Source organism: Corvus kubaryi, unplaced genomic scaffold (assembly GCF_017639235.1).
Source record: "Corvus kubaryi isolate FWS band 111438036 unplaced genomic scaffold, C.kubaryi_AGA036_p1.0 64960, whole genome shotgun sequence".
In the NCBI taxonomy this organism is placed as follows: domain Eukaryota; kingdom Metazoa; phylum Chordata; class Aves; order Passeriformes; family Corvidae; genus Corvus; species Corvus kubaryi.
This window is the reverse complement of record NW_024581643.1, coordinates 1-111525: the sequence shown is the minus strand read 5'-3', so window position 1 is coordinate 111525 and position 111525 is coordinate 1. Positions and strand designations below refer to the sequence as shown.

Genomic DNA, 111525 nt, shown 5'->3' with positions numbered 1-111525 from the left:
TGCGTAGCCATCAAATACATCACCTGTTCTTGCAGGGGATATGATAATACAGGGCACTGACTGTGGCAGAACCGGGCGAAGGCGCAATAATCCCAAGCTTTTGGTTATGGATGGGAAGCACCCCCCGGACAGACGGACGGACAGAAGCTGCTCGGCCCGAAGCGAGGTCTGAGAGCGGAGCCTCGGAGGGGTGCAACACTTACTGTTGGCTATGTTGGAAGCAGTGTAACTGTCTGCCATTCCTGAGACCTGGCTGGCAATGCTGATCTCACTGGCTCTCCGGAAGCCCCTGAACTGAGGGGCTGAAATGGGGGTGGACAGGGACGCGTTTTCCATGAAGACGGCACCATGAGACTGAACAACATCTGCTACAAAGTTGAAACAGGGAAATCAAAATATTAGACCAACAGACAGAGGCTGGGCAAGATGAACTCGGGGGAGAGGAAGGAAGCAAACAAAGCTGGAAGGTGCAAAAACCTTTCAGAACTGATTGGAATGAAACAAAAACACCCCACATTTCATTGGAGCTCTGGTTTGAAAAGAAAGCACACAGCACAGCAGGCAGAGACATGTGGCTGGAGGAGCAGTCTTTGATTGAGAGAAGCAAAGTAAGTAGCTCAAAAGGCAGATCCAAAGAAAAACCCAGGCAGACTTATTCAAGCAGCAATAACAAGCATGTGTCATACATACAGATGTGAATATACACAATTTTATATATTCACATTGAGACAAAATAACCAAGCTAAGGAAAACAACAAAAAAACAACCTTAGAAAGGGGGTATTTGTTTTCTTGAGATATTGAAATTTAAATTAATGTCTCCAAGATAGAAGCATTATTAAAAAACAAAAATCAAGAAAACATCTTCATGCCTGGCAGGGACTAAATTTGGACTTGTATTTTACTGCTGAAGGATACAGCCAACACTCGTTAATCTGGAGAAAGGGCTACTGAAGGGAGTCTGGTGCTGAGCACTTGTATCTCCCACTGGAGTCAGCAGATCAGGGAGCACTCAGGCTCTAAGAAAACAGAGCTTTTTTGGTACAGCATGCAGGTCTGGATTTTTAAATCCCAACCTGAGGTTTCCCAAGTTAGGCCAAACCCCTTAGTACATGAATACAGAAAGGAGGGTTTAAAATCATGCTCACACAGACCTTATATACGGATGGGAGGCAAAAGGACCTCAAACACTCAGGAGTGGCAAAATGAGAGATGCTGAAAGTCACACTAAAATCTCTGCATTTCAGTTCTCTCTCTGTAATGGGGCTAAGAGCATCCACCCCTCTGTGGATGCTGTGAGGCCGAATTAAGTGGGATATCCCAAGCTCCTGCAGGGCAGAGGTTTGTAATGCCAACACCAGGTGCTCACAGCAGGCAGCACCAGTGTGGCATTAACATGCAAAAGCAAAGCAATTCATTATGGTTTTATGGTTGCCCATCTCTGCTGCACTTGAGGAGCAGCACCTGAATTTATTCCCAGGTATCAGACAGGAGATACCAGAAAGAACATGAGCACATTACTCCCACACACCAACATCCTCCACCTATTCCAGCCTGTTTAGATATCCCTGGATTTAATCCTGGCACATGGCTGACACAGGGCATTGTTTTAGCAACTGGGTTCTTTTAATATCAATCTTTTTTTGCTTGAGGCTACTGATTTCCTCCCTCCGATCTCTCCGTTTGCAGCAGCAGCGTCTGTGCCCACACAAATCCTGCTGCAGCCGAGGGAGAGGGAATGTATGAAGCAAAAAAATGTGTGGCTAAGTGTCAGTAAAAGAGTTCTGTTCTCTGCAGGGAAAATCAGGCCACAAGCTGCTCTGTTTAAAAGCTTTGTGGACTGTGAGATCTGAGCCTTAGCAGGAGCCTGACCTGATGATGAGCTGCACACACAGCCCACGTTGTGCCTCAAAGGCCATTAGCAGCATCACTTTCTCAGCACTTTCCCCCTCTTTCTGCCTTGCTTCAAGCTGCTGGCTGTCAAGGCTGTGACCAGGATCCACAACCCAGCCAGTCCCACCAGGCCAGTGCTGTTTTCTGACTGTACAAAGCACCAGCATAAGCAAGAAGAGACAATCCAAGTGGAGAACAGGAGCTGCACTGAACCCCACTAAGGTCTCAAGGGTAAAGGGTCTCATTCCCTTTGCTGGAGGACCTGAACAACCCTCTCTTCTCTGGTCATCCCTCCCTCTCTGTTCTCTTGCCTGTGAGAGCCTCCTGTGCTCCTGCTCTTGTGTTGCCAAATGAGTGGCCCAACACAGGTGATGACCATCAGCTTCCCTGAATCCCCCTCAGATGCAAGGAGAGGTTTGGCTTTGTCTGTGTCAAGAAAAACGCCAGATTCAGGTTTAACCACCAGAGAAACCTGAACTTCCTTCCAATCCCTTAACCTAAAGCACCTGTGGCTTGAATTAGGAAGACAAGTTCAGGAGAAAAGGCTGGGCCCAGCATGGTCCTGCCTGGGGTGGTCATGGCTTTGACTCCATTAGCCCATCTTCATTCAGCTCTGCCTGAACTTCAACTCGTTTCTGAGAACTCAGAAAGTGAATAAAGGAAGAAACAGTGGGATTTTGGGTTTCCTGTTTTTTAGCCAATCTTGTTTTTCTGGGACCAGGGATTTTGGAATACAAAGAATTCACAGCAAATGCACCCAACCTCAACAGCCCTTCCAGCCCCATTCTGGTGCCATCAGAGGAACAATTCCCACTCCTGTTAAAGCTGGAGGTGTTTTAGCATCACTGAACTGTGCAGTTCAGCACTGCCTGCATTGGGGGCAGGACTCTGCTCTGCAGGGGATGAGGTGCCACCTGACAGCAGCGCTCCCCTGCTCCTGCCCACTCAGGTTGCTCTTGTGCTTTTCCCTTTCCCCAGGCTACACACCCTCTGTCCCTGAGAAAGGGCAGTTTCTAAGAAAAACGTAGGCCAGGAAAAGGCAGGGCAGGAAATGTGGAGAAAAACCTGTTTTATGCATTACAACCCCCTCAGAAAAGCTTCCTCCACACCAAAGCTGCAGTGACAGCAACTTCCGAAGAAAATCCTGAGACCTGACTTGGAGAAAGAACCCACAAACCTAACAGCATATTTCCTGAATTCATGGATTCTCTGCACCACCTCCCTTGTGCAGCAGTTTTGAAACCAAGGGGGCTTTTTTGGGGAGTGCAGTGACCAGGGTGGGATGTCACAGATGCTGCCACGCTGGCACAGACTGACCCCAGCACCTGCAGCCAGGTGCTCCTAATGGGAGCATGGGAAGTCTCCTGCACTGCAGAGGTGCATCCCCAGCCACAGCTCAGGTCCTGACAGCCACGGGGACAGAGGTGCCTTGTTTACTGCACTTTGTACTGTGACTCAGGGCTGACTCAGGGCCACTGCACCAGAGCGAGGAAGAGGAGCCTGGCTGGAGCAGTGCCCTGAGCACCCTCCCAGCAAAGCACCTGCTGCTGCTGGAACCACATGGCACAACCCATGCCACGACCCAAGATTTAACTGCACTTCCAGGGGAGTGGACGTGGGAAGCCAAAAAACTTTTGGTTTTGGCCTACCTAAGAATCTTTAATACTCATTTTGATACTGTGCTCTCTCGCTTACAGACTCATTTCTCAGCATTCTTATAAGGGAACAGCCCTGAGCCATCCTCTCAGGCAAGTCCTTGGGGTACCTGAATGACAGATTTTGAGATGTGCTATTTGGGGACTGAGCTATTGCACCAAAGCGGGAAGTACTGAAAGCAATCAAAAAATATGCACGGTTCAATAAAAACAAAAAGACTGAAAAATACAGAAAAGCCAGCCAGCTGCTCAGCACAGGCCAGGCCCTGCTTGCACTGGAGTCACTGGTCAGTGCTGGGCACTCTGCAGTCACTGCCCTGAGATCAAGAGCAACAGATTTCTGTTGTCCACGAGTTCTTGTGAGTTTGGAAATCTCCTGCAGTCCAGTGGCTGAACTGGGATTCAGCACTTGCTACACTCACATCAAGAATTGCTTGGACATGCTGTGCTCTTAACCCACAATGTGAAAAACAGAGAATCATAGAATCCTGTAATGTTTTGGGTTGGAAGAGACCTTAAAGACCATCTAATTCCAACCCCCTGCCATGGGCAAGGGATGCTTCTGCAAGCTCTGTCCTGACCACAGGCAGTATCAGCTCACAGTGAAATGGCATTTCATCAGGGACCTCCAAAGCAATCAACCAATAGTACCAGATCCTTTCCCTCTGCTCTGTCACAGAACCTCACAGCACAGGCAGCACGGCAACTGCACACCTAAAAATCCTCTCCACCTTCAGGAGACAGAGGGAGAGACCACCTGGAAAACTCAGCAATGTTGCTGTGCTGTATGACCACATAACAGCCCAAACTGCTCAGGGACAGTGAGGGTCAGCTTGTTAAAGACAAACAGGGCAGCAGAACCTGGCTCTCAATGCAAAACACCAAGAAAGGAACGAGAACGGGCAAGTGAGACACGCAGGGAAGAAAAAAAACCAAAACAAAGGCAAGTCTCATCAAAATTGCAGATGTAGCACCAGCCACAATCAGAATAAATGAGGCCATGCAGCACTGATGATGGAAAATAAGGCAAAACAAATGCATCAAACTTTGCTTTTAAGGCAGGAGATGAGAAATTGATTTAAAATAACCAACACGCAGAGCCACCCTGGGGTCTGAAAGCCTCAGTGCTGTGTTCAGCAGAGCCACGAGGAGCGTCCAAACGTGAAATACTCAAAGGGACAAAATCTGGTGTGACATGGACATCAACTGGACTTCTGGGCACGGTGGCTCATGGCTGCTGGGGAGCTGCACACTGCAGGACACCCTTTCCTGAGGGATCCTGCCCTTGGTGAGCACCACATGAGCAGGGTCACCTGGGACTGTCTCTGCCAAAGCCTCTTTCCAGCAGCACAGGCACCACAGAGGAAACCAGTCCGTGCATGGCAGCAGCTCCCCTTCCAGCATCAACACCAGAATGGGACAGAGTTTATAATCCCAAGCCCTTGTGTCCAAAGTGGCTCTCCCAGATCCAGGCGTGATCCCCAGTGGTTATTCCGTGTGGCACAGCCTGAGACACAGCACGAAGATTTCAACTCCAGGAGGCAACAGTGTGATCTCCAAAAAAGGACCCCAAGAACCCAACACCACAGACAATACAAAAGTGTAGATTACACACACTCAGCACAACCAGCACTTTTATTGGAAACATCTTGCCAATTCAGTACGGGAACAGGGATACTTGTTTCCATGAAGCTGTCCTGGTGCTGGAGAGCACCCAGAGGGCTACTTTCCATGAGGATGATGGGATTGTTCTGGATTGTCTCAACTAGAAGCAGATGGGGAAAAAAAAAACATAACAGAAGGACAAAGAACAACAGACATGCGGCCACAAAGTGTTAAACATACAAACAGTTACACCCCAGCACTTAATTATGAGTCTTCAATGAACAGACAACCTTCAAATAGAGTAAAAGAAACAAAACAGGGGTGATTTCCAAACAGACCAACATCAGAGATTAACTGGGAGCAGAGGAGAACACAACGATGGCATTTCAACAACAAAAGGGAGGCATCTTCACCCCCTTCTAAGCCAAATCCATCAATACACAGCAGATCCAGAGAAATCTTTTTTACTACGCGTGGAAAAAAATATGGCGTAAGGGAAGAATCAGACTCACAGCCTACACAGTGCAAAGCACAGGAGTACGCAGGGATGTGAGTTTGATTTTACTCTGCAAGTTCACTGAAATGAAACAGGGACCAGCATTTAGTACAGATGGGAAAATGGGGGAAAAAACAGCCTGAGAGGCTTTCTGAATTGTGAACTCCCAAAAAAGCTATGTGCATGAGGAGATGTGCACAAGCAGTGTGACACAAGGTTTTGTACAGAACCAATTATAATTGAGCACCTGGATTTTACATGATCAGCAGAACACACAGCTTAATTATAGCAGCAATTAACTTTTCTGGAGTGCCCTCCAGTGAACACTAACTTCAGGAGCAGCTTGGTGAATCATGGTTAGTCCTTCTGGGTAGTGTGTCCATCGCAACACTGACTCTAATGGAAAGGAATGGCCTGTTACTTTCTGATAAGAAAATGAAGAGGCTTTGTCTTACAGGAAAAGAGAATTTAAAGCTGGTTTTTGTCAGTTTTATTCATCAAGGCAGAGCAGTATCTCTTAAAATAACAAGGCTCAGACCTGGAGGTTTTGCAATCACTCTGCCCTTCTCACAGAAGAGCTAATTGCCATTTAACTTCACTGCATAGCAAGTGTCTCTCCAAATACAGCCAACTCAGAGGTCCAGGGAGGCTCTAATATTCCTGCTGCTGTCCAGAATGATAACCAGAGCACAGGTTTAGTATCAATGGGGCCTCTACCTCTGGGTTCAGTGAGAACAGGGGCTTTGGGATGTATTTAAGAAAAAGAAGGTAAGATGTTTAGCTGTCATTTTTTTGAAATAAGCCCCTTGCAGCTGATACCTAGAATACACCCAAAAAGCAAATTGCTTTTCAAGTTGCTATAGATTCCCTGAGCTGTTGTAACTGGCCTGGGTACAAATGCAGTTGTGGGTGGATCCATTTTTAAAAGTGTTGCAGCAAGATCTTGGCTAAATTTGACAAGTGAGTGGGGCCTGCAGAAAGCATTTTATTCACTTCATTAAACATGGGGTTTAGTTTGTGCCCATTTAACAAATCAGACTTCTAGACTGAGCAATTACAATCTTTAAAGGCACTGATACATAGAAGACCATTTCTTTGGATTTTCAACTTTAAAATTATTTAGAAGATCACCAGAATTATCCAGCTCTAGATATACAGTCTTCTTCATTTAGCCCTGCATGATTCAAATATTAAGACAAACAGGATGCAAACAAGTAAATCATCTCATCATCTCACTGTAGACTCTGCTCCTTCCAGTCTTCACTGGCCTTCCAAGTCCTAAATTCTGCCAACTCAGTTGTGTTTCATTCACTCTCAATCACAAGCACCAGCCTGGGTGTAGAACAGAGGCCTTTACAGAGAGGTCACCACCTGATGACCCTCAGCAGCTGGAGGCCCTTGTGTGACAAACAAAGGGCACATGGGACACAAGGCACTGATTTCACTGGAAGAAAATTCCTTTTCTGGTAAATCAGGAGCAAGGCTAATGCTGCAGGGCCAATCCTCTTTCTCACCATTCCCAACTGTGTGGATAACTTCATGTAAAATGTGGCTGTAACCCCTTAAACAGCTAATGTGGATCCAGAGGGACTTACCCAAAACAGCAGAGTTGCCATCGCCCAGCGGGAACCTCTGGTACCGGGGAATACTGAAGGGGGGCAAAAGGTAAAACTTCCTCTCCAAAAGAGGCTCGAGGCGTGAAGCAGATGGGTCTGCAGGGTGGAACAGGTTATAGACCTGCTGACAAGCTGGTCTGAGCTGAAAGACTAAAAAGACAAAGAAAAAAAATCCCTCAAGTCTCAAAATACTACTTTTTAGAATATAGTAAATATTTGTCTCTGAAAAGGACAACTGTCGGGTTACAAAATTGCAAAGGATTTATCATCTCCCTCATCTCCCAGTTCAGTCAACTGAAACAAGTTATTACAATGTTTACAGACTTAAGAATTATCCAGTACTTTTCACGTTTGGAAATCATGTAATCGGTGGTGCATAGAGCACACAGAGATCTGCTTCTTTACGGTGCAATAAATATGATACAGAAATGTTTGGCTTTAACCAGATTCCTGCAATTGCAGCAGGAGGTGCTTACACCACCCACCAAGGGAGCAGTCTGCATCAGGACTTACTGTCAAGAGCTGGAATTACAGTTTTCCGCAGTGCAAGCACCAGACCCAAGGGAGAACCAAAGAGGAAGAAGTCGGTGATCTCAAAGTCAAACTTCCCAATATTTCCTCCATCCAACATTGTGGAGCTGCTGGATCGCCTGGATGTGGGGTCGTTTCTCAGGACACTAGAATGTAAACTGGGAGAAGAACAGAAAATAAAGTCAGAATTTTATTCTGTGTTTTCATAATTAAAGCCTGGATTAGTGATTGACAGCGGATATAATTTCTATCTCTTCAGTGAAGGAACTGTGCTAATCAACCCACAATGACCCCATTGCACTGGCATAATTTAGATGTACAAATGCAAGCTTCAAGTGAGTTCATTTACACACCATCTCCTCAAAATGCTTTTTCTTTAAGGAGTTAAAATTTTGGTTGCTGCTACTGTATCAAACGTGTCCAGCTTTTCCTCCCTCTCTCAGGTGCCAAATCTGTTCGACAGATTCCACCTCTGTGGTGGAAAAAATGTTTGCAAAATTCCATCGCTGTGTAGTGCAGGCTGGGCAATGCACAGGTTTAACACAGAGATTTAAATTCACATTTTCCTTGGACATTGAAGAAGCAGCAGCAGGAACACTTAGGTGAAAATGCTGGGAATCCACCCCCACGTTAGAGAGAGTTGCTTCTTTACAGTCTAGATCTGGGAATGCAAAATGACAGATGTGTAACACTGATAACCTGGTTCACAAAAGGCTTTCTGGGATGCTTCTGTTCCCACCCAAAAGCACGAAGCTGCAAATTCCTTTGCTCTCCAGGCTGTACAGATTCCAGTGGCAGCTGTAGTGGGTTGTCTCATTATAATTAGAAGCAGAGAGTTGAAGGCAGTACCAGCAGTGCCTTTAAGAGGGTGTTTGCAAACACTTTAAAAAGCATCAGAACAGGTTCTACAAAACATGTAGGAGAAATGGATCCCGTAAGAGTTGGGTTGGATAAAGAATTTACTGGCCTGGAGTTGGGAATGACGCAAATCCAACAGTCTCCTGCCAGCTCTGTGGCCCCAAAACAAAACCCTGGGTGGTGACCAGCACTTGTCACATCCTCATGTGCAACAGCTCTGGCTCATCATGGCCACTTCTGAGGGCACCAACACTCCAGCACTGCTGTGATCCCAAAACAGGGCTGTTCTTCCCCACCACCCTCAGCACCAGAGCAGCTGCTCACAGACCCCTCAAGACACAGCCACTCAGCCCAGGAGCAGCTGCAAACGCTCACACTTTCGGGGAAGAAAACCGGGCTTCACGCAGACTTTGCCTTCCTGCCACAGCAAATAACACATCATGCCAGAGACAGCTCCTCTGCTGAACACCATTCCCAAAGGACGCTAAACCTCCGCCTGCTCCTGCTGCGCTGTCATGTTCCCTCTGGAGCTGCACACACGCACATGCACGGCTCTGCTCTCCCGGTTCCCAGCCAGGGAATGATAAGTTACTTATGCCAGACACACACACATCACGGGGAGTCAAAACAGTGGTGTCAAATGCAGGAGGAACGGGAGGTTACAGCAGTGACAGCTAAAACGAGCCTGTTCCTGTTCCTGTGATGCAAACGAGCCTGCCTGAGATCACAGTGCTCAGCTGCAGAGCCCTGAAACACATCTGAGAACAAGCCACCTTCGGTGGAGCTACAATTGCTTTAGCTAACAAGATGAAATGCATCAAGTTTGCTGTGTGTGAGGAATGCAAAGTCATTTAGGACACGCTCAGCTTTGCTGAAGGGAGGGTGACAGCGACGGGATTCCAACAAAGGCACCAGAGGAAAAGCTATCCCGACAGCAGGATGGGTGCAGGGGGTTTTGGTGTATTCCATACAGCTTCCCACAGCATCTCTTCGTGGGGAAGGGAAGAAGCAGAGCAGGCACAGCACTGAGCAATTTGGGCAGCTTCTCTCCTTTTGCCAGGAACTTGGTATCGTCTTTTCAGCAACAAAAGAAATGAGAGCCAAGGGGAACTCTGGATCCATCATGCTCCAAGCAACCTACAGTGCCCTGTTCTCCCTTTAAAAAGCAGCAGATGTACTGTGTGCATTAATTAAACAAGAGCGTATGGATTTCTGAAGCAAATCAACTCATTTACAATAATACAAGTACAGCACAGCCAGAAATAATGTAGTTGTGCAGAAGGACTGAATTTAAAAATAAATGTGTGATTGTAATCTCCAGATGCTGCTCTGGCTTGCTGGGCATTATCCCAGAGAAGTGGGTAGGTCTGATACATGAATAAAAATGAGTGTCTTTGGCACAGGCTGAAATCTGCAGTGGGCACGGACAGAAAGGTCCCCGTTTGCCAGGCTGCCCGTCTGCCGAGCCCAGGAGGAAAACTTGGCTCTGTTCTGCCAACCTCCTGTTCGAAGCCACGTCACACTAGGGCTTGGTTTTTGCATGGGAAAAAATCATTCCTTGGTGGCAGAGGCCAACAGGGCATTCTGCTGGTGCTGGCTGGGAGAACAAGGTCCAGGGACGGGCGTGGGAGCGACGTCCTGCTGACATACAGGAGGGAACGAGTGAATCCCTGCTCCTCAGCCTCCCCTGCACCACAGAGCTGAGTGAGAGACATGCAGAGAGAGCTGCTACTGCAGCTTCAACCTGCCCCTTTCCCTGAGGGAATCCTGGTCTTGAGTTCTGGGAAGAGCCAGACATTTTTAACCCAAGTTCTAAAGGGACATTTAAAAACACATAAAAACTCTTAAGAAGTAAAGATGCACCAATCTGTCACCCCACTGAATGCTGACAATTCTTGCCAGGGACCCACAAGTGCTGCATGTTGGGTGCAGGCACAGCCCTTCAGAGATGGAACAGGAAGGATCAGCACAAAGCTATTTGGAACAACAAACTGAGCAATCCATTATCCCCATCAGGCTCAGCACTTATTCTAAAATAGGTGTAAAAATGCATCAAGATGCCAGCCCGGTTTCCTTAACTGAGTCTGTGCCCCTGAGGTCAATAACGAGGAGGAGAATGAGCACATTTTTGCATGACTCATATTTTCTCCTGTGATGCAGGAGACTGTTTTGAGGAGGCAAAAACAAGAGCCTGATTGCCTTTTATTAACCTGCTGGAAATAGCCAAGAACCTTATTGTGGATTTTGTAAATGCAGCTGTCTTTCTGAATACCCTATCTCTGTGCACCAACAACATTCACTTCGACACCTTCTCTCTCCTATAAATCATTTACAAAAGGGCCCTGATGTGGCAGGACAACAGAAGTCCCTGTGCTGAAGAAATGACTCCAAGTAGTGATGGAGGGGGAGAAATGCAGGAGAAGCCTTCAGCTCAGCACAGGGCAAAAGGAGCAGCCTTGGACGCAGCTGCAATGCAGGTAATGGGGTTTGCTGTGGGGGACACTGCTCCCCACTTCCTGGGACATGAGGGAAGAGGGATTAAGAACATATTTACTGCAGTTCCTCCAGGCCTGCAGGAGAAAAAGGTCTGGGCTGTCCAGTTCCAGAGGCTGAAGAAGATGATTCAGCCAGAAAAATCCTCTGGATTTACAGAAATAATCCCTGAATGACCAGTGGCCATGGACAGACTGCTGTTAACAGACACATTCTGAAAGTCCATTTGAAAAAGCTTGAAAATGTGATACTGGGGGCTTCAGCAGTGACTAACAAATTTGAGATGTGCCCTTGGTGAAATGAAGCAGCCCTGGCAGGGGACAGAATAACTCAAGATCAGGTTTCAGAGAAGCTTTAAAATTAACAATGCTGGCTTCCCAGTTCTGCTTCAGCGAGTTCCCTTACACGATTTCTCCATTTGCTTTCTGACCTCCATCCCACACTTGCAGCACAGCAGAGAAGCAGTTCCCTGACTGCCTTGGCTGTCACACGACAGCTCAAAGGGCTTCTTGCCATTGCAACACTGATGCAGTACAGAAGCTGGATTCTCTCAGTACCACTCAGCAAGAAAGCTGTTAATTTTATTTGCATATACAACACACTGAAATCGATAACCCTCTAATCTAAATTGTTTTCCTCCACCCTGCTTATCACAGGATGACAAAGCAACACTCAGGTTCCACAGATGCACCACCCTCAGCTCCAGGACACTGCTGGATCTGTTCCTTCCAAATCTTAAATCTTACCTTGAAAGAAAGGCTTGATGTTGCTTTATCGTGTCCAGTTCATAGGTGGATGAATCACTCCTTTTTCGTGGCAGCTGCTTCTTTGGATCTTCTCCGTTGCTACGAGGAATATCAATGTTGCTCCTGCTGAGGTGTCTGCTGGCTTCCAGATTAGAGCCACTGGAACAGTGGCTGTTGTTCACTGTTATTCCAGGAGACAGAAGGTCGGTATCCTGGGATTTGAAGTACATGGATTTAGCTGAATTAAGAATACACCCACATTGTAACACCTCCCTCCTATCCTCCTTTCCCCATTTACCCCAAGATCCAGTTGAGGCCAATACAGAATCTCAGGCTCAACCACTCCCTCACACTTCACACCAGAGGCTGAAACGTCCCTGTTTAGAGCAAACACACCCAAACTGACACCCATATGCACCTTAAGACATGTCTGCCATTGATAAGGAATCGTCTTTGTTGTTTCAGGAGATCCTTACTAAAAACAGGGTCCATGGAGGAACTGGGAGCCAGCATTACCTGGACGCTCACAACGCTCCCTCGCCGACTGCTGTTCTGGCTCTCGGACACGGTCTGATTGCTGTAGCATAAGGCATCAAATCCCAGGATCCCTCCAACACAGTCCCCTACCAAGCAGACCTGAGACAGTCAACAGAAGCAGGGGAGGAGAAGGAGGAGAAATAAAAAAGAAATTTAAAAAAAAGTCCCTTGACTTCAGTTCAGAACTAACGGTTGGACAGAGCGCTGGATTACAGCCAGACAAGCTGGAGTAACAGGATGCCCATAACTGTTCAGCCCATGAAATCTGGCATTGCCTGCAGACTCCCATTCTCTCACACAGCTCAGGTGTCCTGGCAGTCCCTACCAGCCAACTGGAGTGACAGGACAGTAACACAGAGCTCTGATCCCGGTGCTAACTCAGGAAACCAAGCTGGATCTCCCTTGCCAGCTATCCGTGCTAGCTCAGGAAAGCTTCTGCCCATTTGTATCCTGAGGGGATAACACTGTCCTGCCTCTGAAGGTATAGGCAGGCAGGCACAGTAAAGCACCAAGATGCCTGGGCAGGAGAGGGCTGGCTGGGAAGAAGCTCAGGATGGATAAACCACGCTACAGCAGTGCAGTGTGACAGCTCCTCCAATGTCTCTGCTCTCGTGGGGCTGGGGAGTCACTTTGCTCAGAGGTGTGAGGCTCAGTCATGCTCTTTATGGGGTGCAGCAGCTGCACAGTCTCAAAAAATAAACCCATGGGTGCAACAGCTCCAGCACGAGCTGCTGAAGGTCCTTTAAAGCCAGGAATGCTTAAACAGCCTTGGTTTGCAATGGGGAAGAGACCATGTTTAGTAACAAAGGCAGCATTCCTGCTCGGGCAAGGTGTGTCACACTGAAACCTGATTAACTTCAATGCTTTGGAGCTTCATTTCTGAACACAAACTCAGACTGCTTTGAATCCCAAAGATTCAGGACAGCGCACAAGCACTAATCTCTCCCTCTCAGAAAGAAAGAAATGGAAAGCACAACACTTCCTTATTGCAGCCCAACACTGCCACGCTTCCAACCCTCCTGAGACACTGAAGGCAAAGAGAGAATTTCAGAAGGAAATTGCTTCATTTATTCTTCCTCTGGCTGTGGCATGAGCAGCCCCTGGCTCACCTGGCCATTGAAGGAGGTGCCCTCCTGGGATTTGATGAACTCACTGTAGGCCTGGTTGGCTCTGACAATGACAGTGGCCACGGCTTCTTGGTACTGCGGGGAGGACGTGGCGAGCAGCGGGAGCGCAGCGAGGGGAATGTGATCCTGGCTGTTGGACAGGCAGCCCTCGTCATAACTGTATGGGCTGAGGCTGAAGAGGGCAAGAGACAGTGGGAATATGGGGAAAACAACTTGCAGACAGTACAGTCAAGTGTTGTTGTTCATAAAAAAAGCCCCAAGACAGGAAGGCCATTTATTCCTCTGTGAATGGGTGAGAGCTTAATAAATCTTTCCCTCCCATCAAACGTAAATCTTCAAGGACAACACACTTACACTGACAGAACAACCCCCAGACAAGGAATTAAATCCTCAGTATTTATTGGATTAATTAGAATAAATCAATCTCAGAACTTGTGCTGCATGATTACCGTATTCACTCCAGCTAAGTATGAAATCGAGATTGAATGCCTTGCTGGTACATTAATAAATGCATTCTCAAAGCATGGCCAGAGCTTTCAGTGCTACATGCAGAACATCTCAGGGAAACAAATAAAACAAAACAAAACCCCCAAAAACCCCCACTCCATGATAAAACAGCATCAACTTACCTGGACACCAGGGAAAATGCTTCGGAGCAGATGGCTGGGCAAGGGACAAGTTTGATGGCAATGTGTCCCAGAGCAGCTGGGTAATGCACCCTCATCACTGTGTCAAACACAGTTGTGATGGTGTTGACATCCCCTTGCTTAGAGCTCTGGTCACCACTTCCTGAGTCCAGGATGTTCCCTCCGTGGAGGACCAAGAGGAGGACATGGATTTTACTTGGCTGCATTAATGGCTGCACTGATTCATCCTAGGTGGGGATGGAAGAGAAACAGAAACACTCATTTTTCAAAGGGGGGACTTGCACTTCATTTATGGCAAATTAATTTGTGGCAAAGGCCATTAGATACACCAGAATACAACAGCTGAGAACCTGAGTACTCCTTCCAGGTATCTTATCCTACACTTGTGCATGCACAAATGCACACACAGCCTCAGCCTGACTCGTCAGAAGCAGAAGGAATGCTGAAAGTCAAAAAAAACCAACATAAAATTGTATCCAGGTAAAACATGGCAGCAGTAAAGACATTTCTTGTGTGTATTAGAGTGGAAAAATACAGAAATAAGAGATGGGTGTTGCTTTTTGTGGGGTGCTGAGCTGCAGTGAAACACATTCAGCAAAATTAACAAATGAGATCAAACAGGTCAGCAAGCGGCAAGTTACTGAGAAGTTGTGGGAAGATCAGCCATTGCATGTTTGCCTAACACAGAAGTTATAAATAAGAGTTCAGATTTGCTTAAACTGTTGCAAGAGAGGAACTGAAAAAAGTTGATGGCCCTATAACCCAAGGAATGGCCAGCACGTGGCTGCGAGACTGCTGCATGAGCACAGTGAGGGATTTTAATCTGGCTGCCCAGATGATTTGCTTCTTGTGTTGAACCAATTCCTTGCCTAAACACACAAGCTGTAATTTGGGGGAAGGAGGGAATTGTACCCTTATCATTAATGCCCTGCCAGAAGAGCTGTAAGCCCAATCCTGACACCCCAGGCAGGTACAAGAGCATCCATGTGCACATATTGTAACACAACAGAGCAGTAACTATTTTTAAAATCTATTTGCTACCAGGGCTTTCAGTGTCTACAGCTCCCACACGGACTCAAATCATCCATCCCACACCTCTGAGATCTGTGCAAACCCTCCTGTACCTGACGCCTGGGTTAGCAAAGACAACACCTGAGAACATCCTGAGCAACTCCCTGTTGCCACTGACAGGGGGTATGGAAGGGGTGGAAGGCAGCAGCGTTTTCCATTTGGCAAATTGTTCTAATTCTAGCATCTTTAGTCACCTGTTGTCCTTTGAGCAGCGATTGAGTCCCTGACAGGCCTGCTGGTGGGAGGAAAGCATGCCCAGGCACACATTAGCAGCCTAACAACTAGATTACATTTTTACCAGATACTGTTAAAGCTTGTCTTACTACACAGCCCACCAGAGGTATTAAAATTCACATCCAAGTCTGTAAAAACGATTTTCACAGACCTCCTGCATAAGAACGGCCTTTAATTATTTAGTGCCGTTCCACCGTACTCATGGCTGCTCTTGAAACCTTCTGTGAGTCCAGTTTTAGCACCTGCACAGTGAACCTTTCCCTGGGTGGAGGCACAGGAGGAGCCCTCAAAGTGTCTCAGCACCTCTTCTGCTTCCAGACAAGTATTTTAAGTGCTCATTTGGAGAACGACATGAGTCACCATGCTCAGGTCATGCAGAAGTTTATCAGCAATGATTTGGAGGCACCTTTCAGTACATTACCCTCTGCTCTGAAGGAAGTGGGGAACTGCTGATTCGTTTAAGGGTGGAGGTAACAATTTAGAACTTCCTTGTAAGATCTGGAGCCTCTTAAAACACCTAAATCCTGAACCACCTTCTGGTGAGGGAAGCTTTTAACCTGAAAATCATTGCAATTGGTGGCACAGGAATTTCATACTATTTTAGCAGACAGCTTGTGAACAACTACAAATAACTGTCTTTTTCATCTTGCTTTGAAGTCTGTTCTTTTTCTAAAATGAAGGCAGAAACAGGAGGGGGTTGAGTTTGCACAGCCCTCTGAGGAAGACAAGGTTCCCACACCATCTTGAGCTCCAAGAGAAATCTTAGGGCTGTGACTTGCCTATTTTGAGGTGGCCAGAGATGTTCCCCTCCCAGCCACCCACTCTCCTCGTGGCCCTTGAGCTCTCATTCTATTATGGAAAAGCCAAACCACTGTGAACTTAGAGCCTGGCACAAACAGTAATTCCAAAACTCATTGTCTTTGATGGACCACTCAGACATAATATAGGCACTCTGCAGAGCAGCTGCACCACCTCTGCAGCACAGACAGGCAGCTACTGTAAGGGCAGGACAGGAACAGTCACCCCGGGGTGTCTCACAAGTCTAGAAAACCGGGGTGGGTCAGTGTGGTGTTATTTATTTATTATTTAGCCCAGAGCACTAACACAGGCTGTGCTATAACTGGTTTCCACACAAGACCCTGAGCAGCTCCACACTGTGGGCTTCAGCTGAGTGCTGTCCTTTGCACCTTGGTGCTGCAGGAATGTGCTCTCCCACTCCCACACTTGCTCATCTGGCATTGCAGGATAGCCCTACCCAGCCTCGAGCTGCTCTGATCCCCACAGGACTACCAGTTTTTTCCAGCTGGATACCTGATGCTGCCTGCAAACTACACAGCTTCTTCTACATGATGTTCAAAAGATGGGAGAAAAATCCCTTAAATCTGAAGTACAAAAGGACACACACAGGTGTTACTGGGGCTCAGCAGCACATGGAGACAAGACATTGCTGACAGCAAAGGGACCCGTTTATCCCACACAGAGACCTTCCACCAACGAAGGATCTTGTTCTGAGAAGCCAAAGCACTCACCTCGATGATGCTGAGCCTCTCCACGCTGGAGCCAACGCGGTACTCTGCTGATGTCTCCTGGTACAAGTCACCTGGAAACACAGAGGTGTAGAATGTCAGCACTGCCAGATGCTCTTCGGTAAAGAAACTCTTCCGTAAAGACACTGCTTGTTCCAATGCCTCACATCTCCTTCATTATTTCACCAAATCATCCTCTCCCTCCTTCTTGCCTCTTTCCACCTGAGAAGCCTGGGCAATGCTGGGTCATTTATTTTCCAGCAATTTCTCATAATCTGGGTAAGAGCTGAGGACATTAGTGAGCTCTTCTCTCATTACAGAGATCTGGTACCGCTGCTTTATTAAGGATGGCAACAATGGGAAATCCCTGCACAACTGTCAGAAATGATTGGTTTGTGGGAAAATAAAAGGAATTGCTTGAACTACACTGGGGAGTAGAGATCTGATGTATTCCTACATCTGTGCCTACACAGACTGACTTTGTACCAGAAAGCCTGAGTGTCACCTTCCACCGTGAATCGCTCTGGCTGAGGAGCTACCGATTCCTTTCATCACTTCATAATGATGAGCAGAAAATAAAACTGACGCAGATACAGTCAAGAACAAAGGATGGAGCAAAGGGAAAGAAGAGTCAGGAGAAATTCAAGTCATTCAAGACAGAGCTGGGATATTTCATCATTATATGAGAGAATCCTGGCTGTCACACAAAGGAGCCAAACCAACATGGAAAATAAAAGAGAATCAAAATCTATCCCAGCTCCCACTGAGCAAATCTTTTTCGGCAGCACCGGGCAGTCATTTTTATGCTCTGTCTCAGCTTCTCCCTTTGTGAGACAAGGATAACAAGTTTTACCTTGTTCACAATGAGGCTGTGACAATTGCCTGGAAATACAGTAAAACAGCACATGCAGTTTGTACTTGGAAAAGAATTACCCTGGACATCATCGCATTCGGGGGTTTCAATTTTATCCATCAGATCGTTGGAACTCCATTTTGTTATTTCTTTCGGGAACATTTCCTCATTGTCAGACAAGTCCTCTTTAAAAAAACAGATTTTTTGAGAGTCACACACACAAAAACATGTATACAGACAAGAGCACAGAATAGAATTTTAAATAAAACCAAGGCCCCATAACTCTATGCAATCTATCAACACTTGGATAATTTAAGTCATAATAAACCATATACTTTACCAGCTTTTGCTATATAGAAACCAAAGCACCTTTTGAAAAGTAAACAAAATGTTTTAGTTGCATGATTTAAAAAAACAAAACCTCTAAAACATGGAAAAAAGTAACTTGGATTTTTAATGCTACCATCTAAGGTACCACGTTTGGCCTTTGTCTTGCTACTTTCTCTGATTGGAGCCAGAATGCTCCAATACAGGAGAGGACAAAGCAAGGATTCCCACTGGGATTCTCCCAGACCCCATTTGAGAGCTGTGGGATTTCTTTGGGGGAAGCAGGGACAAGGATCACTGTTGCTCATAGGATTGAACACCTAAAAAGGCAGGAGCAACGAAGGGAATGTGACCTCCCCAGGCTGATTTCCTCAAGAGACGAGACACAGAGCATGGATCTGTCATTTCCTTCCTACCTCAGTATCTTCCAAATCCCCTGGCTCAGTTCAACTATAGTCAATAAAGAACAAGGGTCCCAAAAAATATTATGTTCCTCAAGTGAAATTAAAAGGAAGAGATATACAAAGGGGAGCTCTCCTTTCTCTTTTTTTTTTTCCATTGAGGATGTATCTTTTGCTGCTACGAAGGTTAAGTGCTTTCTAATTTATTTATACTTCTGTGCTTAGTATGTCTTTCCTGAAAATTTTGGGCTTGCAAATTTAATAAAGAATTTTAAACATAATAACAGCAGTAATTACAGATGTCTTGAAGATCTAAAAGCTGTAATCTTCAGAGTCCCAGACTAGGATTTCCCCTTTCTTATTGCTGTAGAGTTACGAAGAAAATAATTAGCTGGAAGAATCCCACAATGGGGAACAAAAAAAGGTTATGAAATATATTAGTCTTTTCAGCAAATCTGAGCAACAGCTTTAAAAAAAATTCGTATGAAGGGCACTAAGTGAAGATCCAAGCAAAGCCTGATTATTTTTAGGAGCTTCTATTTCAACTTTGACCATAAAAAGAGAGCAACCTGGAAATTTTGCACCAGCATGCCATTTCCTTTTTCAACCATGGAAAAAATTTGAGTAAATCCCAATTTCCCTGCACATGGGAGCGTGGAGCTGCCTGTCCAGAGTAAGTGGAAAGCACAGGCTTGTAACACATGTGCTGGCAGAGAATTAAGAGGACGATTGCACTCAAAGCTCTTCCAGCAACTTAATCTAAATATTAAACTTAATTCCTTGAGAGGTCTAATTACAGCCCTTACTGCTGCTCAAGTGATCCCTGAATGGGATATTACTCCCATTATTAGCATTTATTACAGGATAGATATTCGATATTACTGTATTTGTCACTATCTTTACCAGTGAATGAGGGTGAGTGGGAAGCTGGAGACAAGGAATCTTCTCGGGCTCAGGTTACGCCCACTGCGCTGCGAGGAAATTTTGTGTGTGTGTGTGTGTGTGTGTGTGTATGGGAAGCACTTCTGAGGAACTCTGCTGGATGTTGACTCACATCCTGAGCCGTGCCAGTTCCCATGGTACCGACCCCGGCAGGATGAGCTGCGAGTGGAGCCTCATCCCTGCTCACAGACCCGGAGTCTCTGCGGGCCAAGGGACACCGAGAGGTCCCTCCTGGGGACGGGCTCTGCTCAGCTGCACACACACACCAAGGCTTTGACTCGTGAGCCAAAATCCCACCAGATTTAGGCAGACTTTTCAACCCAACTGTGCCGACTGCAGAGGACAAACTGTGCGTACACGGAGACTCGCTGTTGCTCGCAGGAGAGCAGCTGCTTTTACTCTTAGCACCCTCCTACAAGTATTGCAAGAGAGGTGCACAAGGCTCGTTTTTGTTAAGTCCCTTTCCCAGGCCTGTTAGGAGCATGCCAGGGATTCCCTGGGGCCCTGGATCCCAGGCAGAGCTGTCTCATTCTCAATTTTATTACTGAGTAATTAAAAAGGCAAGAAGCGTGTGGATAGCAACGGTGCCGTTTGGATGACTCATTCCTCTTCCCTTGTATGTGTATTGCTGCAATAAATCCCTCACATACTTGTTGTAAATGCTACATAAGTTAATAAATAAAGACACTTAAACTAAGTTGGCCCATCCCCTTCCTGGCAGGAGACACACATTTATCCCAAATACGTGTCCTGGCCATTTCAGCTGCTGTTGGGCAGGTCACTACACTAACACACCCCCTTCTACCCCACAATTTGAGACCCATGCCTAAAAACTTCATGGGAGAACTTTTCTGGAACACAATGCTATCAGTTTTGGAGGCTGAACTTCAGCTGAGCATCAGCAAAATTCTGCTTTGCAAAACTGGGGTGTCATCTTTTAACAATTGCATTTCCCAACTTCATCCAACCTCTCACTTCCATCAGACCAGCTGGGAGAAGAGTCCATCTGTTGCCAATAGAGACAGAGCCCTTCAGGCTTAAATTTGCATTAAGTCCAACATATAAAATGAGTGCAGTGGAACAAAGCTTCTTTACACACACATGCACAGAGAAAAAAATATAACAGCGTTCGCTTAATACAGATAATCAAAATTACTTTGAGAATTCTGGAATCAACACTGATTAATTTTGGCACCTGAAGTACCTGGTTGCATTTGCTGTTGTATTTGTTGGAATGGTAGAATGAGGAGTTAATAAAGGCAAACTTGGGTCTCTTCAGGCCCAGACAGAACAATTAATCATAGCTCTAACTGATTAAAAAACAAATTAGAAAAATAATCAGTCACAGTGAATCATTAGGACACACCCACAGCCCAGTTAGTACTGCTAGATTTCACGCACACTCATTTGCACCAAATAAAATACAACCCCTAGGGCTAAGACTGTTCAAGATCCCCTCAAACAGCTCAGACTGCACCTGAAATGGTGCTGCATTAATATAAGAGTATGCTGGGTGATGCTGGAAGAAGCTGCACGTCATGGTTAGAAAGGAAAAGACTTCAAAACAAAAAAGTCTCGCTTCCTTCCCTGCTCACCCCCCGCCCTTCATGCCTTCCGTTCTCTTACCCCACCATTTCAGGGAAGAAACGATGGTGATTTAGGCTCCACATACCATGTGCATCAAAGAATTCATCATCTGAGCTGTCATCTGAATCCCTGGCAATGCTCTGCATCCTCCACTCGGAGATACTATGGCGCGAGGGACTTGCTGGAAGAAACAAAAAAGCCTTATGCGAAACGCGACATCGACAAGACGGAGAGTTCCCAACATGATCTTTGCTGGAGGAAGAATCATGTGTTCTCTAAGAAAATTCACTGCTGCAATATTAAAAAACACAAAACCCCGATGATGCTGGTGTGATGTCAGTGTACCGCTTTACAGATCCTGTTTGTTTACTGTTGGTAGAACCTGCCAGCAAGATGCTACATTAAAGCAAAGCTGCTTGGATCACTCTTCTGCTATTTTGAATGGCAGCTATTTATAATTGTTAGTAGGACGTGCAAAATCAGCTGGGTTTTAAAGTTTGCAATTAGGAAGGAAGCAGGCTGATTGGAAGCTTTCTCCGTGCCTCTCATCAGCACACAAGCCATGCCTCTGCTTCGCTAACTTTCGGGTGGGTAGCTGAGCAGAGCAGCCTGGAGAGGAATAATCTGTTTTCTGGAAGGAAATTGCTTCCACACAAATCGAATTAAAGATCTATTTAAACTTTAAACTTGAATGATTTAAACAACATGCTATCCGACTACTTCAAACGGAGCTGTTGGAGCGGTGGTCCTGACAGCAAGGAGAAACCCCAAAGTCCTTTTAGTGCTGTTTGCCCTCCTGTTCTCACACCTACCTACTCCCTTTCACTTTCCCCTCCAGAGTTCTCTGATCTAAATATAAAGACATTATGGCTTCTTCTTTTCAGCTATAATTTAGCAACGATCCAGCCTGAGCTCTTCCCAGCTGAAGTTGTCACAGAGCAGCTGCCTGCTGAAGGGAACGCTGTCCAGAGAATGATGGGAGAGAGGGTTTGCCCCCTCGTGCCTGTCACACAGAGCACAAAAAGTGCTCACAGCAGCCACCTAACCCAGCAAAGACCTGAGGAGACTGACAAGTTCTCATTTAGCATCTAGAAGAGCCTGAAAGGCTCTGGTTACTGTGACAGCCGCATGAGTCGTTTTGTGCTATTGTTCCAACAGAGGTGAATATATAAGTAAAATTCTTCTAATTCTTTCTAATCTCCCAGCCGGTTGTCACATGGAACAAGGATGGAGACCCTGTGCAGAGTCATGTAATTGCAGCTCAGCAGCCCCCAGCACCACACCGCCCACCCCTCGGGAGCAGCCAGCGAGGAGGTGGCGGAGCAGAGCTAATTCACGCTGGAGTGACGTCAAGGCACTCGCATAACAGTTGCTAAAAATAGAGGATGTAATAACATATGGGATGGCAACCAGGGTCCTGCCATCACCAGAGGTCTCGCTCGGGTGGTGGAGAAAAGGAGATCTTTTGGAGAAAAGGCATTTTTTTCAGCTGGAGGTGGCGGTGCGTCGCGACAGCCCTCCTTGCTTCCATATGGTAATGTGCTGCCAGCATGAAGGAGGATTAAAATATCTGCATGACGTACTTCCCAGCACATCACAATTAATTTCTTTCATTACTTTTCCTTGTAAAAGCTGAGACATTCTGCAGTTGAAAAGAAATTCATGCTTTGCTCCCAGTGAAAACCTTCAAGTGAAATCCTGAGAGGTCTGAGAACTCCAGCTCCCAGTGAACATGTCAGCAGTGGAAGAGGGGGTTTGTGCAAAGAGCATAATGGGAGACGGGTGCATCAATATAAAATCTGGTGCAGGCAAAGTAGCCAGTATTTTTATCTTTACGCAGTGATTTATGAAGCATCTGGTAGGTTCTTCCCTGGGGCTCACTTGAGTGAGTCATGGCAAGGTAAAACTACTGCTCCTCTCTCACTCACCCTGCGATGAAATCAGTGATGGAGTGGGAAATAAAAACAGGAGGCTCAACTCCCGATATTTAGTGCACGTGATAGATGAAAAAGCTTCACTCACCCAGATGTTCCCTTCCACCGTCACTGGAAGAAATGCTGCCCCTTGGGGTTTTCAGAAAAATCAAGATTTTTTTCCCCCCCCCCTCTTGCAGTGAGAGCTGCTATTTCCCTGCTACCAGCAGCACTTGGCTAAACAGAGGGAATTGAAGGTTTGAACCTTGTGGCTGTAACTCACCAGGGATTCACCCCTTTGTACAGAACAGTCCAAAGAAGGGAAGAGTTTAGTACAGCAAAACGAGGTGAGTCCCAAGGGAGAGGTGAATAACAAAATCCAAGACTCAAAGCTGAGTCCTTACAGGGTATCCACAGCAGAGCTTTAACATCAAAATCCTGAAAGCTTCCTGGATGGTGTTTCAAAGGGAATGCAGATATGATCCACAGTCCCACTTAATCCCAGAGTAAGGTTATGTCTCCAAACAGCTACTGCACATCATCACCAGGGGAAGGCAGCAGCCCCCATGTACCTTTGGGGGTTCCTGCCTTAATCTCCCCAGCAGCTGACAAGATGTTTCACTGTGTGCAGCCCTATGGAGTCAAACACCCCTTCTGAAATGACAGGCATGTGGGGGCACAGAACCCTGGCCAAGGAGCACAGGTACCTGCTGTGACACAGGTATCAAGGATAAGCAGATATCCAGAAGGGAACACCATGGAAGGGCCTTATAAAGCCACCAGTGGCTCCTGGGTAACAAGGACTAACTCTGTGCTGCTGGCTGTCTTCTGAGCCCCAGTGCTGCCAGCCAGCTCCTGCCTGCTCCTCTATGCTGTTTTCACAGATTCTGTGCTTTTGCTATCAGCAAAAACTCTGCCACGTGACATTAAGTCACAATTATGGGACAACTAGAAACATTCCCAACCCCAAAACAGGTCACCTGAGAAGACTGAGCCTGCAGCAACAGCAGAGAAGGCATCACAGGACGAATACACATTGTCCCAAAGGCGCCTGGCCCCAAGGAGATGTGGTCCAACCTCCCAAAAGCCCAACCTCCATGAGTTCAGAAGAGCAAGCCATTGGCAGCATCTTACCTCCTCTCTTTGAAGACCGTGAGGACTTGGAGGAGGTGGACCATTGTTTGGTGAGCGACCTGCCGGAGGCCGCGTCGCTGTTTGCAGAGGCATCCTCGGTGTCTGCAGGTGACCCCGTGCTGGGCTCCACGTCCTTCTCTCCAGGAGCCTCTTTGACACCGTGCTGCTCAGGGTCATTGTCACTGCAGAACTGGGCCATCTTCTGGGCCAGCATCAGCTGGGCCTCCTTCTCCAGCTGCCGGATGTCCTCAATGGTGAGCCCGTACCACTCGTCCTGCCAGCACCAGGCCTGTCGGTGGGCCCGGACCATGACCTTCCGCAGGCCTGTAAAGCCAAAATGTCCCTGTCACCACAGCTACAAACTGCAGGAACCAATGTGTTCCCCCTCCCAAAACCTCACAACACCATGGCAGGGACATTACAGTGACATCCAGCCCACAGTGCTGCAGTGAAAGACCTTCCCACAGTCAGGGTGGCAAAACTGGTCACTTCATGTACTTTATCTCCTCAGTTGTTCCTCATCAACTGTGCACTGAAAAATCAGCCAGTCTTCTGTCACTGCTTTTAACCTGGAAAGGGATTTCCTAATTTTGGATGGAAGACTGTCCTGTGGCTGCCTGCTCCACCAAGAAGGAGCCACAGTTTCAACCACAGTTTCAACTCCCTGAAGTTCTAGGAAGTTGTAACATCTGGATCCAGTCTTCAAAGTGAAATATGTTCCCAGGAGTAAAAAGAAAAAAAAAAAAAAAAAGAAGAAAGAAAGCTATGGATTTTTTTTTTAATCCTGCAGAGTTTCAAGTCATTCCTTGATGAATGCGCCACAGCCCTCCCCAGTTGTTACATGACAGAAGAACATCCCACACCAGCAGCGTTAAGACTAAAACCTTTCCTTTCCTTGGAAACCTGGTTTCTGCACCTGGTTTCAGTATCAGTGAAACAGCATCACAAATGGGAGCTTCTGAGATAATGGAACAGAAAACAAAGTAAGGGAGGGAATAAAGATGCTTTATTTTGCAGATACCATCTGTCGTCGGCTGCAGGAGAAAAATGGAGTGGGTAAAGCCAATTTAAAATATTTCAATGTATCACATATCTGAAACGAAGAACGGCCTCAGTATCAACACACAATGCATCTGACCAGGCAACAGATACTCTCCTCAAGACTTAGACTCACTAACATCATCACACCCCCAAGACTTTTAAAATGTGAGAGTCACTCAGGACTTTCACCAATATTATTCCTTAAAAGCTCACAACAGGCCAAAACTCCAAACTGCTATTTATTCCTAACGTGATCACACAGCAGTAATGATGCTTTTAAAGCTTCTGTAAATATTGACCAACTGATCCTCAGGAGTCTTTCTGATAATAGATAATCAATTAATATTGCCCCCTCTTTAATTAATAGGAAACTGAGGCGAAGATGGGTTGAAGGACAAGCCAAAAGCACCAGTGGGATTTGTTGTCAGTGGGATTAAGAGAGCAATCAACAGGCTACGTTAGAATCATTTAGGTTTTGCAAGCTGCAGATCGAGCTCTCTAAGCACCACCACGAGGAAAGACATCCCTCATAAGCCACTCTCCATCTCCAGGAGCATGGCCCAAGGGGGATGGTCCCACCACATGCAGGGTTTCTAAGGTGCTTCCAGCAACACAGGCTTCACTGCTGTACAGAAAACCTTAGATCCCACTACTGTCACAGTTTCTGTGATGCTGAGCCTAAAGATCCAATTTGTTTTCAGCAATCACTTTTTGTTTGTTTGTTTTCTTAAACACACAAAAAGCATGTTTTTATATATTTATCTCCTTCCAGGTCTGAGCACTTTGTTGTCTGTTCTGCTCTTTCATCAGTCCTTAATGCCACCAGTCATCCCAAGCCAGGCTATCAGGAGGAAATGGCCACTGAGATCAGCTAATGCCACAGACCAGCTCAGCCTGAACTTCATTTTCATTTACACACTAAGATTAAATCTATCAATATTTGATGCATTTTGCTGACTGACTTTCAGAAGGAAGAGGCAAGTTTGAGCCAGCAGAGTGTGACCTTCTGGGGCAGAATGACAGTCCTCAGCAACTAAATTCTGTTCAACCTGAGTTGAGATTCAGAGTTATTTCCCCTGCCAGATTACTTTTTGCAGAACTACAGGAGAATGTTTTAGCCTCTTCACCTCCTGTTATGATTGACAACCAGCAGACCTTAAAGACCAAGATTAAATTCGCATCACATCCAGACTGAAAGCCAAGAAAACATTTCTCTTGCACAACCACCCTTTGGACTTCTACACCTGCAGTGTCCACTTCTACCTTGCTTGGGACACCTTAAACAGACTGTGATCAGACACAGAAGTGAATGTTGCTCTTATCCCAAGACTTCCCCCGTTCAAGGGCTCAGCAGGCTCCACTCCTGCTCCTGGATCCAGCCTTGATGTATCAGTGCACCAACTCCTCAGAAATTCTCTGTGTAGAGGCACAGATGCCACCAACCACATATCTGTGTTTTAATGGACTAACATCATAGGGAACATGAAAACCACTTGGGGGCAAAAAAAGTCTCTTGAAGTTCCTCTCAGCCTTCTTAGATCTCAAAAATTGCCTGCACTGCTTCCTGCCAATCCACAGACCTCCCCATGTGCCCTGCTCACATCCCTTTGATTAGACATCCCAAACTGCCCTTCCTTAAAGCTTTGCTCCTTTGAAAATAGGATGGCACAACAGGGCTTCACAGCTGGTGTGCCTCTACCCCTCCAGGTTAGTTAAGAAGTCCAAAAGACAGATTACTTTCCCAGCATCTGGCTTTCACCTGGAATGTGCCAGCAGTGCTGCATTTCTCTTTCTTAAACACAAGGAGAAAACCTAGGGGAGAATGAGGCTGTGCAGGTACAAAAGAAATGAAAAAAGAAAAGTCATTGCTTGCAGAAAAGGCTTCAGTGCTAGGGAAGAGAACTTGAGGGGCTCCTCTGTGCACAGCAGTGGGCACATCACTGAATTCCTGCCCAGCCTGCAGCTGCAGCCACCCAGCAGAGACCCAGGGAACTCAAGTTCCCCACACAGCTACAGGGAGCCAGGATCCAGCTACAAAGGACTGACCTCACTTGTCCAGGCACTGTGTCCCTCCCTGTGCAATGGAAAAAAACCCACAAGTCTCAAAGCATTTTTGTATCAAAATCTAAGAGAAAAACAAGGTTTTTAGTGAAAAGTGAAAAGGAGGGAAAACACCAGACCCAGGACAGAGTGTAATTGGGAAAAACTCTCTTTGTAACAGATGCCCATCAGGAGAGTGCTGAGGGAATCTGTGGCCCAGCTGGCTTTCCTTTTTCTCCCTGGAAGGAGAGAAGGTGTAAATATGTCCTGCTCAGCCAGAGAAGTCCCTGTCACACACTGCCCCAGCTGCTGCACAGTTGGAAGTTTGCCTTGCCAGCAGGTTTTCCCCCTCCACCCAGCATGTCCCAAGCTTATCTGAGCCTTCTTCCCCAGAATCAGAGGAAAACCCCACAGCCTCATCAGGCACCTCACTGAAGTCACCCAGAAAAAATGAGAAGAGGTTTTTGACAAGGATGCAGGTACCAGCTGATTATCAGTTGTTAGGCAGACTGATAGACTCTCCAGAGTGCAAGGCTTTGTTTAAAAAAACAAACAAACAATACCATCACACATGCACAAATGTGCAGGCTGAGTTCAGAGCAGCCATCATCATGTGTTGATTTAATTATTGTAACATTTCCCACTGTGCTATGCAGAAAGATCATCTGTGAAGAGCTGAGCAGGGTGCAAACATTTAAATCATTTTGTTTCCAGCTCACCACTTCAACAACTCAAGAGGCTGGTTGAATCCATGAGGTGCTGACTCCTGTAAATGATTTGTGGTGTTGGACTCCATCATACAAAAGGAAGTGTAAATGACCATGAGACAAGTCAGGACAGAAAGGAGTCCTCATGTGAATTTAAAAAGCTTTGGTCTGTAGTTCTGGAATTGTTTTTCAACATGAAATAAAACCAGTAAATGTAGTAAGAACTCAGTGGAAATCAATCAGAAAACCCACCAACAAATTCTGCCCCAAATGCCCTCAATATCCAAATGAAGCAACTGTTCAGATACCCACTGACTCTGTACCCAGAAGCAACCTCCCAAATAATTTTATAATGCACTGTCACAATTTCCTTACAGCAAATACAGGATGCTGATTGTCCATGTGCAGCACTATTTCCCTGACAGTCACACCAGATCTCATAACCTCGTCAGTACAATCCAACCAAAGGCCACCTGCAGTTACATCTGTTTGCTTCCCTGCCCTCCCTTGCTCAGAATCCTCACAAAGGAAAAAGCCTGTGGTCACATCATGCCAACTGCAACCTGCCTCCCCTTGGAAAGACGAAACTCTGCCTTTGAGATCCAGTGGGCAGTGGATGAACTTAGTCATTTGAGTGCTTTAGTGAAGCCAAAGTTCTGCAAAAGACCTTTCAAAAACCCCTTCACCACTGTGCAGCAATTTGGGCATATTTAGCCTAAGACACAGTGGTTTAGACAAAGCTCCAGTTACTGGGATGGAACACACTTTGCCACAGTATATAATTAATAACCCATACACAGTCAACACACTTGTTTAACAACAAAAGACTCAGAGCCCACATGCACCATTAGGAAGCAAGTGGGAGCAGAACATTATGCAGTGCCAGTCCAATTAAAATCTATGGGAAAGGAGTAAAAAAGCATACAAATACTACAGCCAAGTAGACTAATAGCCCACAATCACAATTTTAGTCTGTGTCTCAGGCTGTCAAAGCACTGAGTAACTGTCCAATTAGTCATGGGAAAGAATGGCTGCTGTAGTCAGTATGAGTGAGAACGTTTCAACACCGTTCCCCAGAGTTCCTCCCCCTGTGCTCAGCAGCCTTTCCACATGGCACAAGCCATCCATCACTTACCTCAGACCTGCTCATTTTTCAACCCATTCTCTAATTTTAGTTTGTACCACTAAGCTTTGCTGCCCATTGGGCAGAGTTTGGATCCTGCTGTTTGCTTCTGCTTCCGTTTCCTTTCTGGCTTGATGACCCTGCACAGGGTGGGCTAATTCCCCAAGAAATAAATTTACACTAGTTGGGAACAGAGGAACCAGGAGGAAAATGCCAAGGAAGGAGGGGCTGATCCACCACAGTATCTCTGGCTCCTGGGAGCTTGGTCCACCATCAGCTGCACAATGCACAAAGGTCTCCATCTGCTTTTGGCCACCAGCTGAAAGCTCCACACAGGGATGTGCATCTAAGCCTGGTCAGTCCTGTTGTAACCACATCTTTCCAACTCAAACATCCTCATACACTGCTGGCTTTGGTACAAATGCTGTGGCACTTTGCCCACTCGTGGCTTCCCCACGGCCATCCCAGGGCAGGGGAAGGCCACACAGCTCCTGCAGATACCCCAAGCTTTTACTTTCACTTTTCACTCACTCTACTTTGTCTTGCCTAAAAGACTTTCCTGATTTTATGCATCTTAACCACTTTGAAAAACACTATTTGCCATCTTTATAACAGAGTGGAAAAGCTTTTGAAAGGCAGACAATGAGCTGGCTCTGCTCTCTGCAAAGCCTCAATCAAGAGGGAAATGGCAGGCAATCTTTCACAGAATACAAAAGCAGCGTTTAGAAGGGACCACAGTTTAATCTGTGCTGAACACCTCTGAGCAACTGGAAGAGTCATGAGCTCGTTCTTCATTTAACAGATACAATGGAGTTGTTATTGTGCCCTCCTGTTTTCCAGCATACACGAAATTAACCCGTGTCACCAAAACACCAAGGGAGTTCAGTGCAGAGAGGCCCTTGTAACACAGTCTATAGCAGGTAAAAACTTCCATCTCTATGTAAAGAAAAGCAAAGGAGCTTTAAGAAAACCTGTGAGCATTCAGAGAGAGAGGTGCACACTATTCTCCACTGCTCTATCAGTGTTTTTCACGTTAGCTCTCAGGAGCACAGTGTGACTGCGAAGAGCTTGAGAATTACTTACGCTAGAATCAGGCACTTCATGAAGACTTGCCTATCAAGAGCAGAGTTGTAGAGGTCATGCAGGAGGATTTGCTGTGTACAGGAAGGTGGTAGCATCCTCTACACAGCCTTTCTTTGGCCTTCTCTTTGCCAGAGGACAGCCAGAGCTCTGCCCTTTCAGATGAGAACACTCCTTTAAAACACTATTTAGGTTTTTCACTTGGCTATAGATTCTGTCATTTGTGGCAAGGCTCAGAAACTGTATCAGCTGTTTTACAGATCTTCTGCAAAGAACAAATTACTGCCAGCACTGCCACCACCTGTACTGTCTCCACTTAAGTTACTCCCAGGCACATCCAATTCCTCCTTAAAAGCGCTGACCTAAGAATGATGCATCCATCAAAGCAGGACATTTACTCACAACTCAGAGCCACACAGAGACCCACCAGTCCTGTCACAAGGCAGGTAGAAACTAGGGATGCCCCAGAGAGTGGTCTTCTGGAACCACTCAGGACTCACAGGGAAGTGAAGCTTATTTCTTTAGGCAGCCCTTCAGGACGGATTTTGGTCACAATAAAGAAGACTGGCAGAGTTTAAAAATGATCTGGCAAGTTTATATTAAAAAAAAATTTTAAAAAAGAGAATGCAAGATCTTGCCTACACAGGACTTGAAACCTTTTCAGTGGGTACACGTGGTTTGGATTTGTACATACCATGATTATAAGTGATTAAATAACAGGGTTTTTTCTGAGCTGACCCACAGAGCCATCAGATCTGAGAATCTCTTCACAGACATGCCTTGGAATGTGATGCATTGCACATACCTCACCTTTGTGTTTCAATTCAGTGGGAACATTAAGGAGTGAACTCTGCAAGACCATAAATGCTCACCAACATCGTGGATAAAGCGCTCGATTTTCGACTGCATCCCCCAGTATCTGAACTCCACTTTACACAGTTTATATGCACACATGATGGGGTATTTCCCAGGGTTGTTCTTGTACTCTTGAATCCAATCTTCTGAGAGGGGCCCTCTTTTAGTCTTCACTGATTTATACAGCTTTGGATCCTCCTCAGCTTTGTATTCATGTGGAGGGATAGGATCTTTAACAATATCAATAGGATCTACAGAAAGAGAATGGAAACAGTTAGACACTTCCTTTTCCTGAGCGAAACAAGGAAACACCATTTTTCATGAGTTATTCCTGTTTTAGTAAGTACCAGAAGCATTACAGCAATTTAGTTTCTTTTTTCTTACACTTAAACAACTGATATTTAAATTGTTTATACACTGCTGCTGGGCAGAGATCAGCTCTGCCAGAGGAACGAGCACACACAGTTCCAGCAAACAGAGGCTTTGCTCCAAATAGATGTTTTTGCCCACAGTAACTGCAGATCCACAGCACTCTGGCAGCCCTGCACACTCTGTCTTTCCAGCTCCACACAGATCTGTTGCACATTCCATCTTCCAGCTTTTCTAATATCACTCCCAGCACTGCAGCTGTCTCAGCCAAGACAGTTAAATACACCTGCCCTGCTATGGAATAGACATTACCCGTGGAACAACTTATCCTTGGGTCCATCAGATGAGGGGACTGGTAACTCCTCATTTGCTATTGTTAGACCAGATGTACTGTGGAAAGCAGAAAGTTTAACTGAAGTCCTAATTAACAATCCAACAATGGAGAAGTGGAAACTGCAGCAGGAGTGGAGTGAATGAATGTATTCTAAAGATCTGCAACCCCCGGAGCTCAGCAGAAGCATCTGAAGTTTGGATTGAAGGGCAGGATCACACTTCCCAAGAAGTGACAGCTCTGTGACACCTCTCAGTGTAGCAGTGGGACTCGAGTCTGCTCAGCAGTGAAAGCCTGGTCAGACAGGCCCAGGAATGAGGACACTTGAAGTGAAGTACAAAAGTACCTCTTTGAAGTACTTTTGCCTTTTCTCATTAATTCCTTACATTAACTCAATCTTCTAAAGACAGCTGTGACCTGAGTGTTAACCTGCATGAGGGGCAGGACTAAAAGGAGAGGGAACAAAATTAAATGCACCTTCATGCTTCTGAAGTGCAGATAGGAATCATTTTCATATACATGAAGCAGCCACACAAATAAACAGCAATATTTTCACAACTCTACAGCTATTTTCTCCTCTTCTGTGGTTATTTCTACTCATTACCCCCAAATTCATTACATGTTTCACTTCTCTTGGGAACTACATATATAAGATAGAAAAGTATCAGCTTAAATTTGCAGATGGGGGATTCAAATTATTTCCATGGGATTTACATTAAGCCTAGAAGAGAATTGTGGTATCCTCATCCTACTTGATGTAACTCTCCATGCAGTGACACTGACAGGGATGCAGGTGTGTGTTTAGGGGGGATGGGCAGGCAGATGGACACACCAAGGAAAAAAAAAAAAGGCAAAACTAAGGAAAAAGTGGAGGAAAAAGGCTATTCACCTAAAATGGTTTGTCTTTTTTCTGCAGCAGAAAGGTTGAACACGTTGTTATGGTCTCCTGGGTCAGTTTTGTAGTACGTCTCAATATCAATAGAGAACTTCTCCACAAAAGGACACGTGTACCTGAGAGCCAGAACAACACAGCTTAGAGTAAATCAGCCTCAAATCCCAGCCAGCCTTCTCATGTTTTCCTTCATATATGCTTAAAATATCAACTGCACAGGTTAAAGAGATTGTTCTTTAATAACTTCTGAAGACAGGAGCTCACCAGTTTTCAGCAAGGAGATAAATTTTGGGCCCACTACATAAAAAAGTTATGACACAGATACTGATACAAGGACACAGGAAATGCACCTGTGCAAGGAGGAAAGCTGCCTGGAACCTATGGCAGAATAAAATATGAACTAGTTCTGTGCACCACAGGGTTCCTGGCCAACTGATTGACTCATAGGCATTTCAAGAGAAGAGAGAAAAACTGACTGGAGGTGAACTTTAATCACGTAAAAGTCAGGCAGCTCCATTATATTCAGTCACTGGCAACATTCCACACGCAAACACTGACTCCCCACCTTCCCAGGATTCATGTTACTTGCAGAGACCAGCTAAAACAGAACTAGGAAACTTTTCTAGATTTTTCATAAAAATCAAAATACCCATTAAAACCTTCCTATTATGAAAGATGACAGGAATATCAGATTTGTAAATCCGAAAAAGAGCAAATGCTCTAAACCGGAGTAACTGGCACAAAGGTTATTTATTCCAGGGTATCTGAAGCCCTCCCTGACAAAATCAGCTGAAATGAGGAGGTCCCAGAGGGCTCCACAGAGCCTCTGGCTCTCTTCCCCCCTCAGGGTGAAAACCATAGGATGTAGTTTGTTATTTTCTAGTTAAATGACAGTCCCAGAAAAGAAGTGCTGTGATTATTTATTTATTTATTAAAATTTTTCTTTCCCCTGTACAAATGCATCCTGTCTTCCCTGATGATATTCAGCATGACATCTGTCCCAGCACTGTGCACATTTATAACTTCCCTGAGCTTGCAGAGATGTGCAATGTTAAGCAGAACACACAGTGCAGGATACAAGACTAAATAAGAACCATTCACGATTCCCCAAGCATTGACAGACAAAACAGCTCCACATTTTACAGCAACGAGCCACAAACTCTCAGGTAGGTGTGCAGTCAGCCCAGGCAAACTCCTGAGATCAAGCTCTGCACAGGAATTTTAGGATTTGACCCCAGTTGCTCTAAAGGATATTACTGGAGAGGGAAATGCCACTGCCAGAGAGCGACATCAAGCCCTCTCTTTAACAAACAGCTGTGGATGTTTTGCCCAGTTTTTACCTCGTCCTTGTGTAAGGATAAGCATTCCAGGACTCCTCTTCGACGCGCAGAGCTGCCTTGGGCAGTATGGAGCGGAACCAGCTGGGGATGTGCATCCCGATGTGGTAAACCTTGTGCGTGTACTGCCCGCTGCCCCCCGGGCCATCCACGTAGGGCCTGTTCTCCAGGATCTCCACTCCGCTGCCTTCCCCACATGTCTCCTCTCTGCTCTTTTTCTGAAAGAGAAATATGTCACAAATACATCACAAAAATGTTCATTTCCCAGGGCATCGTACACAGACCGGGCTCTCAAAGCACGTGGACACTGGGGATGGTTTCTAGGACTCCTTTGAAGCAGAGCAGAGCTGTAGCAGCATCCCAGCACTAAGATTACCAAACCTACAGATTATAAAGGAAAAATGAGAGACTCGCCTGGCTAACACAGAGATTTGATTTATTTGGGACCTCATGAACATTTCCATTTGGATGCTCAGTTTGAATAGAGATGCAATGACACCTCAACTCCTGTTCCTGTACCAGGTAACACATCGCACTCCAAACCTTGGCTCCCGCTGTGAACCACCCAAGAACACAAAAACCTTTTACACCAGCAGATGACACAGCCAAGGGGAGTTTGTCCAACTTGGCACATCCCTGTGGTGATGTGTCAGTGTGAAGAATCACACACACTCTTGGTGCAGCAGCATCTCAGGCTGGACACCAGGAAGAATTTCTTCAGTGGAAGAGTGGTCAGGCATTGGAGCCACCATCCCTGGAGGCACTCAAGAAATGACTGCATGTGGCACTCAGTGCTCTGGTTGAGCTGACAAGCTGGGAATTGGTCACAGGTTGGACTTGATGATCTCAGAGGTCTTTTCCAACCTCAATGATTCCATGATCACAGTTATAAAGACTATTCTATGACCTAAACCCACAGGATTTGGGGCTTTGTTGCATGTGATCTGGCCCAGCAGCAGCTCTCCAAGAACAGCTTGGAGACTATGCTCTGCTAATTAAGATATTTAGAAGAAACAACCCAAGTTTGCCAGAACGATCACTGCACCCCCTGGCAGCCTCTGCATTTTGGCTTATTTGTAGGACTGTCCTTCAGTGAGAAACCTGGCAAAAAATCCTCAATAAAAAAATACTAATTTCAGTGCTTCTAAGATGAGCTAGAGGCAAACCAAATATTTATTAATTTCTCACACATTTCAGCAGATTGGATGATGTATAACCTCCATCATTTCCAAACAACAGATTCATTCTGTTAGCATTTTGAGATTATTGTTTGTATTTGAGAGCACAGTACTTTGGAAATTAAGGGGAGAAAAAAGGAATTTCATACCAAGAATCAACTGTGAAATATAACACAATAACAATTCCTCATTTTTGGCATACAGACAATTCAAAGGATAACACGGTTTAACAGAAAATTTTTAATAAGATGCAAGAGAACAACTTCTTATCTTTTGAGGACAGGATGTTAAGCCAACAGAGCTGTTTAGAAGTAAATAGCCCTGTTTATAAAGAGCTCTCAAGTGATTTTACATTTACAGCTGTAACTGACAAACCTAAATAACTGACAATCTAAATAATCACTTTTTCCTGCCCCACAAACTACTGTAGAAAAAACCAGAAAAGTACTTTTTTATAGTTTATTTCTAACACTCGGCTGGCAGTTCATTAAAGCACACATCCTCTTCTAACAAATTACTGTCTTTCAGTTCTTATATAAGCACTGACCAAGTCCTGTACAAATATTTATGACAATAACATTAAATAATCTTGATGACCTCAAAATCTGCTTAATTCAAAGGTCTCAGAAAAGGCAGTAACCCAGCCAGCACAGTGCAAGTGTCAGACAATAACTGCACAGCATCTGCTCTGAAGAGTTGATACAAATTATAGAGATTTAGAGTTTTGTTATATGGCAGAAGCACATGGAAATCATAAGCAGAGGGAAGATGAGTTTTCTTCATGCAAAGTTATTCAAAACTCCCTTCTAGATTGCACAGTTACAGCAATTCCTGTCAATTCTGCAAGTCCTCATTTGGGACCAAAATCCACTGAGGAGTTTTAGTCACTATCACTCCCCACTTCACTTTTCCCCGTTCAGCCAGTTTTAACAGAAACCTCTTTGCATGAAGATGAGCTGCCTGGTTCTCACCCTGGAGAACCCACAGTACTGGTCAATTTTTGCTGTACATGAACAATTCCACCAGCAGCTTTTCCACACGACCTGGAACTGGTGATGCACTGATGGTGGGAGATGGGAGGGTGGCACAGTGTCATTGTCCCAACACACTGTGAAAGAAGGAAGGAAGAAAGAAAAATCCAAGTTCACTGAGACTTTCTGTGAAAGTCAGTTCACGTCCCACTTCTGATTTGTGGTTATTTTATTCACTTCTGTGCAGCTGCAGCAGACTGCAAACCCTGTTCTGGGAGCAGGGTGTGCTTCCTCCTCCAGCCTTTCCAGATGACCAACTTCAGCCCACAGCCTTTGTCACCCAGTTACAAACCTTAAGCAAATTTTGGTCCTTCACATTCCTCCTACTTGTCACTTATCTACATAAGATATGACAAGGGCAGCAAGAACATTTTCTCAGATGAATGTGAAATAAGAGCTGCAGCTCTGCTGACAAAAAAAAAAAAAAAAAAAATCAAAGATTATATCCCAAACTATCTTTAGAGCCAGGACTTTTGAGTCAGGCCAAATTTATACTCATAACACAACACACTGCTGGGAAGGATAGTACGATCAAAGAGAAACTCCCCAGGATAAACCCACACAAAGCTGCTTCCCAGCCCTCCAGGCTCTTGCACTTAGCAGCTGGCTTGTTGAGAAGACAACGAGCTGCAGGGAAGAGAAGAAGGGCCAAGAGTCAGGAGAGGTGGTGAACAGAGCAATTACTGACCAGTCAGAAAGACAAAGAGAAAATATGTTTCTCATATAACAAAAATAAAGACATCAGCCACATGCACTTGAGAGAGCAGGATGGTACTCTGGGCATAAGAGGTGCTGTGAAAGTGGAGCACTTCTGGGAATGAAGAGCAATTTGCTCTGCAGCCATTGCAGCCTCTTCATGCCACTGTGCCTGAGCTACAGCCTGGAGAGGGCTTGTTACAAGGAATTTGTCTGTAAACAACAATTAAAAAACAACCATCCATTAGGTAAACATTTGGCTTGAAAAGTGTGTGGCAGGCCCTCTCCCAGGAATATCTGCTGGAGGTGCTGATGTGCAGGCACTTTAGAGTCAGTCTTGAAGGTTTCCACCTCAGAGAGAAGTAGAGACTTTATTCAGCAGATTACCTGGGTCATTGCTACTTGCTACTGACAAAGCATCTTCCCCCTCTATAAATATCTGAGGAATGGTCCCCAACAAAACCAAAGAGTAGCTAAAAGCCTTTATATGCAGGTTATCTAACCTGTAATCACAGCAAACCATGTTATATTGTATTACAAGAGGAAATCCAGTCATCCCTTTACAAGCCCCTCTCTCCTGCTGATGACACTCCATGTTCTGCACAGCCCCATCAATAGCTTTTCAGGACAGATGGTGACACAGATCCCTTCTAGCTAAAGTAATAGCATTAAATTACTCATAACAGGGAACCCAGAGAAGCAGATGCACCATGATTAGCAAGAATGCCAGTTACTTAAAGGCTTCTATTAAAATAAATCTCTTGGCACAGCAACATAGCATGGGACACAGCACATGACCTCAGCATAACAATCACAGATGAATAATTCCCATGAACGTCGCTTAACCACTGGGCCAGCCTAACCCCATTCATCATCTGCCCTTCTCCACAGCAGTCAAACAGCTGTAAACAAAGCCTTCCACAGGCAGGTTCATCAGTTCTCAGATCTTCCATCTCCTTTCCCAGTTACAAATGTCTCCCCACCAGAGCACATCTTGCAAAGCCTTAGTCCAGCAAACCACCTCTCCCAGGTGAACAGAAGCAGGTGACTCAATGCAATTTGTTGTTTTTCTAGTGGGACAGAGTTTCATAAAGGAATGATGGTTGACGGCAACAGAAACTTCCACAACCCGAAGAGTCTCAGCACAGCTGGAGGACCAGCATTCCCAGAACAGGAATGCATAATGCTGGATAAAACAGTTAGGATGCAGTTTATTGCATCAGCTGGAGAAATACACAAGTCAGGCTGTGTAAATTAAGATTGCCTCGTAATGTTTTGCTTTTGGGGAATTAGATGAAAAACAGCCCCATCAACCAACTCAGAAGAACACCAAGAAGAATATTAATCCTAAACCAGAGTTCCTCCTGCTGTTCCTGCCCTGGAATCCGGCACAAGCTGCTCACAGGCTCAGGTCCACAAGCACAGAATCTCTGCAAAGCCGACAGCAGCATGGCAAACAGCTCAGCTGGTTTAGTTTCTCCTGAAGTTGTCTGGTTTTATTGTAACTACATTGAGCCCTGGAATGGTTCTGCAGAGAACAGTAAGGATGGGGTAGGCTGCACAGTGATAATGGGTGATCCGGGCATGTTTTAGCTTTCAAAAATAGATTATAGCTACAATCTCACCTTGTTTACCACTGATTATTGCCTATAGTACAACCTCTCAATCTAAATATGTGAGACAGTGATTACAAAAGGTTGGGATGCTTTAGCTTCCTGATGAAGTTCTTACTTCCTTTCAGCAGTGCAGTCACACAGTGCCACAGGACCCACGAGAGTTCTGATTTGAAACTACTCCAATTATGAAGACTGACAGCATCACGCTTGCAGACTATCATCCATGGGTAAGGAAGACACGAATCATTGTCTGGAAACAATAACCAGAAGATTTTTTTGGTGGTGTTTGTTTCCTCCAGCTCCCATTTGGAAATGGGGTATTTTGACAGTCTGGGCAAAACTCTTCTGGGAGAATGCATTAAAATAACACTGAACTCTCAGGATTTTTTTTAGCCCACTTAGACACAGATAGGGATATGAGAAGGTTCCAGCCGGCTGATGGTTTCAGTTAACAAGGACAGCAAAGACATCTCTGTAACCACAGAACAAGAACAAGACAGCAAATATCCCCAGAGGACCCTGCTAACATACTTGTTCATATTGTTGTGGCAAGGGAGACTGAGAAAACATTCTCTGTGACCAATTACTATTTTTTAATTGTTTTGGATGCTAAGGCTACCACAAACACCAGTTAAGTCCCCAGAAACAGATCCTTCCTTTGGGAACCAGAGAAAGCGTGAAGTGCCTCACACAATCCATCAGACCACAAAAATGCCTGAAGCTGCTCAGCAAGATGACTCCTGCCATCACTGGAGAGACCGTAAGACCTGTTTTCACTAACCAGACTTGTTCTGTTCAGTTTTAGAAAGGCAGTAAAAAGGCGCCTAGGGTATAAACAAAATTTAGGCTGGGGGAGAGGAATAAACTCTTTGCTCTCAATCTCTTCCATATGCTCAGGGAAAAATAGTCCCAACTATCTCCAATTGGACATTATTTAGGCTGAGGGACATTTCACTCTTACAATTGATTTTCCAAGGTGGCATCTTCTTCACACCACCAAGAGCCTTCCTTGCTGTACTCCAGCACTGCCCACCAGCCGTCCTCACTCCCACCCCAGGCACCATACACTGAGGAGGTACCAGTGACACTGTGACTGGGACCTTGCACGTGGTAAACTTGAACAGAAAAGCTGGGAGAGGTTGTAAGGACAGCAGCCTGTTAGTCTCAGCCATGTAATTTGGTTTATTGTGGCAATATCAGCAGTCAAACACCACAAACAAACCAGCACAAAATATGACAGCACATTCCAGCCATAGGTCCAGAATTAAACAGCACCTAAAACCAGAAAGCCAATGAGGGACACACTAGGAAACACCAAAAAGTCCTGGAACTAATGCTTGATTTATTCTTAACAGGTTTTGCCAGCACAGGATTGCTGCACACGGGTAACATGTCCAGTGAGGGTGTGCCTGCTCAGGGTGTACCCACTCTGCCTGTGCTGCGGAATGACTCAGCTCTGTGTTCTGTTAACCACTCCTTCACGAGCATTTGAGCTGACATCTAATTCATTACGAGCAATCTGCTTTCACCACCAGCAACCTTCTGCCTGCTGATGCAGATATCTGATAGACCAGGCCCCATTCATGGTCACTATTTACTGCAGGTAATCAAAACCTAGGTCTTGAGCTATGAAAACAAAATGCTGGGTTATCCTAAAAGTACAGTAGTTTCATACTTTCCAAGTTGTTATTTTGTTTTCTTTTCAAAACGTGCACATCAAAGACCTGAAATGCTCGATTAAAATCATATCACCATAACCAGGGCAAAACCTGAGCAAACAGCTTTGTTCAGAGTGAAAGAAGGGAGCGGAGCAGAGGAGATGGAACTATTCCATTCTTAGACAAACCAAGATGCAGAACTTCTCATCATACCAAAACCAACATAATTTTATCAGTGCACAACATGTTCTCAAAGCAAACAGGAAGTTACAGGAATTAAATTAAAAATAAAAATCACCCTTACTGTTATTTATGCAGGAGAGTGCTGAAGTATAACAGCACACACGACTTCTGGCTGTCAAAGGTTTTCATGCTCCAGTCAAAACAGCTGAGTTCTCTCACATTAAAGACGATGGAATCAACAAAAGAGCACCATTTTGAAGAAGGAAAAAGTAACTTGAAGGCACAGAGCTGCTGGCAGGGCTACAACCAGTACCCAGATCTCTGAATCCCCATTTCAGCATCCTAACCATCTTGTGACAGTGTTCTTTGCAGGGCTGGAGTAGGGATCTTTATCAAAATACAGCAAAACAGTACTCAAACAGGGAAGCTTCTCTACTCCTGCTTTGCAGGAGTTGAGCACAGTCTTAAGGGTTATATTAGAAAGACAATCTGAAAGACAGGCAGGGGCTTTCCTTTAACAATGGGATCCCTGCTATGACAGGGATGGTTTTAACAGAACTTTTGAGCCTGCATTTTGTAAGGTCTAATCAGAAACAATTACATCAAGTCAGGCTGGCAGTCCCTCAGCTACAAAACTGCTGGAGGACAGCAAGAGACAAGTTTTGCTCTTGTCCCTCAAAGCAAGGCTCACTCTGTCTCGTTGTGCACAGTTAAGTCAATGGGAAAACAAGTCCAACCATAACAGGATTCCCCACTCTCCTCATTACACTATTCCTGCCCTTCTGGAAGCTGTGGACACCACAGGACTGTGTTTTTGTTTACACCATGAGCACCACGTTATGCATGCAGGCAACTTTAAACTGCATCCTGTGTTTCCATGGCAATGGGAGGGGCTGCATCAGCAATCCCCTGGATTTAATTTGGGCCATCCTCACTTGGGCTTCAGCTGCACAGCAATCCTTGCAGGGAACAGCAAACCAGTGATGTCACCAGTAACCATGGTGCCCACAGCTGAGTCTCCCCAGTGCCCTTTGTGCTCTAACATGCATCCTTCATGCGTGACAATTGCTTTAATCCAATTAATGCTGTTAAAAAAAAAAAAAAACCACCACAACAAAAAACCATGTAGGGCCATGTCAATACTTACTTCGGGAAGGAAGGTTAGTTTGAGTCAACAAGATAACGATCAGAACATGAGGCTTTACAATAGCACTTTGAGCCTCATCGCTCCAAACACACAGGAATGACCTGAAACCCAGGGGAGAGGGGAAAGAAATCTGTTCCTCATCAACGGCTTCATTAATGAAGGCAAAAGAGCAGCTGTTTTAAACATCCCCCTTCTAGGTTTGCTCAATGGCTGGGCAATATGCAGTGCTTTGTTCCAGCCAGGCACTGCACTGTCCCCAAACACTGATGCCTCAACAGCTGAACATGACTTCTGATAGTAACCATAAAGTAGTTACCATCTACCTTTCCCAATCCAGCACTAATCAGCTGCAACTTCCAGGACCTTTTGGGTCCTTCCCAGCTCTGCAGAGAGATGCCACCTGATCACTCCTGCTCTGGCAGGGATTTTATGGGGGGAATCTTCCCTCAAGTTTACTAAGCAAGAATTGGGACTACCACACAGGCCTGTAACCACTCTCTACGCTGCTTCCAAGGAGACGTCAAGCACACAAGGAGATGTCACCCAAGAAGGGTCTTCGTGTGAGGGAGAGGCACATGGAGAGCTGCACCAGCCAAGCTGGGCGTGCAGGAGGCCCTGAGGAAGGGACCACTCTCACCCAGGCACACACACATTACCTGTGCTGCATCTGCAGCACCAGCACTCCTGGATGCTTCTCTTGTAATGGAACACATTTTTTATTTTTTTAAAAAGCCCTAAAAGCTGAAGGCAGCCTGGGCTGTCAGTGTCATGTCCCACGAGGCAGAGCAGAAACACGAGCAACATCACTTTGTACAAGCGTTGTAGGCACTGCATTATTTAGAATCAGGGCTAGATATTAATGAAGCTGCTTGTACAAAACCAGGATATTTTGGGGACAATCAATTGTGCAGGGTTATAAAAAATTTACAGCATTAAGAGAACCTTTCTCATGGCCACTCATTAATCACTTTGCCTTACAAAGATGCCCAGTCATACTCCTTTAGAGCCAGGGCTGGATGTGCCAGAGGCACATGAATTAGGGATCACTTTATTATGGAGATACCTCAAACTTGTTTACCCCACATGCCCCATCTTTCAAAATGTCTACTGCACTTCCAGCTCAGTATTTCATCTACTCTAAGTATTTCCTTGCGCATCTTTAAACTGATTTTTCACTGCATTAACTATTCCACAGACACTGTCTGTAAGAATTACTGTTCCTGGTTTAAAGGGAGGCAAAGCAAGTTGTCCATTACTATACTGTGAGTCAGAGACAAGATTTCAACTTGGGATGCTCTGGATCAATTCTAATCCTCTGACTACATCCCTTATACTTTAGGAACCCAATGCAGTTGTTTACTAACAATGGGCTGTGTGCTAAAATACTGCAGGACTGGCTTAAAGAAATCCCCAGAGTCTTCCTGATACTTAATTCATTACTTGGCTTCAGGTATTTGAAAAAATGAGAACCTAATCCCGGTCAACATTTTAGTCCTTCTTTCATAAGAATATAAAAATACAGAAGGAAAATGATTTTTGACAGTCAGCAAGCTCAGTAGGATTGGCAGTGCTGCATCCTACATTAAAATCAGTGCAAATCTGAAGTTTAAAATTGTCTGTGTTATAACATTATCTCAGCTTCATTCACCTTTGTTAAGAGAAAAAGAGCACATGTGAGCTGTCAAGGCAACAAGTTCACTACCATAAAATCAATCTTTTTTGGAATATCGTATGGAAACACAGACAATATAAGACAAAACAAGAAAAAGTAGATGTAAAGGTGTTTGCTCCTTCTGTATGTTTTCCCAAAGTGATAAGCTGTATGGGTGTCACTGTCACCTGTGCAAATGAGACCCCAGGTCTGCTCCCACCAAACCTAACTGTACCACCCACCCTTGTCCTCAAAACTAAACATCTGCAAGTGCCTTACTTTCCTCCTCCAGAAGGATGAAAATCCTCATGATCACAAAGAAAAGGTTATGAAAACCAGAGGAAGAAGAGAGAATACAGGAGCCACAGGTTTTAAGGCTGCAGCACAGCAATCAGGGGAAAAGCTTCAAACCGGGTTTTGCTTTTAGACTTGTGAGCCTTCCAGGGTCTCTGGAGCCATCAGCAGCATCACCTGCTTTAAAATTGAAGCATGAATGTCTGTCTGTGCAGATGGCCAAGGCATCTGCATGCAGAACAAAAATAATCAGCCATCCAGTTCTTCAGTGTCCAGCAATGAAGGGTTAGTTTGCCTTCCCCTACTCAATGAGTCCTTCACCATCTGCTGAGCCTGCTGGCAACTGCCAAGTGGAGCTGAGGGTTTAAGGGACACGACTTGTGCACCTGGGTATCACGACAGGGCCTCAAGAATTACCACCACCACCAAGTAGAGTTTTAAGTCTGTTCTCCAAGATGCTTCCTGAGAGCTACATGGAAATGAAGGGGAAAATAGGACAGTCCAGGTGCCTGGAAACTGAGACGATGGACAAACCATGATCCTCCAGAAAGGAGGAAAGTGACTCAGAATACTCCATCAGCAGTCAGAACAGGAGAGTACAGCACACTGCAGATGTTTGGAACACACTTTGATTTTTCAGGGAAGGCAATAAATGCAAAGCCCTGCAGGACTGTAGAGGAGAGGCTCATGTTAAAACATGAGGGAAGCCCTCAATTCCCTGGATCCTGCCTGAGTTCAGCAGGCAGTGTTGAGCAGATGGGTTATCATCCAGGAGGTGCCTCAAACAGGGCCAGAGGCCTTTCCCAGTCATGGACCCTCAAAGTGATGAACGACGAAGTATTAACGCTACTAACTGGGAAGGATGATGCTGCACCTTAAAATAAGTCCCATCCTCAAAAGGTAATCACTAGGTCCAGCAGAAGAATATTTTTAAAGCAACTATTTTTGGAGGAAGGTCACAAATACCCAGAGAAATCTGTGTGGACAAAATGAGGACCAGAGTTATTTACAACAGACAAGAAAGCTGAGCACACTGATATAAAAATAAGTTTTAATAACAAGAGGAATTCTCTTGTCTTATGAAAGGGTCAGAAGGGCAGCAGTCTCTCGGAATCTCATGGCATATGGAAGCACTGTAATGAACATTATTAAGATGATAAAAGGACTGACCTTTGGCTAATAACATCCTGACAAATGCATTCAGGGCTCGTATTCCAAGCTTTTATGAAACAGAGACTTTACGCTAATGTGTGCATAGTTTCTGGGGTGAGGAGGAGGTGTACAGAAAGGAAGGCTCCCTGAACATGCAAGGAAAGGATGCCAGTGTTCCAGGAAAGGATTGCTGTTGAGACAAAAATATGCAGGACTCAGGAGGGGAAGAATTAAGAGACCCTTTAATAACATCTCTCTAATGTGTAACACAGATCCCTTTGTGCCCAACAGGATTCACCTCGCAGAGACTGAAATAGCACACACGCACTGGATGTGATGTGCAGGCTCTGAGAAGACATCCAGGACAGAGTCCTTGGCTCAAAACTTCTGCAGGAAAAAACAAGTTCCTACAGATGGTTACAGTTGTTCCCCCCATAAACAGTTTGTGCTTCATGGAACTCATTCCAGTGCTCATCTCCAGTTCCTCTCTGCTTACTTTAGGGCAGGAGCCTGCAGCTTCCCCAGATCAAACCACAGCTCTCCCACTTCCATGGACAGCTATCGAGTTCATTGAGAAATCTCTCACCCTTGGAAGCAGGGCTGGCTTTTAAATGTGCACACAGATTTCAGGAAAACGTTACATGAATAGAGGTACAAAGAATGATTTCACTGTTTTGAAATATTTTGCCTGTTTTATGCACCAGAACAAAACCAGGTCACAGCAGGAAGGAAGATCACTGCTTCTCAGCTCAGATATAAAAATGAGCATGTTTTAATTTGGATGTCAAAAGAGACAAAAACTCAGCAATGATGCAAAAAGGCCTTGTGCTTTTGGAAAAGCTAAACCCAACTTCCCTGGAGCAAGCGCTCCCAACCTGGAGAGGCTGACAACGCTGTGTGAGAGGTTTCCCATGGAAGGATATTGAAAGTCTGAAATTTAATAGAGAAAACCAATTCAGTTCAGATCTGCTAGGCTTCAAGCAAGTCGAGGGTACATTAAGTCCTTGCTGTAATGTAAAATTAACTTATTTAGGGAAGAATTTAAGTGCTACTTAAAGTACTGAAACCACTGACTGTAGATAATATTTCAGAAGCCAGCAGAAAGCAACTTAGGAGACTTTTTGCTCTCTCACCTCAAATTCAAAAAAAAAAAATTAAAAAGCAAAGCAGCAGGCCACGCATCTCAGTTTTCACAGCTTTATACACCAGCCTGGAGAACTTGTAGTTATAAGAGGAATTACAGAGCAACACGGGCATGCACACAATGATTTATTGCACATCTCACCTGCCCAGTGGCGCAGAGAACCAAGAGAGATGTGGATTATATACTGCACAATTTTAATTCTCCCATCCAGTAAACACAGCAAATATGAGAACAGCCTGTTCCCATTTAATGGAAGGATCCTTTGCTACTTGGGCATGATGCTGCTTACATCAAATCTGGTGGAAATTTTTGTTAAGACTTCTAAGAAGAAGGGGTTGTTTTCTCATGAAAACAGATGATTGACCCTTCCACTGCAAAGCAAAAAATCTGCATGAAAAAGCCTTTGAAAAGTGATGACAGTACTACAGCTTGAGCCTGAACATCCCTCTCCACATGGCTTTGAAGCACCACTTCTACCACAAGGGCTCAGGGGAGAAGGGCCTTTTGGAAAACTTCCATTTGGACAATGCTGAAGTCTAGGAAAATTTATACCCAGGCAAAAAAATAGGCAGCTTTGTACCAACTGGTTTGGAATTTAACAGGAATTTTCACTCATGAGCTTGAAGGTAAACGAGTGATCAACTTCAAACATGTGCTTGAGGCTCCCTAAAACCCTTGAGGAACGATCATGACATCTCCTTTTCCACTGCTGGAGAAGTGCTTCTCACAGGACTTGGCTGCCTGGTGCCTCCAGCAATAACACCACCATTCTGTACATGACAAATGTCTTAGAAATTAACCTTTTGCTTTTAAAAATCGCTTCTCTTCCCAGGAACTACTTCAAAACATTCTGTTCTATATTTCAGCCACAAATTTCTCAGAAATGCCTCTTCACTGCTGCTTTGCACAGATATCTCAGCTTGTACCCATAAGGGGGCTCAACACACAGAACTTACTTTTCCTGTGGCCTCTTCAGGCGTTTCAGAGGAAAAATAAAAGGACAGACATGAAGCACTTTCTCATTCTCTGAAAAGGATGGAAGTCACGCTCCCCACTGCTCCTTCCCCAGTGCCTGTCTCAAAGACAAAACCTCCACTTTTAAGTCAAACTGAAGAAAAAGAACATTTGATATCCTGGTCTAGGAAAAGCTCACATTGAAGCCAGCAGGAATCTTTCCACCAACTTCAGGAACAATTGAAGCAAATCGCTACCAAACTATGAACTCTACCCTAAGTGGTCTTTCTTGTTTTGTTATTGTTTTTTATTTTCAAACTTGAGCTGAAACTAGTATTCTCAAGGAAAAGCACAGCTAACTTTTCCTCTTGCACTACTTGTACAAGTAACACAGCGAAGTCCCTTGCTTGTCATGCACTCCTCCAGCTCCCCCAGACCTTGGGCTCCATGCAGCATTTCCAGCTTAGCCCCCTGCTCCAGGAGGGTGGAGGGAGATCAGAAACCTGACTTGACACCTGATCTGAGAGGAAACCTTACTCTGCTGCCTGTCAATGCAGTAGAAAATTAAAGCAGGGCTGGATGGCAATTTGGAGATGTAATTTCTCAAGCAGTTTCCTGTGCTGGTGAACTTCCCCTCGCATGAAACCCTAATAGCTTCTCAGGTCCTTTTGATGTTAAGATACAGCCAAAATCCCTGTCAAGTAACAAAGCAGAACCCAGTGTTCTGCATTAAGGAAATAAAAATCAGCAATTTAACTTCTGAGATCAAAAAGCAAATCCTCCTCCCTGACCAAGTCCTCCAGAATTCCCAGAGGCCCCACAGACACTCCTCCATTAAGGATTCATCCTCTGTTGAATCAGGTGGGCTCCTCCTTCCTAATCAGATCACTCTCCCCTATGCTCTGCTGCTCACTGACAAGCTCTGCACAGATAATACTCTGCTGCCATCCACCAGCTCTTCATGCAAAGCAGCTGAGACAAATTAGGAAGACAAAGTTGTTAACAATATAATTGTACCAATATTCAAAGCAGCTACAGCATCAGTAAAAGGTATAGAAAAATGAAGGCACCTAAGAAAAATGTTTACCTGTTTATGCCAAGATTTAGGTTAAACACACATTTGTGTCAGAAAAAGGAATTTGAGCGTTATTACTGGAAAATACAAACCATCCATTCTATTAACAGTCAAGCCCAAGTGCACGAGTCCTTAAGGAACACGGCTGGGTGGTCAGGCAAGAAATGGGGGAGTTGTCCTTTTGCTTTGGGGGGTTTGCTTTTTCCCCTTAATTTACTCTGGGTTTTAAGCCAAAGCAGGTTTTTCTAGCATCGCTTCATCCTGCTTCAGAAAGCAAAGTTCTCCTGCAAGCTCAGTATGAGATGTGTGTTTTGCTGGGTGAGCAAAATTACATTTTATTTAAAGCATGGGACAATGAAATAACACTTCAGATTCATTTCCTTTTATAACTGCTCCTGGTTGAATTTCAAACACTGGGAGAATATGGGCACAGGGGATTTCAGTTACAAAACCCCAACATTTTAATTAACTGCTTTACTGCAGACAGGGAATTCCACAAAAATTCCCATCAGTATTCAGAAGCCTATTAAAAATAATCTACATTTTATGCCTAAACTGATTAGTATCTGTTCCACCAGATATATTACATTTAATTTTTTCCCTCCCTTAATTCCAAGTTACACCTTTGGTTTACCCTCTCTAATTTATATTCAACTGTTGCTTCCCAAGAAAAGAACAGAATTTAGTTTGCAACTGGAACTGGCATGACCAGCAACCACAGCCCACCTGGGAAGCAGTGGCTGTTTATGCCCTACAGCTTGATCCCTTCCAGTAGGTACCCACACAGGTGGGCTGAGTGTTTCCACAGGAATAAGTTGCTGTTTCCCCAGGTAGGTCAAACAGAGGTTCTCCAATTTAAGGAGAAGAGGAAGCAGGTCAGAAATTGAAATCTGCGTTACTTTCCCTGCTTCTCCTTTATAAGCAAACAGCAAAACCCAAATTTAAAACACCCAATCCTGCAGCAATTCTCCCCCACCCCACCCAGAGCCCCCCAGGGCCCTGCAGGGACCAGAATGTTCCTGACCTGTATCATGTAGAGCTGGGCGATGCGATATTCTTCCACGCTCATTGGAAGAGGAATACGATATTCCTTTATGAGCATTTTGGATACAAAAATCTCTTCTCTGCTCAAAAACACAATCCAAAAGCTTTTAGTAAAGGCTCCTTAAATAATGGCAAGGAAATGCATCGAGGATCCCTGAAACAGAGAGAAAGGGAGGGAGGGGGAAAAGAGAGAAGTGGTTATTTTCCATTCTTATGGCAGAACATCCTATTTAGAAAAAATAAAAAAAACCAACAGACAAACATTAATTTTTGTAATAGCTATAAGCCTAATAGCAGAGAGAAGAATCCCTGGAGTGCTACCAGACCTTTGGTATCAAACTGAACAGAATCCTTCCCAAGAATTTTGAGTTGCTTCAGGGGATGCCATCAAAGCTTTTACCCTCGTGACCTTTGCCACTGTATCAATCAGACTTTCATATGCAACAGCATCTCCACGGAAGGGATGTGACAAAAGCTCCAAATGAATAGGCCCAAATGAATCTGCTGCTGCCCACAATAAAGTCTCTCTCCAGTGTCAGCAACACACCAGAGATGCATCCACTCAAAGGCATCAGGTTTTATCCTCTCAAAAGCATTTAGCAACAAGAAAAGGCAATAATTAGACTTCCTCAGCCCTCAGTAACAACATGATGAAGAAAGATCTTTGGATTCTAAGAATAAAGACAGTACAAACGTACTTTTCTTCCCTGCTTTATTCTGAATTATTTTCTTGGTAGGACCCCTTCTCTTGCACCTCCAAAGCAGTCTGCTGGCAAGATCCTCCTGTCACTTCTGTCAATGTCAGGCTCATTTTTACACTCCCACTGTATGAGAATACAGTCAAAGATCAAACTGCAACAGAGAAAAATCCCATCCTACCCCACCTCAAGGCACTGTAACAGAATTACTGGTTAAGAATTCAGGGAATATAGCATTTGCTACACCACAGGTCAAAGCAGGAACTCTTCAAATATCTTTAATAACCTCTATGGACTGTGGATAAAGACAATAACTTTATGTAAGGAAGGGGGAAATAAAAGGATGAATGGTGATGAAAAGAGGACACAAGAAGCAAAGTCTGTTATCAGCCCAAGTCAGCTGTGGCAGGATCTGGTGACGGCTCTCACAGCACACAAACCATTCACTTGGTTCCTTCTTGTCACCAAAATCCACCTTTCCTGCTGTGCCTGCTTATTGGATGTCTTCAGAGAGAGCTGCTGGAGCCAAACCAGCCCCAAACCCTGTGACTGGTGAAAACAACCAACAGAATAAACCCAACCAATTTATCTTGTGGATTAAACCATGATGCGGGAACCAGGAAACCGCACCACTATCAACAGCCCTTAGTGCCAGTTGGTGTTTGCACAACACTTCACCAAACTTTTACAAGGTTTAGAGAGGTTCAAACACATGCCCATGGTCACAGAGCAACCAGGGACAACATTCAGTATTTATAGCCCAGGTTTACTGTGACATCTCTGCCAGAGCTGCCCCAGTGCCGAGCATACACGGGGACACTGCCCAGGGGACACTGCCCAGGGGACACGGCCCAGGGCTCACTGGCCCAGGCACACCCAGCCCCGTGCCATGGTGCCCCCAGCTCGCCTCCCTGTGACTGCCACATTTCTAATCCAGCACTAAAGCAAATCCACCCCGGACCGACTCTTCTGGAATAGTGATCTGTCTGGTGCTGCATCATCTAAACAATTTATTTCCAAATTCAATTCTCTGCCGCATTTTATTGCTGTCAGAGCAATCTGTGTGCGTGGAGGGGAGGATAAAAAAGTCTCAACTATGGCAAAGCCTACAGAGAATAATTCTGGGAAAACTCTGCTTCCCTACACTGCCAAGCTATGCACAGAAGTGTGTGCATCCACACGCACGTGCAGGATTTCCTCCATCAAACTAATCCTCCAGAACAGGTGGAGATAATCTCATTAAGTGGTTTTTAATTAGTGTCATGGCAAAGAACAACAGTTACCACCACAGGATGGATCTCAAGCACCAGATTTGCAATGGTGCAGCTCCAGGATCTCAACTCTTGGAGCTAATGGCAGTGGGAGCTACACGTCTTGAGCAGTTTGTTGTGCTTTAGAGATCTTTGAAAATTAGATTTAAAAGCTTCTCCCCCTGTTCCCCAAATGCTCTGAAAGTGGTTCTGCTCCATCATAAGGACATCAGTCATGTCTGCACTTGCTGCTTGCTAAAACCAGGGTATTTCTATCGACTGGAAGAGATGAATAAAACAAAAAATAAAACCTAAAAAGCAGTAAAATGGCAAGAAACAAGTACCAACATGGAAAAAATGTGTTTTATAATGAAGTGCCAGTCAGGTAATAATTCAGATGGCTGAGACACAAGAGGGTTTATTTTATTACAGACTAAAAACCCCAACATTTTGGCCCCAAGCAGGTGCAGCAGCAGCCTTGGCATGAGAAGCCTGTCTGGTCACAGCACTGGCTCCTGCTCCAGCTTCCTGCTCAGCTTTTATGGGAGCTGAGGGTTCAGTGGGAAGTTCCCCATCAGATTTCTCCTTCCCTGTGGCCAATGATTAAAAAGCAGTGTTTGGGCTCAGTCTGCAGGTCTGCAGGCTGCAGCAGATCCTGCTTATGTACCCACTGGAAACCTCCTCCAGCAGCGACCCACTCCAGCTACTGCTGCTAGCCCCCAAAAGCTGGGTAGAAAACAACCCCAGAAACACACTGGGCAACACCAAGGAGCAAATCCCAACCTCATACCAAGGGAAAAGCACCTGGGATCAGCAGCCTGACACTGAAGGAGGCACAAAGAGAACAAACCTGACTTGTTTGCCTGGTTTTTAGCTTGACTGGCCAAAAAAAAAAAAAAAAAAAAAGAAAATCGAGGTAAGTTTGCAGTTTGGGTTGTCTTTGAGTTGAAAATAACCTGTTCCAAGCCTTCCAAGAGCCATGGAGCCCAGGTATTAAACCACAAAATACAAACATAGGATTTCACCAAATTCAAATCCGGGGGAACACCATTCCAGGTGGAACAGAGGTGACAAAATGGCTCTTTCAGACAACTCACTGAGAAGAGCGGCCTCCTTCCAAAATCTTGGGATTTTATAGAGAATTAAAGCTCATCAAGACCCCTCATTGTATTGTCCAAACCAAACACAGAAGTTCGTCTGCAGAAATGATGGGAGAGAAGGAAAAAGCACTTCTGGAAGCAGGGGAGCCACCACACAGCTCTGGAAAACGGGTGTCAAAACCCCAGCTGCATCCATGGCACTTGTCTGCACCCAGCCCATTGCTACAGCCAGAGGTGTTTGAGATGCTCCACGTGCCGGGATTAGCAAACAGCCAGGGTTTCACCACTGGATTTCAGCGGCACCAAGCTGGACTTCCTCTGGATTTGCCAAACCCCTGTGGCTGCACAAGTGGAAGATCCAGAGGCTGTTTGCAGACCTCAGCCTGCAGCCAGCTTCCCAGCAAGAGGAAAACAGCGGTGACGCAGGACATTTCCAGACTCGCTGCTATTCCTGCTATAGCCAAGTGGCACATTTGTACAGCCCGTTATTCAATTTATACCCAGAGCTGTAGTAACTGTGCAAGCCAGGCGCATAATTTTATACCTCAATTATTTTAAAATCAGGTTCTCAAAGCATCATAATTATGCTGCAGAGTCAATATCCTGCTGCGATGAGTCAGGTCCACCTCTGAGCCATTGCTCCAGGCTGTCTGAAGGCTCACGCACAGCCTGCTGCATTTACTTCCAATTTTAACAGTCTCCCTCACAACAACAAACTCCCTAAAAAAAGTGCCCGTGCTTTAAAATCAGGGGAGGATTATCTGGATCTGCAGAAGCTGAACAGACCAAGAGACCCAGCAGAACCTCTTGTTTAACCCATGAACTTGGTGTTCGCTTTGGGAAGTCAGGGCAACCTCCCTGGTACTAAAGGAGGTAGCAAAGGACTGATAACAACTGACAGCTCGTAATTAAGGAGTAAGAATCAGGGTGTGACGGGGTGGTTCAACTGTGCTTCTGGAGTGCTGGAGGTGAAATCCCAGCCAGGGTTCCCAGGCTGGCCCTGAGGGGATGGAAACTGAGTGTGGCAGCAGAAATCCCGGCTCTTCTGCGGGTTCAGGACAGGAGAACCACTCACACCGTGGGTTCAGGCTACAAAAGGGCTGTTATGACTCTGTTCCCAGCTGTCACCTTAATGACTAATTTTTGACCAGCTCACATTTTCCGTGCTCAGGCTGCTGAGCAGAGGCTTTTCAGGGCTGCAGTGAGCAACAAATGCCCCAGCAGGAGGAACCCACCTCGGGCCATGGTTGCTGCATCCCTTTTTCAACAGAGAAAAAATGGCCCCAGACACAGAGAGCAACTATAATGAGCTTCACACAGGAGGTTCATTTTATGCTTTTATAAAGTTAAAAGGAAAGCCCATCACGGAGACTCACACAGCAGCCGGTGGCAGAGGCAGGTCCCAGCCCCAGGTCTCAGGTTCTGATCAACCACTGCCTGCTCAGGGCTGTGGTGTCTGTAGAAGCTGAGAAAAGTCTCCTTTATGAAAGAGCACACTTGCGAGCTAAGGATTGGTATCTTTGACTCAGCTATTGAACAATTTTCCTTGTAATATTTTTACATCATCAAGAAATTAAAGATAATTAAGAGAAACAACCATAAGAAAACCAAGCCAAACCCGTAATGGCAAAAGGATGAGTGAAGGCATTACCTGGAGACCTCACCTACCTCCCTAAAGACCTTCCTTAGGTTCTCTACATCGCCTTTATTCCCCAAGAAGATGCTTCCTTGAAGGAAGTGATATCAAAGAGATGTTAGCATTGATCCCAAGTGTATCCAACACTTGGACTTCGGGAAGCAACGCCAGGCTTAGCAGCCTGGCCACCTTCCCTCTCCCGCAGAGTTCCCTGGAGGAGGACACAGTGCTCTCCCACGACTGGAAGCGCTGCATACTTACTGTGCTTGGATTTATTTATGCCTTCAGAAGCAGCAGCATAAATGGGAAACAGATTCCCAAGGCCTAAGTCAGCAGTTTTCAAAGGCAGCCTCGGTGCTCACACCTTGATTAATGCAGCAGTTTCCCTCCTGGCCCAGAGCAGTCTTGCTCAGCTTTATCTCTCCAGAGTGACACTGCTGCAAAGACCATTCCCCGTCACTCTGATCCTGGTTGTCCACGGTGTCCCTGCCTCTCAGGAGCTTTCCAGGAGCATCTACAGAGCTTGGCTGTCAAACCTTGCTCAGCCCAACCCTCTCCAGAGGCTGTGGCACACTCAGCCTGAGATCCATCACAGGGACCGGCACGGCCTCACAATTGGCCTGCCCACATCCCGCTGCCAGCTCCATGGGAAGGACCACAAGACAGAGAGGAACTTCTTGGTTTGTGAGTGCTTAGCACACTCTAGGCTGGAGCCTAAGTGTCACTGTGAATCTCTCATGACTGACCACCACTCTGTAAAGGTCAGGGGAAAACACAGTTTATGAAGCTTTTCCAAGGAGATGAATAATGAGTGCTCATATTTTACCTTTCCCTTCTCTCCCCTCCTCTCCCAACCCCACCAAAGTGATCTCTCCAGTGGGACTGTTTCAAGCCATGTCTACACCAAAAGGTTAAAAAGCCTCAACATTTCTATTTAGTAGCTTTGTGGCCACAAACACTCATCACTACTCTCAAAACTGTCTCTCTCTCACACACATGCACTAAACTGAAGAGACAGAACAAGCTTTTTAAAATCAGCAGTTTTCAGTTTTCATAGTGTGGGCCGTACCTGCTCACTGACAGCTAAGCAGATTTAAAAATTCATCAGGCCTGGGGAGAAAAAAAAAATGGATCAAAAGTTAAAGCTCCTTAAAAGTGCACAGTTCACAGGCTCTCAGCTCCAAGGCCACTGTGTCAGTGCATGACTCTCAGTGCGGTCGTTCATCTTAATCGCCCATCTCATCTGTCACATCTTCACAGAGAAATATTACAGTGCAGATGTTTGCACATCCGAGTTTCATGACTGAGCTTAGATCCCATCTGACAGTGAACCAGCAGCTAATGAACAAGTGCCCACGTCGCAAAACTGCAGCAGTCCTTCCAGCGCTGGAGCAGCTGGAGCTCCCCATGCCTGCCCCTGGGGCTGGCCACTGCCTCCAACACAGCCAGGGGACAAGGAAGGGGGAAGAGAACAAGGAAAACACAAGCATTTGTGGAAATCAGCTTTTGCCAGGTGTAGGGCAAGCTCCAGAGCTCTCGAAGGCAGGCAGCACAGCAAGGGGCTGAGGACAAACACTGCTCGGTGAGACAGGGCGAACAAGTCACACTTACAGTACTTGATCTTTTTTCCATTATTAGATACAATTTGACGTCACTTATAGAATTTAAGAGCTCATTGTAAAGCAGACGTTTATTACAACTGAAGGATGGAAGCGGTCCAAATGCAATATAGCAACACTGGAGCTATTAAATCTTGTTATAGTTCACTGGGCAGCCAAATACTGGCTTGAAGCAACATGAGGAGAAAGGACAGGGGAAAGCAACACCACAGCAAAGCGTGCACAATACCCACCACCTCTTCTGCTTAAGCGTTCTAGGATATTGTGCTGGTTTTTTGTACTTTCCATTCCTATTACTCCTTTAACACCTGGGAGAGGAAAAACTAACTCCCTCCCTTCTGCTTTATAAATGATGCTGTGGTGCAAAGCCAGCCAGCCCTCCTCATGCACACACTGACTCCAAGGAGATCAGGTGAAGTCCATCAGCTGAACTTTGGTTGGAAAATTAACATTTCAAGTCCTGCCGTGCCTGGAGGTTATGCAATAACGAACTAATAAAGAAGCCATTAAAAGAACTAATAAGCACACTGGAGCCACAGACGAGTTCAGAGGGAAAGACAAACCAGCCTCTAATCCTTTTGCTGATACTGAGGATAAAGATGAATATCAAAAAGAACGCTGACATTAAAGGTTAAACGTTTCCAAGTGAAACTGCATGAGGAGAGCAGCCACAAACCCCAGCATCCTGTGGCCAGGCTGCAGAGCCTGGTGAGCTAAAGGAACTGGGCAGACCCTGCTTTTAATGGGGTTGCTCTTAGTCCAAGACTCAACATTATCCAGTGAAAACAGGCCAACATTATGCACACAAATACATCAAGATAGATATGTAATATATATTTTATATATAGACACACATATATATAGACATACATATATATACACACAGGGAAACAAAAATAAAAGCAGCACTGACAGTGTGGCAAGTACAGCGTGTTGGCTGAAAACAGACTGAAAATTGCTGGCAGCTCATTAAACCACCGTAAAGAAAAATCTATGGAATGCCACAGGCAAACAGCATGGACAGGATTTTACTTTGGTTGGTGGCACATCCATTAGACTGAAGGGCCACTGCCAAGCAGAAGCCTGCACACTCTGGGCAGCAGTGGCAAGGAGATGGGAGGCAGGCCAAGTTAAAAAAAAAATAAATAAACATATCTAATTTCCCAGGTAGCCTCCCTGGGAGGTTATTGCATTTACACTTTCCAGCTCCAGGTGCTACAATCCCTCTTCCTGACAGAACTCAGAAAAGCGAGCACAACGGAGCTTGGTGCAGCTCCCACCAGCTGGTCAAGGCTCCACTTGTATTAAGAAGTAAAATCCCAATGACAAATCCATCCAGGCTCTTAATGTCCATGTCCACACCATCCCTGTTCCCTTTCTCTCCATCAGTAGCTGCACTGGAAATTACAGTTTTCTATTAAAACATCAAGAGCAGAAAGTCATGAAAACTCCCACTCCTTCATCTTACCAGTCGCTAAGCACGAAAATAAAAAATTGAGAGCAGAGAGGGGGAAGTCCAAAGCTCCATGTCTTTCCTGTAACTCTTGTTCATACCCCTCTGCATGGTATTTGCCAATAGCACAAGGCACTTGACAGCCACTCAGTCCCAAACCCATTACAGCCATATCCCACCTCTCCTGGATGGCAACCACAGCATTCATTCCCCATTTTATAGCTGATTCATGGGTCTTTATGCTCATCTTTTCCAACCTACAGCCCATTTTAGGCTATTTCTCAATGTTAATTTGAATTTTTATCTCCAAACACTTGCAGATCCACTAAACCTGCTTTTGAGACACAAAAATGCAATTTTGGGATTTGAGTCAACATCGGACAGAGCCTGGATTGCTTCCTTAGTAACTCCCTATTCAAACTGAAAAGGGTCATCAACAGCTCCTCCACTTTTTCAGTAGTTACAGTCCTGACGGAAATAACATTTTATTCCCTCGCTTATGCAAATACCATGTGGAACAAGAAATGAGCATTCAAAGCTGGTTTAAAAAGACTATTTCATGGAGGAAAACACGATACCGTTGCAAAGGCAGTGTTAGAGCACCGTCATACTTCACACTGGTTTCATTAGGCTGAGCCTTGCCTAAAGGCAAAATGGGGATAAAGAAAATAAGTCCCACTCCATCAGAAGAAACTTGTAATGACACCTAAAATTCCTACATGGGGAGCAAGACAGACACAGCAGTGAAGGCTGATGAATAATGGTGCAATTGAGGTAGAAAGTACAGGGCCATTTTGCACAAGAGCAGTAAATGTTTAATATCTCTGTTGCATCTTTCATCCATAACACCAACAGATTAACAAGGTTTCTGTGGCTGGGTAATTTCTTTGGAGTTTTGATCTTGGAAATAATTACACTAAATATTTCATAAGTGCCTTTGAAAGTCTTTTTTCTTTTTTTTTTTTTTAATAAAGAAAAAAGAATCACTCGCTGCTCTCGGACTGCAGCAGGGTAATGAAAGTGCACAGCTAATCAATAACCACTTTCAGTTCATTATTCAGCACATTTTGGGCTGGTGTTATGTCTTCCCTTCTACCATTCCACATCCCACATATGGAGTGATGGTGCATTTTTAAACCATCACATCTTACTGCTTTTGCAAATCATCCTTAATGCTAACCACAACATGGAACACACAGCCTCTAAATACCACCCACACCATTTAGAGGGTTCCAGGGTGTTTCCAGCTGAGCAGTTTTGCCAGCTGAGGCAGAGAAGGCCGAAGTGCCAGAGCAGTTCCATTTCTCCTTTAGTCTGGGTAACAAATTGCTGGGCCATTTCTGTCCCCTGCCCTTTTCTGAGAAGTCTGAAGGAGGACGAAGCTTTGCCAGTCACTTGGACAGTCCCAGCTCGAGGGCTGTGGGACATGCGGCTCCAGGTTCCTCCCTGGGGGGCTGCCGATGGGACCAGACCCTCGGCTTTGCCCCAAATCCAGCTGCTGCACTGGGGCCACAGCTGCACCTCCCCAACACCCAGGACCTCTGCACACCCTTCCAAACCAGGATCCAATGGCCAGCTCAGGCAACAAGAGACCCCCAGGGATACTGCCAGGTGCTATCCACATCCCGAATTCTCACCTGCTCTGGGAAAACCCAACACACTCCTTCCCCATTCTGCCCATTCCATAAAAAATACAACCCAAAGGACACACTATGATCACTTAAAATATAGCTGAAACTACATATTAATAAATGATGAATTTGCCCAAGCCAAGGGCAGGAGTGGTACCTAAGGAGACAAATGCAGGTACTGGCAAGAGAAGAGGAAACAACATTCTCTGAGTCACACACCCAGAGCAGAGCCACAGGAGCAGGAGTGTCTGGCTGGGGCCCAGCCGTGATCCTTGCAGCAGCTCCCAGTGCTTGAGGGATGCATTAAAGCTCTGCCCTGGCCTCAGGGACAACCATCATTATCCCTCATTTGCAGGGAAATTGAGACATAGGGAGAAAAGTTATCTGGTCCAATATCCAAGAGAGAATCAGTGACAGAGCAGATTCAAGATTGGATCCAACTTTTGCCACAAAATAATTTTTTATAAATAGAGGAGGGAGTGGGGTAGCTCAAGCAAATTCAACTTCCCTGATAACCGGCACAAGTCCACTGGAAAAAAAAAGTGAAGAATTCTTTTTTCTTCTTACCAACTGCCTTTCAAGCTATCAGTAATTTCTGCAGAAAATAAAACGATTCTTGAAAATATCAAATTCCCCCAAGAGCCCAGAGGTCCTCAGCACACACCACACCCCACCTCCTGTCGCTCATAGAAAGGCCTTTTTCCTGCTGGAAAGTAGGTCCAGGTTTGGTTGATGCAGTAACTTGAATGAAGACTGGCAGAGCTGCCCAGGCAGCCTGTGACACTCAAACCAGCGTAGCCACAACCAAACACTCACCCTCCCTCTTCTAGAAGGGCTACAGACCTCCTATTACTTCAAATGGCAAGGAAATTTCTTCAAATGACAAGATCAAAAGATGCTCAAACTCTCACAACAGTATCCCCAAAACCCCATGCAAATAATCCTTGCTGGGGAAAATATTCTCAGATGTAATTAAGTTGTGCTCTGAACCCAATTTTTGCATTAATATCTTGGGCATCACAAACCAAACTCACTTTTCAGCTGTCAAATCCACAAGACAAAACTTTGAAGCAAATCCTTCAGCCTTTTGTTGTGACCCATTTTGCTGAACCCCTCCCACAGCTGTTCCCACTGCCACTGGTTTCAGAAAGCCAAGATCTGGCTTCACTCAGACTTCTCTCCAGGAAACAATTCTCTTTTCTACAGAAAATTTCTGGATGTATCAAAGCATTTAACAGCCATAGAGCACATATTGTGGTTTCAGCCCAACAAAGCAAGCAGAGAGCTTTCCCAAGGGCAGAATTCTCATGTTCCTTGAGGACTCCTGTGGAGTTCTGTGTGGTTTTATTCCTCAAACTAAATGGGATTTCAACCACCTCCACCAACTACAAATTCAGTTTCACAAGTCCATCAGGGTGTCCTGCAACAATGTGTCATACTGCACAGATGGATCAAAAGAAAGCAATTTAATGTACATTAAAACAAAAGTAACAAAATCTGTTTCTTGACCTCCAAGACCCATTCAAATAAACTTTTCCTTTTTTCCCCAACAAATATCCAAATTGTTTAGGGGGTGGCCTTTATAAGGGACACTTCTTTTTTGGGGTGTCCCTTATAAGAGAGCATTACAAAATTAAGTTCACTAAGGGTTCAGACACAACATTTTCCTTTTCATGAGATGCACCATAGGATGGAAACCTTGTTCCAGCCTGACAGCAGCTGAGGAAGCAAAGCACTGAGCAGAAAGTGTCCAGCCCCCTCGGTTCAGATTTCAGGGATGGCTCTGACTGAGCGGTGCAGTTCCCTGTCCTGGCTCTACAGCTCCTGCCGTGGTCTGGCCAGTTGTTTCACACCTTGGGAATTTCTCCATCCTGGCTGATCCAGCTCTGTCAGCTCTCGGATTGCAGGAGCACTGCACAGCCCCAGATGCCCTTTGCTAAAGGGCATTACAGCTGTATTTATATCTGACATAAATCTGCTTTGTAAACAGTGACCTGATTCAGGAGCTGGGCTTTCTTAGACAGCCACATCCAGAGCACACACGTGTGTCTGCTGGCCCTGAGGGATGCCCTGAGGAACACCCTCTCAGAAACCCCAGAACTGGCAGGTGGGAAGCCAAAACCACCCAAAGCTGGAGGGTTTGGCATATCCACGAAGTGTACCAGAGGAGCTAAAGGACTTCAACATTCCAGCTTGATCACAACATGGCATGAAGAAAAGGACAATTAATCTGTGCAATAAAAGCTACCTGCAGTCTACAAGGAGTGCAATATCTGAGGGACACTAAAGTTTGGACAGTTTAGTCTAAAATTCACTGCAAATGCTGGCTCCCAGTCAAAACAATCAGGAGCTGAACTGAAAATAATATCAAAGTTCTCAGTCCAGGCACCAGACCCTGTTTTCTCATCTCATTTCTATTCTTCTGTTTGCTGCCAATTCAAAGCTGTGACCAAAAAAATCAGCCCATTAGTCTTGTTCTCAGAAGTGTTAAGCTCTTATATATGAAGTTAGTGTTATCCACTGAGTCCATAAATTACAGCTAAAGTACATAAGGAAGCAGTCATGACATAACCCCAATTTAATCTGAACCAGGCCACCACAGTCAAAGAAGTGTTTTTCAAAATGTTAATTAATTTTTTAAAAGAATGGATTAAAGGGGGTTCTCAATTCAAAGAACACTTTAAGGAGACAAGCTAGAGAGGATTGTCCACTTTATTAATACAGCAATTTAACAGCTATTCAACATGTAATAACTTCTCATTAAAAGTCAACCCTCCCCCTTCTCCAGCAGATTAGCCACCCATTTGTCAGACACAATACAGCTTCATTAGCCTAAAAGTTCCATTTCTGCTCTTCCACAGATTTGCTTTTATTTTGCTTCTGTCAGTAAGCAAAAATCCTGAATGACAGCGAAGTCCAGAAATCAATAACACAAACAGTGCCTTGGTCTCTCACGGGTTCCAGAGGGTGTTTGGAAGCTGCATTCCCAGCAATGCCAGCAGTGACAGCACACACAGTCAACTCCTGCAAGAGCCAGGCTGCAAACCTTGGGATCAACCTAAACAACGCTGCCCAAACGCAGGGCAAGGCTCATCCATGAACTGTACCCTGTCTGGAGGAGCTCACAAATGATACCTTTTCCCACCAGCACCTCTCACAGCCTGCATGGAAATGGAGTGTGTCACTGAAAAGAGCATATACAATTCTACCAGAAGCTCCCCACTGCAACCTTGAGTTTTCAGGTTAAGCATTATCACGTGTAACACACAAGCAGACACCTTGTTCTGTGTGGGTGCCCTCAATCAATGCTGAGGCCCCACGGACCTGCCCAGGAGCTCCAGGTGGGAGCTGAGACAGGGACAGCAGGGACAAGTCCTGGGCCTGGGCACCAGCAGCGTGCAGTTCTCAACACCTCTGAGAAATGTACACCCAGGTGTCCTGGAGACACAGACAGGAGACACAGTAAAGGTCCTGTAAGGGTAGCCCTACGACTAAATAAATCAATAGGAAGAGCCCTGTGATTCCAGTGGGAAAGTCTGAGCAGCACAGCAGCAGCCCCGTGCTCCGTGTCAGCCTCGTTGCTGCAGCCACAGCTGGATTCTGCATGGATTTCACTGCAGGATCAAAGCTCTAGGAAGTCCTTATTAAAAGACAACAGAAACTGAAAGAGGTTACAGCTAAGGCTAGTACCACTCAAAAGTTAAAGCAAACAAAAACATTCCAGGCTAGGATTTATCTGCAAAGACCAGTCAAGCTACTCTTAAGACCATTAACAGCCACATGCCCAGGCTTCAATAAAAAGGGACACCTTTCCTCCAGCTCCTGCAATTTTAAGAAATTAATCCAGATATCAGTAGAACAGGAAGTTCGGGATATATACAGCATTAGTTTCCAAGAGAATATTTATCGTGTCACGTGAGACCAGCATTTTTAGCCAACTTGGGAGAAAATAGACAAGCTGCAAAGCTGCCCTAAAAATACCAGTCACGATAATTACAAGGAAGAAAAGCAAAGCGTAAGCAATGGAAGCACTAACAATCTATACTTCTAGTGACAACCTGCTAACAATTTTTTTTAATTACAGAGACCACTGCTAGAAGATTATCTCAGCTGCTCAGGTGTGCAATTTATGTTTTCAGTTTAAAAAAAAAGAAAAGGCATCAATAATTATGTAAATCCATGGCCTTATCCTCTCTGTTCTCTCACTAGAACACAAGCTTTTGCCAACAACCAGCTGCCCCTCCTTCCTCAGGAGAGCGCTATTCAGCTTCAGGATTTTTAATAAAATTGATAAAGATCAAAACAATCCAAGAGGTAGTAAAAGTTTAACAATTTATCGTAGGCTAGAGGTGGAGGGAAAAGAGCCTGGCTGACAGGAGCCACATGTGGGTGAGATGCCTCCCTGGCCACGTGCTGGTGACAGTGGCTCTTCCCAAGGCACAAACCAGCACCAGCTCCTGCAATGAGTAACTGCAGGGCTTGCAGGAGTCAACAGTTGTAACAGAAGATTTATTTTTGTCACTGAAATCAGTGAGGGTGACTCACAATAGGCTCAGGGAGCCTTGTTGATGAGTTTCATTTTATACAGTCACTTTTCACCCTTGATTCTCAAAAATACCCTGAGTGACAATAATGACAATAGAGTATAATAGTCCTAATTAGCTAATGGGAGAGAAAACTTCCAAGTTCCAAACTAACCAGATTTGCTACTTCTAAAAATGCAATGCACTTGATCCCTGTTGATCTCTGAAATTAGAAGAGAAAGAAGAATGGCCATTCTCTTCTGCACATTCAGCAACAACATCCCGACAGCTCCATCAGGAGGAAAGAACACAAGCAAGAGCTGTTCAGAGACCTGGCTTCAGGATGATTTACTGCTAAATACATTAGAAGCATCTACCACTGACAAAATAAATAGGTCTGACTGTATCAAAAACCAAGCAAATCATTGCCTTCTCAAGCACAGGTTTTTTCCCAGCAATGATAAAGAGGACCAAAGGACAATGGCAAGCTTTGAAAATGACTTGCCAACTAAGTGATGGCTCAATGATTACATTTTGGAATGTTTTCCTTGCATTTCACACCACTGAAGCCACTCTCAAAGCAACTGAAAGCACCAGTAACAAAGAGAAACCAATGTGAACCTTGCTCTGTTGACCTGACCAAAGGAAAGGGCTATGCAGGAGAGTGGACCTGGTAAGGTCAAATTTAGGACAACCACTAACTGTTCTTTAAAGCACCAAAGTTGGCCGGAATCTTTATTTAGGACTAAAGTCCAGGAGCTTTCCTCTGAATATGGGATCACATGGAAGCTATTTTATTTGTGGAGTTTATTTTGAGCTGAAAATATTTTCCAGTTCCATGCTGACAGACAGGATTGTAACTACGCTGTTTTACAGAATAATGGACAAGTTTCTAAAGCCTGTCATAGGGGAAAGTAGAGAGAGCATCATTTTTCTCTTTACAATATTTATTCCTGCAGAAGTTTACTCTTTCAAAATAAGGTCATGTGCTCCTTTAGCACAAAAGGACTGAGCAAAGCACAGCTATCTGTTCCATCTGTCATCCCAGGCAAGATGAGATGATCAGATTAGCCAAACAGTTACAAATTGCACACATCTGAAGGAGAAGGAGTAATTTTCTCATATTCCTCTCCCCGGCAATCACCTCCAGAATTTCCGAAACAGCAGTGTCAGCCTCCCTAACACTTCCCAGTCCTTAGCTCCTCCAGGATTCAGGGACAAATTCCTCTGGAAGCACCAGGTCAGCCTGTCACATTTATTGGAGAAAATGGTTTGCCAAGATGATGTGGTAAAAGCCTGCATTAATAGCTCCAGTTTTATCCACACCTCCAGCAAGGTTCAAGGTGTGACTGGCTACAAAAGCCCTCCTGGGAGAGGTTCCTCCAGTCCCTCCACCCAAACCAACATGCACTGGGTGCAGCACAAGGACAAAAGGGCTGGTTTACTGTGTTCCTGTTACATCTTTCACCCTGAGTGGCCCAACACCTCTTCCTTCAGAAATGCTGCCAGACCAAGGGCAAGGGGAGCACCCAGGAAGAAAGCTATGCAGCATAAGGAGGTTTTCAAAACAGAGAAAAACATCAGTGTGGTATTTGCACAGGCAACTCAAAAATCCCACCTGAGCCCCTTGTTTGGGTTTGGGGTGCCCTAGTACCGAAGCTTAAGTTATCACATTCTAAGAAGGGATGGGGATTAGTTAACTAAATTCCTTTATACCTTTGGAGTTCGGTTCTTACACTGAAAGACACTCACACAATCTGCACTGAACACTCTTTGGAAGAAGCTCCCTGAGCCGGTGCAGCAAAGGAGCACAAAGTTACCAGCAAGCACAACCCTCTTCCAGCTCTTCAACTTGCAGGTGATTGACAGGATTTCCAGATCAAAAGCCTTGTACCACACAGAACCATCCGCCAGGCAGTACCAGACTTTTTTCAGTGAACTGTAAATTGCTCATTTGCAGGAACACACGGTGCTTCATTTTCCTCCCTAAGACACCACTAATCCTGTGTGCAGGGCTAAAATATCTCTGCTGCCCAGTCTGGTGCTGTCAGTGCTGAGAAATACTGGAAACCGGAGTGCTTTGATTCACACTAAGGACAGCTGAAACAAGTGTCACCAGTTTTTATTTTTAAATGCATGTAGTGCTGTGCCCAGGGCTAGGAACACTCCCAGTTCCCTCGGATGTTTTAGCACATACCAGTTCTTCTGAAAAAGGTGGTAGAGACAAACCTTTCACTCAATAGTGCCCTTCTTGAGGTCAGCCACACAAGCCCCTCTCCTCCTTCACTCCCCAAACCAACTTCCCACCTCTGGGACCTCTCTGAGCTTGCATTGCACCCCAGGGGACTGGGGATGGTAAAGGTCCATCCTCAAGTCTGTGTGGAAACAATGGTTTGTGCAGCTTTTTGACTTAATTGTTTCACCTCCAGAGGACAGAGAAATCATCTCTCTGACTGCCATCCCTGAAACTGGCACCCCTACAGTTAATGTCAAACATCCTCTGCCCCTGTCCTGCAGCACGAAACGAGCACAAAAAAATCCCCAAAAGTTAAGCAATATAGAGACAGACTGTGCTGCAGTTGGGAGGGTTACACACACCACCCAAACTTGTGACATTCCCATAGAAACCACAGTGGGAAAAGAGAAAAGCCTCAAAAAACTGACAAGATAAAACACACATGTTGAAATCTGAAAGTTCCTCCTCAGCTCTCCAGCAGCTCAGGCACTCAGGGCTAACACAGGTAACACCCAACTGACACCAATAAAACTTTCTTTTTCAGATCCCTCAGGCTGCCTGATGGGAATAACCACACATTCCCAGTAGTGGTATTTCAGAGGACAAAGCTGTTGGGTACTAGAAGCAACTTTCTTCCCTGTTACTTATGGGCCAGTTCTTATAGTTAAGTGTCACTAGAAACAAAGGAACTTCCTAAACGTTTCCTTTGAGTGTGTAAAGCCTTTCAGAACATACATTTTCCTCCTTAGCAGGACCAGTTAAGCAAATAAATATTGGGATGTGCAAGAGAAGCAACTGATTCTTTCAGTCAAATACACATCCCTGTAGGAAAAAAAAAAATTCCAAGAAAAAACGCCCTATTGCTACCAAGAGCACACATGGTCAGCTAATGAGCCAACTGGCCACTTTCAGAAAAAAAAAAAAGTTAAAAAGTTAAATGTTCCATTAGACACACTTCCCTACTCCAAACAAGTGTTTTTGTGTGACATCAAAAAAGGGAAAGAGAAAAAGAAGAAAAGGGAAAAAAAAAAGACAGGAATGCTAAGCACTGGTTTTTTAAATCACTCGGGATGCTCTGCTCATGTTCTGGAAAACCAGTCACATTCCAGTGCTTGGCAGAAGCAAGTCAGCTCTACCAGGAGAGACAAAAACATGCATGGAAGGAGGCTGTTTGTTACAAACTGAATCATTCCCTGAGATGTCTGATGCATCTCTAAAGACCTTCCAGACAGAGGAATAACATCCACAGTGTGTCTGGTGCTAAGCTCGATTGACTGCACACTGCGCTCTACTACAAAAGCCAGAAGTAAAAGCCAACCCAAAATCCAGAAGGTTTGCAAGTGAATCTGGACACCAACATTCTTCTGCTCATCCAAGTCTCCATCCCAGCAGGAATGCCTCGTGAATCTCACTCTCCTGGGATGGCTGGGATGTTACGAGCCCATTGCCCCTGTTTTTCCCATTTGGAAAGCCCAAGCTTTACCACCAGCATCTTTCATGCAAAGCACACGATTTTCTGCTTAGGAAAAACAAAAAATAGGATTGTTTTTTGGGTCTTGAAAAATACTTTAGTCTGATGGATGGGGTTTTTTTCTGGAATTAGTTTCTAAATATATACTCTACCTACCACGCCATCAAAGGCAGGGCTAAAGACACTAACAAGGCAATACATTAAATGGTTTATCTTGTTAGAGGTTTTACAGCTACTTAATAAAGAGTTTTGGTAACCACTGCCTCTATGTGTTTATTACTGTAAAACAGCTTTTTAAAAAAAGCATAATCTGCAAGAGCATAACCTTTCCATTCAGCTGCATAAAAATGCTGTACTCCAATCAATATCATCCGTAGCAAGAAACTAAAAAAAGATCCGCAGAAGCCATAAAGCACAGTAAATTACGTTCAGAGAACAGCTCTACTGCAACCGTATTTTATAGAAATTCTATTTAAAATTCACACATAGAAAAAAGATTAGACATACAGAAAAAAATAGCAGATCCGGACAGGAGATAAAGCAAGTAAGTTGCATTGTCTGACAAGCGGGATATGAAAAGCAGAAGGGTGGACTGAACCTGACCTTTAAGGGTCAGTCACATTTTCCATGTGCTGCTAAAGATCTCTCCCCAGGGGGAGGAGGGGGCAGTGAGAGAATCAATTCATAAAAAACCCCATCAGTGTTTACATGAAGTAACCAGTGAGAAATTATTATTTTACAAATCAGAGCAAATCTCCCTATTACTTATCTGGAAAAGAGGAAAGTTTAGCATCACCCTGCCAATATTTTGGCGTTTGAAGGTTTTACACATCTCAGAGTCTGAAAACAGGCCCTTCCATCACACAAAATAACAAGCATTCCTCCCACTCCAAATCCAGAGGCACTGAAGGGCACCGCGGCAGCTGAGTTCACAGGCACCAGAAGAGCACAGGCATTTCTTTAGCCAATAACAACAAAATTCAAAACAAAGCTACAAATATAAACTCAACCTGGATTGCAAGCCCTCTGCTTAGGGAGCAAGTTATTTGCTCTTTAGCTTTACTGACCTTCCTGAACAAAAAGTCATGAAGAGATGCTGACACAAGGAATCAAAGTTGCTGCCACCTTATTATCTGAGCACAGGAGCCATAGGCTTATAACCCAGAGCCCCCACCCCATCAGCATCTCCAACCAGTAAGGAATCAGGTGTTTATTAAGAATAGCTGGGCATCCAAAACAAATAGGCTGAAAACTCACTACAGTTTAGGGGGAAAAAAAAAAAGCTGCAAGCCCCCCTGCTTTTCCTGCTTGCTCCTTTCACAGAAGCTTGGAACAACTGCAGGAACTGCCTCGCCAAGTATATCCCAGGGTTTACTTACTATTTATTCCCAGGCAAATTTCAAACCACCAGCCCTTGCCAGAGCTGTCTGAGATGACCCTGTGGCTGCCCCACCTTCGGCTGCGTTCCCAAGCATTCCCAAGGCTGCAGGTCCTGTGAAAGGTGCCAGCCACCGGCCTTCCTCCTCTGCAAATGCTGCTTATCTCACCTACAGCCAAGATTTCCTTCTTTTCTGGTCTAAGGCTACTTCCAATCAGAGTCGGGAAGATGAAAGGAAAGCAGATACAGAGGCATGGTTGGAAGTAGAAGTAATTAGGATGTTGGAAACCAAATCAAAACAGAAGATACAACTTTTAAGAAGTGCCCCTCTATTAATCTCAGGCTGAGAAAGGGATAAAAATGTTTCTATTCTAGTGAGGATCTCTGAAGAAAAAACTCAGTATTTGGTACAAGGAGAAAAGGTAACTCTCAAACTGAACAATTAAGCACTACTTCCCTTTATTCCCATTTCCTTAGCTAAGCCAGGTACAATTACCTCCACTGCATGTTTCCATGCACAACACAAAAAGCAGGCATATCCCTAATCTAAATCTAAAAGAGGGACTTGAGACAGCGTAGCCAGGTGATGCTCTCCATAAAGAGCAAATATAGCAATACTGTCATTTTCTTTGAAAAGCTGGTGCTTTAGGGTTGTTGTTTTTGCAGGGATTTTTGTTTAATGGTACACTTTTTTCTTTCTACCTTTCTGCCAGCTTCCCTAGAAGAAAACAAAACAAACCTCTATGACTAATCCCTCTCTTTGCCAGCTGACAAAAACCACGGTGTTACCACAGCACATTTAAAATAAAAATACAGTTTTAAGGGGAAAATATAGGAGCACATTCCGGTCCTTTGCCTTCTCCCTCATCCCCATGGCATCACCCTGCACTGACATCCTTTGTGAGCTGGGGGCTGGAGCTGCTCCCTTCACTTGGGGGAAGCCTCAACACTTCAATGATGGACAGAAAATCCATGTCAGGACAGAGGGGGGAACTGCCTCTGCCACCCAGAACTGGTGTGAAAAGTTGCCATGGAGGAAAGGGAACTGCTCAAGTGTCCTGAGGTACCGTGAGACACTACAGCCAAGCCAGAGGAAATACAGAAGCAAATAGAATCAAGTTCTCCCACAAACCTGAAGCTTCCAGACAAGAAATTACCAGTAATTACTAATAATATAATTTTCATGCAGCACTCATCAGCATGAACCAGTTCTGTCCTCACAACAAAGAGGAACAACAAAAGCCACAAACAGTTACTGAATTAGCTTATTAAGATCTCTGGGATTTTTTTGAACCTTCATAACCATCAAAATTGGTCTGAATGCACAAACATGATTACAATAAAAAGGCCCAGATGTCTTCTGGACACGGCAGCATCAGATCCAACATCATACTGCAGAGAGCTCACACCGAGGAAGCTCTTCCAAGGGAATGAAGGCTGCTCCCCTGGAGTCACTGCCCATCCTGCAACACTGCTCCTTCTCAGAAGGACTGCAGCACAGGAGGAATTTCAGAAGCTGCTACTCCAGTTTCAAATGTGCTCCTCTTTAAAAGAGCACACACCTACCAAATGGCAGGGGGGGCGCCAAGCAGACTGTCCAGGGCACAGCATAGTAAAACAAACAAACAAACAAACAAACACACCTAACAGCAAAAAAAGAGAGCCCAAAGGCTGCAGCTGATTTTCCTCCAGTGCCTGTCACTATTTCCCATCAAATCACAGCACTGTAAGGCAGAAAGCTCAAGCTCAATCAGATGCTCTCCTGGTTAAGAGCCAGGAAGAGGCAATGCAACCTATGGACCAAAGCAGACCCATTTACATAAAAAATTTAACCTCTGGGATGAAAAGACCAGGAGGCCCCTCCTGATGGTGAAAAAGAACCAATCACTTCATGAGCAAGGTGGTCCTAAAGGGAAAAGAAGCACAGCAGGACAGAGGAGGCTTCGTCCAGCTCTGCAGAGCCCTTCCCAGTGCCTGGAGCCAGAGCCAGGGCACCAGGAGGGGACAGGAGCCCTTCGGAGGCTGCTGTGCCCAGCCAGCAGGAGCAGAGCCAGAGCAGGACACGGCTCGTTCCAGAGACATTTTTAGCACAAAGAAGGGAAGAGCACAGCAGCTCTCCTGGATTACTGTGTCCACCCAGTTTCCAGAATTTCCAGCTCTATAATGATATGGTTCCTGGAAGAGCACTTCTAACTGGATTAGAGGACATCTCGTGAGCACACCCTTGGCAGCACGATGACCATGGTATGGAAAGACTCCTGGCTGCATTATCCAGGCCCTCCGTAATTCAGTTACGTGCCCTTTTTAGCAGAGGTGAGAGGCAGGTGTTTCAAAAGCAGCTTGATCCTAAGTTTGTTCTGTGTTTGAGGGGTTCTTAACATTTTTTTTCCTTTGTTTCCTCCTTATAATAGTAAAACAAATTGCTGTTTTTCCTCCAGTACCAATATTGGTTGTGCAGCTGAGAAAGCTCCTGTAGCTGAGCAAAACTCAACTCAATTAAGGATGAAGCATGGACTCTGTTTTCTTTTGAGCACGAAGGACAGAGACTCTCAAGAAGCTTCACCCTACACTAACCAGGTTTGGCATTGCCCAGGCACGCTTGCTTAGGGAATTTTTATGCAGGGGAAGAAGAGTTTTTCCACAGAGACAAATACTTTATACAGTTGTCCAAACTAAAACACCCATCTGACAGCAGATTCAGCCCATCCTTGGATTCATTCATGCTCTGAACCATGTCCTTAAAAGGAGAGTGTGTTATTCTTTTGCATCAAGCAAAGCTGTGTTAAAATGTTTGTTTCTGATGGAACAGGGAGACAGACACCAGGAGGAAGCAAGCTGTGTCTGAAGAGCAGAATTCCTGGCAGATGGGTCAAGAGCAGCAGCTGTGTTCACAGAAAACACACACGTCTTTACATACTTAGGGCTGCCATGTGGAAAACATCACAAGAGATGGTTCACAACGAGGGGAAAAGGGACCGTTTTTGACAGCAGGTATCAGGATGCTGCTCTCCTGAGCCTCTGCAGTGGATGCTGCAGATGGATGTTTCATCGGGCAGGGAAAAGGTCAACATTAATAATGGAGCTGCACCAGCTCGTGACAGTCCCAGAAATACCATGAAGAGATACTGATCTTTACTGCAGTGTCATCGCGTGAGAACAGCCCCACCCACCCAAGACCAAGCTGAGCCACCACTGCTCCCAACCAGGCTTAATTTGCTTGGCAGCACCGTGTCCCGGGGCACCTCAGGAGCACATTCCTCCCACTGTCTACACAGGAGATGTGCAAAGGGAGAACCAAAAAGTGACACATTCCAGTCCCTATCCTTGCTGCAAAGCAGATCCTTGTGCAGGGATGACCATGGAAGACTGAACCAGAGCAGCCAGAGCCCAACGAGACTGAAATCAGAGTTCACACTTAATAGACAAATGACCCAATCTTAGAGTGCTCATTACACACCACTTTGTGCAGCCAAGTCAAAAAGCAGCTCCACATCTTCTCTTCGAGTCAGGCAAAGGGCTGCTGCTGGATTTACTAAACTGTGTCATGGAAAGAGCTACAGATGCCTTATCATTGCTGAAATGTTACAGAGATAAGGTCCTTGTGTCAGCTGCCTCCTGGAAACGCAGCTAAGGGCATTTTTATGCTTATTCGGCACTGAAACCAGTGTATCAAATCTTTTATGCTAACAGGAGTTCCAGACACTCAGCAGAAAAGGAGCATCAACATTACCACCACATACTTTGAATTGCCCTGGCCTCAGCAGGCTCTCTCTAGCCCTTCTTTCAAGATGTTTTAAGGGATTATTCTCCCCAAGAAGGGCCAGGGAGATACAGAAATTGTTACAAGCACAACAAGTAATGAGTTTAGCAAATCCCTCATGCCAGTTACACTTAAAATGCTGTCCTAAATGCACTAGGTAGTAACAGTAATTAAATAGCAACAGCATTGTGCTCCCAGGAATTTTTTCCACTGAAGGGCTGGAAAGCACTTGAAGCCTTTCTCAGGAAACCATGTAGGAGAGAGTTTGCTCTCTCCTCCTTGTGAGGATGAGGAGGCAGCTCTCCATTTCCAGAGGAGCACTACACAGGTTAACAGCACTCCTGTTTTCTCCTCTATAGTTCAGGGATACAGGGGAACACAAAGTGTGATGTGAACATCTGGTGAACACACACAGGAGGGCTGCAGTAAGAGGAGGAAGAGCATCAGAAATAATTGTGTCAAAGACAGAGCCAGTCCTATGAGCCTTTTGCAAATGAGTACACTCAGGATTACCCTGAAAAATCAGCCTGCTGCAGAGGAGAAAGTAAAGCAGCAGCAGGATAACTCACTTGGCAGCACTGAACAGGTTGTCCAAAGAAGCTGTGGATGTCTCATCCCTGGAAATGTTCAAAGCCAGGTTGGACAGGGCTTGGAGCAACCTGGCCCAGTGGAAGGTGTCCCTACCCAAGGCAGGGGGTTGGAACAAAGTGATCTTTGAGGTCCTTCCAACCCAAGCCATTCTGTGATTATAAAGGAAAATAAATCATCGTTTCTGTTGCAAGTGCCCTCAGCACCATTTCAAAAAAACCAGCCTGGTAAGATCAGCTGAATTCATGAAGAGATCACCTATAGGTGCTGAACTTGACTCTTCATGGCAAGTACCGCAACAGAAACACACCCTCACCCTCAGGGGGGCCAGCAACCAAAGAAAAGCTGTTTCCTTCATCACATATTCAACAGGGTCATCTCTTCACAATTGTTATTCCGAGGACTGGTCCTTCAGCTCTCTGCTATTTATGCACATTGTTAATCTGAGCGCACCCCATACTCCACACATTCACGAGCCCACAGACAGGACTTGCTCTATTCATAAATAGCAGAGCTCCAACAGGGAAAGATCCCAGCATTAGTCAGAGCTATTGAGAGAAGGGAAATTAGACAGCAGGTACAGAGAGAAAGCCGGAGTGTGCATGTTAACATATTTAAATGACACTGACATTTCTTCAAAGCCTTATTGGGTTTTTCATAGGCTGGGTTTTTTGGGGTATTTTTGGTTGATTTATTTTTTGGAAGGCTGCAGTTGTAAAGTTAAAATTCTAACAAAAAATGATCAAGCAGCTGTTATTGTCACGGTGGGAGAGGGTGAATACCATATGATTAGTATCCAAGCTTACTGTGGAACAACAAGAAAGTACAGCTAGAAGAGACAAAGTCAAACTAGGAAAAAAAATCCAAACTGAAATCTCACACACATACAATTGATACAGTTTAGACACTGAGCATATTGTCACAAGGGACAGAACAAAGTCCCCACGGCTGAGGAGGGACCTGTGTGATGTGCTCACACCCAGGAGCAATGCCCATTTCGCTCTGCGCTCAAAGAGAAACGTGAGGGGGATCACGGCATCCTTGAGAGCAGGTCCTGGCTGAAGGCTGGAAAACACATGGCTCCTGCTAATAAATCCCTTAATTTATTAAGATAACTTCTCCTCATTGAAGAGAAAGAAAAGCCATACCCCTGGAAACCACACTGAGTGAACACAGCAACTAATAAATACAAAGACAACTCAAGAAATGTATGTTGTTATATCTTCTTAACTTCTTACTTCATTAGCTAAACTATAAATTAGCATATTTTTCCTCTTCTCTGAAGATCTTTCCCCCCCCCCTCCCCAAAACTGATATAGCTTCATTGCTGTTCCAAGGATTTTTCCCCACCTCAGTCCAAGAATTAACTTGCCACTTAAAGCCTCAGTCTGTGAAAACATGCACAGACAGAGCTTTCCTGAACTCAAATGTAGGCAGTTAACATAGTTCTGTCTTGTGCTGCTTCAGGAGAAAAAACAAGGGAGAAAACCAAACACCAGACCTTTACAGAAACCATTTTTTTTTTGCTCCACCAACCACTTGGACTAAAATCAGGCTCTGCCAATCCTCCCTCTATTGGTGAAAGCCAAACCATCCACCTGCAGCATCCCACTGCACCAAAGAGACTTTTCTTCCAAAAGCACCCACTCTGCATTTTCATCCTCTGCTGTACATGGACACAGGAGCCTCTCTTCAGGCTAAAAAACACATTAAATAGTTACAGGTTGAAGAACATGCAGGAACAGCAAAATAAAACTAGAATTTCTGACATTATTGTGCTGGTGAGTCACCAATTCATTCTTGTTTGTCAGCTCCTATAAGGGCCAGGATCTTCAGGGGCAGCTGAGGCCAACTGAGGTGGAAGCCAGGCTTGGGCCCAGATGCCCAGAGCCAGAAATGCCTTTTCCCCTTTTAACTGCTGGCTGCCAACAAAAGCAAGAAGGGATCAGAGAGGAACTTCAAGTGACAACATCCCCCTCTCCAGCCTCTCTCCCAACTGCAAACTCCAGCAGCATTTCAGCCAAGCCCAACACTGCCCATCAGTTCTGTCCCTCTGGGGAAGCGGCTCTTCCATCACAAAAAAACAAGGTTTCATTTCTGTCCCTGCAGTTTTACAGACTCAAACGACCTTTGGCAGCACAGCCAGGAGCCCTCTCCACAGGTGGCAGGACTGACAGATGCCCAGACCCCATGGAACAACAGCAGTAGATCAAAAAGCACCATCACAGCGACTCAGAGCAACACAGGCGATACAGAACACGGCTTGTTTCAAGCTGAGGCACAAGTGGCTCAGGGAATTTGTTTGCATAGTTCGTCCTTCATTAAGATCCCGTTGGCTGGGATGCAGAGGGGAAAATCAGGGATGTATTTGTACTAATGGCAGGGACCACATAATAATTTGCAGTGTCTGTGCCTAAGGCTCACATGTATCACTTGTACTGAACACTTGCTTTATGTCCTTTATTCTTTCTTCCCAGTTTTTCTCTCTTATCACAGCCCACTGTGTCTTTCATACACTTTCACCTTCTTCCCTACCACGAGCTCTGTTTGAACAAGGTTTTGCAGAACAGAAAAATCTGTGCCCTGCTGGAACTAGCCAGATCTGACTCTTTTGCCTAAGAAAACAGTGTCCAAATATAATAGCAATCCTCACAGCTCAGAGCTAGGATAGTTGGTGATCAATAATACCAAAAAACCCAAGTCAGCAGGGACCAAGAGTCAAGTTTCTAATCCCTAAATACAGTTACCACAAACTCCTGTTGCTTTGGAAACTTAAATCAGTTAAAAACAAACCACCACAAGGGGAATGGAGCTTGTTCAGTGGCCAACAGAGTTTTCTCCAAGTGGCAACAGTGGTAAAATGTTCAGAAGTCCCATTAAGGAAGTAGCAGCCCTTTGATGTTTAAGTGACTTAATGCTTTTGGAAAACCAGTCTTGGTTACATTGGTGATCCAGTATTCTATAGAAAAATTGTGGTTCTGGTGCTTAAAATCTTGATGTTTGAGGAAAATTCTGGCTACGGGATAGGGCTGGAGCAGTAAAACATCACAGTGGGCAGCGAGAATTTCCTTTGCTAATCATCAGAAGCCACTGTTGGCAAGGAGCATTACAGGCTTATCCAACGGCTTCCATAAAAAATTGCTCACCTGTGCACATTTTGAAAGGGCAACCCCTTCTGCCTCGCCTCTCTTCCACTGTTATATTTAAATACATTAATATTTTAAACTTCTAAAAGCCCAAGCAATTTATCTCTTCTTTAAAAATAAATAAGGTGGGGAATGTGATCATATTTAGAAAGAAGTACCTAGAGCAATACTTTAATGTAGATAGAAACATATTTCAATACCCCTAAAGCACACAGAAGGTCAGTCCAAAGTCACAACGGATCAGCAATTTTGGATGCCCAAAGTGACATCTTCTTTTAAAAGGAGCAGTTTTAAGAGATAAGCCTGCAACCACCTACTAATCTCCTGAAAACAGAGAGGAACAAACAGACTTCCATCACTTCAGAGAAATACTTCCTTCCATGTTTGACAATAAAGAAGATAAATAATAATAATGATGATGATGATAATAAAAATTAAAAAAAAAAAAAGAGAGACAGGAGACAGACAGACATCTGGGTTATGTTCTAAATGTAATTAGAAGCCTGACAACAGGACAGAATAATGTCAAACAAATTACAAGCAATGTGTTTTCATTCGCAGGGTGACAAGTCAACAGGCAGGCAGTTAATTTTAAGACTGATTATGTACCAACTCCTTAAATAACATCAACACACTCACCTCCACGAAAAGCAACAGGGAGTCCAAACACACCATCGATCTCCCTTTGGGCAAGGCTGAGCATCTCAGCTGTGTCTGGGAAATGATGAGCGTGGATTTTAGGGGGGTTTGTTTGTTTTACAAGGTGCTGGCACTGCTCAGCGAGTGCCCCAGCCTGTGCACCTTGGATCACAGTCCTGGAGATGCTGAGCACCCTCAGCCCTCACTGGCACAGGCACATGGAAGAGCACGTATAAAATGACACTACAGAGGTCCTGCCTGAGGTGACCATCTGTGGGAGGAAAAGCTGTGTGGCTCCTACCAAGGGTTTTTCAGGCCAGCACCCTCACATCACGTCAGATGATTTCTTGCCCAGGTTCTCCAGTGCTCCAGGACACCACAGTGTGCAGGCAGTGAAGGGCTTGGCCATCTGAGCTCAGGTGCACTTCCAGGGGCTGAGGCACATCCCCTACCCACTCAGGGGCTCTCAGGCATCCAGTTTACAGGTTTGGGCAAACTGTGGCATGTTTTTACAGGAAAGCTGTGAATTTCCTTCCCACCGTGTCCACGCAGCTCCTGCATGACAGGAGTTTTCCAGCATGGACTTGCATCCCTGCTCCAAGGGACCCATTCTGCCTCCCACACCAGCACCTGCGGGGACCAATTGACACAAAGCTTCCACTTCCGAGGCACTTTAAAAACAAAACAACAAACTCCAAAAATCCTTATCGACCAAGTGGCAAAGGGGGAAGATGTGCAGCCTGGGGAGAGAGCAATTGCAGAGAGCAGCTCTTCATTTCCCTGCAGCAGTAAGAACCACCTATTTGTTTGAGTGATGGTGGCTTCACGAGAACACCAGTGCAGAGCCAAGCAACGACAGCTCTGACGTAAACGGAGGGAAAAAGCAAACAGAGTCAATGCAAAGCACTGAGGCAGCAATGGGACACGATGGTGGAGACGCCAGGCTGCAAGGAGAAACAACGCAGCAAGGCAGGATGACAGATGGAAAGAAAAGGTTACAAAAGCAGAACAGACTAGAAAGGCATTTATAGGATAATAATCCTTGCCTGTGCTTCTAATTATATCTGTAATAGTTAATAGCTGAGAGGATTTTAGAAAGCAAATTTACTTTTTGTCCTCTGTGCCATTTTCTGGTGGCATTTGCCCCAAATGCCTGAAGACGAATGGTTGGTTTCAACATCTACTGGGGTGGGTGGGTGGGTGTGGGTGTGTGTGTGTAGCTGGGGTGAAACACTTCCCAGGAAACTCTGCAAGGGACAGAGCTGAATTGGTTAAAATCCCCTCACTGGGGCAGGGACAAGTGGGGCAGCCCCTTTCAGTGGAAACGCAGGTTCAGCAGGAATCTTTTGGGGGACATTTTAACAAACTAGAAAATGGTCAAACAGCACCAAACTGCAAGATGGACATTGACACCAAATGCTCGGAATTAAATAAATACACGCACAGTTGTGGAAGGGCTGTGCTGGGGGCTGGTGAAACCGACTGGAACAATGACAAGCCAACAGAACCGTGCCTGGAGAGCAGAGGAATCACCTCCTAAATTTTTTCTGGACTCTTCCAGTGTTTCTTTTGAGCTTCCCATTACCTGATTAACACATTTACAAGCTCACAGCTGTGAACAAATTAATTTAAATTAGATCTCTGAAGCATGAACTGCCCCAAATGACTCAAATTTGAAACAAAGAGGAAATGATAGGTATTAGATTAAGCAAGTAAAGATATATCCATTTTAATTGTACAGCTATCCAGTGTATAGAGTGCTCTGGAGAGGAAAAAATACTTAGCTGATCACCTTGGAAGTAGTAATGCTTAGGTTTAATCTGTAGTGTTGTCACTCTACAGAGACGAGACACAGAGAGAATTTTTATGCCATGTGTCAGACTTCAAGAAGTCAACCCAAATTTCAGAACACCTCTAACAATAGTCAATCAGGACAAACATCATAACTGGAAGCATTTTTAGTTTGAAAACACACAGATATGATGATAGCTGCAGCAGCACTACCCGGTGCACTCTGAGAATTAATGTTTCTATCCAAAGGGAAGGGGAATGTCTCAGCACTTGCTCTCTGCTGCATGATTCAGGAGCCTGAACATTTTGCTGACACCTGAATCTCTCTGATTAGTGTCTTCCACCCAAAATTAAGGGAAGGGAAAGACTTTTGGAAAAGAAAAAATTACACCGGAGACGTTGTTGGAACAGTTCTGAATATTTCCAGTAATACTTCAGATGCTGCAATGAGAGATCTTACCCAACAGCTTTTGAAAACAAGGCAGTGATATTTACCATCATCACCTTCCCCAGCTCAGTATGCTGAAAGCACATGGAGACAAAAACCACACAGCCTTGGAACAGTTAAGTGTTGGGGGTGGAGGGGGCTGGGAGGGATTAGTTTGGGAAGGTTTTGTTGTTTTTTTTTTTTTTTTTTTTTTTATTTTTTTTTTTTTTTATTACTTGTAACTGACTCAAACCAGAAAACCATCCCAAGAGTAGAGCCCTCGCAAACCACCCTGGACAGCAAAGATAAACACACTTTGGGAAAGTTAAAAACTGGTTCAACATATTGAGCAGACATTCTCAACATCTCTGACATCTTTTGAGCATCAACTGAAGGGGCTGAATCCCAGACTGAGCACAAACAACATGACCCAAGACTCCCCACAGTGCTGGATGTGGAGGCCACCATCCTGCCAGCCTGCCTGCCCTGGGAGGTTCGGTGCACCAGGGATATATCCCTGTTCTTGGGAAGGGCTCTTTTAACTGGTGCTTTCTAACTAAACCTTATGAGCAAAGTGCCTCACTGCTCTCTAGAATCACAGAAACTTCCAGGGATGGAGCAGCCACAGCTTGTCTGGGCAATCTATTCCAAGGAACAGCCAGAAGTCAGAGCCCAGACTAAGGCCAAGTGAGAGGCAGCTTGGAGCCCCCAGAGTGGCTGGAGGCACTGACAGCTGCTTCCCACAGCTGCTGTAAAAACCATCAGCACTACCATGTTGCACCTGCAATTATTTTAAGCAATCAGCTTTGGAAAAACACTAAGTAAGGATCATTCCTCCTTTCTCATAACAGTACGACTTATACTTAGCCTTCCTGTCGCTAAAGAAATATTCTATTTAAGAAGGCAGCTCAGTATCAGTTTAACAACCAAGCAAACAATGCCTTCGTGTTGCTATGCCTGTTAACCTTTGATTTACAACCCCGTTTGTCAGCTTTGTTTTTGAAATTAAGATGCTTGTGTGCTGAACAGTAACAGAGTTCACGCCATTAAATTAACATCTGCTATAAATAATGTGCTACACGAGAGTCAAAGAACATTTACAAAGCACTAAAAACAGGTGAGTGAGCATTAAACAGTCTTTTGTTGAATAACTTAAAAGATAAAAAGATCCTAAACATCTAAAAACAAAGCTTTTTTTATTTTGCACACATTTTTGGTAGAAGAGTCAGCTCCAAATAATTTGCTTTGTGGTGGCTGTCAGGGGAGACCCAAGTGAGACTCTGGCTGTGCTGGGGAACAGCTGATGTGGAAAACAGAGGCTTCCAGGGACAGACAATTTGTTGACCCCATCTGTAGGTTATTATAACACTGACTGATCCCCCAAAGCAATTTTCATTAATAAGAAGTTTCCAAGACCAGTTTTTCTCCTTCCCTCACCCCAGAGGAAGATTTACACGAGATTCCTGGAGACCAATTCTGCCCTCTCTCCCTCTATTTTTTTTTTTTCTTATGATGGGAGAATCAAGCTCAGTAATTTCTTATGGATAACAGAAGAAAACAATCAGCAGGCCACATGGCATCACTTCCCTGTATGAATTTCCCATACATGCTCTGCACAAAGGCTGTGGGATTTTTTTATTTATGTGAATCCATGGAGCTCACTGCTATCACAGTCACTTCTGCACCATTTTAAAAACGCAAAGGAAATAAAAAGCATAAATTGCCTTCTAAAACAAGCACTTTTTTTGGTGCTGAAGTCTTCGGTGAAGAAATATAAAACACAATTGCAACAAGAGCTCAAATTGCTGCTTTAGACTCTAATGGCTTCATAACAGTAATTAAGGCTTCTTCCTGACTTCATAACTATGCCATAATGCATTTATCAAAAGCACATTACCACAATGGACACGTTCACTCTTTCTGCAATATTTCGACAACTCCCTTTGGACACTATCAGTAAATAAAATCTTATGTGGGCCAATTAAAGAAAGCATAAATCCAAATTCTCTCTGGCTATCTTGTTTTGAATCCGCTGCTCTGTCAAATCTTTTTAATGGGAAATGGGTAAGTGCTTTGAATCCAGGAAAAAACTTCCTCCCCAGAGCAGCTCTGGGATGCAGAGTCTTTCTTAAGAGCCACAGGAAGGAAGGAGAGCAGTGTTTTTTGGAGCTGTGTTTTTATCACAGGAGGAGGAGAGGTTTTGACAGCAGAGAGACTATTGTCAAGTACATTTGGACTCACGTCAAGTCTCTGCCTTGACAAATTGGACTGGGAGTCCTTCCACAGTCAAAGTGCACAACGTGCAATGCAGAGCCATTTCTCTACTTCGCTGAAGAGCAGAAGGGAATTACAGAGCTCTCTTCCCCCTCCTCCCACCCAACTGGCTCCAAGAGGCTGCAGCGAGCCCAGCGCTCTGCAGGGAAACATCCACAGCTGTGAGCAGCCTCCCACCAGCCCCTGCCCCACGCAGACCCCACTGTGTGGCTGTGGGAACACAAATCACCCCTGCAGAAGGAGCGGCACATGTGCGGAGCTCACACTGTGTAATGAGTGCTACCCAAAGTGCAAATGCAAGTGGGTGAATATTGGCATGAACCCTGCAGAGTGAAGCTAAAATTAGGGCTTGCAATATGGAAATCTGTAATATCCTCTGCACCTGGGTAGCTCAGTGTATTCCAGCCCAAATGCTTTAACTAAAGGGAGGGTAAAAGGGGCAAGAAGCGAAATACACATGACCTTCCCTCACCATTTTTATCACCAAGAGAGGTTTCTAGATTAGACATCCTGCAGCAACAGCTCAAAAGATTTTACAGTGGAGATAATTAGGAACACATCACCCTTTCTTTGATCACATGAAAGATTATTTTAAACCAAACAGGAACACAGCTCCTGCAATGATCCTCAGTCTTTGCCATACACTTCTCTCTCTTATCTCTTAACAGCTACAGTGGGGAAAGATTGGCAGATGCTTTAAACATAGGATTATTAGTGTGAGGTCAGTATTCAAGCCAGAAGTAACAAACCCCACTTTACATGGGATGTTGAGTGCTCAGCATCCCACACCAGTCAATCCGTGTTGTTCACTCCCTTGTGTGGAGGGTTTTACACTGGTAAGTTCAGACTGCTCCTTAGCACAGGCAGAGCTGTGGGCAGTAACCTGACATTTCTGCCACCCTCCAATTTTAGTATCCTTTGCAAAGAACACAGAATTTCTCCAACTCCATCAGCAAGCCAGGCAAAGCAGCCAAGCAGCACACAAAGGAGCTCCTGGGTTTTTGTCTCTGGGCTGCTGGGGGTGAAAAGGGAGATTTGTCAAGAAACCTTCTAGAAACCCTGGGGGTGAAAGGAGAGGCCTGGAACTGGCTACAGTAAATGAGAAGCATAATTCAAATGCTGACATGTACTTCACAAAGCTGTTTGCTCAACTACATGGGAAGGAACGGCACCAACTGCAATTTAAAGTAGAAAAAAGGAGAAATGAAAAAAAAGCTTAGGTACAGCATTACACAGGAGCTGTTCCCAAGGCTTCCATCCAGAAACAGACTACCAAGCTTTCATTCAATAAGGTACTGCTACAACAAAATTACCTCCTGGGCACTAATGGTCTCTTAGTTATAAACAACCTCTTTAAATAAAGGGGGGAAAAAAACCCCGTGTGTTATAAAGGATTTTGCCACACATTCCCTTCAATAAATCCTTCCTCCATTCAGTGCTTCCCAACAGGAGCTGGCCTACCAACTATCATCACCAGTAATTCTCTCCCACCAGGGGGAAAGTAAAATAAAAAATTCAGACTATAAAAATATCTCCTTTATCATAGAAGAAAGTTATTATGAGCCTCCATGCTGCCTGGCTGATGCCTGTGCACACTGATGGCTCCCTCTTTCTCCAGTAATTGCTTGCAGAGGGAGAAAGGAACAAATGCTGACCGTGTGAGGTGCCTCCAGAGACTCCAGGTAATCATACTCATTCCGTTTTATTTATAGTAACAAGTATTTTATTTATTTGATTTTATTTACACCACAAAGAATAGGTCCAAAGGTTCCTGGCAAAAGTATCCTGTTAGGGCAGCTGGGTAAGTTGCCATCATACTGTGCCAGGTATTCCCCTTCTGAACCACCTACCCTTGGCATATGCCTGAAAAACGGAAAAGAAATATTCCCCTCTAATTTCCTGACAGTTCCTACCTGCTTGGCTTGTCCTCTGCCAGCTCTGTATCACTGCCAGCTCCAGATTTCTTGGCCAGTGCCCTGCTCTGGAGAAGTCTCTCTTTGGGGCAGCCAAGGCTGTCAGAATAGAGGGACCAGCTGCAGGAACCTGGGATGAGCCCTGGGAGACACTGTGCAAGAAATGCTCCTATAGGCCCCTACCCAAAGCTCAAAACTACTGCAAACACCCTTGGTTTCCAGGTTTTCCCTGCCCAGCACACACGCCTGAGACAAGTGTGGATGTGCCAGCTCTCCCCAGGGCTGCTCACACGTTCCAAGTCCAGGCAGTGGCAGAGCAGGACAGCACATCCCAGACCTCAGCATGGCAAAGCCTCCCAGCTGTGAGCCCCCTGCCAGAAGAGCCCAATAGGCAAGGGATGAGCCCAAGGGAACAAGCTCTGCCAAGTCACAGTCCCCTTCGCAGGGCTCTTCCACCAAACATGGAATACCAGGAGAGCAAATGTCTTGGGAGAAAAGTGGTTTGGACTCAGCTGGACTGGTCAAATCTGCCTCCCCAGGCAAAGAGCTGCTGCAGAAGGCAAAAAGACACATTTACCTTAAGCAAAGCCCAGCCAGAGAATTGGGTGATTTTGTCCTCCAAATGCATAAGTTTATTGCTCGTAAAAGGTTTACGTTGGTTGGAGGAACTTACACTAATGAAGTTTTATCACTCCCTATACTCAGTTCCCAAGGGAGTCCCAGCAAAGCTTTGCAGGCAGCCACAAAACTCTGGGATTGTGCTGCATCCCATCTGAAGGCAAAACAAATCCTGCTGGCAATCTAAAACACCAAGCAGATATTCAGGATATATTCAGCCCCTGAACCAGAAAAAGAAAAAAAAAGAAAAAAAAAGAAAAAAAAAAAAATTCACCCACGCTTGTAAGCTGGTCACACCCTTAAGCCCTCCAGAGAAGTTTTACAGCTTGTAAAACCCTCATGATTCATTTGGAAAGAAACCACAGTCTGTGCTGCAGCCACAGCAGTGTAAGCTTTCACCAAGGGAAGAGATGCCTCGATCAACTGGACTTCGAGGGGCTACCTAAGGAGCACTAATATATGTCAGGGCCCAGCTACAAACACAAAGAAAGGTAAAAAGAGAAGGGTTTGTGCCCCATGCCCACAAGAATTTATGCCAAGAAAAGCAGGTTGTTTATACAGGAGCTTTGTTTTCAGCATCACCACTCAGCTATCCATTATCAGCCCCAAAACAACAGGAGACTAATGAACAGCATGAGCAGGAAACACAGAGATGTGAAGCAAGATTTAGAGAACAAATGGTTCAGGCACCCTTGTATTTTACAGAAGGTCATTCACTGGGCCTTTATACTTCATTTATCAAATTAGATCTGAATTGGTGCAGTCATCCTGATTCAAGAAACCATCACACATCTTTTCACTTCAAAAGGGGAAATAAACACCTTATCTCTAAAGCAGTTTCCATCAGAGGATCTCCAAGTCCTTCCCTGGCACTTTGCCTCACAAAACCACCCAGGCAGAGCTGCCTACCCTACAGATGGCCTTCAGAGGTGCAAAGAGCTCAAGTGTTTTGCCTGTAATGGCTTGGGCCAGATCTCAGATCCACATCTCCCCTGAGATGCACCTGACTGAGCCAATTATCCATGTGCTGCCCTTAACGAGTGGGATTTTATAGCCTCTATTTTTCTAGTGCTTTCCTTGTCATCATAAATATCCCAGTGTTTGCTCACAAGTTGTTCCATTAAAAACAAATATGCTGCCACTCCACGGCTGTGGAATTCGTTGCAGAAAATCATCAAGAGAACAGCACTGCCTTGCCAGCCACCTGCATCACCTCCCCCTTTAACTCTAACCCAGAGGCATGTTAAAATTACATTATTCCAACTAAATAAAATTATTTTCCCCTGTTCCAAGACATAAAACAACCACATTATTATGGCCATTGCCACTGTGATTTAATAATTTAAACAAAAGACACACAGAATGATAGGAACATAGTAAGTAGGTACAGCACTTCATTACAGCTGGAACCAGTATTTTATGGCCTCTGAAAGCAAAGATGGTCGTGAAAATTATATGCCCAAACGCGTCGCTTCAAAATTACAACTTAATCATATAATGCTCAGCACAGAGGTTTCAAACACACTGATTGTCTTTTGTTTTTTTCCAGGGTGAAGAAAAGCCCTGAGAGATAATAAATCGCTTAAGGTATCGGTGGAAGCGGCTTACTTACGAAACAGGATTTGCAATGCAAAAAGTGAATCATGAAGCATCACCTTCACACACTTCACCCTTCCTCAAGCTGCTCTTGGAGGACTGTCTATCCAGTGGCCCCCTGCCTCCCCCAGCACAGGTCAGGGACAGCCACCCATGGCCATAGGAAAGGATTCATGTGCTCTTGGAGCTGAGATGCAGAGCAGTCACTGAAGAAGCAAGTGCTTTCAGAGCTCCAGACCAGGCTGCACAGAGAAGTTAATCCAGTAAAAATGCTTTGGACGTGTAGCCACAGCCCAAGTACAGCTCTCTGCCAAGACTGAGGACAATACATTAGTAACTAAAGTTTAATTATGTCCACAAACATACATTTCTAGCTGAGGCTTACAACCACATCTCTGTAGATTTGTTTGTTCTTCTACTGGTCCTCTTAAGAAATGAGTTTCGTGATCACTTTCATAGCCCAGAATACACATTTATCTGGTATTAAATTTACTTCTGTTTTGTTTCCATAGGAATTTTGCTGGTTCCATATTAATTAATTTATGTCAGAAACAGATAACACTTCACAAAGGACCCTCTAATTAGTGGCTATTAAGGGTGGGCTGCAATATGGTTTTTATGTAACGCTGGTCAGAGTATTTTCAAAAGACAAAGCCCAGTTTTAAAAAAGAAGCTATTGTCTCCCCACCAAATGATTATGGAAATTAAGGAGCACTTAATTATTACATTTGCGATGCTCTGGATTAGGCAAGATCGATTTCCAGCAAGTATCGTACCCTGTAGAAAGAAAAATCTGGCTACTTGTAACATAGAGACAACGTTTTGGGTTTTTAAGAGAAATTTTGCAGGAAGAATGAGTCAGCAGCAGACAAGCAGCCAGGTGTCTACAGCCAACCAACAACCACGACATGGGCTTCAGTGGGGAAAGCCTCACACTCTCAAAGACCCAAGTATAAGGCAGCCCCACTGAAAGGCTGCCCACTCTTCCCAGTAACCTGAAAGCCACAGAAACCACGCATACTTTACCTCCTCCCATTCTCTTTCATGTGCACCAGCCTGTGCTCAAGCAAAGAGCACAGGCTCTGTTCCAGAAGAAAAGCCAAAATTCAATTAATGACACCAATCCTTAAAAGCCAGCTGAGACTGAAGAAACGGCTCATTCAGGAAATTTTTCTTTCTGAAAGCTTCCATGAACTGTAATAATGCAACTATTGCAGGCATTTATTTATTACTACAGAAAGATTTATTTATGAGAGATCTGCAATCAGCTTAATCTCCAAAAGCACAGCCCAGTGTAGTTTAGCCCCTGGCCAGAGCTACTCCTCTGCTTTGACAGCAGGAAGCAGCACCCCATAGCTCAAGAGCTATTGGGAGTAGCCCAGGTAACACCTCAGCAAAACCAGCCAGCACCCTGCACTCCCCCACACTCCACTTTGATGCCAGGCATTGATACGAGAAAGAGGCAGATTCCACAGGCAAGGAAAGCTGGCAAGTGCAACAGTCAGGGTGTGTGTGATGGCATGGGTGGAAGGAGATGGAGAATTGACACTTTCCCTTAAATCAGCATGGCAGGGAGGATTATGAAAGGTTGGTAGTGTGAGTTACCAGACCCTGCTCTTCTGCAAAAGAAGTCCAGTGTCAGATGGTCACAGCACAGAAGATGCAGCAGCAGCACATCTCTGTGTCTCTGCTGGGCAGAATATTCCCCCGAGCTACCAGCAACACGAGTTTGGCAACACTGAAGCCACTTGATTTAAGGCAACTGTGCTATTAAATGAACGTATTAATTTGCAGTAGAGGCAAGCTTATATTTAAAATAAAGGGAATGGCACAGGGGGCTATTTCAATTCATAAGAGGCAGCTATTAAGACAGCACGAAAATGTGGGGAGGGAAGCTTTCCAATAGTTTTTGCTACTTTCTCCCACCATGATTTCAAAGTTTGAGTAGTCAATAAAAGCACATTTCAGGTCTTCAAGGAAGCAGATCTCCACAGTGTCTCAACTCTGTCCAGCACAAGAGACAAATTCAAATGAAAGCATTGCCCCGTTCCCAAGTATCAGGATCCTGGTCCTCTTCTGCTTCTCCTTTATCGCTAGTGAACAGCCATGGTGATAACAAGAGAAGTAAGTACAGCTGTGTAGAGGGATGGCAGGTACTGCCCTGAACATGCCACAAAATTCAACACAAACCAACACAGAACCAGAGCAGAAATAAGAACAAGCGCAGGTTTTCCACCAGCAGGAGCTCTGCCAGCAGCAGGTTTTCCACCAGCAGGAGAACTGCTTCCTGCTGTCCCACCTCCTGAACTTCCTGCCATCCTGTCCAGGGAATATGCCTTTGTCCCTGACTGTGACCTGCAGAACAGAGCCATCCACCCAGACATGAGCATTAAGAATGTCCCCAGCAAAGTCGCAGTGCTGGGACAGTCCCTCCCCTCCGGGTTATCGGAAGTTCAGCAGTGCTGTACCCACCATGACCTTGAGAAGGGACACCCTCCATGCCTTCCTGTTTCTGGCTCCTCATGACAAAATCACTGGTACTGGGCCAAAATTGAGCACCCGTGCCCTGAGAACACAGGGAGGGAGAGAACTGCTCATCACTGCCTCTGACACAACACAGATGACATTTTGCATATTAAGCATACACAGAAAAAAGAATTTGAGCTGTTAACATTTGTCATTGCTGTATATCCCACTGAACCCAAGGGAACACAGCCATGCTCAAAGCAATAGGCACCACAGGCCCTAAGGGTGGTGTGAAACAAAAGACAAAGGGCTCATGGAGTTTGTTTCACATGCAGAGGAAACTCCCAGACAGAAGAGGAAATAGTATTTTGAAGTCCACCTAAAAGAACAGCACCAGACAACTGCCCAGGAGACAGTCAGGTGCCAGCTGTTTATGTCACAAGACCTGTAGCATCTCTGCTACACATTCTTACCCAGGAGTCTCACACTGCATCAGGAGTGCTCTTGGGTACCCACCCAACTGTCCATATGCCAGCCCCTCTGCTGAACACGTTCTCAGCTCCACGAACCACAGGGACAGCTTTGGCTGTTGCTGACAAGGCCACAAAAGGGTCACAAGTGCTCATGTAATCCTGGAGAAGTGAGCACCTGTGGGGCAGGACCCTTTGGGGTGCAGGGGAGCCCCTGAACCACTCAGCCAGGAGCATCTCTGCCCACATCCTCCCCTTCCATTTCACGTGGTAGCTCCTCACTGGCACAGCTGCTGATTAAAGCTTACAGTGACATCTGAAGACTCAAAGGCAAATTAAAATAACCCTACACTTCTTAATCCGACTCATGCTTTTTTAATGACTGGAGTTCCTATCATGCGGAAAGCATCTCTTGCAGGAAACTGCTTTGACCACTACTGTTCATAAAAGTAAAAAGACTTGCTAATGCTCTCCAAACTTCCCACAGAAGTATTTATATCAGCACCCCTCTTTTTTTCCCCGACAATAATCTAATTCATGTGACTCTTATCTTAACTATGAAACAGCATGTTAAATCCAGGCTCACAGCTCATTTAGATAAATGGAATTGGGCACATCTAGCGAGTCATTCCTGCTGTGACATTTCTACTATTGACAGAGTTATTTCCAGGCCCAGCGTGGGCAGGGAACTGGGAGCACTCGCACCCTTCAGCACAGTCACTGCCCCTCGCTGAGGGTGCACAGAAGAGCCAGATTTTCTCAAGGGACTCTACCTGGGTCTAGTCACATGTTAATAAACATTCTGGCAGCATTTCCCAGAAATAACCTTCAACAGTTACCTAGAAACATAATCCATCAAAATAAACCTCAAAATAGTAAGAAACTAAAAGAACTTTTATTGGTAGGCGGTGTTCTACCTATATATACAGAAGAATTAGTGGACAAACTAGAGTCATTGATCAAGGGGATAGCTCAAATTAATTTAAAGGTTATTTTCTTTGTTCTTTTATAAACACAAACAGTGTTTTTAAAAAGTTTCCTTTACCTCATTCTTTCCTACTCTCTGTGAGCTCTGAGGAATAGAGCTGAACCTCGTGGGCCTCTACAGGACTTGAGAGCACCAAGCAGAACCCAAACACTTAGCAGGTGATGAGCTGAAATCAGTCTATTGCTCTAGAGCTTAACAGTTAAATCATCCAGAATAGATTAAAATTTCCCATCAAATAAATTGAAAGGTCTCCTTCAGCACTGAACAGTTCCCCTTCTCCCTATGGCTCCATCCCCACACTCCTTTTTAATCTGAATAAATACGGATGGTATTTGCATCCCCCTCTTTTGCTTTCTATTTTTTAATAAACTGCTGGGATGACGCAGAAACCACAGTCAAAGGATTTTCTTTAGGTACTCAGAGCACTCCTGATCTGCATATTGATTTCAGCTCGTAACTCTTCATAAACAAAACAGGTATGTGAATCTGTCACTGCGTGTGCTGGTGAATCCTCCTCACAGCCCGTGCACAGGGATTAACAGACCAGCACTGCAGAACACACTGCCTCAGTAGGAACTGGAATTTCCTGGAGTTTCCACTCAAGGCTGTGAAGCTGAGATACCATCACAAGTGGCCCCAAGACACTCTGAGTGCTGGGGTTCAGCCAGGCTATCTCCCTGATAACCCCTCCACAGCCTGGGGACGCGTGTGCAGCATGACATCCACATGCTGACGTTCTAGAGGATGGGAAACCAGACTTGGCTGGAGCTCATCATTTCCCAGCACTGCCTGAGTGCCACGGAGAGGGAGCTGGGCTTGGTTCACAGGGATGCGTGTGCTCTGCCTAACTGCATCCATAACAACGAGCTGCTGCCCATTTACAGCTTCCCTCCCTCCTGAAAAATTGTATTTTCAACCAGATGACACACTTCTGATTATTAAGAAAGATCTCTGCATACCCCAGAAATTAATCATTTCTCTACTCTGCTAAAACCCATGACAATGTAGCCTTGGCTCTGAAAAATTAACTGCTACGGGTCAGTCACAAAGATATATAATTCAAAATTTTCATACATTCTTTCACTCAGGTAGAATCCCCTCTTCAACCCTTCTCTGCAATCATCAAGGTCTTATTGGATCTGGCATAAATATTCAACCCATGCTGCTCATCAATCTGGTTAGAAAGAGATGGTGGGGGTTCAGTTCAAGTCCCAGGGCAGGTTCTCTTCACACCCATCAAATTTTGCTTTTGACCTCGGTAAAAGCAGAGTTAGACCCTAAATAGGTCCATCCACAATGACATAAGGGAGCTTGAAATGGATGAAGACAATACAAGGAAAGAGAACCTCAAAGCAAGATAGTTTAATCAGACAAGAGTGTATTCTATGCAATAAAATAAGCTTATCACCCTTATCTGCATTACGTCAAGTATCTTTTACTTCCAAAAGTCCTTAAGGCTGCAGAGTTTTCAGCTACCTTTTCCCCCCGTTTCCTCTAGGATTAATACTCTTCCTTAGCAGTCTGCTGCCAGCTGCTGCATGGTCTCTCTGGATATCATGAATTAAATTCTTGGGTTTTCTGATTTTTTCCACCATTAGAAGGACACTTATCAGGTTAAGCCCAGCTTTCTTTCCCTGTCTTACCAGCAGAGTTTTGGATGACTAATCAAAGGTCTGAATATATTTTAAAGATTTAATTCTCCCTTCACTATTTATACTAGTCAATGTCACTTTGACACTATTCTGGCTTTTCACTGCAAAAAACTTTCCAACTCCAATTCCCTTAAAACGAACATGCTCTCATAAGCAGACAAGTGCCATTTGCTCCATCTTGCCCTCCCCCAAGCTAGCTTCAGCTGTCACCAAAAACACAGTAAGCATTTTCCTTTTGGGAACTATATGTTCCTGCAGTTATATTCAGTGGACCAGAAGAGTCTGGCATTGGAAAAAGAACTATCTGATTTCTTGGACTCACTGCAAGAGAACCTGTCTCGGCCAGACACAGTTATAACCACCAAGAATTCAGTTAAAAGATACCCTGGGCAATGAATACTGGCTGTATAAAAAGTGATCAAGCATTCACCCACCTCAGATACAGCTTGGGGCTCTGACTGCCCTCTAAAGGGTGTTTCTTCCTGCAGTGAGAGAAACAAGTAACAGTGAGCAAAACTCACTTCGTACATTAGCGTGGAGGTTTTTGGAGTCACCATCCATGAACTGCCACCACTATTTCAGTATAGAGAAAGTAGTCAACAGCTCTTGAGAACCTCTCACATTTTCACCTTTCTGTTTTCAGTGTGTTCAGATCTGAAAGCATATTTTTCAGTTTAATTCAGACTCAGCATTTAAGGTCATATCTACTATTTTTGCCATGATCTATGTTGCCTTTTTTCATCTACATTACCTAGAATTTCTATTTCTATGCTCAGTTATAAGGAGGGAAACATGCCCTAAAAAAGCAGCTGCTCCTCAGACCTACCTCGAGGTACTGAACCTTGTAGTGCTCCCTTGTGCCAGGAGCTGCCATGTTCAGATGGCTGATCCCTGTGTGGCAATACCCAGACATCTCAGAGGACACGAGGAAAAAGTACAAAAATAAAAAACACACCCAAGCCATCTTCCTAAAAACCTGCTCAGGGCAACAGTTTTTCCACAGATAATTTCCATCTTCTGCCTCACTATGTGCCAAGCCCAGTCCTCAGGCACAGACAGCTCCCCCAACTTCCAAGAGAGGTCTCCACCCAGATCTGCCTCTACCTTAGGTGCCCTTCTCTCACTTCATTAATTGCCCCTTTCCATCACACTATTATGACATGGTAAAAGCTCATCTGGAACACATCTGCAGCCTTCTGTCCCCTCCAGGAAGGGCCCAGCATCTCACTGGAATGGTACCAATGGGAACGTTATTGAATGGCGGGGTGAATTGCATCGCATCTGCTCTATGCTGTGCTTAGGACAACCTTCTCCACAGAGCTTTTCCAGGAGGGGTTGTTCATCAGGTCTTATTTTTAAAGAATCTGGGCCAAGTCATCCCTGCTGTAGCTTTAATGACGTCAATGAGCTACAGCAGGGGTGAAATTGGGCCATTATTTTTTATGTCCATATGTCCTGTGCCTATTAAAGAAAAAAAAAACGCAAAAGAAGATCAAGGAAGAAAAGTTATTGAATCAAAAGACTACCCGGTGCAGAGATTAACATCTAGATGTGGAATGTTCCTCTTTTGTTCCTGCTGTACATTATAAATGTAACAGTTTATGGAAAAAGAAATACTTCTGTAGCGTCAAGGTACAATGCGAGTTCTGCAGTGACAAATTATATTCACATTTTGTATCCTGTTTTGATAAAAAAAAAACAACAGAAAAAATCATTACCAGGAAAAGGCCTCTTCAGAACTCAACAAAAGTGAGCAGACACAGTTGCCAGTAAGTGTTAATGTCTCCTCTGTAAACCAATATTCATCACACCCAGCATGTCACCACACAGTAGTAAAGCCCAGTGGACCTTGTCCTGAGCTCATTTCTTAATAAATCCAAAACATGATTATACAAATATCAAAAGAGAAAAATATTAAAAGGTTACACCTAACCAGTGTTTTCTGTGAGTACACAAAGCCTCAAACACCAACATGAGAAGGGACGCAGCTGAGGAGACCAAGTCTGCAGATGTAGGACACCAGCTGTGAACAGCAGCAGCAACAGCCACGATTCTGTGGGCATTTTCAGAAGGCTGAACTGCACCATTAATCTTGAGAAAATGTGCAAACAGGTTTCCCACCCCCCATGCCTCAGCCCGTGGGGTACTGCCCGGGCTGCGGACGCGACTCCGGCTCGCCCAACCACAGCCAGCAAGACCTTACAACCACAATTTCTCAACTCCACACCTAAAGCCCACTTAACTGACATTTAAGGGTATGAGTAACCACATTCAGAGGGACATAGGTAAAATTACTCACCCACATGCCTATAGTCAGGCTGATGAACCTCTAAAGGCAGATAACAACTGCCCAGCAACAGCCCCAGATCACAGGAGTTGGTGTTCAGGGCCTCTGCTTTGTAGATAACTTTTATTTCAAAGCTTTACAGAAGATTCCTTTGAAATCTTCGACCCTAATTATCCAAGTCATAGCTTCAGTCAAAGACTAAGTCCTCCTTGCAAAGGCCTTTTTTCCAATTGCTTCCCCTTTGCATTAATGAGCTCTTTTTCCCACAATAAGCTACAACAGTTTGAGGTTTTGGTTTTGTTTTTGTTTTTATTTTTATTCCTCTCCTCCCCTCCCATTCCAGCACTGGAATCAAAATAACTTGAGATGGAAAACGTGTGACCTCCCAAGCCTTTATTTACAATATCACAAACCACAAGGGAAAGTTCTGTCCAAGTTTTCCAGCTGGAATGGGAACAGCAGGGAAAAAACGTGCCCTCATTTTTGCAGCTGTGATATTTAACACATCACAGGGGAGAAGGGTGGGAAGGAGGCAGGAGAATTAGAAGCCAGTAATGATGCCATGGAAATATCGGATGAAGAGCCTCAGCCACACAGGCAGGTTCACATGATGACATCTTTTCTCCTCAGAAATAAACAGAGCTTTGTAGATGCAAATGTAACTGCAAAACCAGTCTGACACACATTTAATGGGGTTACTTCTTCACTTCTACATTAAACCAGACTGTAAAACACAGAAACTTTTTGGACTCCACTTAAGTTTGTATCAGTGCTGTAATGATCTCTCTTCATGCCACCAACCCCCAAAATTAGTACAACAAAGACTTTGTCAAAAAATAGAAGCCTAGCAGCAACAGAACCTTTCTCAGATATTTAAACAGCACAGAAAAACAAACACAAATGAAGGAGGTTTACATCTATAGAAAGTTACTTGCAGCAGGAAACTGTCAGTTAGTTTGTGGTTACAACCACAGCAGCGTCACAGCTCTTTCCTCCCAGTTAAAAACCTATGTCCAAACAGTTCCTCGTGTCTTGTGTTTCTATTGTAAAAGGAGGAAAACCACCAGAAGAAAAACTCACCCGTTTCCATGAGAAATTTCATAGTTCCAGATTATACAGGAGACTCTGTAGACCCCTTCTTTTTGAAAAAGGGTCCTTCTGTACCTTTCCAAACATTTCTGTCCTGTCTGTCAGGTCTAACCAGGTTTACCTGTAGCTCCCTCCCACCTTTAAAAGATCCCATTCCCCTTTCCTCACCTCTCAGCTCCCCCTTCTCCCTGCCTGGCACAGTAACAAGTGCCACACTAACCCACAACCTTTACACCCTGAGACAGGGGAATGTCACAATTGTGCTGCTTCATTACGCTGCCAAACAGGGCTCCTCTCCTTGCCGGTACAAAAGCAGCCATCACCCAGCTCCCTGGAGTGTTATCACCTCGATCTAACTCTTTACAGTGAGTTTTTCAATCTAGTTGATGAAGGATCCAACATGAAGACTGATTTCTCTGCATTTAGTTGGTTTTCACAAGCTCACCCCTTACAAGGGGTTCAATTCTCATGTCATGGGTCCCACACTAAGTCCCCTGGTAAATACAGGGTGCAGTAGAAGTAAGGTCCAGGCCCAATCTGTGTCCATATAAAAGGACATAAGGCTCTGGAAGGAGAAGAGCTGGTCACATTACACAGCCAGGGGTGGAAAATCACAGCCCAGCATGGCACAGGCGCAGGGACAGGCACTGCAAGCAAGGCAGGGAGTGCTGGAAGGGCATTAGAAGGAGCCAAGTGCAAAGCAAAGCTGTGCTTCCTTTTGGCAGGACACGACACACTCCTTCAACAACGTTACAAATGGCTTAGAGGGGACATCACTTCCCCAGTGCACAAGGCCCCTGTCCCCAGCCTGCCTCACATCTTCTCAGGCACCCTTGGATTCCACCTCATCTACTTTCCCCTCTTACTATCCTCCTGTCCAGTGTCAGCCCCTGCCTCTTCTTACAGACAGAAAACATCCCATCCAGGCTTCTTTTGCTGCAGGAGCAGTGGAAGCACAAAAAGGCAGCACAGTGCCTCTGGACAGCTGGAAGTGAGGATGCTGAGGGACAGAGCAGCAGGTCCCTCCTCATTCTACACTAGCATACTCCATCTCCCCATCACACTGCGTTCCCCTGGCTCCCTGCCCAGGTCCCACAGCTCCCAACATCACCGGCACACACGGCTCACGTCCGCACTCGCGTCCCTCGGGCTCTGCTCACTGCAGGAATTGAGGACACTTTCCTAGATTTTGAAATAGTTCCATGCAAAACACTCCCAAGGATGATTTGCAGAGGAACATTCTCCCAACATTTTCATTCTGTCCAGCAGTTTGGATTGAAAGACTTCAGGTTTGGAAAAACAAAGTGCTGCACAGTGATGCTGGCAGAACAGAGGGGGAAATTACCCAGTGCCTACGGTATTTTCCTGGCCATGGTGATTTAGCTTTTCGTCTCCATAAACACTGCATTCCCTGACAAGGTTTAAAACCCATTTCTCTCCCTACACTCCCTACCTGCCAACTCACAGACGTTACTCGTTCTCTGGTGACGCAAGAGCAGGGATTCATTTTCCTGTGAACACCGTTCTGGAGGCAATTTCCCCTCACCTGCCCAGAGAACTAATGACCACTTGGTCACCTCATCAGCCCTGTAAAATCCTTCAGGCAAGAGAAATGAGTGGAGCCTCAGCCTTGGGGCAAAGCAAACTCTAAGCTCTGCCAAGGATTGCATTTCTTGTCTGCTGCTACTGCTAATTCAGAGAAAAACACTCCCCTCTACAACAGCCTACAGGGGAGTGCGTGACCTAAAACTGGAGGCAAAGCTCTCGGGATACAGATGCTCCGCCTCAGCACAGCAGCACAAACTCACATGGCAATTAATGCCTCTACGAGCATCAACTCCTCTGTTAAAGCTGCTGCTGGCAGCTTTTGATCCCTGAGAGACCCAGCCACAGCTCCTTCGGAGCTGCAGTGGGCAGGAAGGAGCTGCTGGGCTCTCTCCCGAGGAAATCAGGTATTCCACAGAGAGACAAGACACAGCACTGGGAACAGCCTACCCAGCCTGGCACTGGGCTCTGCTAATCCCAAACAGAAGCTTCAGGAAGGGAATCGACCTGTAGAATGACAATGAATTCACTGGGAGCCAATTTCCCAACAGGAGACAATTAAGGTATTCAAGTCACCCGTAGTTTTCAACAATTACTGGTCAAGATATTGCATGTTAATACAGAGCTGCTGTCACTGCAGTCTCAGTGTAACTGCTGTGACCCCAAGGTATAAACCCAGAGAGACTGAAAACATTTCAGTCTGGTAAGTGAACAGTCTCGGATCCAAGCTCATTTATTCTTTCTCTTCTTCCCAGCAATTTGTTGCTCTTGAAGCAAAACCTGACAATTGTTAAACTTTAGCATCCAGCAGCAAAAATGGAAAGTTGCTATACCACAGTATCACCCCAAAGAAACATTTGGTGGAGTCAAAAACACTGTTTCTGATAAAGTAAAAAAATACCACTTAAGTGCTGAGGAATGTACTGGAGGAAAATAACAAGATGCAGAACTCTGCAGTCAGGCTAAAGGCTGACACCCCATCAAAAAACTCCAGCCACTAATTTTGTAGTGGTAGTTCACACTATGAATTCTATATTTGTAGAATTCACACAAGAGGTTTGCATGGAGCTGGACACACAGTGAACCCACAAGCAACACTCCAAAGGTCACACCCTAAAGGAGCAGCAGGTACACACATTTATTAAAAAAAACCCCAAACAATCTCTTCACTTTTACTTGTTAAAAGCCACCACAGGTAACTGGTTTCCCTTCTACGCTGTTTATTGGGAAGTTCTGCATCTCAATCCTATCGGCAATGTAAAACAAATTTAAGTTCAGAGGACAAAAAAAAAAAAAAAAAAAGAGGTAGAAACTACAACTTGATGGTAGAAAATGAGGCTGCCCAACTGTTTATTTCAATACAAGGTTAAGATTTTTTTCGAGAAAAAAATTCACCCAAGATTTAAATTAAAAATTATGTTAATTGCACATCCTGTGCAGCCATTCTCCCTTTTAATTTATTTATTTGAAAGATTTTAAATAAACAAGGATGCTGACTAAGCAGAAAAAGGCAGGGAGCATGAGCTTTCTTTAAAAAGAGGTTTATTACCAAGGCACACATCTATGCAATTTAAGCCAACCATGTCCTGTGACTGCCAAGCCCTTCTCAAAGAGCTCCTGCATTCTCCAGACTCCATTTTATCACATTTTCCCCAAGCATTTGTGCAAGTGGAACCCAAGCTAAGGTTAATCCCCTCTCACCTGCAGCGAGTTAGTATCCCTCAGATTAATTACCACTCCCCTGGTAACAGCTAATGGTTCTTCTAACCCAGACGAGAAATAACAGCCATCCAGCTGAAAAGTCAGAACCTACCTTCTGCAAAAAATCTCTCTAGATGCTTCTGAATGCAGGAGGGAGCAAAGACAGCATTGCTGAAAAAGGATGTCACTGTTGGTCCACATGTGTCAACATCCTAGAAAAAGACAGAACACAGTTGCTGAACTGCCATGCCCATGGGAAATCAAGAGCAAGAATAAAGCTGCATTTATTTTCCCAGTTATACCATGCTAATGGCTCCTATGCAAACAACATAAAGCTACAACATTTTATAATTGCACATCAGAGTTTCTCTGCAGACATCCCTCCGGTATGTCAGAAATTCAATACGTGATAGTAGGCGGCAATGAGCACCTCAGGGATTTAAAGTGTGTTCCAAGCCATGAGTCATCGTCATCTCTAACTCATGGAAATTAGGAAGGAAAAAAAAGATATAAGAAAAAACACAAGCGTTGCACTGACCACTCTCACGTGCTCCCTCTGTACCACACTTCCCCTCAAAGCATTTCCCTTCTAAACTGGGAGCTCCATGACTTCCACGGAGGAGACATCACCACAGACAAACCCAGCACATCACAGATTCTTCCAGGGAGCCCCCAGAGCCTGGGCAGGATCCCACATTTGAGGGTGGAAGCAGAGCCAGAGCTGCCCTTGTAATCCCCACAAATCCTTGCACACCTGGAGGAGCAAGGAGACGGCAGCTCCCATGGAGAACAAAGAAAGGGCTGGTGAACCAGCAGCACCCAGGAGGGCAAATCCAGCTCGGGAAAGCCCAGGCACCCCGTTTTCACCCCTAATCCAGCCACCTGCTCTCCCCCAAGGCTGATTTTTGTCAGGAGGGCTGGGGGCCAGAAGAAACCTGTAATGCTGCCTGCAGAGCAAGTTATGGGCTTTGCTCGTCATTCCAAGCAGCCCGCTGCCCTTCGAAGAGATTCCTTCAGGCAGTCTCATCTTTACCTCCAATCACCACAAACTGGTTTTAATGCTGCTTTTAAAGCAGCTGCGCTGCACTTAAGGGCACACACAGGTGCTCTCCACTCCCCTCTCTACTGACGATCTCCCCAAGTATATCCAGGTTCCTTTAGGTTTTCTTTAATGTCTTGGCTTATCCTTGTTTCTCTGTCCTCCAAGCAGCAGCCAGAACAGAGCCAGGGCTCTCACAGCACTGGTCTAACAGGGTAATGGAGCAGGGAAGGTTGGGGTACATCCCACAAGTCACCCCAAAACCCACATGCTCACATTAAAATTGCCTCTATCTCACTGAACTCCCCATCAGCAGAAATATCCCTTTCCCTTTCAGGTCAGGAAGGGCACAGTTGCCCTTCCCAGTTGTCCTTCCCAGCAGCAGGAGTTTGTGTTTTGCACCGGAACATGCAAATCTGGGTCCACAACCACACAAATAAAAGTACATCTCCTTGACTGGGACTTGGGTCCAAGCCTTAAGACCAGCACCCGCTACCAAAACGTTACACAAAAAATAAATAAAACATCAATACACTCTGTTCCCTCCCCTAAAGAACCTGAAATGCTTGGAAAAACCATCAATACCTTTAGCTGCAAACACTGCTTCAGTTAACAGATAAATTTACATCTTGCCAACAGCTTAAAAAAAAACAGTAACCGATCTGTACTCTTGTAACTTCTTGCACAGCAATTTAAAAAATGTAATAGTGCTTGCACAGGTCAGATTCATCCTGGAGGAAGAGCAAATGCCAGTAACGTTTCAGGACCATTAATCTCAGAAATCTCACTGAGAGCAAGCAGCCAGGCAGCTTAAAAATATATTTAGTCCACAAATGCTTATTAACGTCATTTGCTGATTCACAGCAGAGCTGGGCACACAGAACCCAAATGCCACTTCTGCTTTCCCAGACTGGGTGGTGGTAATAATAATAATAATAATAATAATAATAATAATAAAGTTGGAAGTGTTGAGCATCAAGTTGCTTAACCTATCTCAAAACCTTCCATGACACAACTTTTAGATTGGAGCTGTCAGAACTGGAAACCACAGTCTGTGGCCATGTGGTTTAGGATCTGATCAGAATTTATCTGGAACAGAATCTTGGTTTTCTTTTCTTTCACTGACTATCCATCTTGCTGCCAACATTAATACAGTCAAGACCAGAAGATAAATAAAATTAATTCTTCAGGCTCACAACAAAATTAACACTGAAATTCACCACTACTTTTAAAATTACATCCCCTTTATAACGGAAGAAAAAATATTTGATTATTTGATACCTGTGCCAGTATTTTGTGTGTGAGCTTTGGGGCAGAATTAACTCACTATATTCTTAGGGAAAGCTCTAAGTAAAAATTCTTCTAAATGTAAAATGTTTCTTCCCCTAATGTTATATACAATACAGTGATGCAAAGCCCAAAGGACCTTCTCTCTAAAGCAACTATTCAAATCTGTATGATGGAAATATATTTAAATATAACATTTTAATCTTGCTTTGCCTTTGAATTTTTAAATGCCTTTTCATGAAAGCAAGCATTTCATTTGTCCTTTTAGCCATTCCACCATTAGGATTTACAAGTAAACAAGAACTGTCACATTACCTTTCTCTTTTAAAATTATTCATTATAGCTATGTAGTTTTTAACTCAATACACATCCAATCTGATTGAGCCTTACCAATTTTTACATGTTATACTGTAATTCATTCCTCAAGCACATTGGGATTTGTCCACATCCACTCTTTCTCAATTTTCCACAAGCAAGACAAGTGTCTCTAGATGCTGGATATGCCAGACAACATCCTCCCAAAAGAACCATGCACTACAACCCACACTTCGGTAAATAAATTGTAAAAAATTGAGTCAGAGCAGGGCCCTGCTCTGGCTGGTTGGCTTGGCTGAGCAGGAAACAGTTCTCAGAATTAGCAGAGCCTGGACCCAGGGGTTCAAAAGGTTTCAGTGTTTAGGTGAGGCCAATCTCAAAGCCCCCCAGGGTACCTGCAAACCTGGAAGGGCAACCACAAAGCCTCCTTCAGTTAAGAAAAATCTATCTTCCTACCTCTTTTATTCTTTTTTGTTGCGGGGTTGGGTTTTTTCCCCGTGTTGTAGATTGGGGAAGGATGACAAAAGTTCCTATTCTCAGTGACAGTAGGTCTGTAGCAATTGTGCCAAACAGAAGAACTGAGTTCTCTCCACATTTGTTAATGGTACTGCAATCAGAAGTGATTAAAAGCAAAAACATTTCTGTACAAGAGAAACTGAAAGTATTGCCTCTGGGAAAACAGAAACACTGGCATTTTCTTTGCAGCAAACACTAAAAGTAATAGATAATTAATGTAGCCTAGGACATTATGACATTTATAAAGCTTGTTTTCTGGAATAATCATAAACAATTCACCTTTACTGTATTCCCAAGTCATCACTTTTTAAAGTCACTGCAGTTTGCAGAGGCCTCGCTGATGCTATTCTTAATTTACTTATTTTTAGGTGTGAGAACAGATTACCAAGGCAAAATTTAAACTTAAAAATTGTCAGGTTTTCAGCCTCTTCTATAATCATTAACCCTGTCTGCATTTCAGAAACATTTTGTGCTAAGTGGAAATCAAATACACAGTTAAAACTGCTTCTGCTTTAAAATTAAACTCCCAAAGTGTGGGAGGACTCAGCATTGTTAAACAAGGGGCACATTTATCCAAACCACCAGGAAAAAGCAATGCAACAAAAACACAGAAATGTGAGTTAATGCAAGAGCTCCCAAAAGGCTACAACAGCATTTTTATTATGGGTGATTTGCAAAGAAGAACATTACAGACTCCCTCCCTTCCTTGAAAGGCTTTCAGGGAAGCATCTCCCCAGGGAAGCCTCTGGGCACTGGAGCAGCTCAGAACCGAATCAAAGACCACGTTTGGTTCTGGAGCAGCACGACAGCTCAGCAGCACCCAAGGCATGGGAAAGCAGACCACAGCTATTAATAGACAGATTCACATGTAAATACCTTTTGCAAAGAGGCAGAGGTGCCACAAGGCTCAGTTTTAGCACCAATGTTGAAAACACCACATTGCACTAACAGAACTGGCATTTACCTTTCCATGGAGGATGTTTAATTAATTATAAGATGCTTTCTGCTGGCTTCTGAAGGCTTCTCTGCTCAACTTCACTTTCCAGTCCTTCCAAGAGGCACCACCACACTAAATCACTTTATACTGGTGGGACGGGCAGAGCTCCCACCTCACCATTACCTGGACAAACACACCTGGTGACAACCCCAGACCACAACTCATCGGTGTCGGGGAACAGAGCCCTGCCAAAGACAGGCAATAAAAAGGCCACTGCAAAGGCAGAGGCACTGACAGCACTGTCTTACAGGGAGAAATGAACCAGCAAAACTGTTCCCCAAGACCACCACAGCTGATCTAGCTCAGCCTCCTGCTCTTGCCCAATCTACAGGAATAAATTCTAAGCCCTACCAAGTGTCAGCTGTGGTCAAATACCACATGCCCATGGTTTGGGAGCATCAGTTTCAGACCACAGATAGTCTCCAGAGCCCTTTATCCTCAGAAAAGGTGGTTTCTGTTCTCCTATCAGCCACCCTAAATCACTTAGGGGATGTAAGTAAAAATCAACAAACCACAGGGAAATAAATGCAAAATCCTGAAGAACTCTAATTGGAGGAACAGGCTCCAGGATGTGCCAGGAAATTAATCAACATGCAAGAGAAATGCAGCAGTTAACTGGAAAATACGAGCAGCCTGGAAAGGCACTGAGACCATTTTTCCCTCTCTGATGTTTGTAGCATCTGGACCCTCCAAGTGGCCCGGGGTTACGTTCCCAAAGGAGCACAAGGTCCTGGCCTCACTGTAAGCAGCCAGACCCAAGGGAAAGGGAGGGAAAACAAACAGCACAATGCTTCCAGAAGCTGCCTGGGCTCTGGACCCTGCTGTAGCTATAATGAGCTTTTCATTTGCAAAGCCCTCTCCCTCCTTCCTTAGAAGTCATTAATCCTTTCCTAAAAAAGTCTTTATTCCCTCATATGAAATGAGAAGTGTTACAACCCATTGCTCTGATCAACTGCAAGAAAAAAATATTAAGAAAACCCCAAACCCTGCACACTGTATGCACCCTTACAAGATTTTTAGGAACCTCACACCAATCTATGTAAAACAGAAGAGCCACATTTAATATCACACAAAGGTGGCAACCTGCTCCCCACACACACCACCTTCCCAAACCAGGGTGACTGACCTCCTGCCCCCAGGGTGGGATCCCAGGAACCACCACCAGCAGCACTTGCTCCACACTGGGATTGCTTTGGGGTGGGCAGATCTTAAAAAGCAGCTTTCAAAAGAGTCTATCTAGTGTCAAGCTTCAGACTCCCCTCTGAGAGCAGTAAAACCCACAGGATTTTTTTTCTCCAGGAGCACAAAAGTGGAGGAGGGAAAGAGAGAAGGAAAAAAAAAAAGGAAAAAAAAAAAGAAAGAGCTTCTGGGTGGGTTCAGCACCTGTGTATGCCAAAGGCACTTCATGTTTTATGCATGAGAATGCTATCACCCCAGGAAGGTTTCTAAGTGACTCAGCCAGACAGGGTCTCTACAACCAGCCTTCAGGGGGATTTTTTTTTTGAAAAAAAATTATTTTAATTCCTCTGTTTGATTGGTAGTATTTTCCAGTCGTTTCTAGCCAGGTATATTTCAAGCAGAGAACTCTATGTCAGCTTCCACCTTGCCCCTTCCCGTATAAATGTGGCAATTAGCACAGAAAAATTAGTCAATTATGCAGTATTTCACCTTAAATAAAGCAGCTCAAGAAATAAAACACCATTTAATTGGTAGCTGACAGCCAGGGAAGGAACACAGTGGCTCAGTAACATGCTTAAAGAGCGTTTGAAATCCATTCCTAGCCCTTGATGGAAGCCTGTCCTTGTCAATGAAATCCACAATCCATAATAATGCTCGGTATTGTGCTTTCATCCTCTGTTTTATCAGAGCTCATCTGCTGATCAATGAGGAGTCCCACAGAATAACACTCTGAATTTCAATGTCAACACAGCAGTACTGTGGTAATGATCGAAAATATTTACGTATTGCCTCATTGATCGTGGGGTGTTCTCTTCCAACCATCTGGCTACTGGGCACTCTTCTTTTTTATTATTTTATTTTATTTTTTAGGCCTTTACAACTATTTCAAGCAGGTTATCTTGACAGCTAACTTCCAACATTCCACTTGAATCACATTTCCCTGTTATTTTTAACCCAGGACATCAGCAACACCATTAATCAATTTCATGCCATCTCGGGGAACAGGAAAATAATTTTCCTAACAAGGACAAACCCCCAAAAACCCCAGCAAACACCTGCTCCGTGATGTGCCAATTCAGCTACAGGGTCTCGTTTTTGATGTGACTCAAGGGTGTCACCATTTCAACAACGGATGAGTCAAATGGAAATATGTCCCTCACTCTGCTACCGCTGCCAGGCACGGAGAAAAAAAGGCTGCAAGGGTTGTTTTTCCCACCTCCCGATGGAATATCCCTTGATCCCTGCAGTGCAGGGCCCTGGGCACGCAGCACAAGCCTGGGGTGATGCTGCTTTAGGAACTGCTCAGGTTTTCCAAGCCTGGTGGTTCAGACCAGGGGCTGTCACAGGCTGCAGGAAGAAAACCCAGCACCAGCCAACCTCCCTTCCCCTCTCCCACCTGAGCCTGTGCACCCCGACACCCCACAGCCCATCCCACTGTCTCCTGTGGTGATGGATTTGCTGCACCCTCCACTCCCCTGGAGCCAGAAACTGTGGGGAGAAATTGGCATTTAGCCTCAAGAAAACCCAAACAAAAGCAAAAAGCACCTCCCTGCAAGGTGCTCTGAGCACCAAGGTACTGCACCCCCCCAGCACAGCACAACCAGTTTCCTCTCAATTCTCATCTTGCTGAGCCCAGGTTTCCATGTAAAAATGAATTTTAAAGCACCTTTGGAAAGCTTATCCATGTGCATTCTTCTAGGAAGCTTAAGAGCAAGTTAAAATAAAATATGCAGGAAAGACTAACATCTACAAGATCTACAAGGCTGCTGCAAGAGACCTCAGCAGGGTACTTGCTGCAAATATTAATAAGGTGGCTCTCAAACAGTTGTCAAACTGATTTCAAGGAGTTTTTTAGTGGCTCCAAACCTGTTTATAATCAGAAGCTGACACTCATGGCTGCTGCTACCATAAACTTGATTTAAGAAGAATGGGAGGTCTGAAAGCCAAATTGTACTCAGTCCTTAAACCAGGAATTAAAATAGTCACTCAACATGGTTTAGCTGATGATTTTGGTAACAACATTTAAGACAAAGCAACACCTCTCTTTTTTCAGTTCTACTTTGATAACAAGGAATACAACACAAGTTCTATCAGCAAAATGACATTCAAACAACAAAAGACAGAGCAGGGAGGGGGGAAAGTGCTCTGACATATCTGCCTTTGATAATACAGATGCTCCATTAGACAGTGAAATAAATCTCCCCTTTATGTCAAGCTCCTTTTTCTCCTGGGGCACCTGTATGAAGGAACAGGAGGACAGAAGGCTCCCTCCTCTCCATCCTTTCTGCCCAGATGTTTGGCAGACATGATGTAGAAAATCTGACCTAAAGATACCAAAGTGCCCACCCCCAGCAAGGCAAGTCAAACCATCTCTCCCTGCTGTAAACAAAAGGATAAATGAAAACTGAGAAGCCAGGGCAATACAGACAAGCTGAACTAGAAAGTTTAATTCTTCAACCAGGCTTGTCCAAATATGCTCTTTCTTCTCACAGTGGCAACATGTCAGACAAAGGTGCCCTTCTGAAAAACTTATTTATAGGCATTAAATGTAAGCAAAAGAGAGCATTAAAATTTTTTTAGTCCCAATAGAAACAGTTGTGCCCAGGCTAAACACATGTCTGAGGGTATCTGATGGAAGATATTTACTGTTTGTTGAAGTTAAAACACAGAACAATGTTTTACAAACAAATGTTTTACAATCCAGTTACAGGTTAGACAAACAATGAGCCCCAATGAGTCTGGATAAATGATCCTTAAAAACAAGAGGGAGAACAAAACAGGCTGTGTGCTCTTCTCCATCAGTTCACTTTGGTGGATCAGAAGCCTAAAAGCCCCATGTTAAGCCTGCTCAAGTAATTAACAGCACAACAAGAAAAGCAAAGCAAAACTGGAGACAGAAAACTCAGGAATTTTAGTGTCTCTTCTGCTGAATTGTGCCTGCAACATTTCCTACATCTGCTCCTGGTTTACCTCTGTTTAAGACAGAAGCAATCCTCCTCCACCTTTGTTTGTGAAGAGCACAGAGAATGGAGATGGGATGGCAGAGAAAAAGCAAGCGAGAGGCCTTCCTCCCCCTCCTGCTCTTTTCCACCAGATATCTCCGAGTTATTTACATCCTCATATCCCAAACTCCCCCTCCAGTTTCACAGCTTGCAGTTTATTCTGCATTCTGGTCGAGACAACACATGCTTAGCTTTCAGCATGTTTAGGCTCGAACACCCTCTGAACGTGAGGCCAGGTCACAGAGCCCACAGAGAGAAGGATTTCCAGATGCAGAGAAGAGCTAGAAAGTAAGAGCCAGAAACGCGAGGCTCCATCTCTCCGCCACCCTGGAGAAATCAACCTGCTCTGTGGAGGAGACAACTAAACAGCTTGGCAACGCCTACAGCTGGTGCTCAACCTCAGATCCAGTGAAAAGATGTAAATATTTAGATTTCAATTTCATCTGATATGATAAATATAAAATCTCTATTTCCTTCTTAAAAAAAAAAGCAACATTAAAATAGGTAAGCCACCCACATAGAGAAAGTGATTCTACCGTGTTTGTACCTTTAGAAGGTTATTTAAGTTATGGTATTGCTCTTGAAGTAACTTACAATCACAAGTGAAATTATTTCCATTGAATTGTCCTCTGATGTAATAAAACATACTTACACCACGTTTATCTATAAGTGCATATGTGAAATTGTTTTGCTGTTCCTTCCAAACATGTAGTGGCTGATGGCAGTCCACTACTTTTTTACCTCTTCAGAAATGCCCACAGCCCTCCAGGTTTTGCTATGGATAACTCTGACTCCAACCCAAATCATCAGAAAAGACGCCCAAAGGGATCCAAACCCAACTCCTTATGAGTACCTGTACAAAACACAGCTGAAGCTGAACTGCTGTTTACCACAGCTGTTCTAGAAAAACCTGAAATCCTTCCATAACCTTCTGCAGCACATAATGGAATTAAGGCCTCTCTACACATCCAGAGTTAAGTCATGCAAATACCAAACTTCTTTGGAGCCAGAGATAAGGCGGCCTCGCCCCTGCAGTGCCCAGATACCTCAGCACGCTGATGTGATTAAACACTCCCACCCTCCAAATTGGTTATCGTGCCATTAAAATGCCTTCCCAGGTCACTGCTCTGAGGGTTAAGCCTGAATTAGTATCCTGAAGCTCCCTGATCGTTATATAAGTGCCAGCAATCCAAACAAATCAGAGTTAACTTCCCTGTCCATTACAGGAATCCCTGTTCAGTGATGAATTACGGATCTTTCAGCAGTTCATTCACTATTTTCTTCCCCAAGTCCTCAGAGTTTACTTCAACAACCAGATGTGCCTTCCCAGCCCACAGCAAACCACCTCTGTTCCACTACTGGATTTTCTGGATCTCAGTTCCCCCCCCCACCATGATGAGACCATAGAAACTGGTGGAAAACCCCTGAGTAGAAATCCCAGTATCTGGTCCCTGACTGGAGACTGAGCTGTTTAAAGAAAACCATGACTGGCAAATCACTTTTCCTCATCACATCGAGGGACTCTCTCCAACTTACCTAATCCCACCTGTTTTCCTGCCAAGGAGAGTTTGAAGGTTCCCACCCACAACATCTCAGCACTCACCAACCTCAGCTGTCCAAATACACAAAGCCAGGACTGTAAAAGCTGTGCAGAGTCCTCCCTATCCAAGGTACTCAGTGCTCAGGCTTGGGTTATTTTTGTGGGAAAACAACTCCAAGTCCACTGGGGTGCAGATTTCTGGATGTTGTAGGTCTTCAAATCTGCCTGAGCAAGATTTTCTGGTTTTAAAGCCAGAAGAAAGAAAGAAAAAAAAAAATCTACTTTGGAGTTCTAAAGCACCACCTGGGTCAGGAGAAGCCAAAGATCAGCCTGTGCTGCTCTTGGGAGACCCAGACTCTGCCGTGGGTACCCCTGCTCCTATCAGCACTCCTCCCTCAGCCAAGGTGTTTGCTTTGTCCTGCCCTTGGTGGCACCCTGGGCACACTCAGGGAGCTGGCATGTTCTAGGGAGCGCCAGGTCTAGGGCCACCGGGACAATGACCTCGGCACTGCCGCTCCCGCAGCCCTGCCAGGCCCCCACCCTTCACTGACCCAGGCACCAAACCCAAGGGTCCTGCTCATCCTCCTCACCATCCACAGCACAGGGAGGCAGGAAGATGCTGTTTTCCCTCCCAATTTCCCTCCTGCATGGTCTCTCCCTGTAAAGCCAGCACCTCCTTGCTGGGATCAGCTCAGGTGTGGCCAAGCTCCCCAGGGCAGGTTTTAGCCCTGTGCCAACTGGATTTCTTCCCTGCACTCAGATTTGCCCAATAACTATTTATTTCCATTTGCCTGAGTAACGTCTCACTTCTTCTCCCCTCTGAAGCCTGACCCTGTGTCACACACTCAGGAAGAGCTGCAGGAAGGGGAAGCAGCTCTGTCTCCAGATCCTGCCATCCCTCAGGAGGTCCCCTGGACCTCTCCCTTCCCCCCTTCAAAATGAAAGATACCTTTTTCCAACTGGTATCTTAGTTCTCCAGTGGAATTTACTGAAGCATTTCGCTGTGAGCTTCTAAGAGGTATTTTTTTAATTAAAAAAAAATTAAAATCACCATCCAGTCACACCAGCAAACCCTATGGAAAATGCACAAGCTGGACTTCAGGAGCTCTGCCTATTGACTTGGCTTCGTGCTGATTAGAACTCCCTGTAGTGACAGGATCTGGCCCAGCCCCAGGCTAGATTGTTTTCTTCTTACATTAAGAACATCCAAACATCATCCATTACTTTGTTCATTTAAAATTTCCTTGGACTCTTGGCACGGACACCGCAATTAGAGAAGCCACATTCCCTTTCAGCTTGTGGGTGAACTCAGACAGACTCTGCCCCAGTACAATCTTGTGGCACTTGGATTTCCTCCAACACCCAGGAAATAAAGTTATAAATAAAAAGTGTTTTATTTATTCCCTCCCCCCCTTCCCTTAATTATTCCATTTCCATTCACACTGAAAACTACGGAACATTTTTGTTTATAAAATGCTTTCGGGCTCAAAATTAAATTTAGGCATATTTTACCAATTTGGGGAGATAAACAAATATTAATTGCATCACACCCTACGTCAGCCAGTTTTAAAATTAAATGAGAAGGCATCTTCACCATTTAGAGAAATTGGCTGTTAAGAAAACCATGGGGTTTAGATGTTGCTTTTTCCTTCTAAGAAAATTAAAATAAAGCAAAGAGACACATTGATGCCTGTTTCTAGCCTCTCCTCTTATCTGAGTCTCTAATAAAACAAAACACCTTAAAAGAAAAAATGTTTCTCGAGGGATCCTGCTGGTCCTGGAACAGGACATTATGGTGAATATGCATGAAAGGCATGAGTCAAACTGTACTCAGGAGTGAGCATCAGCTTTCACTTGCCATTTTCCGAAGCCTTCTACTCAGGCTGCCAAGACAGCAACTGAATGACAAGAGTTTTATTTGAATGCAGAGGGGAGATAAACGCTCCTTAGAACTAATTGGAGGAACCTTCTTTAAATTAGCTCACTTGAAGGATGTGCTGCTTCTGTCTTTGGCCAGCTCGCAGAAGCAGTAACAATTTGTGAATAAAAAGAGACTAATTATTTAAATTCAAAACCTTTTAGCCCCATTGTCAGTTTTAAGTTTTGAGAATTTCTATTAGGGGGGAAAAAAAAAATCAGGACAAGGTCTTTCCAAACTGGTTGCTGTCAAGTAAAATGAGAAGTTAGATAAAACACCCACGTGCCAGATGGTAAATCACAATAAATGCTCGGGCTGTTAGATGCACAACAAGCGACAAAGCATTGACACACACCATCAGCAGCAAACCCAAAATAGAAAAGATATTTTAATAAGAAGTTGTCATTTGGGGAAAAGATCCTCATTAAGCTCATCAGAATCAAAAGTCATACACCGAGGGTTTCTTACTTTCTTCATCACCTCACATAAGCCTGAGAACAGCCAACAATTTCAGGTGACTTACATTAGGCTCAGAGCTACAGCCAGCAAGAGCCTTGGAGTTCACTATTTAGGCAGCACTTCTGACCCTTTCTGCCAAGTTCCTTAAAAAAACATTGTTAAAGGATACCAGGGAATTGCTTACTCAAACCATTATTGTTTCCCGAACACAGACGCAAGAAAAAGTTTTATTAAGAAGATAAACAGCTGCTACTGTACACGGTTTAGATGGCAACAAAAGCATCTAAGGGCCATAAAGGGAATAGTAAGGGAATTAAAAAGCATTTTTATGCATGAAGATGGCTAACATCTGTACGTTCATTAAAGTGGTACCAACTATGCTTTTAATTAAAAGTTAGTGACAGAAACTTAAATATGATTAATGAAGCCCAGCAGCCTACCAGAAGTCTGATCTATCAAAAGGAAGCAGCACAAGCTGCGTTCCCAGCCCTTGCTGCTCATTTCTTCCCCTCTCAGAGATGCTGCCACAACCAGAACACACTGCAAGGACCACAAGGCAGAAATCCTGAGACAAACAACAAGCCAGGACAAGTCTGCAACTGTGCTTTCAAGCTTGGCCATCCTTTATTCTGTATATCCCGAGGAGGTGTTTCAATTACAGAGCAGCCCGCAGCAAGAACGAGGAGCTGGTTACCTGTCAGAATAACCAGGCACTCAGAGATCCATCAGCCATGGGAGGCACGAGGTCTGCCACAGGAAAAGAGGGAAAAGGGCTGCCCTACAAACAGCAGTTTCCTATTCAGCAGTGGGGGGGGAACACCCCTCACCCAGAAGCCAGTGCTGAACTCCGTAAGGCAGTCAGTCGTCTTGTGTTACTCGGGAGCACAAGGCAGTCATGACAAAAATAAACCACACGATAAAAATACCGCACGAGCAAAAAGATGTGGGCATGGAGTGGGAATCAGTGCCATCGGAGGATAAGGAGCCCTACAGCCACAGATATTCTGACGTGCACCCAAACTTCCGCCTATTCAAGTCCTGATGTTCACAAAAACCGATCTATTGCCACTGTCCTGCTGAACTGCTGTCATGTTCAGAGCTGAGCACTCACAGATTATGTCTTCAAAGACTGAAGGCGCTTCCTGACATCAAATTTCCCACTTAGCAGCTTCCAGACACACAGAGCACACAGAAGATGGAAGCTCTCGCTTTAGAGCAGGTACCAACACAAGACGAAACTTTTTTTTCTGCTTAAATACACGGCTTATTTAAACTTCACCTCAGTCGTGGCATTTAAATAGAAAATGTGACAGGACTGACTTGTGTGGCTGACTGAGCAGGGCGCTAGCCTGAGAGGCTCCCTGAATGATGCTTCAGCTCCAGGCTGAGCACCTCAGTGCACTCAGTCCTTCTGCTTCTTCAGTGGAGCAGGAGAGGCTGGGGAGGAGGTGAAGAACGGCACTTAACGATCCCGCAGCCGGGCAAAAAGCTGGAGCTGCTCACACTGTAGCCGTGGGGCAGCAGCACTCTCCAGGATGGAGCCCAGGGCTGTTCGGGAGCACCAGGCAGGACCCCTTCTGTCAAGGAATGGGAAGGCCAGGACAAAGGACGGCCAGGCCCGGCAAAGAGAATCCCCTCTTGCAACCCATCATCCAGCTAAGGAATGGGCATTTTGCTCTTTCCAAAGGGAAAAAATCTCTTCCTCCCACTCCCGCAAGGAAAAGCTCCGCCTGAGGAGCACGGCCAGCTCCCAGTCACCACCCAGCAGCGCCCTGACATAGCGGGGTCTCGAGCCCCGAAAGCCCACGGGGCTCTCCCTCAGCCGTAGTGAGTCACCAGCGTTTATTCTCTGAGGCTGCTGCGGGTCTCACCCTCCTCTCCCACAGGTATGGGAGGCACCCTCGGGCAGCACGTTCACCCCTTCCCCACGGCCAGGCCCCGTCCGAGGGGCTCCTGGGCCACCGCACGACAAAACCTCCACCGGGGGCCTCCGCCAGAGCCGAATTCGGTGAAATTCAAGGCTCGGAGATGCGGTACCCAAGGAAGGAGGCCAGCACGGAGCTCTCCGAGGGGCTGGCTCCGGCCTCGAGCCATGACCGCCCCGTACGCTCCGGGTGCCGGGACCCGGCGCGGAGGGTGCTCCGTGCGGCCGTCCGCTCGTCCCCGGCTGTCCCCGCGGGCACGGAGCGTGTCTGCCGCCCGCAACCCGCCAGCGCACCGAGAGCCGGACACCGGCCGTGCCACACGCCGGACCTCGGTAGCGCCGGACTGCAGGTCCCGCGTCCCTGTCGTGCGGTGCCGGGCGCTGCCATGGCCGCGGGGCCCTCCCGGTCACCGACTGCTCCATCGGGAAACTTTTACCACCGCATCCCGGGCAAAGACGGACGGCCCGGCCCCGCTCAGGCCGCGGCAGCCCCGAGGTGCCGGTCGGGACCGGCCGCGGCCCGTGGGGGCCGTTCCACGGCCCGGGGAGGGGCCCCCGTGCCGCACCGGCCCCTCCGCGGAGCCGCAGCCGCCCCGCGGGCCCGGCCACCCCCCC

General features: G+C 45.0%; 1 protein-coding gene across 2 annotated transcripts; it reads right to left on the bottom strand.

The window, feature by feature from the left end:
* Positions 1–5150: 5150 nt before the first annotated feature.
* LOC121672782 (membrane-associated phosphatidylinositol transfer protein 2-like) lies at positions 5151–96946 on the bottom strand. Of its 2 annotated transcripts, none has more exons than XM_042045633.1 (16): positions 96847–96946; positions 48770–48943; positions 33970–34184; positions 32627–32748; positions 31055–31288; positions 24192–24515; positions 21230–21325; positions 17968–18072; positions 17038–17108; positions 14186–14430; positions 13539–13728; positions 12409–12528; positions 11893–12104; positions 7778–7953; positions 7244–7414; positions 5151–6044 (listed from the first exon to the last, which is right to left on the bottom strand). In XM_042045633.1, exons 2-16 carry the CDS (start codon positions 48845–48847, stop codon positions 5944–5946), a joined length of 2460 nt encoding a protein of 819 aa, XP_041901567.1. In that variant the 5' UTR covers positions 48848–48943; positions 96847–96946; the 3' UTR covers positions 5151–5943. The 2 variants fall into 2 exon arrangements, with proteins under 2 accessions (XP_041901567.1, XP_041901566.1); XM_042045632.1 differs by having other exon boundaries at positions 5151–5312.
* Positions 96947–111525: the final 14579 nt, after the last annotated feature.

Coding starts and splice junctions, on each gene's coding strand:
- LOC121672782 (XM_042045632.1), bottom strand. CDS start 48,847: ATGCTCATAAAGGAATATCGTATTCCTCTTCCAATGAGCGTGGAAGAA. Junction 21,326..24,191: donor ACGGTCTTCAAAGAGAGGAG/GTAAGATGCTGC, acceptor TGTTTCTTCCAG/CAAGTCCCTCGCGCCATAGT. Junction 14,431..17,037: donor AGAGGCTCAGCATCATCGAG/GTGAGTGCTTTG, acceptor ATCCCCACCTAG/GATGAATCAGTGCAGCCATT.